The sequence below is a fragment of the Onychomys torridus genome, chromosome X (genome assembly GCF_903995425.1).
Source record: "Onychomys torridus chromosome X, mOncTor1.1, whole genome shotgun sequence".
Taxonomy (NCBI): domain Eukaryota; kingdom Metazoa; phylum Chordata; class Mammalia; order Rodentia; family Cricetidae; genus Onychomys; species Onychomys torridus.
The window spans coordinates 39,383,935-39,528,113 of NC_050466.1; the positions used below are offsets into that span (position 1 = coordinate 39,383,935).

General features: G+C 37.8%; 1 protein-coding gene, 1 long non-coding RNA gene and 1 pseudogene across 5 annotated transcripts; 1 reads left to right on the forward strand and 2 right to left on the reverse strand.

Moving 5' to 3' along the window:
- Positions 1-55,814: 55,814 nt before the first annotated feature.
- Positions 55,815-102,691, forward strand: LOC118574567. 4 transcript variants are annotated; one of them, XR_004943744.1, is made up of 9 exons: positions 55,815-56,088; positions 57,830-57,865; positions 58,215-58,319; positions 58,871-58,953; positions 59,030-59,102; positions 59,724-61,513; positions 73,836-73,900; positions 98,659-98,734; positions 100,568-102,691. It is a non-coding gene; the product is annotated as an uncharacterized LOC118574567 (long non-coding RNA). The 4 variants fall into 4 exon arrangements; XR_004943745.1 differs by having other exon boundaries at positions 59,035-59,102; XR_004943746.1 differs by lacking the exon at positions 59,030-59,102.
- Positions 74,243-74,494, reverse strand: LOC118574566 (annotated as a pseudogene).
- A 5,048-nt stretch (positions 102,692-107,739) lies between the features above and the next one.
- Positions 107,740-108,429, reverse strand: Cdr1 (cerebellar degeneration related protein 1). Its single transcript, XM_036175559.1, is given in 5 exon segments — positions 107,740-107,898; positions 107,900-108,104; positions 108,106-108,145; positions 108,148-108,222; positions 108,225-108,429. Coding segments are annotated over 5 exon segments (684 nt in total).
- Positions 108,430-144,179: the final 35,750 nt, after the last annotated feature.

The following is a 144,179-nucleotide window of genomic DNA, read 5'->3' on the forward strand; positions in this document are numbered from 1 at the left end:
AAGACTGCTGAGTCTTGCCACCAAATAGGATGATCTGAGTTCAGTCCCTGGGACCCACATATTAGAAAGAGAGAACTGACTCCTGCAAGTTGTCCTCTCATATCCACATAGTCACTGTTGCATGAACATACCCACAATATACAGACACACCCACATTTTAATACATGTACTTTAAAAAATTTAAATCTTAAAGAGTGTTGCATTTTGTCAAGTGATATTCTGAATCAACTGAGATGACCAGCTATGTGCAAAGCATTTTCGTGCTTCCATTGAGGTTTTGTATTTATTCCTTGTTATTGAGATGTAAGTATTTTTATGCATTCTTAGGTCAAGTTCATTATCAAATATGTGACTTAAAAATCTTTTTTTTTTTTTTTTTTTTTTTTGGCCTTGTAAGATAGATCAGTGGTGAGTAAAATGTGCTTTCTGTGCAAGCCTGGCAACCCGAGTTTGATCACTAGACCCCTGTAAAATTGTATGGAGAGAACTGATCCCATGAAGTTTCCCTTTAACTTGCATGAGTGCTATGGCCTGTGTACCCACACGCTCACATCATACAATACCTAACAGCAAGATTGGGGCCAGTGCAATGGCTCAGGAGGTAAATGTGTTTTCCACCAAGGCATTGACCTGAGTTTGATGCCTGAGCCATTGCCTGAGTTTGACCCACATGATGAAAAGAGGTAATTAATTCCTGCAGGTTGTCCTGATATCCACATGCTTGCTATGGCACTTACATATAAACACCCACATACATACAGAAATATAAGAGTGCCTTGTCATACTCTGATTTCTCTTTAGGTCATAAAATTCTTTTGCCTTTAGCTGAATATTTCCATAGTGAATACTGTAGATTCTTTTAACTATCTTTTTGTTTTTTTCCTTAAAAACATTAAATTGACATGTAAAAATTACACATATGTATGAGGTATGAGGTACTATCTTATGTATTAAGTACCTGTATATATCATGTAATGTCTAAAGTAGTTTAAGCACATATTATCCTCAAACATTTTCATTTTTTATGGTGAAGATATTTAAAGTCTTTCTAGTTTTTAGAAATACAGGGTACAGTTTCATTATCTATAATAGGTATAGCATGCAATAGAACACTGGAACTTCTTAGTCTTATGTAACTATAATTTAGTCTCTCTTCAGCAACTTTTCCCCCTCTCTCCTTCCTTCTTACTGTATTCAACCTCTGGTAGTCACATTCTAAAAATTCCACATGTTAGATAATTGGTTTTCAGCTATCTATGCCAATCAGTACTAATAAAACCATTTGTAATTATGCATGCATGAAAAAATCTACATATTTACTTTTATCTTTAAAATACATGACAAATTTTTATTTTGTGTATGTGCATACACGCTGTGTGTGGAGGGAGTCATGCATAGACGATGCACATCTGGAAGTCAAGACAGCTTGGTGGAGTTAATTCTCCACCCTTTCATGGGTTTGGGGGATTAAACTCAAGTCACCAGGCTTGCATGGCAAGTGTCTTTATCTGTTGAGCCATCGTGACAGCCCTATAATGTATCTTTAAGTAAAAGCTATTAACAAGAGTTCATTTGCTTCGTCACTTCTAGTATTTATAGAGGAAAATAACTGCTGGCATGGGAAGCAGTCATCCAAATAACCCAGACTCATACCCATCACACCTGCACCTACGCTTATCATTGTAAACTGACTCAGGCCAAGAGAAAATAGTTTTCAGAGCTTATAGAGTAAATTGATTTCTAAACTAGGAGTAACAAGCACATTTACCTAGTGCCTCAGGTTTCTGGATCTTTTATGTGTCTTTGTCTCCTCTTTTGTCTATTTGTGTACACCATGGATTTTTGTTTCTGTTTCAGGGAATGGAGTCTAAACCTTTAAATATGCTGTTGAAGTTCTTTACCACTGAGCTACACCTATAATATTTTCAGGGTTTTCTGATGTATGTCACAGAATATGTAAACTGACTATAAGAGGCATAAGTGGTTGATGGATTCCCTGTGAAAGAAGAAGATCAATGGGATTGAGGCTCCACTTACAGTTGGGCACTGTGGCATTTGTCTTCACTCCAGCTGGTACTTTACCATCTCATGAATACACTACAAGTTCTCGGGAGAACCTGAACGCACCACCTCTTTACTGTTTGAGTATATAATTATGTCATAGGTGTTTTCTGGATGTCTCTACATTCTAGCCTTCTGCTGTGGAGGTTTGAATGGAGAAATATGTCATAAGTGTATTTCTACACCTGCTCCCAGTTGGCGGTGCTGTTTGGGAAAGTTATGGAACCTTTAGGTGGTAGAGCAGACTTTGATGGTTCATGCCTGCTTCTACTTGCAGTCTGCTCTTCCTGCTTCATGTTAAAGATGTGATTATTCAACTTCCTGCTCCTACCATCATGATGGATCTTTAGCTTTCTGGAATCCTAAGCCCAAATAAATTCCTTCTTCCATAAATCACTTTCAGGCATAGTGTTTTAATGTAACAGAAAAATAAATAATACACCTACTCTCTAGTTTCTTTTGCTTGTATGTAACTATTCAGGAGTTAGGCATATCTTGGGATTGGCTAGCTTGACTTTAAGGAGGTATTACTTATGAATTTTCTGTTATATCTCTTTATCTCTAGAGTTTGGAGTGTTATTTGTGTATTAAGCCTAACTTCTGCTAATTACATCATAGATGATAAATGGTTCTTGAAGGCTAGTTGCTTTGGGGGATTGATATGGACTATTTCTGTTGTGTCCTCTTGCCATAGAACACATTTTGTGGAGATAAGCCTCACACTTGGAGCCCAAGAATTTCCCAGCCCTGCCTTCCTTGGTTCACAGATTTACTTGTGGGGAAGCCTAAGATAGGACACTATGCTCTGGTTTGTTAGCACTGAAGGAAACTGGAGACAAAATTATTGAGAAGCAAAATCTGTAGTCTTGTTTAAGTATGAGCCAGAGAAGCCTTCTCTGCAGATGGTGTGGTTTCAGGGCTGTCTGGTAATATTACAAGTCATTGCCTCCATCAAGGAATGACTCTGTCAAGTTTAAGGGCACCAAATGAGAATGTTTCTACATGGAAGACCCTTTTCTGGCTTCTAACCTTTATGTGAAATGTCAAACTTTTGTTCTGAGTAGAAGAATGGGTGATAGAGAACACTTATCTCCATTACCACCCTGTAATCATCACTATATCCGTATCTAGGCCTGTTCTCCTATTTGTTTATTCTGTTCTCTATGGGGTACCTGCAATTCTCCATTATCATTTATGGCTATGAACTTGTATGATTGTTTTCATTTACATGTCCTTATTCATTTCATAGCCCAGAATTGATAGTCTTATCCCAATATTGTGAATGAGCATATACTTTCCTGACAGTCATATAAAATGAGCTGCTAAAGTTAATACTAGTGGAAAGTGAGAGTGGAAAGAGAACTCCCATCTTTCACCTGTAAGCTTTAGATTCTGTCCCCTCTCCTCCACTGTTACTTACTTTGTCTCTTCATCCCCATGGCCAACCACTCTCCAGTTCATCATTTCTTCTTTTGCTATAAATCTTTTTGTTCCTTCTTATCCACGACCCATGGCTACTCCATTCCTGGCTTACCTCAGTCTTGGTGGCCTCTGAGGGAGAGCTTTGACAAGTGAGTTGTTGTCACCCTGCTTTGAAATAGGAGGTTTAACTCTACCAGGGATGGAAGTGTATTATACATTTAAAGGAGTACAAATCTATTATCTGGCCCTTAACTTGTATTGCTGATATTTAATGTACCTTTCACCAGATGTCCACATAGAGATTCTGGGACTATGGGTAGAGAAATGAATTACTAAACTAGGGACAGAAAAACTTGCAATAGGAATGCATTTAGAGTTATTCTGAACCTTTGGCCCCAGATAGTGATTCAGTTAGTCATTTTGTTTCTCTCCCTTTATACCCAGTTGCATTTCAGTTTTGCATTTTCTTGGTATCACTTAACTCACTTCCCTTTAAAGCTATTTTGTAATAATATGCCATTTATATGTAAACTTATGACCTTTTCTTGTTTGTCATAGAAGAATACTCATTGGTATGTATCAGCTGAAATGTGGGCTTTTATCATTTTACTAAGAGGTGAAGACTTACTAATATGGTCTCTTAGCCCTAAAAGACTTTAATACTTCTTTGCTTATCTTTGATCAAGTTGGTTATAGGACTCTAATTATATAAAAAATGTAACTATCATAATGTCAACCACATTTAACCTTCTTGATATCCCATGATTCTTTGCAGTAAGGGCACAAGGCCAGGTCTTTGCTGACTGCTTGATAACTGAATGAGTGATTATTCTCCTTGTTAATAGACAATGATATAGAAAACTCTTCCATATGTACAGAATATTAATGAGAAGCTGCACAAGCTGAGATAAGACTATAAGATGCTGCTAGCAATCACTTATAAGAATTATAAAAAATATTACTCGTCAGGGATGTAGCCAGATGGGGGGTCTGTGTGTGACGAATAAGGAGGAAAAATGCTAGACATATTTAACCTATGTAAATGAGCGAAAAATTTACAAACAAAAACATTTCTTCTATGGTTTCTGATACTCAGTTTTTCATTCATTTTATTTAAAAGAAACTTTATGAGACAACATATTTTTGAAATGAGAAAGGAAAACCTTCTGCGCCCTTCTCTGTCCCTCTGATGATTTCTGTGCCAGGTACAATGTATCACAGGTTTGCCCTTCATGAAAATGGCAGAGATGACATCCAAAGAAATTTCATGAATTTCAAGAAACTAGCCTGGTTATATATTATATGTAATGTTAGGTTCTTTTCCCAATCCTTTTTACTTTGGAATATTGTCACTACGTTGAAAATTCAGGAAAACTATTCTTCTGGTCTGCAGTTTTGGATGATATTCTAAAAGGGAGTGAACTGTTCACAGCAAATTGTTTATTCTCCCATTCAGTTTACTTCAGCTCTGTATGTAACATATTTTCAGGCAGGACTCCTATTATAGTCATGGAGTGTCACTACTACAAGGGGCCAAGAGATCATCTCATCCAGTTTTTCTCAATTGAGTAGCCCAGATATTGTTTTTGAGTCAGAAGAAATCTTAATAATCCACAGTGTCAACTTAACTTATATGAGGGTGCTATTAAAATAAGACTGTAAAATAATATAATAGAGAACACAATAAGAAAATATGGAATTTAAAATATAATGTATGGAATTTAAAGACATTTACATAAAGCCAGTGTGTGTGAACTCCTTATACTTAGAACATGTGTGATGAATCCCTTCTTGTGATAAACCTTATATACAGAGATGTTGGTTACCAGGAACACACCCTTTGTCTAAGAACTCCTGGCTTTGCAGGGTTTTCTTATTTTTCTTTTTTGGTATAGCTATTGATAATTATAATACTCAACTTAATTTTCATTCAGCTGTTAAAACAAGCACAAACATGGGCAGAAAAAAATAGAATGGAAATATTTGATCAGAAGAATATACCTTGAGGAATTTTTAAATAAGTTACCATAGAAATGAAAAGACAAAATTAAGATTATTTCTAATAGTAATAGACAAAATCATCTTTCCTAACATATCTGCAGAGCTCATGTTTGAGAAATTTCAACTTTGACCAATGGTCTCATTTTGGAAAAGGAAAAGGACAATTATTCAAATTATTAACAATGGAGGAATAAAGCTGGACCCAAAATCCAGAGCACATTTCTTATTCCTTAATTCAGTAAATTTCCTAGAAAGCCACACTGCTTTTATTTGTATAATTTATATTTATCCTACCAAAGATGAAAATAGAGTAATGCTACATCACACTCTGTACTGTAATAATTGAAGTTTTATATCTCTTAGGACCCGGGAAGTTTATCAACCTCTGCTATCATTTTATTTTCCACTTTGTTTTGATATCTTGTTTTATGCTGCTATCATAGTATTCATTCATTTACTAGGAATAGGAGTTAGTATGGAAGTTTCTGGAGGAAATATGGCAGGGAAAAGATTAGCTAGTTGGAACAACAACAGTTTCTCAGACTGATAGATATCTAAAAATGATTTGATTTTAATATTATTAATTTGATTCAAATTCATGGGTAGTTAGTAATGATTAGTGGTCAAATTCCAATTCAGAGGATAGGGATTTTTCTCATGTGTAAGATGAGACAATGGATGAAATTATCTCTGGGTTTTCATTTCGTTGGTGGTGGTGGTGGTAGTGGTGGTGGTAGTGTGTGTGTGTGTGTGTGTGTGTGTGTGTGTGTGTGTGTGTGTGTGTGTTTGCATGTGTACCACACGTGAGCACACTTGCACATAAAAATATGGGGGCAGGAGGTGTATAGGTGCCATGGAGTGTTTCTGGAGGATTGAGGACAACTGTATGGAGTCAGTTCTTGCCTTCCATTTTTATGTGCGTTCCAGGGATTGAACTCAGCTTGCCAGGCTTCTGCAACAAGTGCCTTTACCTACTGAACCTTTCATTCATGCCAAGTTTTTACTTCTAATGTTATGACAGCTATAAGTCAGCAATTTAAATCCTTTTAACGCACTTTTCATGTTATTTCCCCCTATAATTTGTCTTTAATACTGTCTGAAATGCAATATAACCAAACAAGATACTGTTTGCTAATAGCCATTGTTGATGTCCTCAATTTCAGAGAGAAGTGGAGTGTTGAATCATGAAGTAGATTGATTACAACTTCACCATTTTTCAATTTTATATGATATCCCTATTTCATTTAATTAATTGTTTTGTTTTGTTTGAAGAAAAAGTCTCTCTGCTATGTAACTCTGACTGTTTTAGAACTTAGTATGTAGACAAGGCTGGCCTCGAACTTACAGAAATCTGCCTGCCTCTGCCTCCTGAGTGCTAGGATTAAAGGTGTGTACCACCACACTTGGCATTCATTTTTATTTATGTAGAATGAAGAGACAAATGTAATAATATCTTTTGCTGTTGCAATTGAGTGAATTTTGCACTGGTATTTAAATGAAGCCATGAATGGTTGATAGTATTCAGAAGGCCAACATAAAAAAATGGAAGCCATTCCACATTGGGAGGAGGTTAGAAGCTGGCTGGATAAACCTAGAATGCGTATGAAACTATAAAGAGCAAGCAGAACAGTGACAAGTTTGCAGAAATTCAGCAAGACTTTTGGAGCATGGCTGGGGTATGAAGTTCTTGAATGGTGGCAGGGGAATTTGAATTTGACAAGCAGACAGGAAGGGACTCATCAAGGCTTTCTGCCTCCTGTATATAGGTGTTCCCAGCTGAGCATTAAATAATAATACGGTCATAATCAGTGCTTGTCAGGTAGGTTGGTTTTGTACATACCTGGGTAACTATGTGATTGTTTTCCTTTTTAAAAAAATCCACTTGGTATTTTGTTCCCCATTATGGACTGTTTTCAGTAATTTGAAAAAAATCCACTTTGGCTACAGTTCCCTCATCTGAAAAATGAGGCCATGGCACTAAATAGGTTACTCATGATATTCATTTTCATATTAATTTCTCCCTCCCCCTCTAAACACACTCCATAGATGGTATAACTTCATCACTGAAATGTCTCACGATGTCTGTAGCTTGGCAAGTACATCCCATAGATGATTCTCCCACTAACTTTAAAACATTATATTTGATTTATAAAAGACTTTCATAGCTCTGACATTCTGATTTATAGGTAGATATAGCTCATGAAAAAAAATTGTGGATTTTAGAAAGAAATTATAGGATTTTTTTCTATTGTGATCATTTTGGCTGCAAGTACCAGCATACTCAGTTAGGTGTGACTGAAATAAATAAGGATACTTTATTATTCACATCCAGAGATAGGGTACTTTGACGATTACTTAATTTAGTGACTCAACAGTGCCACCAGAACTATAAAAACAAATGTCTCTATTTTTAGCCTCAAAATGTTGACAGTGTCTCGCCTCGTGGTTGTGGCGTCTCTAGTCATGTGTGAGGGGAAAAAAAGAATGTCAAATGGAAGGAAAGAGAGGAAATTCTCCCTGTTGCCCCCCCACCCCTTTTTTGTTGTTGTTACCAAGGAAAACCTTCCCCAGTCAACTTCCTGAAGCTTCTGTTAGCCAAATAGGAGATGTTATACAGTCCTGTCTTAGCTGCAGAAGTACAGTAAAATGTATTTAGCTGGCATATCCAGCTTCTATGTAGGAAGTGGTTTTGCCTGAGTGGGAGAAGGGGGAGGGGAATGGACATTGGGAAAGCATCTAATAGTGCCTGCCACATATGTCACTTTTCCAACACTCATCTTAAGACCACCCCTTCCTTTATGTAGCTGCTGGCTAATTAAAGCTGAGTATTTAGCATAAATCAGGGCTTTGGTGAATTATCTGAATAATTAGTGTCATTGTAAGCATGGGACCCTTATTTTATTTCATCTGAAAGTTTAATGACAATGGTCTTTCATTGCCCAAAATGGGTTTCTCTGGGGCCAAAACCAGAATATATATATTTTTTTGGATTGGGATTTAGGAGAACTGCTTAGAATGTACAGGGATTGTAATAAAGGGCAGTTTAAATTCTCAGTTTTTTTTTCCTGCTTCAGAAATCTCTATCAGCTACCAAAAGTAAGACTAGATTAAAGGGGGTATGTGAATTTTTAATGCAAAATTAGGACTATGTTGCTAAAAATCAGAAAGAATTTAGAGCTATGACCATGAATAAATTGTGAAAGATCAGCTTACTTCTCTGCTGCAACACTGACCTAAAGAAGCTTTTCTGTTTCCCCAGCAACCTTGCTCAGCATTAGCTTGCTTCCCTCTGAGTAAATTAAATGTGATTTTCAAGTACTACACTTCATTATTTCAGAAATCACAATACCTTGCAGAAATAAGAACATTTCATAAATCATATTGGAGTTTATTTTTAAGCCAGAGTAGAGACTCATTTGGACTTTTTTCTTTTAAATCCTCTAAATTTCCCAGTACTTAGAAATTATCTCTATGGTGAGGTGGTAAATGGGACATAGAATGCTTCATTTGCTTAAAATAGATAAGTGATTGCCCAATCATATTTTTCAAAAAGAGAATAGGAGCCAGGGATATGAGAAAGATAAAAGGCACATCTCAAATGAACTACCTAAATTTATGATCAAAAGCTCCAGACAATAAACCAACTACCCTTTTTCTGAAGTACAGTTCTTTCATTCATGCACCAGGCCATTTGGAGACAATGTTTTCCCAAAGTTGGGGGTACATATTATATATGTATTATACAGATATGGACATATTCACATATATTCATCCCATGCTGTATTGTATCCCAGTTGTTATTTGGAGAGATTATTATTTTTGACATTTAACCTGTCTTCACCCATATCAGTTATTGATGCTTAAAAGATAACTTAAAATGAAAAGTGTCACAATTTTGTTTTGCAAATATTTAGTAGCAAGTTACAGGGCTTTGGAGTTTGCTTGTATTTCACCTAGCCCACACAATCCATGTCAGAGAGAAGCTATCCAGGTAATTGACTGGCTCCTTTGCTAGATTGTGAGTAATTAAACAGCAAGGGCTTCATGGAAAGAATTTGGAAACATTTCTTCAGTCTCTAGTTTGTGAAATAATTTTATAAGTATTACTTATAGTTCTTCTTTGAAGGTCTGGTAGAATTATGTGCTGAATCCATCTGGCCCTAGGCTTTTTTATGGTTGGGTGAGTTTTAATGACTGCTTCTATTTCATCAGGGCTTCTTAGTCTATTTAAATGGTATATTTCATCTTGATTAACTTTGGTAGATTACAGATATCAAGGATTTAATCCATATATTTTAGGTTTTCAAGTTTGGTGGAATACAGATTTTTAAAGTATGTCCTTAACAGTTATCTTTGATATCTGTTGTAATGTCCTGCTTTTCATCTCTAATTTGAGTAATTTGGACCTTCCCCTGGTCTATCTCTTTCTTTAGATTGGAGAAATTTTCTTATTTGATTTTGTTAAAAATATTTTCTGTGCCTTTCAAAGAATGCATTTGCTTTTCTTATAAGGATCTAGTCTCATAAACATCCTCCTGATCCAGAGGAAAGGTTGATTTTCATACGGCTCCTGGAAGAAGTTACATCACCAGATTGGAATGCTGGGATGAGAATGAAAAGGATGTCTGTCACCACTTAAGAAGACACCCCATGCCTTCCTCATTCAAGGGGTTAGGCCTTTGGTAGTGCACTCTATTCTTCTGACGCAGCATGTAGATCTTAAATCAGTAAACACCTTGATTACTGTTCCAGAACTATTTTCAGAGATGAATAGCTAAGTTTGGCCATTCTACATTATTTTTCCAAAACCAGAATATTTTTCTTTGAATAAAATATAAGGTCCCATTCTAGTTTTATACCAGTATAACTATACCCTAATTTTACATGCATGTTTATATGTATATGTGCCCATGGGAGGAAGTGTAGAGACCTAGAGGACATTGTGTATCATATTGCTTTCTGCCTTATTCCCTGAGACAGGATCTTTCAATGAACCTATAACTCACACATTTTCAGCTGGACTGCCTGGTAAGCAAGCCCCCAAGATATGCTTGTCTCCACACCTCTCATCCACTGCCATCATTGGGATTACAGATGCATGAAGCCACACCAAGCTTTTTTAATGTGGATGTTGGAAATCCAAACTCAACAAGCACTCTTACCCACTGAGCTCTTTACTTGGCCTTTCTATGTTGAGATTTTTTCAGCTAATAGTTGGTATTTGGCTGAGAATTGACATATGGCTTAGTGTTTCAATATTCTAGAGACATATTTCTGCTATCTGTACTCTTACTTATAGCTACTGATTTCATGGATAACTTTTGATCATTTTTCTTAATGCGGCCTGCCCAAACTCATAGTTCTGTGAGTGTTCACTGTAAATAGGGTTCCTGCTGATCTATTTTGGGCTTTTGTTGAGGGCTTCCTTTTCCCTTCTTAATCATGGAAAAGCATTGATGTCATTGTTAGTAAAGGGGTGATTTCTTCACCAATCAGCTGAGTGTATGAGTCTTTCATAAAGCTTAACTAGCTAGCTTAAACTGGTCTTGAATGAATACTCCATTTGTAAAAGTCTCATAAAAAAGTTTTAATCAATGTTATTAATCATCTCACCTAGTGATGGATGTATTGAGTCTCTGCCATAGACTCATGGCTTCCCCTAACTAGTGAGGTCATTTAAGTTTATGCTACTTTACAAACGAGAAGACCACCATTGCTATTCTAGTACCTAGAACATGGATTTAACTCAGAGTGATAAGACTGCTCAGTTATGAGACCCTTTAGTACATGTGCATATACTGTTATTGAAGCTTTGAGGTGCATATTCAAACAAGGATTGGGGCCCATGCTCCAAACAGTTGAAGTCAACACAATGGTACTGTGAGCTCATCAGTTTATAGGTATAGGATCAATATATGACATTTTTTCTTAAAAAACAACTTATTTGATCTATGTGTGTGTACACATATGATATGTATGCATGGATAAACACTAGTGTGGAGGTAAGAGGATAACTTTGTGGAGTTGGTTTTCATCTCCTTTAACCTTTATATCGGCTCTAGAAATTGAACACAGGTAATCAGTCTTTCCCAGAAAACTCTTTTACCTGTGAGCCATCTTGCTCATCCTTTTTTCTTTTCCTTAAAAATTTATCAAGGTATAATTGACAAAATCATATACATTTAAGTACACAGTACAGCACTTAGAAACTATGTGTATATTGAAGTAATTATGATAATTAACATTAACATGCCATTTAGTTGTCCAGTGACTCACCCTCAACTCTGCTGTGAAAGGTTTACCAGGTGAAGCATGAGCTGGATGGGTGGCTTAGTCACTGTTCTATTCCTGTGAAGAGATGCCATGGCCAAGGCAATTCTTTTAAAGAAAGCATTTAATTGGGTCTTGCATACAGTTTCATAGGTTTAGTCTGTTATTATCATGGCAAGGAGCAAGACAGCATGCAGGAAGGCATTGGAGCAGTAGCTGAGAACTACATCCTGTTCCATAGGCAGAGAGAGCAAGTCTAGGCATGGCATGGGCTTTTGAAACCTGAAAGCCCACCCCCAGTGACACACTTCCTCCAACAAAGCTGCCCCTATCCCAACAAGGCCACACCTAATCCTTCTAATCCTTTCAAAGAGTTAGTGACTAAGCATTCAAATATATGAGCCTATGGTGGCCATTTTTATTCAAACCACCACTAAGGGTAAAGAGTTACATACTCCTAGCCATAAGTAGAAGGGAAAAAAAAAACATCATTTTAGGTGAGCAGCAAGAAAAATCATGCTGAGTGGTAATGTAAGCATTTTGCTTAGAGAGTATTTCAAAGAGCATGGGCTAGGGGAATAGTAAGTTGTTCTACCTACAGAACCATGTTGGGTATGTAGTAATTTTGCTGGATTCCTAATTGTGCGGAAATAGTGGTTGTAAGATCCTTATCACTTACCTTCTTAGAGATGTTGTGAATCCTTTCATCTTAAGTATGTTGTTGTTATGTGTTGTTCACAGAACAGCTGAGGACTCCTCTAGTGAAACATGATTCTGCTGGTTTGGGAACTGTTGTTGAAATTCCACGGGAAATATCGAAAGTGAATTCAAACACAAGAGAGGTCATTTCCTGCTGGGATAATTAGAGAAGGCTTTGGAGATATCTCCACAAGAACTTGAAACTTGTTTTACAAGTATAAGGTGGGAAAGATTAGCATAGAAGCAATCCATGTGAAAAAGCAGAGTCAGGATTTTAGTCATTTTTACACCCCTGCATTAAATGCCTGCATTAGAACTCTACCAGGGCCTTTTATGTGTGGCAGGGTAGCTAGGTGCTGAGGATAGGGAGCAGAGTCAGGTTTGGTTGTTCCTGGACGTGTTGACAGTTCAGCTGAAAGAGATATGCTAATACATAGCTGTTAGAACCCTGAAACTATCCTTTGGCAACTTGAAAAGCCTGGAGGACAGGGATCAAGTCAGTAATACAAAAAGAATTGTGTCTGGTACCATAGTCGGAGGTTCAAATTCAGTTAGGAACACTGTCCTACATTTTAAAATGCATACACGTAATCATCTATGAATTAAGAGTGTAAGATACAATTGCCCAATAATTTACTGTAGTTTCACATCTTAAAAATGACATTCATAACATATACTGGTGAGTAGATCCATGGACTGGGGATTTATCTTAGTAGAGTACTTGCCTAGCATGTGCCAGCCCACACATTTCATAGCCAACATAGCAAAAATTAGATAGCTATATACATACATAAAGATGTAATTACTTACAAATTTTTTCATGTGAAGAAAATGAAGGTCAGAGAAGTTAAATAGTTTGTCCAAGGTTAAACAGTCAATGATAATGATAAAGCTAGTATATGAGTCCAAGTGCATCTGGCTCCAGATTCTAGTGGTTCTACACTATACCACTGTGGCTTCTATGTCCCAAGTGATCACATGGGCTGTGTGACTTCTTAACAGAGTTATAGAGGTATTATTGGCATTGAGAGGGTAATGTAAAATACTTAATACATGTAGGAAATGCTTACAAGTCATCAAATACTGTAAGCATGTTTCTTATCAAGGAAGTTTCTGGGTATATTAGGTAAATGGCTGGGGCGACACATCTAGCATCGAATCCTATTTTGGATACATAGGTTGTACAAGTTATTTGGCTTCCTTAAAGTCTTTGTTTCTTTATCTATAACATAATAATAACTAATAATACTAGTACCTAGTGCATAGTGAGAGACTAAAATGAGACAGCATGTGTGTAGTACTTAGAATAACACTGGGCAGTTGATTAGCAACCAATAAGCTTTAGCTGTTCTCAATGAATACTAAAATTGTTGATGTAATTGTTTTTATTGTGTCTGTTGGAATTCCTGGCCACTGGCCAATCTCTCAGCCACATGAACACACATGTGCTGTCCAGTAGCCAAGCAAGAGTCTTAGTCATCCTGGGGCCTTTTTATGTAATCTGTACGCTGCGTGGTCATGTAATTTGCACACAGCATGATCACGTAATCTATGTGCATGCATGACATAGCTACATAAACCCACATTTGCATGTGCGGGGTAATCCATAAAAAGTGGGTCACAGACTCCTCCCCCTTTCTCTTTTTTTCCTCTCTCTCCTTCCACGACTATTTCCATAGCCTAAGCACATATTTCCTTAATAAACTCTTATAGTGGTCTTTGTTGTGCCTTGTGGCTTTTCTTGCACGGTAAATAGTGCTGCTTAATGAATAACACAGTGCTGCATAATAATAATAAAAATAACAGTGACTATGATGTATTATTATTGTGACTATTTGGATTACTCCATTAATGTTTAAGGAAAGAATCCTGCCCATTATGACCAGTGCTATGGAGGTTTTCTGTATCTTTATCCACACTGTGGAAATGCTACTTCAACCCATGTCACAGGGGACATTGGCCTATTCAGATACTTTTTCTTTCAAGAACAGAGAGAGGGCTAAAAGTATTAAATATACTGACTATAATTTTATGCTTTCAGTTTGTAAAAAAAAAAAGCTATATTTAATATTATACTCCTATGATAAAATAATCTGCCCTTGATTTGCCCAACTTGAAGAAAGCTCAAGAAGAGAGAACAGATCATTCAGTCTTCTCTTGAGAAGTCTTCCATCCAAGTGTCTATACAGTTAATTCCAGGACAGCCAGAGCTACATAATGAGACCCTGTCTCAAACAAAACAAAAGTACCTGGAATATAGTGTGGCTACATGTGATGATTGCTTTAATTTCAACCCTCTCTATGTTTTGTACACTATTCACTTGTACATTTAGGCAAACACACTGTCAAAAATCTAATAAGTTTAAATGTATTTAATCTTGTGTGATTTGAAAAATAAATCTTTCAGACTTTTAATGAGCAGAATTATGACCCAAGAAGTCCAATAATCATATGATGTTGATGTTCTGTTGTTTTGTTTTGTTTTTCTGCCGGGCTGCAAGTTTGCTTGGATTTGCAAGGGAAATAATTAAGGGTACAGAGTGGAGGTGAATGTGTGTGGGGGGGAGGGCCCAAAGGGGAGGGGGAGAAAGAGGTAGGGGAGAGAGAGTGCCTCGATAGGTAGCTCTGGTATGGCTTGAAACTTACCATACAAACTAGACTGATCTCAGAGTTGTGATGATCATACTGCTTGTGACTCTCCAGTCCTGGGGTTATAGTTGTGTGTATGTCACCACACCCAGATTTTTATTAATATATTTTTGGAGACAGGGTCTTACCATATAGCTCTGGCTAGCCTGGAACTTGCTATGTCAACCAGGCAAGCCTAAAACTCAAAGACATCTGCCTGCCTCTGCCTCTTGAGTGCTGAGATTAAAGGTGTGTGCCACCATGTTGGACTAATGAATATTTTATCATGGCAAAAAATGGTGTAGAGACTTAGAACTTTAAAAGTATCTGCTTTTAAAATACTCATGAAGGTCTTGTCTTTGCATTTAGATAGAGTTGAGGTAACTAAGAGAGGGGAAATGTCCTGTTGTGTACTTCAATTACAGAGTTTACAAGCTTGCTTCCTTCCTTAAATGTCAGTTCTCCAAGATTTCCAAACTTATATTTTTAGAACAATAAAGTGAAGTATTCACCTATGCCCTATGAATTCAGCATCTTCCCTTGCTTTCTTTCAATTGTTTACTGATATAAATACCAATAAAGCTCATGTTAGCCGGCTACTTTCTTAAAAAAAAAAAATATTGTGCTTTCACGACCTTTGAGAAACCTGTACAAGGAATACTTTAGCATGTATGTGAAAATGAGCAATAGAAAAAATTGTGAAACACTTGGGAAGCTGAGACACAAGAATGAAGATTTAAAATTGCTAGGGTTTCTAACTTGGCTGGGTGGTGGTGGTGGTGGTGGTGGTGGTGGTGGTGGTGGTGGTGGTGCATGCCTTTAATCCCAGCACTCGGGAGGCAGAGGCACTCGGATCTTTGTGACTTCAAGGCCAGACTGGTCTACAGAGTGAGATCCAGGAAAGGCACCAAAACTACACAGAGAAATCCTGTCTCGAAAAACCAAAGGAAAAAAATACCTAACTTTGGTGTATATTCAACTGATCCTTGAAGTTCTGTTGGAATCATGGAGGTCTGCCCCCAGATGCTGCTCTTCCTCCATTTCCAAGTAGGGTTTAAAGTTTTAGAAATTCATAAGGATTAACAAATATATTCTTTCCTGTCCATTTCATATGGCTGGTTACCTAAGCTGTGCAGTAAATGCTGAAGGAAGAGATTACCACAGAGAAACAAATGTTAAAGTTAATACAGTAATGAGTCTATATGACAGGCAATAGCTAGCTACTTAATAGATCAGCAGGTTTTGAAGGACAGCTCTCAGTACACATTAGCCCAGCATTTAATTTCTTCATGACATTTATTATGTTGGAGGGGCTACTGCTAAGGAGATTCCAGTACTCCAAGCAGAGGTATCTTTGGCTATTATGGACTACAATTATTTCCTTTGAAAAAGGACCGCACTTCTTCAACATCAAGATGACAGTGTTCCAGAAATGTATTGATTGAGAGTATTAAAAATAATGTCCTCTATGTATGCTAGAATAACAGGTGAATGGATGAGTACTCAGTGATGAATGGACCCTGTACTTGTTGAGTAGAATAGCGTTTTGTTACCTAGACCTCTCCAATTATTCTGTCTCTGTTGCAGTTATTAAGTAGCACAATCATTATCGTATTCTTTCTTGTCTTTTTAAATTTGCTCTGTTGTGGGTTTGTCTTTTAGAGGACTCTGAACCTGCCAAATGATGGGGCAAGATGCCTTGTCGTCTTTAGGAGAATCTAGACAGATACTTTCCTTGTGATTTCTTTTTTCTCTTCTTTTTGATGGAGTGGGGGTGTCGAGTTAGACTTTGGTAAAAGTGGGGCATTGTGAGTTCTGCTGCGCCATCCATACTAGGAATTCAGATGAGTTTAGTTAATTATCATAGCTAGTGATTTTGGAGGTTCTGCCTTCAGTGGGTCAGGTCCTTGAGAAATGAGGGAGTCTATAGGGTAGTTACACCTCCCTTCCCACCTACAGCCAGCTCATCAACAGGAGAAATAAAAACCCCTGTTCCCACCCACTGCATAAGAGGCGTTCCACTTGCTGAGAAGAGGCTTGGGAGGTGGGGGGAGTTATTTGGAGGGATTAGACAACCCAAGCATTTGCAGCCGAGGCTGAGGAGGAGGAAGGTGTGGAGAAATGTGAGTGGTTTCAGCCTGTATCCAAGGAATATGGCAGGGCTCTCAGATACTTCATTTTGGAGACAGTCATTGTAAGATAGTGAAGAGCGCCGGGCAGTGGTGGCGCTCGCCTCTAATCCCAGCACTCCGGAGGCAGAGCCAGGCGGATCTCTGTGAATTCGAGGCCAACCTGGGCTACAGAGTGAGTTCCAGGAAAGGTGCAAAACTACACAGAGAAACCCTTTCTCGAAAAACAAAAAACAAACAAACAAACAAAAGAGAATGAACAGCTTGGAATCTGGGGTCATTGGGCTAGTACCCAAGTTCCTGCTGTGTAAGTGAAGCCATTGTACCTCTCTGAGCCTTCCAATTGCACAGGGCTGTGGTAAACATCTAATCCAGCAAGAAAAGGCAAAGGATTTCCTAAAACTACAGAATATTAAGCAACTGTGATGTGTGTACTTGAGAATTCAGATCAGGAAAGGTAGATTTAAGTTATTAACTAAATGTGAGAATGAAAGCCTAAGAGAAGTCTAAAAGGTTTTTGTGTCAATTCTTAAATGATTGAATGTTATAATTCCAGACTTTCTTACTTCAACTTTATTTTTCCTATTGTTGCTTTTCCATGAGAAGAGGCTCATCTCTTGACGGTAACTTTTGGACTTGCAAAGTAGTCATCTCGGATGGTGACATTCTCCCTCAGCTTCTCTTTTAAAGAGGCTGTTGTTGCTCTGCCTGCCTCACAGTCAGGTTCTTGTACAATATCTCTTCCCAAGCCCCCAAAAGTTAGTTTGAGGAGCCAGCTGCTCTAGCTGGTTTTCTTTAGACTGTACCTTAGGGTGCTTGACTGATCAGGAAGTGATGGAGCTGGTCTGTTCTCACTGTTGTCTATGATGAATGACTTAGAGAGGATGAATGGTGAGAAGGAAGATCTTAAGATCGCTTCCAAGGCTGGGCATGAGCTCAGGTGGGAGAATGCTTGCCTCTCATGCAAGAAGCCCCTCAGAATTCAGCCCCCAGAACAACAGAAGCCTATAACCTAAATGTGGTGGTACAGCCTATCATTTCATCATTGGAAAGGTGGAGGCAAGAGGCTCAGTAGCTCAGGGCCACCCTCCCCTGTGAGTTCAAGGCCAGCCTGTGCTACAGAAGACACAGTCCATAACAAAAAAGACAAAATGAAATAAAAATAGATCAATTCCAAAGTTTTGAACTTGGGATCTTCTATTTACCAAATTTAATTTGAGGGATTAATCCTACAAATTTGGTAATTATTTTTAGTGTATCAAGTAAATGATTGTGGGAATAGGAGTGAGGGAGGCACCAAAAATACAAATTGCACCTTGATTCGATGATGGACAATACTTCAAAAGCCATTTTACCTCAAGCTGGGGCTTTTAGCACATACCATGCAGTGATTTGTTCTGTTCTTTGAATGCCAGCTTTCAAAAACATCCTAATTCCTCAATGTAAACTAAGTATTTAAAATTGCCAAAGAGAATGAGTCACAGTCATCTGTACAAAAAAGCAACCCACAACTAAACAAAACCTGGGACACGCTAGTGAATAGCAATAAAGGCTATAGCTCTAAGTATAGAAACACAGAAACACGTCCAGAGGAATAGCTGCTTTATTCCCTGTCATTTTTACATGCTATGAAGATTCTGAGTGGCATTATTTGGCAGGCAGTATTATTTAGAGGCAGGTGTTAGACATGCAATTATCATAAAGACTCTATGTGGAGGATGACCACACGAAACAAATTTATCTTTATTCTAATATAGTTCCCAGAATTTTTTTCTGACAAATTACACTACACTTTATGGAAATGTAACATTTTGTATGAATGGGAAGGATAGGCCTGGTTGCATGCTAATGAGCGAGACAAAGTAGCCTCTTATTTGCAACTGGCCTAGACCTTTCCATTAGCAAATTAAAATCTGTTCAAATTTATTTACTAATATATTAGGAGAAGCTTCAGGCTAACCCCATGACCTGTATTATATAGCAAACAACTGTAGCAGTGAAAATAATTAACAGCATGGAATGTACCTCCTGTTTATTTCTTCTTCATGCCCAGGGGTCAGCTGTATAGTGGGTTTGCCATCTGCATTTGGTTCCAAGGGTATACTTACTTAAAAATTATCAATTATAGTTTTAAATAGCTGCCCTTAATTGCAGTCTTCTTATTCAAGTGTGATACATACCGTATGTATGCTTTGTGTTTATTTGTGTATTGTATCACCTGTTTCTGATCAAGTCTGAGAGGAGTGTATTCATTTCAAAATAATGTCTCTTGAAGCCTGTTGTGTTGTTTGTGTTTACTGCACCATCTCCAAAGCTGTGGCTTTGTTTCTCCTCATTTACTAATACTGACTGATTAGGGTTCATTCTCTATATCCAGGAGAACCCATCTTTCAATTATCATGTAGAGCCTTAAGAGGAACGGTGGGCTGCAAAGGGCCTGAAATTGGCAGTATGAAAGCCAAAGTCTGTGATGCTTCCCAGGGATAAAAAGTGGAATGGGCTTTGCTGACCTCTGTTGTCTGCTGTTTTAAAAGGAAGTAGTAGATTTACTGGAGGCATAGTTGTTTGGAAGAATCCTTGAATGTCACATTCTACTGAAGATGTGATCATAATATTTTATTTTTTGAGGCAAGATCACATGTAACCCAGGATCGATTTGTACTCACAGCTGAGGATGACTTTGAATTTCTGATCCTGCCTCCACTTTGCAAGTGCTAGGATTATTTGTAGGAGTACACCATCATACTAAGTTTTGTGGTGCTGCAGATAGAATGCAGAGGCCTCATACTTGCTAGGCAAGCACTCTACCAGCTGAGCTATGTCTCTGGTCTTAATCAGTTTTTGAGCAACGGAAGTGATGACGTTCCAATTAGGATAGCAAGTACACATAGATAGTATCAAGAGGACATGGTCTGTGCCTGTTTCACCCAAGATCTCAAGAGCCAAACCATTCACAGGCACAATTCTCAATGGGGTGTCAGGGATTTTCATACTATTCTTTTGTTGTAATGAAAAAAAAAACCTTTTGTTACAAAATTTCACAAATTCCTGGAGGTTTGTAGTGATATTGTGCTGGGATTATTTTATGATGAGAAAGTCATTGAAGTAAAAGTGTGAGGTCCAAAGCTAAGGGTAGAAATAGAATTTTAAATTGTTGGAGTAGTTTCAGGGACAGAGTAGTTGGGTGAATGGGAACTTGAGAGACCCAAGAAAGCATAGCCTGCTTTATCTCCTAAATCCCCCTTGTGCTTGTTTTCTCTGGCTGCTAGTCTATCTACCTATGAACCTCAGAAGCAACTGCAAGTCAAGACAATGAAAAGTCAGGACCAGTCCTGGGTGAATTCTCTGATCATCTCTCTTTTTGGAACCTCTGTATTTCCAACGTATTTGGATAAGAAACTTGACATTGCTGGATGTGATGGTGCATGCCTTTAAACTCAGCAGTTGGGAAGCAGAGGCAGGTGGATCTCTGCATTCAAGTCCAGCCTCATCTACAAAATAAGTTCCAGGACAGCCAGGGCTATGCAGAGAAACCATGTCTTGAAAAAACAAAAGCAAAAACAAAAGAAAAGAAACTTTGATCTTTTTCTTGGCTACTTGAATATAATCCTTTCAAGTGAGGACTGTCTTTTCACATTTTCTGCCTACCCAGCCTGGATGGATACCTTGAATTGGCAATGCTTTATGCCTGTGTGGCTGTCTAAGTGCACAGAAGTCCCCTAAACTGTGAAGTGGAGACAACAGTTATTTGTTTGTCTCATATATGTGATATAATGATATCATTGAAGACATTGGACACATGACAGGAGTCACATATATCCAAAATCGAATTTTAAAAGGCTCAAATAAATTATTTACCCCTTGAAGGTATCTGAAGTCAGAAGTCCTTCTGAGGTATCAATCACATGTACCAGTAATTGGGATTAATCCATGGAGTCTATTTAATAAGCAAAGGAATTTATTTGGGGGTTAACTCACAACCACAGGAGATTTATCATAGGGTCTGAGAAAGTTGAGCTGTGTCCCATGCTGATCTGCCTGGTCCAAGATCTCAGTATCCAAAACCATGAGGTAGAAAAGAGAGAAAGTATATGTGCATCCCAGGTCTTAAGGGTCACTAGCGGCCACGATCCAGGGGCATGTACCTCAAGGTCATAGGCAGGTGTAACAGTTATCTGCTATCTTACTAGGGGCAGTGCTTTAGGGCAGGACTCAAACAGCCACCCACTACATCTCCCCCTTTTTTCTAAATAAGAAAGTTCTAACAAAACACAAATCTATATACAATAGGAATGATTATTAAGTTTTGTCCAGGAGAAATTAAAGGTAATGATCTCAGCAAAATGGAGCTACAACCAACAAGAACAACATCAAACAAGAGACAAATACTAAAATCTAGAGATGTCCAGAACACAGGTAAATGGTATGTTATAGAGATTATTCCAAAAGGTGTCAAATCCTGAAGAATCTGAATCTAGTACTTAATATGTTCTAGCTAAGATACAAGAAGATTGTAACTGTAACTGTTAATCTTCAACACCATCAAAGACCTGAGAAGAAATATAATAATACCTGAGAAAATGAAAAATGCAAGCAAGCAACTTTCGGAAATCTTCTGAGAATAGACAGAGACAGCTGACAGCCTGGAGAGTTGCTAGGGGATGTCTTTCTGTATGCTGTGAATATATGTAGTTCCCATTGGTTAATAAATAAGCTACTTTGGCCTATGGCAAGGTAGCTTATAGGCAGGCTAGCTAGCAAGAAGCCTGCCATAGGCCATACAGTTTGTAAATAATATTAAGCCTCTGAATGATTATTTTATAAGTGGCTGTTGGACCATGGGCTGGGCAGGACCAGAGAAACCTTCCAGCTACAGACAGTCACTTAAAGTTTCTCAGCGTTGTTGGGTCATCCAATTTGGCTATAGGCCTAGAATATCTGACAGATCATTTTTAGAAGCAAGAATTTTGAAAGACCATCTTACCCAGAGTTTAGTAGTCACTTTTTTGTGTGTCTCACTTGTCCAGAAAGGACAACATTCTTAAACTGTCAGCAGTCGAGGTAAGGACAGTTCTCTGCCCAGCAGCTCATTATGAGCCAGGAAGAAGACAAACTTCTAAACTGAATGTCTTAAAAGCCTAACATTCTCTTGGGATCAGAGTGGTGCTGCCAGAAGCAATCAAGTCTCATGTCAATAGAATTCTAAGTTATTTAAACGTCATATTTTCTAGGTCTACGAAGTGTTTGAAGATTACCTGTCCATCTGACCTATGTATCTGTAAATCTGGACAACCTAACTAATGTAACTATAGAGATGACAGGTATGGGTGACTATTAATCTGTAAGTCTTAGCTACCTAAACAACCTAAGGACTAAGGCTTCATGTAAACAAGGTAAACTGTTGATAAGGAAATGTACAGTAAAGGACAATGACTTCAAAATTGTGATAATAGGTAAAATATCTTAAACAGAGGTAGAAATGTATAGTGCAATATACAATATGACAACAATATGTATCAATATACAAAACATCCTAAACAGAGGTAGAATGTACATACAGTATGATAAATATAATTTTACATTTGTATCAATATACAAGATATTTTAAATAGGAGCAAAAATATATGTATAATATAAGAAATATACTTTTATATTTATATAATTATACAAATTATCTTAAATAGGAATATGAAAATAGTTTACATTTATATCAATATACAAGAATCTATAACCATGCAAATTATTTAAGGCTGATGTTTTACTAAATTAGTTTACTAGTATATATAATAATCTACATTAATATCTCTATGGGGTCCTGTAAGAAAGCTCAGATAGTTAGGTCTCAATAAGGCTAGCTATAGATTCTGTATCCAGTCTCAAAGTAATGGGTAAGGTTGTCTGAGATTCTGGCTAGAAGTGTGGTATCATGGACCATCTCATCTTGGAACTGTCCTGGAGAGGTTTCAGTCCAAAGTTGATCATTGAGTAATGTTCATGGGTACCATGGTATTATTCTAGTCTGGGTAGAGTAATTTTTGTGGGGCCCCATCTTCCTTCTGGAGATTTCAGTGATTGGTAATGGAAAGACTTATTTTTTTATTGTGGAAAACTTGAACATTTTAAATATCGAAACGGAAAGTTTGGATTTATTTTGGATATAGAAAAGATCCTCCAAAAGTGAGGAAAAGCATGGAAAGAAATAGAATCTTGATGACAATGCTCCTTTTTTTTATTTAGCAGCCACACCCCAGGGGCATGTACCTCAAGGTCATAGGCAGGAGTAACTGTTACCTGTTACCTCACTAGGGGCAGTGCCTCAGGGCATGGTTCAAACAGCCATCCACTACAGTACCAGCATCTCTTTTCTTGGCAACCTCCGCCCTCCTGTATCTGCGTTCCAGCCTCTGCCCCTCAAACATCCCCCTTGAGATAGGATCTCAGATGTCTCCGGTTCTAATGATGGCTTAGTTAATCTGGATCCTAGTATATATTGCATAATTTGGAGAAAAGCAAACTGTTTTCTAGTTTTATGTTTTCTTAGTCTAACAATTTTAAAACAGTTATTGGGATTCCATTATAATATTAAATACAGCTAAATGTGTCAGAAATTGAGTTAATCATCATTAAACATTTTTAGTGGCCAGGAAGTCAGATATTATTATTATTATTTCTTCTTTAGAAAAAGGAAACTGTAGAATATAGAGGAGACCACCATTTAAGAATACTATTCAAAGATCTGGGAAAATGATTCGATCATTAAAGTGCTTGCTAGACAAGCAAGAGTATTTGAGTTTGGATTCCTAGGACATACATAAAAAGCTAATCATGGTGCTATTTGTGTGTAATCCTAGTGCTGGTGGCTTGCTGGCCAGAGTTTTAGTTTAAGTGAGAGAGACCCTATCTCAAAAACTAAGGCAGAGAGTAATAAAGTAAAACCATGAAATAACATCAACCTCGGGCCTTCACACACATGTGCATGCACATGCACCCATACATGCATAGAAGGTTATATAATGCATGCACATGCACACACAATCATACACAATCCTTACTTCACCTAGAATTTATCATGACATGAAGTTAGGAATCTGAAGTCAGAAAATGTAATCTAAGTAGAGGTAGTTCCCCTATTACTATTTACTGAATTCTTTCACATACCTTTTGTTTGTTTGTTTGTTTGTTTGTTTTCCAGACAGGATTTCTCTGTGTAGCTTTGTGCCTTTCCTGGAACTCACTTGGTAGCCCAGGCTGGCCTCAAACTCACAGGGATCCGCCTGGCTCTGCCTCCCGAGTGCTGGGATTAAAGGTGTGCGCTGCCCGGCAACATATCTTTTTTTTTTTTTTTTTAAATATTTTTATTTTATGTACATTGGTGTTTTGCCTACATGTATGTCTGTTGGATCCCCTGGAGATAGAATTACAGGCAGTTGTGAGCTTCCATGTGGGTGCTAGGACTTGAACTTGGGTCCTCTGGAAGAAGAGCCTCTTAACTGTTGAGCCATCTCTCCAGCCCCTTCATCACATATCTTAAATGAAATCTTTATTACACACAGAATCTCAGTATAACCTGCATCTGATTCAGGGCTGTATTTGGGTCCACTGATCTGTATTTCATTGTTGTTCCACTGTTGCAATGATTGCAGTTTATAGGGCATGTGTGTTCCTATCTTAATATTTTTCTAAAGACTAGTCTTACCATGTACTTGTCTTAGTGAATGATTAAATTTATATTTTCCAGTTTTAGGGGGAAAGGACATTTAGATTATGAAGAAGTTGTAGAGAACTAACTTTTCCAGAGCATGGTCTAGCCTTTCATTTATCTGTATCACCTTCTTTCTGGTATATCCTTCTTTCTGGTAATATAGTATTTCCTGTTAGATTTCTCTCTAGAGATGATCATTTTGTAAACCTCGTGTTTTATTAACATGTATTGATTGTGTATATTAATGTTTGGATTTGGAGTAATCTCCAAAGGCCCATGTATTAAAAGCTTGGTGCTCAGCTTTGAGCTATTGGGGGAACATGGAGTCTTTAAAAGTTGGAGCTTGGTAGGAGGTCTTCTGGTCGCTGGAGGAAAGCCTTTGAAAGGAAAGTGGGACCTAGCCCTTGAACTTTCTGTTTTTAGATCCTGGCGGCAAAATAAGTGCTACTCCATGATGTCCTGATTCATCACAATTGCATAAACATCAAGACCAATTGACCATGGACTAAAACCTTCAAACAGTGCACATTCACCATCTCTGGCACTTATTATAGTGAGGGAAGACTGATTAACACAATGGGTACCATGTGATATTTTTGTCATTGTAACTGATATTGTGAAAGAGTTGAGCTGGTTTTCAAATGGTGGATAAAATTTCGATCTAGGGAACAAAAACGATACAAATGAAGACTTACTGAAGAAAAAATTGTACTGCTGAGGGGAATGTATGGGTTAATTATTGGGCAGAAGCTATATATTTATCTCTGATTTTTTTCCTCTGGTAGCACAAGCCTTACTGTTTGATAGGGTTATTATGATGGTTCTTGAAATGTGTGAAATATGAAAATGAGTCTTTTAGTCTAATGCAAAATAAGTAGACTATATTAATTTGGAACCATGATTTAGATGAACACATTCTGACACCTTGTGGTCATTTCAGGGTATGTGCAACATAATTCCACCAGTTGAATAGAAAGTATAGGAATTGTGCACAGATTGAAATTAGTGTTATGTTATGGGTAGTATGATGCAGCCACCTTGTTTTACACATGTTAAAAGTGAGACTCAGACAGAAAACAAACACTGCCGAAGATCACACAGATTCCTAGCAATCTAGCTGCAATCTGCTCTTCTGGTCTATTCTTTCTGTTGTGTCATGTCCCATTTCTATAACTTTGGAATTATGGGAAAAAGAACTAAAGGCAAATCATTATGATTTTAGAATCATCTGCGTGTAATTTTATGTAATTTCTAAGGCATTTCAATCATTTCTATATGTGTGAGAGACTGGTAGTGTTTGTGGATTGGGAAGAATGTGTCTGCTGGCTGCTTTTTGGGTGCTCCTAATGTTGCCCAATTTATGAGAGCCATTAGATTTGGGAATTCTGCTTTAGTGAGGGAATCAGTGTCATTCACTGACTTTGGACTTTGTTGAAACCTTCTGTAGAGTTTTCTTCATAGTGTAAGAAAATCTCATCCATGAATGATGTACCCTAGTATGCATGTTGCAGTGATATTTATCCTTTAAATTCTTGTATATATTTTTGAGTGTGTGTTTGTGGGTATGTGCACATAGGATACAGGTACAGATGGAGCCCAGAAGAGGGTGTCAGATCCTCTGGACGAGGAGTTACAGATGACTGTGAACTGACCAATGTGGGTGCTGGAAACTGATCTCTAGTGATCAGTGATTTCTCAACTACTGAGCCATCTCTTCAGCTCCTTTTTAAAATTTCGTTAAAAAGTTGTGTGTGTGTGTGTGTGTGTGTGTGTGTGTATGTGTGTGTGTGTGTGTGTATGTGTGAATTTGCATGTATGAGTTTAAGAGAGGCACATTCTTACAATTATTACAGGCTTTTTACACATCTACTTTCCACACAAGTTCAAGGGACAGCTGTTCTCTGCAGTGTCCATGTACTTTAAAATTAATTATTCATTTCTTATTGTTATTATTTGTTATTGATGAATGTGCTTAATATGTGTGTGTGAGTGCACACATATCATAGCACATACACTTTGGGAGTCTTTTCTCTCCTATCTTTTCATGGGTCCTGGGGATCTTGATTCAAGTCATCAGACTTGCACAGCAAGTACTTTTGTCTGCTGAACCATCTAGCCAGTCATAATTAATCTTCTGAAAAGAACTCAGAAGAGGAAGAGAAGTGAGATGCCCTACACCTTTACTCATTAGTTGGTCTTGGGGCCACAATAAGTCCTCATATTCTCTTTCCTCTAGGATCCCCACTGTCTGTTCAAAATGTACTTTCTCTCCTTCACAGGGCCCTGTGGTTACTTAAAATTTCATTCTTGAGTGGGTTGAGACCTAAGTCAAGCATTGCTGTGCTTCCTCATTCACAGTTACAATGGAACAAGGAAGTTCAGGATGGACCAAAGTGGAAGATCCTGAGCTGTATTGATATCTTTAATATATACACTGTATTTATCAGGGTGTTACCTCATCTGTCATTGTGACCCAACCTAGAATTATCTGGGAAGAGAGCTTCAATGAGGGATTGTATACATCAGGTTGAACTGTGGGTATGTATGTCTTTGTGTATGGGGGATGTCTTAATTGTCTTAATAGATTTGGGAAGACCCACTCTAAATGTGGGAAGCATCTTTGACCGCAGACCAAGTAAAAGGACACAGCAGAAAGAAAGATTTTTTGGCATTGGTTGGTGTGAATTCATACACTGCTGTGGGATGTCCTGTATGTGAATATATGTTGCTATGATTGATTGATAAATAAAGCACTGATTGGCCAGTAGCCAGCCAGGAAGTATAGGCTAGGCAGGACAAAAAGAGAAGAGAGGCTGGGAGGTGGAAACTGGAGGAGACACCAGCCTGTCACCCAGGGAGCAACATGTAAAGGCAACAGGTAAAGTCACGGAACATGTGGCGACATACAGAATAACAGAAATGGGCTGAATTTAAGTGTAAGAGGTAGACAATGGTAGGCCTGAGCTAATGGCTGAGCAGTTTAATTAATATGAGCTTTTGAGTGATTGTTTTATAAGTGGTTGTGGGGTCTGTGGGGCTGGGAAGGACTGGAGAAGACTCCAGCTACAATGCACATTGGCACATTTCCAGCTGCTATCTTTGCTAATGTGGCCATCCTAGTTATGAATCCATTTCCCCAGCTCTTTTCTGGTCATTGACAATGGATAACTATCATCAACTGTACAAGTTGTGCCTCTACTTGCTAAATGTGCCTTCACAATTATGTATTTATTCATTCATTCATTTATTGTGTGTGCACGTGTGCATACAGCATGCTTGTGGAGAACAAAGAACAACTAGTTGGAGCAAGGTGGTTCTCTCCTTCAACTAAATGGTTCCTGGAGATGGAACTGAGGTTATCACGCTTAGTGGTAAGTGCTTTTACCCAATGAGTCATTTTTCCAGGCACCCTCTCCTCAGTTTTGAGAGATACTTAGGCTGGATATTACATTTCTGGTTGGAAATTTTTTATATCAATAATTTGAATAATCTTCCTGTTGTCTTTTGGAATGGAAGTTTTCTGCTGAGACTTCCCTTGTGTGTGACCAAATGCATTTCTCTAGCTGAGAATAACCTTTAACTTTTCTTTATATTTAATTATTGTGTGTGTTGCACATGTGTGGGCAGCATGTGTGTGGCAGTCAGAGAATAACTTTTTCAGAGTTGCTTCTCTCCTTCTACCACATGTGTTCTAGGTGTTGATCTCTGGTCACTCTGCTTGGCAGTAAGCTCCTTTACCTGCTGAGCCATCCAACTGGTCCAAAGACCATGAACTTCTGTTTTTCTGCTTCTACCTCTTGAGTGCTGTGACTACAGGGGAATGCCACTACACTAGGGTTATATGGTGCTAGACATGTGTGGTAGGCAAACATTCTACCAGTTGAGTTACATGATCATACCTGTCTTGTACTTTCTATATTTTGACTACAACATGCCTTGGTGAGGATTTCTTAATTGAATTTTACTAGAGTCCTTCTAGATTCTTGAAACTGGATATCCATATCTCTTTGAAAATTTGGGTAGTTTTCAGCCACAATAAAATAAGTTTTCAATATCTTCATCCTTTCCTTACCTTTTGCAAACAATGTTTTGGTTACTTTCATTTGTCCCATAAGTAAAGGGACTTTTCTTTATTCTTAAATTTTTCTTTTTCTTTCTCATCTTCTTCCAACATCATCATCAACTAACTTGGTTCATTTGAGGTGGTCCTCAAGGTCTGAAATTTTTTCCTGTCATTGTTCAGTGTTCTATTTAGTTGAGGAAGCTATTGTACTTTTTATTTCATTTATTCAAGGTTCCAAGATGTTTGATTGGTTCTTTTCAATGAATTTTCATCTTTTTGGTGAATTATTCATTCATGTCCTGAGTTGTTTTTCTCATCTTTGTATTCTTTATCTGTGTTGTCTTACATGTCACTGAGTTTCCTTGGAAACATCATTTTAAAATCCTTTCTGGGCATTTTTATATTTCCTTCAAACTTCTATTCAGAAAATTACTGTTCTTTGTAGGTGTTGTATTTCTTGTATGCCTGCCTTGATGCCTGTGCTTCTGTTGGGATTTTTTTTTCAGTTTTAGCAAGGGAAGTACTGAAACTAAAGAACACATGAGCCATTTCCCCATTTCCAAGGATAGACTTGAGTGATACTGAGATATTTTTCACCAGCCTCTGCAGTTGCTATATATTTTCCTACACTCTTCCAGCCAGTACAAGAATTGGTAGGGGCTGTTGCCACAAATTCCTACCTCTGTAGTGCTTCAGGGCTTATGTAGGAGCCTTTCCAGATCTTCATGCACAGTCATGGTTGAAACTGAAGAACTTGAAGCTCTATTTCATAGCTGATGGCTGAAGAATCAGGAGAAGATCTCCCTTCAATCACATTAAGAGAGTCTGGGTGTCACCAGGTTTTGCAGCTGCATTCTGGAGCTGTGGACTTCAGCCATACTCATGGAGTATCAAGGCTGAGATAGCCATCCTCCTAGCTCCTAATGAAATGTCACAGGTGAAAATGGGATCTTGAGGTAATGTATAGCAACTGGACGAGTTGGAGAGAAGACTTCCCCTAGATCATATTGGAGCTGAGGGTCCTGTCCAGGATTTTTTTTCAGCTCTTGATGCACAGGATGGACTTAGACTTCACACTATTAGTTCCAGTTCTGATATTGTGGGTTATGGAGATCTGCCTCAAAGCTCCTTCTCTCTATTCCCTAGGCAAACCAGGGCAGGTTTCATGCTTCCAGTCATGGCAGCTGCTGAAGTTGCTAAATGCTCCAGGGGCTGCCCTCTATCCAGCCAGACTGTTGTTGGACCAAGGCTCTGGCAGAGCCCAGTGTTCCCATGATGGCAGCTGTTAGTGCCTTTTCTGAGGGAGTTTGGCCTCTGAATGGACAGGGATGTCTATAATAATACCCTCCTTTGGTTCTTCTAGCTTTTAGTTACATTAATTAAGAGCAAATTTAAATCCTTAACTGGATTTAAAGCTTGCAAAAACTGTGAATTTCTCCTCTAGACAGGATTACTGGCCTATTTTTATTTTCTAAGTTAATGTTCCCTTCTAGCTGAGAAGGTATTGGTATTTGATAGTAGCTTTGAGAAGGAGAGTTAGTTTTCCTTAAGGGTGTGATCCCTGATAGGTTGACCATGTTCTAGCGCAGGCCTCACACAAAAAGTAGTTGGGCAACACAAACTGAACTTTATGGGAGAGAGGAAGAGGAGAAGAAGGAGAAAGAAGAGAGAGAGAGAGAGAGAGAGAGAGAGAGAGAGAGAGAGAGAGAGAGAGAGAGACAATGTGAGGTTGGGTGGGTAGGGAGGTGTCCGGGGTGGATCTGGGAGAGTTGGAAGGGTGAATGTGACCAAAACATATTATATAAAATTCTCAAAAATTAATAAAAATGTGTGCACCCGTTTCCTGTTTGTGCAAGTGCCATTGGATGTGCATGAAGAGAGCTGTAGTTCCTCATATAATTGGGCATATTACTCTCTTTGTAAGCTCTAGTTTCTCTGAGTACAGCCTGACTTGCACATGTGCATAGTTTTCTGGAAGAGCAAAGATGTCTGATAGCTTATCCAGGTGTACAATGGTGGTTTTATTTCCCTATCAAATTTCAGCTGGTGTGTTGCTAGCTCCAGTAGCATTACAGCCTCAAACAGCTGTGATACTGGTCTTCCCCTGACCACTTAGGTTTGACACTAAGAACTGCTCTTTTTGACTATGTATTATAGATTAGGACCTTTTTGCAATATAGATTAGGGCTTTTTTGCAATATACCCCACATCTGGTCTGTACCCACTGGCAGCGGAGTTGCTGCTTGTCAAGGTTCTCCCTGCCTTGTTAGTAGAGTCATTGTGATAGGAGCTGGGTGAGGGTGTATGGAGAGATCAGTTTCAAAAGCTGTCAGTGTCCTTCTCAGTGTCCAGTACTTTTTCTTATATAGGTGCTTATCAATCTGGGTATGCCTCTGATTGATTCGTATGCACCCCGATACAGTTGCTTTGGACAACTCAATCCAGCTTCATCATTGCCCTTGTGCAGAAGACTTTCTTAGCTTCCTACTCCCTTCTAGAACCCTTTTTATCCCTTCCTCTGCCATTCACTAGGACAACTAAAATTTTTCTTCCTTGATCAAGAGACTGTGTTCAACCTAATAACTAGGGTGCTAACCTCTTCCTACACTGGACAAATGAGTAAGCTAATACAAAATTCCCATCAGCTTAATACTGTTTTTTTTCCAGGCTTCTTTATACTAAATATGCTGTTAATAGTACAGGTCCTCAAAAAGTGGGTGCCAAGATGGAAGTGGACATGCAAGAATACTTTTTATTTATTTTGACCTTTCTGTATTTTTTGAGATTGTAGTTTAATTGCAATGTTTTTCCCTTCCCCTTCCTCTCTCCAAACCTCTCATATACCCTTTGCACTCTTTCAAATTCATAGCCTATTTTTTAAACTTTCTATTGATTCTTTGTGGGTTTCACATCATGTATCCTGATCCCACTCATCTCCCCATTCCCTTGCTTCTGCCCTCTTCCCTTGCAGCTTCCCCCCAAAACAAAATTTAAAAGTAAAACAAAAAAAAAATAAAACAAAACAAACAAAATCTCAGCATGGAAGCTGTAGTGTGACACAGTGAGTCATACAGTAAACCCTTTAGTCCATATATCTTTACTTTAAGTGTTCATTGCAATGAGTCTATTGGTCTGTTTTGAGGCCTCTGATTTCTGCTACACCCCTCACTGGGACTCTCCTTGGATATCTTATTGTTGCCCTGTGTCATGGAGCTCCCACTCACTCTCCACCTTCCCTCCACCCCACCTCTCATCCATTCCTTAGAGAAGGTAAGACCTTCTCTGAGGCCTTCATGGGGAGTCAACAAAGTCTGGCATATCAAGTTGAGGCAGGACCAAGCCCCTCCCCTCTGTATCTAGGCTGAGCAAGGTATCCCCCCCCCATAGGGAATGGGCTCCAAAAAACCAGCTCATACACTAGGGATAAATCCTGGTCCCACTGCCAGTGGCCCCACAAACTGCCAAAGCCACACAACTGTCACTCACATTCAGAGTGCCTAGTTCATTCCCATGCAGGTTCCCCAGCTGCCAGTCCGGTCAGTGAGCTCTAACTAGCTTGGGTCAGCTGTCTCTGTGGGTTTCCCCATCATGATCTTGACCTATCCCCTGCTCATATAATCCCTCATTCCTCTCTCCAACTGATCTCCAGGAGCTCAGCCCAGTGCTTGGCTGTGAATCTCTGCATCTGCTTCCATCAGTTACTGGATGAAGGTTCTATGATGACAATTAGGGTAGTTATTGGTCTGATTGCAGGGGAAGGCCAGTTCAGGCCCCCTCTCCACTATCGCTAGGAGTCTTAGCTGGGGTCACCCTTGTAGGTTACTGGCAATTTCCCTAGCATCAGGTTTCTTCCTAACGCCTAATGTCTCCCTCTATCAAGATATCTCTTTCCCTGCTCTCCCTCTCTGTCCCTCCCCAAACTGGACCATCATGTTGCCTCATGTTCTCTTGCCACTCAGGTGATCTTATCTATTTCCCCTTCCTAGGGGGAATCCATGCATATCTCTCTTAGGATCCTTTTTGTTACCTAGCTTCTCTGGGGTTGTGGATTGTAGCCTGATTATCCTTTGCTTTACGTCTAAGATTCATGGCCTTTTTTAAAAGTAAACTGTTACTGCATGAATATATGTATTTGTATATAGCTATATCCCCAAATATAGCCTGTATGTTAAGTCCATGTAATGTTACTTGTGTGTATGCTTTCAGGGCAGACCATTTGGCACAAGACAACCAGTTGGTGTGCTCTTTCCTAGAGAAGAATACCTCTCTCCTGCCCAGTTTTGCTCAGTTGCTTGTAGTTTTATGAAGGGTTGAACTCTCATGAGCTTTACCCCTTCCAATTTGACATATTCAATGGTGTCACCATTGTTTAGCTCATATATTGGTGAGATTTTTTCCCCATAAGTACAGCTTCTGATGTTTCTAGGAGATACAATCTCAGAGCAAACTTCCTGATTCACTGGTTCTTAAAATCTTCCCACCTCCTCTGCCAGTGTTCCTGAGACTTAGGTGCAGGAATTGTTTTGTAGATATATCCATTTGGACTAGACTCTATAACTCTGTGATTTGATTGGCCATGGTTTTCTGTAGTGGTCTCCATCTGTTGCAAAGAGAAGTTTCCTTGATGAGGGGTGAAGAGTATAATCTTCTCTGGTTATAAGTATAAACATTTAAATTGTTAGGGATCATGCTGGTTTAGAAAAGTGGTGATTATAGGTTTTCTTCCAAGATCCATGAATTCACTGGTCCTTGGTATTTGGCTATGTTTCCAGTACCAGGTATGGTTTTCTCTTGTTGAGCAGGTCTGAAGTCTAATTAGAGAGCTGTTGGTTCCTGCCAAGGTATGTGTGCCACTGCTGCATTCATAGGGCTATACTGTGCTGATCATTGTGCTTCATAGGTGTCACAGCTTGATAGGACTGTTGGTTACTTCCCTCTTTTAGAAGTTTGCATGTCATCTTTCAGGGAACGAAAATTCAGGTCAGTTCCACCTCATGGGGCCTCTGGGCCCTGTTTCTGAAGTGCATGATGTCTTCAGCAATAGGGAACTTCCATCTCTGAGGGGTAACTAAGAGAAGCAGCAATGGCTATATGTTTTGAGAGTCTCTTGGATAGCCCTGAACAGCAATACAGGTAAACAAATATGTGCAGGTCACCAGAGGATGTGAAAAATCAAGATACACATTGGTCTGTGTGTGAGAGAGAGAGACAAAGTAAAAAGATTAAGCCAAGAAATCGTAATTCAGTTCTAAGAAAGTTGGTCAAGGCCAAGAAATGGTTCTTGAAGTAAAAGGTTGGCTATCATCTCAGAAGGGATCTGCATTAGTAGCCATCTGGTTGTTATTGCCAAGAAGCAGCTCATGAAAAGCATGGCTTCAGGGCAGATACAGTTGCAGGGTTCAAAGCATGTCAGTGAAATACATGAATTGCAGTTCAGGTTTGAGGAGGTATATATAGAATAGCTACCACAAACATTCTTATTTCTACCCCTTTTAACAGCTTTACCAAGTTTTTGCTTTTATTTAGCAACTTCAGTGCTAGTCATCCTTATTTATTTCATAGCTGAAACTTAGATAACATGTTATTAATCTAGTACTAGTTATTGAAGAGGAATGGAGACAAAACTTGTGAGAAAAGTATGAAAAGGTAGAAATGTGTAAAGTAGAGTTTTGGGAGAATAATATTTGCCAATTGCCTAAAGAAGATGTTAGAAATTAAATTTTAAAGTGAGATCACCACTTTCTTCCATATTTAGTGAGAACATAGAAGATTTTAACCTATGATAGAAATGATGTTTAAAGTATTTTTTTCTGGGTGGTGGTGGCACACACCTGTAATCCCAGCACATGGGAGGCAGAGGCAGGTGGATATTTATGAGTTCGAGGCCAGCCTTGTCTACAGAGCAAGATCCAGGAAAGGCGCAAAGCTACACAGAGAAACGCTGTCTCGAAAAACAAAACAAAACAAAAAAAGTATTTTTTATCATGTATGACAAGGACTAGCTATTGTAGAAAACATTCGTTTCTTGTCTCTTGGGCCCTTTATTCATCCTTTTGTATGCTTTTCCCTATATACTTTGAATTGCCGAAAAGGTAACCAGTGCATGTCTTAATGTGTCTCAGAAGTGTGCTCTTCTATATAAACATTTTACTTTATATTTTCTGAAATAGATATCTAAAACTCAGGAATGTTTTACAAAAGTAGGTTTATATGATCAAATCTGTTGTATTCATTATAAGCAGAATACTTACATGATAGACATGTATTTAAAATAGACAAAACCCTAGTTAAAAAAACAAAACAAAACACTAATGTTCACTGAGGTTGCTTGGGTGGAAGGATATACCCAAGTAGGTGTAGCTCAAGTATCTCCATCAGATGGAGACAGTTAACACACATAAAAGAGGTACTGTCTGGGAGAACACATCAATGTGTGTGGTTACTAGATATGTTTTGTTTAGAAAAATGTTTTTTTTTTGTTTGTTTGTTTTTGGCAGAACTCGGTTTTAATCAGACAGGGTACAAGTGAAGTAAGCAGCTAAAAAAGCAGTTTATCATATTGTTAGATTTGATGAAAACTTATCTATTAATGTAGGCATGACTTGAATATTATTCCTTGTTACCTTTGAGTTTACTATTTACGTTTAGTTCTCATGTAACCTTATATTCGACACCCTTAACTAGTACAATGTTGATGTGAAAGAATATTTCTGTACCCTATGGACACATCCTTGTCCTCCTGCTAATAATGCCCACTGCTAATCATAGAGAATTTAACATTTTGATAGGGTTGAGGACTTCACTCAGACTATTCTATCAGATATTTTAATATCTATCTATATATAGATGCAGATAGATGTAGGAATAAATTTTAACTGTGAACCATTGTGCCTTAATTATCTGGTCATTTTACTGGACAGGCAAGAATCCTTGTGTGAGTCTCTTATGAGTGAAGATTCCTGGAGAAGGAGGAAAAAAATTATAGTCAGTTCTCAAATTTCTATGTCAATAAGTAATCCTATAAAGGGGATGATCCAATAACCAGTTCTGTTTGATGTGGAAATGGATAATAGAACATTGTAAGTTTTCCTAACATGCTGAATTCCTTAATTCCATTTGACTTGTGTAATTAAAAGTAATTTTTGACATATCATATTTGTGATCTAAGAGCCAGAGATGAGAAGAGAAAGAGGATGTTCCAGAAGCATACTGGCTGGTAGAAAAAAACTCTGTTTTGTGTTAAACATTGTTAAAGATAGAAGGCTGTCTAGGTCAAATAGGAAAACCATGAAAGGTTACATCATCTCGGCTATTTAAATATTAAATGATCAGGGCAGACTATTTAGATTTTATTTTTAAACTTATTACAATTTTTTAGTTAAAATTTAGATTTAGTTAAATTCTAGATTTATGTCATTTTTATGTGTTAAGTATTTGCCTGCATGTACGTGTTTGTGCACTATGTGTGTGCCTGGTGCATGTAGAGGTCAGAAGAGGATGTCAGATTACCTGGAACTAGAGTTACAGATGGTTATATTCCACCACGTGGGTGCTGGAAATCAAACACAGGCCCTCTGCTAGAACAAATGTTCTTAACCACTGAGTCATTTCTCTGGACCCAAATTATTTAAAATTGAAAGATTGCTTTTGTAATTGTACCCTTAGTTTGATGCTTCAGCACTAAGTACATAAAATGCATTTTTTGGTAAATTTAATCAGTGCAAATCTAAGTATAACCCACATGTATAGATAATCTGGAAATACAAATTTTAGCAATGTTTTCTCATTAACAAGTTTCCTTTTATTACTTTTCCATCTCAGTTTGCCTACACTTGTTTATTTGAAGGTGATCCTGAAGTACCTACATGAGCAATATCTTTTAATGGTATTTTGGATGGTTTTAATGTCAGGTTGCCACACTCACTAATACACATGGCAATATGTTTCTTTTTCTACAAAGTTCTAGCAGAAGAAACAAATTTGCTTCTTCAAGAAACTGGGGACTGTTGTAATGCACTGATTATACATGCCTCTCCTCAGTCTGTTCTTTCTCCTTGCAATGTACTACATCATGACTCACTTTGTCTAATATGTTCAACTTGATAATATGCCTTAAATGAAACAACTATGACCACAATCTTGATAAACAAAACGTATAACTAATGTCCCCAAAATGTTTCCACAGTTATTTCCTATAGACAGGTACCATGCTTGTGTTCTCTCAACTAAAATTTCAACTAGAATAGCATGTTTGCATCATGGTGCCAAATTTCAGATGGAGTGGTAGGAAAAAGGTCAATATGTGGTAATAGTGGATTTTAATATTTTTTTAAACAGGTAGTTTTCACTTTATTCTCCGTACAATGCTTTAAAAAATATATTTATTTTATTTTTTTATACGGATATTTGTGTTTTAATTTTACACATCAGCCATGGGCTCCCCTATCCTCCCCGCTTCCGCCCCTTGCCCCAGGGCAAAGACTCCCCTGGGGATTCAGCTCAACCTGGTAGATTCAGTACAGGCAGGTCCAGCCACCTCCTTCCAGGCTGAGCAAAGTGTCCCTGCATAAGCCCCAGGTTCCAAACAGCCAGCTCATGCACTAAGGACAGGTCCAGGTCCCACTGCCTGGGTGCCTCCCAAACAGTTCAAGCTATTCAATTTTCACACTATCCAGAGTGCCTGGTCCAGTTGGGGGCTCCAGAGCTTTTGGTTCATAATTCATGTGTTTCCATTCGTTTGGCTATTTGTCCCTGTGCTTTTTCCAATCTGGTCTCAACAATTCACACTCTTAAAATCCCTCCTCTTTCTCAACAATTGGACTCCTGGAGCTTCACCTGGGGTCTGGCCAAGGATCTCTGCATCCACTTCCATCAGTTATTAGATGAGAGTTCTAGTACAACAGTTAGGGTGTTTGGCCATCTGATCACCAGACTAGGTCAGTTTGGGCTTTCTCTCGACCATTGCATGGCAATGGTCGGAATTTTAATATTTTTTAACCAAAGAATATTTATAATGGTGTCAATCAAGTCAGTGTATTTGTATTTATCTATTTATGTTCATATGTGTGTGTGTGTGTGTGTGTGTGTGTGTGTGTGTGTGTGCATGATAAAACATTAAGTACATGTGATGAATTATGTTTTCTATTGTAATAAATTTTCTTTTATTTGGATTGTTTGTATGTATGTGCATGCATGTGGAGGCTAGAAGACAATCTCTGGTATTGTTCTTCAGGAGCTGTCCACCTTGGTTTTTGAGACAGAGTTAACCATTGGTCTGGGCATCAGTGATTTAGTGGGGATGGCTGACAGTTGAGCAGGGATACTTCTGTCTCCTCACCTCCAGAAGGAGGATGACAAGTGTGATTCTGGGACTAGGTTTTGAATATGCACTGGGAATCATACTGAGGTCCTCATTCTTTTTTTTATTTTATTTATTTTTTTATTATTATGTGTTTTAATTTTATACATCAGCCATGGGTTCCCTTGTCCTCCCCACTCCTGTCCCCACCCCCACCTTCCCCCAGCCCCTCCCCTCCATTCCCATGTCCTCCAGGACCAAGAAACCCCTGGGGATTCATTTAAACCTGGTAGATTCAGTACAGGCAGGTCCTGTCCCCTCCTTCCAGGCTGAGTATGTGTCCCTGTGTAAGCCCAAGGTTCCAAACAGCCAGCTCATACACTAAGGACAAGTCCTGGTCCCTCAGCCTGGGTACCTCCCAAACAGATCAAGCTATTCAATTGTTTCACTTATCCAGAGGGGCTGATCCAGCTGGGGGCTCCACAGCCATTGATTCATAATTCATGTGCTTTCTTTCGATTGGCTATTTTTCCCTGTGCTTTTTGCAATCTTGGATTCAACAGTTCACGCTCTTGCAGTCCCTCCTCTTTCTCCATAGTTGGAAATCTGGAGCTCCACCTGGGGCCTGGCTGAGGATCTCTGCATCCACTTCCATCAGTTATTGGATGAGAGTTCCAAGACGACTGTTAGGGTGTTTGGCCATCTGATCACCAGACTAGGTCAGATCAGGCTTTCTCTCAACTATTGCCAGCAGTCTACAGAGGATATATCATTGTGGATTTCTGGGGACCTCTCGAGCACTCTGCCTATTCCTGTTCTCATATGGTCTTCATTTATCATGGTCTGTTATTCCTTGTTCTCCCTTTCTGTTCTTGATCCAGCTGGAATCTCCTGCTCCCCTAAGCTTTCTTTCCCTCAAATCTTGCCCTTCATTACTCCCACTGTTGTCCGGGTTGTTCATATAGATCTCATCCATTTCTCTGTCATTGGGTGATCCCTGGGTCTTTCCTAGGGTCCCATTTTCTAGGTAGCCTCCCTGGAGTTGTGTAGCAGTCTAGTCATCTTTCTTTTACATCTAGTATCCTACTATGGGTGAGGACATACCATGTTTGTCTTTCTGAGTCTGGGTTACCTCACTAAGGATGATTTTTTCTAGATCCATCCATTTGCCTGCAAACCTCATGATGTCATTGTTTTTCTCTGCTGAGTAGTACTTCATTGTGTATTTGTACCATATTTTCTTTATCCATTCTTCAGTTGGAGGGCATCTAGATTGTTTCCAGGTTCTGGCTATTACAAACAATGCTGATATGAACATAGCTGAAGCAAATGCCCTTGTGGTATGATTGAGCATTCCTTGGGTATATGCCCAAGAGTGCTACAGCTGGGTCTTGTGGGAGATGGATTCCCAATTTTCTAAGGAAGCACCATATTGATTTCCAAAGTGGTTGTAAAAGCTTGCATTCCCACCAGCAGTGGAGGAGAGTTCCCCTTGCTCCACATCCTCTCCAGTATAAGCTGTCTTCTGTGTTTTTGATCTTAGCCATTCTGACAGGTGTAAGGTGGTATCTCAGAGTCATTTTGATTTGCATTTCCCAGATAATTAGGGATGTTGAACAATTCCTTAAATGTCTTTCAGCCATTTGAACTTCCTCTGTGGAGAATTCTCTGTTTAGTTCTATAGTCCATTTCTTAATTGGACTGTTGGGCATTTTGATGTCTAATTTCTTGTGTTCTTTATATATTCTGGATATCAGCCCTCTGTCAGATGTGGGGTTGGTGAAGACCTTTTCCCATTCTGTAGGCTGTTGCTTTGTGTTGTTGACCATGTCCTTTGCTCTACAAAAGCTTCTCAGTTTCAACAGGTCCCATTGATTGATTATTTCTCTCAGTGTCTGTGCTACTGGTGTTATATTTAGAAAGTGATCTCTGGTGCCAATGTGTTCAAGAGTACTTCCTACTTTCTCTTCTATCAGGTTCAGAGTAACTGGATTTACATTGAGGTCTTTGATCCACTTGGACTTAAGTTTTGTGCATGGTGACAGATATGGATCTATTTGATGCCTTCTACACATTGACATCCAGTTATGCCAGCACAATTTGTTGAAGATGCTTTCTTTTTTCCATTGTACATTTTTGGCTTCTTTTCAAAAATTCATAGGTGTGCAGGTTAATGTCAGGGTCTTCAATTCAATTCCATTGGTCCACATGTCGGTTTTTAATCCAGTACCAAGCTGTTTTTATTATGGTAGCTTTATAGTAGAGCTTGAGGTCGGGGATCGTGATGCCTCCAGAGGTTGTTTTATTGTACAGGATGTTTTTTGTTTTTCCATATGAAGTTGAGTATTATTCTTTCCAGATCTGTGAAGAATTGTGTTGGTAATTTGATGGGGATTGTGTTGAATCTGTAGATTGCTTTTGGTAAGATCGCCATTTTTACTATGTTAATCCTGCCTATCCATGAGCATGGGAGATCTTTCCATTTTCTGACATCTTCTTCAATTTCTTTTTTCGGGACTTAAAGTTCTTGTCATATAGGTCCTTCACATGCTTAGGTAGAGTAACCCCAAGGTATTTTATATCATTTGTGGCTATTGTAAAGGGTGATGTATCTCTTATTTTCTTCTCAGCCTGTTTGTCTATTGTTTATAGGAGGGCTACTGATTTTTTTGAGTTGATCTTGTATCCTGGTATGTGGCTGAAGGTTTTTTATTAGCTGTATCAGTTCCTTGGTTGAATTTTTGGGGTCACTCATGTATACTATCATGTCATCTGCAAATAGGGAGAGCTTGACTTCTTCCTTTCCAATTTGTATCCCCTTAATCTCTTTATGTTGTCTTATAGCTCTGGCTAGAACTTCAAGTACTATATTGAATAAGTATGGGGAGAGGGGACAGCCTTGCCTTGTTCCTGAGTTTAGTGGTATTGCTTTGAGTTTCTCTCCATTTAATTTGATGTTGGCTGTTGGCTTACTGTAGATTGCCTTTATTATGTTTAGGTATGTTCCCAGTATTCCTCATCACTCCAAGACCTATATCATGAAGGGGTGTTGGATTTTGTCAAATGTCTTTTCTGCATCTAGTGAGATGATCATGTGGTTTTTTTCTTTCAGTTTGTTTATATGGTGTATTACGTTGACGGACTTTCATATGTTGAACCACCCTTGCATCCCTGGGATGAAGCCTACTTGATCATGGTGGATAATTGTTTTGATGTGTTCTTGGAGTCTGTTTGCCAGAATTTTATTGAGTATTTTTGCATCAATGTTCATGAAGGAGATCAGTCTGCAGTTCTCTTTCTTTGTTACATCTTTGTTTGGTTTAGGAATCAGGGTAATTGTAGCCTCATAGAAGGAGTTTGGTAATATACGTTCTGCTTCTATTGTGTGGAACAATTTAAAGAGTATTGGTATTAAGTCTCCTTTGAAGATCTGGTAGAATTCTGCACTGAAACCATCTGGTCCAGGGCTTTTTATGGTTGGGAGACTTTTAATGACTGATTCTATTTCTTTAGGGGTTATTGGACTATTTAAATGATTTATCTGGTCTTGATTTAACTTAGGTATGTGGTACCTATCCAGAAAATTATCCATTCCTTTTAGATTTTCCAGTTTTGTGGAGTAGAGGTTTTTGAAGTATGACCTGATGATTCTCTGGATTTCCTCATTGTCTGTTGTTATGTCCCCCTTTTCATTTCTGATTTTGTTAATTTGGATGCTCTCTCTGTCTTTTGGTTAGTTTGGATAAGGGCTTGTCTATCTTGTTGATCTACTCAAAGAAACAACTCTTTGTTTCATTAATCCTTTGTATTGTTCTCTTTATTTCTATTTTATTGATTTCAGCTCTCAATTTGATAATTTCCTGGCATCTGTTCCTCCTGGGAGACTTTGCTTCTTCCTGTTCCAGGGCTTTCAGGTGTGCTGTCAAGTCATTAGCGTGAGATTTCTCCAGCTTCTTTATGTGGGCATTCAGTGCTATGAATTTCCCTTTTAGCACTGCTTTCATAGTATCCCATAAGTTTGGGTATATGGTGTATTCATTTTCATTGAAGGAAGTCTTTACTTTCTTTCTTTATTTCTTCCTTAACCCATTGGTGATTCAATTGAGCATTATTCAGTTTCCATGAGATTGTAGGATTTCTGTAGTTTTTTCTGTTGTTGAAATCTCACTTTAAACCATGGTGGTCTGATAGAACACAGGAGGTTATTCCAATTGTTTTGTATCTGTTGAGATTTGCTTTGTGACCAAGTATGTGGTTGATTTTAGAGAAGGTTCCATGGGGTCCTGAGAAGAAGGTATATTCTTTTTTGTTCAGGTGGAATGTTCTGTAGATATCGATTAATTCCATTTGAGCCATAACATCAGTTAAGTCCATTATATCTCTGTTAAGTTTCAATTTGGCCGATATGTCCAGAGGTGAAAGTGGGGTGTTGAAGTCTCCCACTATTAATGTGTGGGGTTTTATATGTGATTTAAGGTTTAGTAATGTTTCTTTTACATATGTGGGTGCCCTTATGTTTGGGGCATAAATGTTCAGAATTGAGACTTCATCTTGGTGGATCTTTCCTGTGATGAGTATGTAATGACCTTCATCATCTCTTTTGATTGATTTTAGTTTGAAGTCTATTTTGCTGGATATTAGGACGGCTAAACCAGCTTGCTTCTTAAGACCATTTGATTGGAAAGTCTTTTCCCAGCCTTTTATTCTTAGGAGGTGTCTGTCATTGAATTTGAGGTGTGTTTCTTGTATGCAGCACAAAGATGGGTCCTGTTTTCGTATCCATTCTGTTAGTCTGTGTCTTTTTATAGGTGAATTAAGTCCATTGATATTAAGGGATATTAATGACCAGTGATTGTTCGTTCCTGTTGTTATTCTTATTTTTTGGTGGTAGTGTGTGTGTACTTCTCTTCTTTGGGGTTTACTGCTGTGGTGTTATCTATTGCCTGTGTTTTCATGGGTGTATCTGCCTTCCTTAGGTTGGAATTTTCCTTCTAGTGCTTTCTGTAGGTCTGGGCTTGTGGATAAGTATTGTTTAAATCTGGTTTTTGTCTTGGACGGTCTTGTTTACTCCATCTATGATGATTGAAAGTTTTGCTGGGTATATTAGTCTAGGCTGGCATCGATGGTCTCTTAGTGTCTGCATTATATCTGTCCAGGTCCTTCTGGCTTTCAAAGTCTCCATTGAGAAATCAGGTGTTATTCTGATGGGTTTGCCTTTATAAGTCACTTGGCCTTTTTCCTTTGCTGCCCTTAATATTCTTTCTTTATTCTGTATGTATAGTTCTTTAATTATTTTGTGGTGAGGGGACTTTTTTTTTGGGGGGGTCTAGTCTGTTTGGTGTTCTAGAGGCTTCTTGTATCTTCATAGGCATTTCCTTCTTTAAATTGGGAAAGTTTTCTTCTATGATCTTGTTAAATATATTTTCTGTGCCTTTGAGTTGGTATTCTTCTCCTTTCTCTATCCCTATTATTTGTAGGTTTTGCCTTTTCATGGTGTTCCAAATTTCTTGGACATTTTGGGTCATGACTTTGTTGGTTTTAGTGTTTTATTTGACTGATGAATCTATTTCTTCTATGGTATCTTCAACACCAGCAATCCTCTTTTCCATCTCTTGCATTCTGTTGGTTATACTTGTATCTGAAGTTCCTGTTTGTTTACCCAGATTTTCTATTTCCAGCATTCCTTCTGCTGGTGTCTTCTTCATTTTTTCTATTTCCCTCTTCAGGTCTTGGACTGTTTCCCTTGCTTTTTCATGATTTTCTTTCAAGGGCTTATTGTTTTCTTCTGCTTTAACTGTCCTTTCCTCTAGTTTTTTTTTTTTTATAGCGTTCTTCCCATTTTTTTGTTTGTCTGTTCTTCTACTTTATTTTTGATTTCTTCTATATAAGGCTCTAGCCTCTTCATGATGTTACTTATAAGGTTGTTTTCTTCTTCTTCTTCCATTCTGTGATGTTCAGGTCTGGCTGTTGGAGAAGGGCTAGGTTCTGGTGATGCTGTATTGCTCTTTATTTTGTTGTATGTACTTCTGCCTTGGCGTCTGCCCATCTCCTCTTGTGTTCGTTCTTGGTCTTATCAGTGTACTTGGTCCAGAGGGAGCTGACAGATTTAGGGAGCCTCACTCTGGTCCAGATGGAAGCTCTGGGCCAGATTGGAGCGCTGGTCCAGATGAGAGTGCTGGCCAGATAGGAGCTGGGGGGCTGGACTCTGAGTCTCGGGAAGTCCCTGGGGTCTCCTTATTTTGTCCAGATGGGAGCTCCTCTTGTCCAGATGGGAGTTCCTCTGGTCTCTGGCCCAGATGGAAGTTCCAGGGTAGGATGGAAGCTGGGGGCTGGTCTCTGATTCTCAGGAAGTGGCTGGGGTCTCTGGCAGATGGGTTTGGGGGCAGGGTGTGGAGACTACAGGGTCTGCCTGCAGTCTTGGAAAAGGGGAGCCTTCCCGCAGGGCCTGCCGATTGGCCAGAAACTGGTGCCAAGTTGATCAGGTCCTCCCGGGATGGCCTGTGTCCAGTGGTGGGACCCAGGGACAGTTGCCTCTCTGGCTATAACCCCAGGCACTCACCTCTGGTCCAGATGGGAGTCAAAGTCCTCATTCTTATATGTAAAGCATGCTGCTTACTGAGCTTTATTTCCCCTTATACTGAAACATTTTTCAAAAAGATATCAAGAACCATATCAATAGCCCATTCCACATTTTGACTAATACTCATCAGAAATATTTGACTGCAAAAATTGGTGTCATCATGATAATTGTTTAGGGAAATAAATAACACCTTAATATGTAGCTGCTTACTTGATAGTGTATGGTGTTTAATATATGTGTATGTACTGTTAAACTTTTATCTGTCAGGAAAATGAGGAGGCTGGCTGCATACACAGTTCTTCTTAAGGAAGAACTCATCTATGTGGAATCACTGCTTAAATGAAAATAAAAGTTATTATAATTTTAAATTTGTCTATCTGTAACATATTTATTCATTACTTTATGGTTCCCATGGGGGGATAGAAAAGAAATCAGGCATAGCTAATGAAATTAGAAAAATAATTTTAACTAATTAGAGAAGAACTGAGAATATATTTTTTGCATCCTTATATAAGCAAATACAAATTCAATTCCCACAGGATTCCTGTTTTTTCTTAATGTCATCTGTCTTCTGCTTCGAGTCAAGGCACCTTCTTTCTCCTACAGTGTAGGGAACTTGAATTCTCAATGCAGCACGAACATGCTAGCAATGTAGTTAGCAAACGGAATTGTGCTTCATGAGTGATAATGCATTTATTGTCTCAATTTCTATAAAGAAGAGGGATCATAGGACAATTCTGTGCTGAATTTTATAAATCTACATTCTTTATGAAATATAATATTTTAATAAATTATTTGAGAATTTAATATATCCATACAATATATTTTGATCATATTCAGCCCAACTTCTCTCTCTAACTACTCCCAGATCTACCTCCAACTTCTCTATTCCCTTTTAACTTGGTCTTCTTTTTCTAAAATAACTCAGGTTTAATCTGTCTTTTAGTATACAGCATATGATTTATTACCATCCATCTGGGTTTTCATCTCTGAGCTAATAATCCTTGCTTGTGTCCAGAATTAAAAACTAAAACACATTATAGGTGGCATGAATAAAACAGAAAAGCAAGAGGCTATTCAGCTTAATTTCTCTTCATTCTTTCTGCCTCTTCATGGCTACCGGTGGCAATGGCTTTAGCTATTAGAAATAAAAAAGACTCTGAGCCTTGATACAATGGGGAGGGGCTAGGCTCTCCTCCAACTTGGTATGCCAGACTTTGTTGACTACCATGGGAGGCCTTACCCACTCTGAGAAGTGGATGGGGGTAGAGTGGGAGGGAGGTGAGGAGGTGGGAGAAGGGGCAGGAGGGAGAACTCAGGTTGGAATATAAAATTTAAAAAAAGGCTCTGAGGTTTATGCTCTCTCTGTAGAGAGAAGGGCATGGCAAAAATAACATGGGCTTATACAACAAGTACAGAAAATAGTTATTCTATTATTGAGGTGATAAGTGTGTTCAATGGTATAATCCTCTCAATTTTTCAGTATATTTGAACAATTTCATTTATAATATTACAAAAACCCTCACAACCTGGGACTGGAGAGATGGATCAGCAGTTAAGAGCACTGGCTGTCCTTCCTGAGGACATGGATTCAATCCTTAACACCCACATGGTGGCTCACAACCGTCTGTAAGTCTAGTTCCCGGGAGTCTGACACCCTCTTCTGATCTCTACATGCACCAGACATATATGTGGTGCACAGAAAGGCAAAATACCAATACACATAAAATAATAATTAAAAGTATACCACAACCACAACCAAACATGGTTCAAATAAGACCAGGAATAAATACTGACCATGAATTGACTATGTGGAAGTAATTGGAAGATGTTGAAAGGGAAGTTTTGATGGAACTGTGGGGAGGGAGGCAAGCCTTGTTAGCAAGGATATTTAAGAGAAGAGGTGAAGAAAGGAATGAAGACAGCAAGTTTTAGCAGCTTTTTTGAGGGCCTTTACAGTAAAGTAAGAAGACATTTAGTATAAATAGGAAAGTAGCCAGAGAGGCAAAGGGGAAAAGATGCTTGTGTGCAAATGGGAGTGATCCACACAATCAGTAAAAGCAGAGTGGTATAGGAAATGAAGTGAAAGCTAGGTCTCTGGACCAGTGTTGGCAGGCAGAATTTTGTGCAGAGATAGAGTAAGAAGACAGGAACTGGAGACAATGAGTCTTCAGATAACATCTGAAGAGAATAGGAGTTCAGATGCAAGTCCAAGCAGGATGTGGCGGGAGAAACTATAGAAATTTGCTTTCATTCCTGTGTATTTTCTCAGTAAAAATTAAAACTAGACCACCACCCAAGTGTGAAGCTGTGTGAAATTAGGGACTTAAGAAGAGAAAAAAAAATGGGATAATCTTCTAGAAGTCGAAGAGTACCTAGGCTAGAGGAACACAACAGTGTTTTTTAAAGGAAAAATTGTAAAATTTCTCATGTTAAAAAGATGAGAAGAGAGAATTAATTTAATTAATTTAATTCATGTGTGCATTTTTCTGATAGATGCTGACAATATACCCCTATAAATAGCAAACCCATTCATATTACTACAAATAATATATTAGGTAATGTTTTCCTATTCCTGTTCTAGAACAGTATATCAAACTGTGTGTGTATATGTGTACTATTGTGTATGTTTGCATTAGTGTGTGTGTGTGTGTGTGTGTGTGTGTGTGTGCAGGTGTGCACATGTCAAAGCACACATTCATAGGACAACATTGGGTGTTGTTCCTTGCCATCCACCTTGAGGTGCCTCATTTGGTTTTTGTTGGCTAGCTAGCCCATGAGCTTCTGGGCAATCTCCTGTCTAGTCTTCCATTTTTCCATAAGGCACTTGGATTACAGGTATTCATGCTACTTATCTGGCTTTTGTGTGAGTTCTGGGATTTGAACTCATGACTGTGTGGCAAGAACATTTACGCACTGAGCCTTTTCCTGAACTCTCAATTTTTTTTGCCTTTTCCAATATAGCTGAGAACCAGTATTTTGGTGTAGTTTTAGTTTATTTCTTTTTATACATGAAATAAACATTTTCTTTTTTTCCTAAATTTTATTTATTCTTCTCTCATACATTATACCCTAACCACAGTTTCCTCTCCTTCTACTTCTTCCAGCCCCTCTCCTTTCCTCCAGATCCACTCCTCTTCCAATAAACATATTTTCTTCTGATTAAGTGCCAAAGACTACAAAAGAAAACTGGAACTGGGGAACTATCAGTCTGATGAGGCAAACAATTGCGTTTTTATCTCTGTGACTAAGCCTATGCTGGGTACCAGCACCTCACATCACAGAAACTTGGAGGTGGGAGTGCTTATTAGAAATACAAGGAAATGGCTGGGCGGTGGTGGCAGAGCATGCCTTTAATCCCAGCACTGGGGGGGGGGGGGCAGACCTGTGAATTCAAGGCCAGCCTGGTCTGCAGAGTGAGATCCAGGACAGTCATCAAAACTACACAAAGAAACCCTGTTTTGAAAAACAAAACAAAACAAAAAACAAAACAAAACAAAATACAAGGAGAAATTTCCTGTTTTAAGTCTGACGTAGGCATTCCGGAAAGAAGTTAACATTTTAAGAGTCATAACCCACCGTTCTAGCTCTGTGCCTGGAGCTTGAGTGCAACAAAGGTTTTCGACACAAGTGAGCGATGCAACATTCATAGCTAAGCATTAGAAAGACGAGGAAGGCTATGAATCTATGATGGATGAGGAGGAGTGACAAGCAATGTCTTCTTCAGAGCAGGTATTCAGTGAACACATTAAAGGAAAAGAAAGAGGCTCCTTTTTAAAGGATCTACCTCCATTCCCTCCCAACTTCGTCTTCTTTTTCTAAAATAACTCACATTTAATCTGTCTTTTAGTATACAGCATGTGATCTATTACCATCTATCTGGGTTTTCATCTCTGAGCTAATAATCCTTACTTGTGTTTTTCTGGCGCATAAAGTTTGAGAACAGTGGTTTTATTGGACTGCAGGAGAGAAACAAAGACAGAAGAAAACTGCCACAAGTGGCTTAACTTATTTATTTTTTAAAGATAGTGACTTACTACACAGCCCAGGGTGGCCTGCAAGTTGCTAAAGCTATCTCAGGCTGCCACCAAATTGATTATCCTCCTGACTTTGCCTTCTGAATGTTGTGATAATATGAGTGCCATTGCACCCAGCTTAGTATTGCTGTACACATTCAATTTGTGAGCTGAACAAAGGGATCTGAGGCATTAGAGTGGGCAGTAGGTCCTGGAATTGAGCCTGCATTCTCTTTTCTGTGCCATGAGCTCACAGGTCCATTTAAGCCCACACATAATTCTCATTTCAAAAGTGTCCAATAATATGGAGTATTTTGTTAAACCAAAGGGATGCTTTTCTTCAGTGTGCCCAGAAAGTATCCTTTTCACTAAATTGCAAAAAGGTTCTGGATGGTGGTGGCTGTGTTGATCAATGCCTGCTGGAGTCATGTGGCACAGTGCTCCTGCCATTGGGTGTGGATGGGTGCCCACCTTATCTCCTAGGTCTTCTAAATCCCTGTAATGTTCTAAGAACATTCAGGGATGGTTAGAAGTGAAGAACCCAGTTAAAAGGCTATGCTAGTCCACAGAGTGGAAGAGTAGAGACATGTTAAAGAGAGATTTAAGGAAGTGAGGAAATAACTTGGTCTTATATAAAGAGTCTAAAATAGCACGAATGTTAAATGTTAGTAAAATTAATGTTTTATATTCCAGTCTTCAGCAGAATAATTGTGTTTTGCTTAGAAAATTATGATGAAATATTCACATTAAATCTTGCATTATTGGGCTATTTACATTAGTGTGTTATTTTTCAATTGAAATTTTGTTTTATTTATTATTTTCTGTGCGTGCAAGTGCATTTGTATGTGTGTGTGCTTGCCCAGGGTTTCCACAGCGTGCCTATGGAGGTCAGAGGACAGCCTTTGGGCGCTCGAGCTCACTTTACACTGTGGATGTTGGGAAACTCAGATGTCAGCTTCACATAGCTAGTGATTCTTTCTACCTCTTGAACTATGTCACTGGCTCACATGAAATGTTTTTCATTAGTAATAAAATTCATAATTGATGGTATTTTGCTGTTTATCTCCTCTTGTTTGATAGGCATAGAGAAGCTATTTTCTGGGTTGAGACCCTAAAGGGAAGCCTGAATTTTCATTAGACAGTCAGAAATCCAGGGACAAGGAGGGAACCAAGAGTAAAATAGACATTATATTTGTATATATTTTAATTTCCACTTCATTTTCTGGAGATAGGGTCTTGCTTTGTAGTCTAGGCTGACCTTAACTCACTATGTAGATCAAACTGGCTTTGAAATTATACTGGTAACTCGTGACTTTGCCTCCCTAGTTCCGGGATTATAGTTATGTGCTGTCACCTTTCTATTTTACTTTAATGAAACTGAAATACTTTGTATAAAGCATATCTCTAACAAAGGTATATTTTCTGAATTTAATGATTGCCTTTTGAGATAAACAGACTTCACACTGGTATTCAAAGTGTAAGCTCAAACAGAGGACAGCTTTAAAGAGAGCTGTGTTACTACATGGATTGCCCTAGGAAGGGGAAATAGATAAGATCTCCTGAGTAAACTTGGGGGGGGGGAGAGGGGGGAGGGGGGATGAGAACAGGAGGGAACAGGATGGTTGAGCTTGGGGAGGGACAGAGAGGGAGAGAAATGAAAGAGATAGCTTGATAGAGGGACCTGTTTTGGGTTTAGGGAAAAACCTGGTGTTAAAGAAATTCCCAGGAACCCATAAGGACAACCCCCACCTTAGACTACTAGTACCAATGGAGATGGTGCCTGAACTGGCCTTCCCCTGTAATCAGATGGGTGACTAATGTTAATTGTCAACAGAGAGACTTCATTCAGTAACTGATGGAAGCAGATTCAGAGATCCACAGTTGAGCATTGGGCCGAGCTCCTAGAGTCCACTCAAAGAGAGGGAAGAGGGATTATATGAACAGGAGGGGTAAAGATCATGATGGGGAAACCCACAAAGACAGCTGACCCAAGCTAGTGGGATTCTGGACTGACAGCTGGGGAGCCTGCATGGGACCAAACTAGGTGCTCTGAATTAGGGAGACAGTTGTGTGGCTTGGTCTGTTTATGGGGCCCCTGGCAATGGGACCAGGATTTATCCCTGGTGCATAAACTGTTTTTTTGGAGCCTATCCCAATGGAGAGATACCTTGCTCAGCCTTGATGCAGGGGGAGAGGCTTGGTCCTGCCTCAGCTTGATATGCCAGACTTTGTTGACTCCATAGGAGGCCTTACCCACTCAGAGGAGTGGATGGTGGGTAGGGGAAACAAAAGGAGGAGAGGAAGGGGGAACTGTGGTTGGTACGTAAATGAAAAATAGAAATAAAAAAAAGAGCTTTGTTACTTACAAGTGGTCTGGTCTGTACAAGCATTCTCTACCACCAAAACAGGAAACACACATCAACATACCTGTTTCCTTTGGTACTATTCTCAGTAGTTGAGATATGGAATAAACCTAGCTGCCAATTAGCAGGAAAATGAATGAGGAATATATGGAGAATATATATAATGGGGTACTTACTAGTCAGCCAAAGTGAAGAATGAAAGTCTTTCTTTTTCACAGGAATAAAAGGGCTTGGGCCAGGCGGTGGTGGCGCACGCCTTTAATCCCAGCACTCCGGAGGCAGAGCTAGGCAGATCTCTGTGAGTTTGAGACCAGCCTGGGCTACCAAGTGAATTCCATGAAAGGTACAAAGCTACACAGGGAAACCCTGTCTCAAAAAGCCAAAAAAAAAAAAGGGCTTGAAGAAGATCATGTTAAGCAAGATATGCCAGGCATAGAAAGACCATGTCATGTTTTCTCTCCTGAAATTAGAAGAGGGGCTATTAGAGATTAAGAGAGGGGCCTCTGAAAGGAGGGAGAGAGAAGAGGGCATTTCAGGGTAGGAGAGAAGGTAGATGTCACAAATGCACTATATATGCTTTATGGAAATACCACAGTGAAAGAAATTCATTTACCTAATTAATATGTTAGTAGAATACCGAAGAAATAAATTGCCTGTTTCTACCCTAAATGAAAGAATTTCTGTAATATTTAATGGGTTACTTGTCAAATTTATCATTTCTTCTAAGTCTTCCAGTCATTGAAACAGGAATTTACCACTAGATGGCGCATGATAGTCATCATCTGATAGTCCATATGAAAAGCTTTCTCTTATGGATTACTAACTCATTAATTCCAGTAAGTGTGTGAAGTCTAACTTTATAATTATTTCAGTTATTTTATGTAATCATTTTCTTCTGTGTTTCTAAGATTTTCCCTTTAATAATTGTTTTCTTTTAAAATACTTCAAAGTCCTCTTCTCTTCTCTTCTTCTCTTCTCTCCTCACTCACGTGTGTGCTTCACACAGGCCTGTCACGTCTCTTCCTATCCTATATTAATAAACAGCTCTTCTGTGGAAAAAAATACTTCAAGGTCACAGAAATTTTGAAAGAGTAACAAATGAATACCCCCATATACTTACTTTGATTTAACAACTCTTTACTGTCTTCATGATTTTTTTCCAAAACATCCCAGAGTAATTGATAAATATTAGTTTTTTATCTCTCAGTATCATCACATATCTTATAATAACAAGTCTATTATATATTAGCCTACCAATGCATTTTTATATTAATCCAACATTATCTGTATACAATCTCAATGTCTTCCACTGTCTCCAGAGTATCTTTCAGAAAAATTTTATTTTCTAGCTATTGTTTAATCTAAACTCAAAAATCATATACACTTACCATATCTCTTTAATCTTTAATCTAGAACAACTTTATTACCTGCCTTCTTTAACATCTAACAATAATATTTTGAAAAGTTCACATTAGTTGTCTTCTAGAAGGTTCTACAATGTGCATTTTCCGATTGGTCCTTCATGTTTACTTACATCTAGATTAAATATTTTGGCAAGGACACATCTAGCAGATATGTGCTGGAATTCCACCCCATTAGGAGGCACACTTCATTTTAGGTAATTACTGGTATCATGGAGTTTAATTAGCTAACTTGATGTATACTGTATCTCTCCATTGATAATGTTTTCCTGATTTGTATTTAATCAGATCATCTGTGGTAGTTTGAAATTTTGTGGGTTTTCTCTGACATTTCACCCAGCACTGTGTTATGTGCTAATGATGCTCTTCTAAGCCAGTCATTACATGGTGTTTTCTGAGTGAGGTTATATACTTACTCTGTCATTTGTTATTATTATTCTATAAAGAAGTGATTTACCTGTCCTTCTGCAGGTTGTACAAATCTCTATGAAGTCAAGAACTCTTTTATTCAATGTTCTGTGGTTTATTACCATCATGCTTTATGACGAAACTGAAAGAAATTGCCCAGAGTGGCAGCATGTAGTTGTTATCCTAGCACTCAGGAGGTGGAGGCAAGAAGATGGTGGGCTTGATTTCAGTCTGGGTTACATAGTGAGACCTTGTCATGCTTCCTGACCCACTGGAAATGAATTTGTCCAGTGAAGTGCCCTGACCCTATGTCTTGTACCTTATTTCTATGTGTCCATCACAGTTTGAATAATTCCTTACTTTTGCATACAAGCATAACTCATACTTTTCCTGTACTGGCTATAGAATCAACTATTTCTCCAATAAACTTGTTTCTTTTGGTGAGGAATGGCATTTAGAACCCAGTGTCTGAAAAGTAGATGCACTCATTCTTACATGTGTGTCCAATTCATAACTATTAGAATCATTGCCTGCTCTCTGTGGGCAGATGGACTGAAATGTTTTGGAATTTTAGGAGATCATATGAGTCATATCAATCCTAACCTTTGTCTACAAATGCCCTCAGAATTCAATTTTTCAGGTTCTATATTTGTGCATCCCTTCTCCAAAAGTGAGAATTCTGTTTTCAAACAGAGTAAATTTATTTGTTTGCTCCACCCATATATTGCACATACTGTGTGTGTGTGTCCTATAGTATAGTTTTGCAATTTACTTGTCTTAATAACATTACCAATAAGAAATACTGTATTTGTGTTTTGAGGTATCTGTATTGCTCCAAGCCTACTGATACAGAGTATTTTGGAGTAGGTCCCTGTCTTGGAAAACAGCACTTCAGGTGATTCCATAGAATGCTTCTATTTAAACACAATGCTGTTGTAATTAAGATCATGGAGTTTAGGTTAGGAAGGTCAGTGTCCTTGTTCTGTTACTTAATTTCTTCATTTGTGCAGTGATGATGATATATACTTCATACCACAGTAATATACCGTGTACTTCATCCCATGGTACTTGAAAAACTCCCTGGTTTATGCTAACAAGAAATGGAACTGATTTTTTTCTTTTAGTATAAAATTTTAAACTGGATTGTCAGGTATTTCCTATATTTAAAAAAATAAATTAAGAAATGGTTTGTGTAATATTTTAGATAGTCATTATTTTTTTTTGTACAGAAAAGAGTATGCCTCTTCAATTTTTTGTGTTTCAGTTTTTTTTAATTCTTCTCTCGTATTACATTCTGACCAGTTTCCCCTCCCTCCCCTCCTACAATGTGTCCTTCCCTGTCCTCTCCACAAGATCCATACCCCTACCATCTCCTTTCAGAAAAGGTCAGGCCTCCTAAGGATATCAACCAGACATTGTATAACAAGCTACAATAATATGCTATAGTAAGACCAAAGACATAACATCACATCAAGGCTAGACAAGGCTATCCAGTAGGAGGAAAATGGTCCCATAAGTAACGCCTCTTCAATTTTAATAGTGCTATTTCATACTCCTTTTTATTCTTCTCTCACAGTTCCTCTTCCCCTGCTTCCCCCAGTCCCACCCCACTACCTCTCCCTTGCCTTCCCCACCCACTCCTCCTCCATTTCTATTCAGAAAGGGGCAGTTGCCTTATGGATATCAACAAAACATGGCATGTCAAGTTGCAGTAAGAATAAGCACCTCCTCTTGTACTAAGGCTGGACCAGGCAACCCAGTATGAGGAGTAGGGTCCCAAAAGCCTGTCAAAGCCTTAGGGAAAGGCCCTGTTCCCACTGTTAGAAGTCTCACAGACAGACCAAGCTACACAACTGTAAAATATATGCAGAGGGCCTGGGTCAGTCCCATGTAGGCTCCTTGGTTGTGGGTTCAGGCTCTGGGAGCTCCTATGAGGCCAGGTTAGTTGATTCTGTGGGTTTTCATGTGGTGTCCTTGACCCCTCTGGCTCCTACACTCCTTCCTCCCTTTCTTCAGGAGGATTCCCCTAATGTGCGGCTGTGGGTCTCTGCATCTGCTCCCATCAGTTGTTGGATGAAGCCTCTCTGATGATTATATTATGATCCTGTCTATGAATGTAGCAAAATTAGATCGTCGTTCTTAAATGTACACAGTTTTTAAAACAAAAGTGAAAAACTAAAGCTACCTTATAAAGGTAAGTGGCAAGTTATTGAGATGTACAATCTTTTTATTTTTATGTTAAAAAGGTTAAATATATATTTTCTTACTTCCTCCACTTGTTGGTAATTAATTATTTGGGCAGAAATCTTATGAGAAATTTATTTAAAGACGTTACCCAAAGTTAATTTTAGAAAAGTTAAACAAAATACTTATTTTGTACTGTATGTGGAAGTTAGATTAGAAAGTTTTTGAAGGAAAGTGGACCATATTCTATTCATTTTTAAAGTTTCTGTACCTAAATAGTCTTGATCCAAGATAAGTTAATCTGCTTTTTACTGTGGAATGCAATTTGTATTATACTTTTTTCTGTGGATGGCTTCTTACTGAACTCTTCACTCACTTTTCATATTACTTATCTAGAGGAGAATGTATATTAAGCAACAGAATAGTAGTGGTCCTCAGAAGAAACTAGATCTTGTCAGTGTTCTCTGATGTCTAATGGGACTACTGCGGGAAAAGTGTATTAATGCGAGAATGTTGCTAGGAGACGGGAGAGCCAAACGCCCAGGATGTTGTGGGGGTTCCACTGGAAATTAAGGTAATTTAAGTAAGTTCTGTATCCAAAGTTGAGCCCTTAAACTCTGTTCTTTGGTGAGTATATGAATTTTAGCATGCAGTGTTTAGTGTGATCTGATGTTTTAGGAGGATTTGAGAGGAGAATCCTAAGGCCTTTGGTTTCTTGCCATTAGGCGCATCCCTTCTTCACAGCGCAGTTTCTTTTCAAGAGGCTGTTGCTGCTGCTTTTCCCTCCCACTCCTTCAGTGCGACAGCCTCAGAGCTGATGGAGACACAGAGAGCACGCAACTGGTAAGTAGCTCAGAAAGCGTTCGTAAAATAGTTGCTAAGGCTCTGCCTTCTAAAGCAAGTGACGCATTTTGATGGAACAAAATAGCATAGAACTGTGTAGGAATTTGTCTAGTCCACAGCACCAAGAAAATGGGATATAGTCTAAAGATTCCATGCTCACTTTCCTAGTTTAAGGCTCGCTTACTAAATGAGGAATGACCCGATAGAAGGAAACACAGAACACACATTAATTGTAAATTTTGTAAGATGTCCCCCCCAATAAGATTTATTAAAGACATTAAAATGACGTCTCAGGTTTATGGTGTTTGAATTAGACATGATGAAATGATAGTTTTGATTCATTATTCAAGCTATTCTTGGATTTGGTTAATTTTCTTGCTGTGGGGAGAACATGATAAAAATATTTTGCAGTGGAGGATAGGATACTGTACTCTACTTGTTTTTAATTAAGAAGATGATGCGGTGACATGTCTGCATAGGAAAGGATATGAAGAGGGCAGACTATAGTAATATTAAGACTGATTGCTTTGTAGGAGAGATGAATGTGTATTGAATAGGGAAGATTAAAATTTGGTTGTAGGGTGAAAATCATGAAAAAGAAATAGCAAATATTGTGACTGTGCCTTCATTTGTAAAAATCCACTTGCTTTTTGCATGTCATGCTGTACAGTAAAGCTAGAATGTTCTCAGTGCTTTTTTTTTTTTTTGAAAAGGAATGTGAGAACGTAGCAGAGATTCCTATGGATACAGCATTTCTGTTTGCTTCTCAGTATCTCTGAAATTGTGTGTGCTCTTTTAGACTGATTAATGCAAGATAACAGAAAAAGAGGTGAAGTCGGATATTTGATATTTTCAAATTTCTTTGGAATTCAGATGGGTTTTGACATATGACCCAAAGGAAAGAAAGGGGAAAGACAGATTGGCTTTGGAGTTAGATGACAAAACCAAGATCAGAGAGGAATATGAGAATGAAAAAGCTATTCGAAAGAAAGTCTTCCAAGATAAGCCATTCCGCACGTTGAGCTTGTTTTTCAGGGGAAGGAAGCTGCATGGTGAAGGTAGAGGGAGGGGCATCAGCAGAGCACTGCGGCAAAGAGTGACTGGCGCATCCAGAGACATGTGACCATTCTCTGGTGGAGTGAAGAAACATTTCCAGGACTCCATCTTGTATAAGAAATCCTATACATCCTAACATGCAAATAATGCTGGAATCATACTGTGCTAGATAAGGAGTTAATCCCATGTAATCTTCCATTGCTGTTTATTGAATCTTTGCTTTTCATTGTCTTTGTTCCTAGACTTTCTTCTCTGCACTCTGAGTTTTCCTGTGTTTATTAAAATAACTCATTGTAATCTTTATTCTCCCTTTATTATAAAAATGCAGTATTGTATATAATTTGGAAAAATTAAAAGGTGACTATAACCTTAGCATATTGCTGTCAGTCTCTTTGCTCTGCATATATGCAATTACATACAGACAAATATGCATTTAATACAAAATAAGGATCAGATGTGAAGTCTTTATTCTGCTTTAATCATTAAATATATTGTAGAAATAATTTCTCATATTTTTAAGTATCTCACAGGAATGTGTTTAGGGACTGCATAATTTTTGACTACATGGGAGTATTACTAAACTCCAAATAATAAATGTGTAAATGTGCTTTTTGCTATAATAAATGATTTAAGAAATATCTTTCCATATAAACCTTTGTGTACCCTTCTGTTCCTTTCCCCCTAGGAAAAAAATTCAGATGTGGAATTCGTGGATCAAATGGTATGAATCAGTTTCAAGTTTCTTCCCTTGTCAGGACATTGTGCTAAATTTGTTTACCATATGTGATAAAAATATTTTCAAGTCATTATTTACCTGTTTAGTTTTGTCACTTATGGTGATTTTGGGGGGCACTTTACTGATTCATGTTTTAAAATATGTACATCTGTCAGGTTATTTTTGTTTTCTTTCTTTTTTAAGATACTCCTGCATATATATATATTCACCTGTATTTTCTCTAGCAGTTTAATTAATATATCTTTTTTACAATTAACTCTGTAATCTATATAGTATTTGTTTCATATGTATGGTATAAAAATGGGATCTAATTTTGTGTTTTTTTTCCAAATAGGTCACCAATTGTTTCAGCACTATACATTGAATAACACAACCTTGTTCCACTGATGAGAACTGTCAACAGCTGATCTCTCATTAGACAGGGTGTAGCTTTCCACAGGTCGGCCATTTTCTCTCTACTCAAGATGGTTACATTCCATAATAGTACTTTTACCTTCTTGCTACATCCAGTAGCCTGCTAAAGCATTCTGTTAAGACTTTTTCCTTTCAAGAATCCTAGCTGTGTATAGTTTAGAACAGTTATTTTCAAATAGGATATTCAACAGAATGTGTGTGTGTGTGTGTGTGTGTGTGTTAAATAGTTAAAATCTTAATTATTATTTTACAAATTAGAAGTTGGAGAATCCAATGACATAGAATACTGATCCAGATGTTATTCCAGATGTTCCTTTTGGATGCTCCTGACATTCGAGTTGTGTGTTTGGAAAGTACTTCAGGGGTTAATGTTTGTCCTAAGGATTTTTGTTCCTCAGTTATTTAGGGAATTAAAGTTGTGTGGATTTGGTTCCTGGAATTTTCTAGAGGGAAATGTAAGAAATGTATGAGATGAATAAATATTTTCAATTATGTCGCTGGAAGTAATATGATCTCAGAATCTAAAGGATGGAGATGAGTCTCAATAGGTGCTACCACTGTCATTATCTCTTCAAGACAGGAAAACACCACTATGGTCCATTTCTTTGTACTGCAAGTGGAAGGGTCAAGACATGAAACACGGAGGCTTTTACTAGGAGGTAAGTTAAATAGTAACAGAAGTATTTGACAGTTAAAAATCACCTGTTGTTCTCTGTTGCACCCTTTACTCTCCAGCACAGCTTTTCTCCCACCCAGTGACTTCGAACCACAGCCACTGGCCTTTTCTGATTTTGGAAGGAAAAGGAAGGTAAGTATCAGGCTTCTTTCTTTGCCTGCTGTTATTGCAAGGGACTCTTTTGGCTCATAGACACAGCTCTAGTCATTTCCTGACTTGGCTACATTAGGCTGTGACTTGTTTATGACTGAAGGCTGGTTTCCCTGGCAACAGGAGCTCGCCAGAGCATGCGCATGGCCTCATCTGCAGTGGCAGAATGCAGCTGTGGGACCTTGGGAGCAATCTTGGGGGCCCTAGTGGCTGGAAGAGGTATTCCACAGACATGATGTCAGTTTTTCTTTCCCTAAACTGCGGCTGTTATTGTACACAGAGCATTGCATTTTTTAATAATCCTCAGAAACTTTGAGATTGTCTCCTCTTTTCCCTACCAGTACAATCACAGTCCATAGTTATACCAGTGACCATGACATTTTTCCAATTATTAAGGTCCCAAATATCCTTGTGTGCCTACAGGAAATAGGTGGCTTGGTTTCAAACCTCAACCTCTTTCTTGCCAGTTGCATGACCACAGCATAATTCCTTAGTCTTCTTGTGCCTCAGCTTCCTCATCTGTAAAATGGGAATAGAAACAGCACATGTAGGAAAAGTAGTTCATATTAACTGTTAAAAAATGTTCTTTATTGTTATTTGTAGATGTTAAAGGAAAATGCCTGGAACCAGACTTCTGCCTGCACTGTATAACCAACTCATCCTAATGCCCATACTGACCAAATGAGAGACACATATTTACCCTCACAGAATGCAGACACCTCTCACATAGCACACAGATGACCTACAGCAGAATGTTCCACTACCCTTGAGGCTCATTAATATATATCATAGCAAAAAGATTTGCCCCTTATTACATCCCTTCCATGTCACTGGGCTCGTTTAGATAAACACAGGTTCTCTCCAACTCAGAGACCAAGCTAAAGGACATGTATCAGCTCCACATGATGAGATTTGCCTCACTGTGGAGACAGTGCCTATAACAGAGAAAATATCAACATTGTAGCTCATCTTCACAGCACACAGATCCTGTCAAGAACACACAGAGTATACAGACTTTATTTATCTGACACAGATTTCTCCCCAAAGCACATAGATTCTCCTCAGAAAATTTAAGTACTCCCCACAGAAAAGCCTCTCCCCACAGCAAATCGTCCCATGTGTGCTCCACCAATTGAACTCCTGGCTGATGAAGTTCATGTGAAACAAACCTCCATGACATCACTTTAACCTTTGCAAAACCAAGCAGCCTTGCCCACAACACACAGACTCTTGTCACATCATGGAAACCTTCACCACAGAACACAGACTGTCCACAGCACAGCTTCACCCCATAGTGTACATAGTTTCTCCTTGAACACAGACATACAACGCAGCTCAAATCCCTTGCTTTGGCACAAAAGCTCACCCAAAAGACAAACTCTCCTTCTGACAACTAAATGAATAAGAGTAAATTTATGGTACAGAGACATTCCCAATAGCTCTGAGCATGCTTACTCCTCCACCACATAGCAATGCAGAAGTATAACCCGAAACACATAGATCATGCCATGTTAAATAGGATTTTAATTTAATAAACACAGTTTTACTACAGTGTACCAATTCATCTCATGATAAACATACATTGCAAACCTGCATTGCAAACACCTGCCTCAGAGGCACTCGTTTGCCACACATTCCAGATTTGCAGAATTACTCTCGAAGGTACTTAAGCCCCTCCCCACAGTACCCACACTCAACCCACAATCCAGGTGTAAACTATAACATGTGAGCACACATCTCAGAAGACCACACTCCATTGCCACAATGCTCAGAATTCTCTAAGAGCAGTGTATTTTCTATACATTGCATCTCACAAATCAACACTTCTTACAGTGGTTTTTCAGTTTAGACACATGCCCCCAAACACATGAAGCCAGTGTTTAAATGACTCTCAGATTTACCACAAAGCACCCAGATGTTTCACTGTTTCCTACAAAACTAGATGTGCCTACCATATGTATAGAACTCTAATAGAATGCACAGAATCTACTTTTAGTATACATACTTGCCTCATAACTTATATAAATACTTTGAAACAGTGACCTCACCCTAAATGTACAGATAAACCATTCAGGTCACAGACTTGCCCTATAATATACTCAATCATAATTCATATGTTTTAAAACTTATAGACATACACGTGAATGTGTAGAGTTGTTTTACATTGTGCAGTTACACACAATGCAAGTAAACACCTATTATGTAGACATATATGCATATGTTATATATATACGTATTATAATACATAACATACATACTTTACCATATCAATGAGCTACAATTCTGGCCTACAGCAGAGATACAGCTTGATATCCATTAAGAGCAAGGCCTCTGGACCCAGGCTTCCTGGGCTTGCCTCCAGATTCCATCCTTTCCTAATTGTATCACCACAGGTAAGTATATTTCTTTGTTCTTTAGTTTACTCATCTATAAAACAAAGGTGACAATAGTTAGTTTGAAGGATTATCATGAATAAAAAAACAAGTTAAACTATGTTTAGTATAGTACAGTGCCTGTTACCTAGAAACTGTTAAATTTATTCATTTACATTATTGTTACCTACCTCCTTCCTCCACTCCACCATCTTTACTGAAGCAAAGGTGATTATTCGAAGTATCTATAATCATCTAAAAATATAGATTTGCCCACAGTACAGAGATTAGCCCTGGAACATACAGAAATACCATACTACAAACAGACAACACTCAATAATGCTTTATACCCTACAGAGCACAGACAGCACACTAAACAAGATACCATTCAGAACATAAAACTTTACAATGGAATTAAGAAATATGGTTCATAATACATATGCTTACTTCCTATGTACACATTCACCTCACAACATGTAGACTGGATGAACAATACCCAGCTTTACCCTACATAGCAAAGATCCACGACATACTCTGTGTGTGTGTGTATGAACTTATATTATGTACTGTCTGATAATCATCCCATTATACACAGATGTTTGTTCCAAAGCATATGGGCTTCCATGCAATTCACAAATATGTTCCTAAATTCACACTCCTGAGTTTAGAGCATCACATTTTAATGCATAGACCCCTCCTGTAACATATTTACTTATTTTATGTTTGACTCATAAATAACTATATGCTTTATATTTTATTACTTACACATAAATCTGATTTATATTAAAACATTCTCACACATATGATCACATACCCTGTACTACACAGATTAACTTTTTAAAAACTTAAATTGTATGCATATGGGTGTTCTGTCTGCATGTATGTCCATGCATCATATATGTACCTGGTACTCACAGAGGGCACAGAAGAGTTTAAGATCCCCTGGAACCTGAGCTATGGACATTTGTGAGTTTCCCTTTTTGTGCTTGGAATTGAACCTGGGTCCTCCAAAAGAATGGCAAGTGCTCTTAACTACAGAGCCTCTTCTCCAGCCCCACTCCAGGGTAGCTTTCTAAGGTCTACTTAAGTCCTATCATGCAGAGTTACCCTCCCCCAAACACAGATATTCTTAAATACACTACATCTTTATCACAAGACAGCATCTATGCAAAGTCATTGTACAACTTTCAGGCTTGCATTTAAGCAACTAGACGCATCAAAAGCAAAGCCATGCTTACAGTACAAAAACACAGCCCACTGTGCCCAGTGTGGCACAAAGCAAAGACAAGCCTCAGCTCACATAAGCCCAAAACAGAGAACACAAAACTTGGTGCAACACAGTTAGATCAACTCTCTATTACAAAGCTTGAACTCAGAGATCCAACTGTTTAGGCAGGAATCCCTAACACATCAATATTAACTTTTTGATCTAAGAAAGTTTTTTTGACTGCTCTGTGACTTTTCTCGCCTACAAATTTAGAATACTAATGATTCCTATGCTATACAGCTGCTAAGAGGAACAAAGGTGTTAATGCTTATAAAGTATGTACGCCACTACCTGGTAAAGAATTGCTGTTATTCGCGTCTGCTAATACTGCTAGTGTTAATATTATGCACTAAACTGGACAATAATGGTAAGATTCAGCCTAAAACAAATAAAAACAACCTCCTACACAATACACTGTCCTTCATAAAGCACACAATCTAATCACAACCCATACTTTGACCACTACATCTGTATTGACTGTACTTAACTGACAACATCTAAATGTACCTACCACACAGTGTCTACACAGCATCTATACTTACCACAAGACACTTAGATATACAGTGTATTACACACAATACAGTGCACAAATACATAAATTCATCCAGAGAAAGACTCATCTAATTTTTCCCAAATGCTCTTACACATGCTCCACTATGTGTGTGTGTGTGTGTGTGTGTGTGTGTGTGTGTGTGTGTGTATACACTCCAGTCCAGTATACCACATTAGCTCTGCAACTCAAATAACTCAGCTTAAAATCCTTGAAATAATCCACAGCACATACATTTCTCCAAAATACAGAAGTCATCATATAACATAAACCTTGCTACAATGAACAGACTAGCTTCATAACTCAGAAAATTAGGGTCTGCCCTACAACACACAAGATTCTACTTAGTATTCAAATGTACTGTCCTCATGAAATACTGTCTTGTCTGTACAATAGGATGCATCATGAACATAAGCATATTGCCCAACATACATTAAATATCTCATAATGCACGTATATATATATATACCCCATACATAGAACTATTTCACCTCACCTAGACATTCCTTATATCATGTAAATTGACTCCCAGCTGCCAGACGTACCATAAAACACAAAGTAAGTGCCCTGTAATCAATAGTATCTCACTACAGCATATGGATTGGCAGCTTAGAATAACTTTTTGCTGTAACTTTTGCCATAGAAGCACACTTTACAAAAGACATAATGCATAGATATGCTCTGTAGTACATAGATATAATGCAGATCAATACATGTCCTGGAATGACCAGATATTCACATTGTACAAAGTCACACCACAAATACCAGATTAGCCTGCTAATCAATGAATAAAATTTACAACACAGAGACGTGCTTTGCAATATATGCACACACACACAGATTTTACTATCAACACACAGGCTGTCTCCACAAAATGCTTCCTTACCTCTACAAAAATCTAGGCTAGCATCAGAAGAAACAATGAAGAATATGTAAAGAATCGAAAAGGCACACACGTACTCTACTTCAACCTGAAAATACCCTCACAACACATAAAGAAACTGGACAAAGCACACAGCACCTAAACTCACAGCACCCAGACTCATGCAAAACACAGAGACTGATCCTGTTATACCCAGCATTGGCCACTATCACCTGACTCATTAGGCTCCCTCCAGAAAATCCAAACAGGAGTACACAGGCATAGCCTTTAATTATACCTAAAATTAATGGATAGTCTCTGAAAATATTTTCTTCATAATGCAAACACTTGCAAGCACATAGAAAGTCTGGATAATTCATGGACACTTTCTACAATTGTAGATGTGCTTCACCATATTAAGAGTTGCTATAGCAGAGTTATACATGCCCCTATGCAAATAGAATCATCCATGAGAATGAAACTCATTCCATGAAACCTGGTCTTTTCCTCAAATTTCCTGGATTTGTCCCATAATAATACATGATCACCAGACAACATCCACCAGTCCTAAAACATAGACTCTTGATGATGTAGCTGATAATGATGGGTGGGGATGTAGCTTAGTAGGTAGAATGGAAGAGGTGCAGGGTTCCATCCCCAGCACTGCATTAAACTGGCTATGGTGATGTGTTTCTGTAACTGTAGTGCTCAGGAGGATCAGAAGTTCAAGATCATCTTTAGCTATGTAGCAAGTTCAAAACCGACCTGGGATGTGTGAGAGCCTGTCCAAAAACAAACAAAAATCAAACTAAATAAACAGTAATTCAAAACAATAAGAAAAAAGAAGTAATTGAGAAAATTCACATAAAGCACTATGATGCATAGACATGACCTCCACATCTCTTTCTCATTGTAGTATACTGACCAAGTGTCACCCTGAGACATCCAAATCAGTACATGAGATTCAGATCTGCTTTAAAACAACATGCCTGCCCTACATAGCCAGAAACACCAGAAATTACTCAAATGCCTTCAACTAAACTAGACTTGTTTAGCAACCTATACTTGTCCCACAATATGTTGTAACTGATCACAGTTGAAACAATACTCACAACCTGCAAACTGACCACAAACCCATTTTTTGCCTTTAAAATATCAAGACTGCCTCGTAGAATATAGAAACTAGGCAAAGCACAGAAAAATTTACAGTGCACTGGTATATAATGCCCAAAAGAGCTTGACTCCCTCCATAGTACCCAAAATGAGCAGGTATGCTCCCAAATTGCCAAGTTAATCCCACAATATACAGATTGTTTTTCCAATAAAAAATTAGCTTCACAGAACACAGGCATACTGACAGCTATTAAGTAAGGTATCAGCTATCAAAGTAAGGTTGCATAATGATGATGATGATGATGATGATGATGATAACAACAATAAGACAACAGATCTACTCTGCAGCATCAGACTAGCTCTGTAATATACACCCCTCTCCAAACTGTTCCAAACTTGTTTTACAGCAGAAGTCTGAAGTGCTGGAAAACATTGAAATGAAGCTCTTAACATATGTATCATCTCAGTTCATTGCATACCTTGGCATACCACACAACACCTGGGCTCCACCAACTGTCCAGGCTTAGCCTGTTAAGATGCATCTCACAGTACAATTATACAATTGCATTTTCCACAATATACTATCCCCACCTATATCTCAGCTCTGTAAAATTCTTTTACTACACAAGCATTTTCTTTTCATTGCGTAAAAATCTTGGACAACAATTATCAAAAAATCTTTCAATAATCTTCACATACATACATACATTGTACAATATTGCCATTCCCTCCATAAGACTTAAACACATACAGCAATAATGTTAATTTATCCTGTGACGTGCATATTTACCCATGACACCCAGAGTTACCCCCTATCAACTAAGATACCTTGTACATTGAATCTAACCCAGTGAGACTCATACTGCCCCCACAGACTTTCATTGCCCATTCTAGTCTTACAACTAGGTATGCAAACCAGCTCCCTAAGATAAAATGCCCTACATTCCACAAACTTTATTCCAAATGCAGACGTTTATCAGACAATGAGAATTTTGACACTTTAATACAAAAGTTAGCCTCATAATAAACAGAAAAAATTGAAACCAAACAGAAGAATCTTACAGTAGGAAGGAAGACACCAGTTCTTAACATTACAGAAACTCATACAGCAAGATTCATGCTGGTCCTACAATATATAGACATACCAAGCACTTATATGCCTCAAAGACATATATCTCCATAACATGTATACTGACTTTGAAAGTATGTTTGGACCAATACAGCATCCAGATGACTAATATTGAAATGTACAAATAAATCCTACATTTGTCCAGATATGCTTCACTATTGGAAAGCTTATTGGTAGGCTTGTTGCAAATTATTCATACTTCCTCATGTCATCCAGACTTCAGGCAAGAATCTGTGCTTACACTAAGTCATAAATGACTAAACTAACACAGCTGCTGAGAGAGATCAGTGGGCAAAGTCACTTAGTGCAAAGCCTCATGGCCCAAGTTTGGTCTCTGGAGCCTACGTGATGAAAGGAGACAACTGAATCCCATAAGTTGCCCTCTAACATCTGACATCTACAGTGTGGTATGTGTGTGCCCTCTCCCACTAAAATAAATAAATGGTTTGAAAAAGATTAAACTAGCAGCACTCAGAGATATATCCCACATGATGGTATGCCCTCCAAACCCGCCTTTACCTTTACTACACCAATGCCTACCTTTTAAAACACAAATGGAGAACAACATATACAAGTCTCACAACACAGAGATTATCTATGAAACCCAGAATTGCCTCACAACATTCAGACCTATATAGTGACACTCAGATTCACTCAGCAGCACTGACCACTTCACCACATACAGAAATGAAACAAAATATAGAGGCATCGCTAGGATATGTGCAACAACATGGAGTGTGCTCCACAACTCACAAACTTTATACAACAGTAACACTTGACCCATGAAGCAGAGAGATTCTGGATACCAGACAGTGAAATAGAAGACACAGATAAACCTGACAACACACAGATTTTCTGTGTAACATCCACATTTGCCTTTGATCACATAAATTTCTTTGTAAGCACCATGGCCTCAGAACATACAGATACACCCATGTATCACAACACAGGGATGCGCTTACAACATATATTCACTATACACAACATAGATTAGCCCCACAGACTTTCGCTGTACATTCACAAACAGCAAGTCCTAGGTCTATTACACAGAACAAAGATTCACCTCAACGTGCTCTTATAATGCTTCCCAAATTTATACCGAACACCTGTACTCAGTTAGAAATACATAACCTTAACCCCACCCAAACAAAGTATAGGATGGATTTTCCTTCCTTTAGTACCAGTTCATAAATCACATTTATTTCACAATGCCTAGATCTACCTTATAGCACAATAATTTAGACAATCCCCAAATAATGCAGAATATTACAATGCTACAGAGCTCTTCCTATAACATGCAGAAATGTGTCACAGAACTTCAAAGTGCATTACAGCACACAATCCATAGTGCACAGCTTCCTCTAAGAAGTGTAGTCTTATAATGCATAAATATGTCTCATAAAATACAAGTTCCACAGAACCATACAGCATAACATAGCAACTTAGAAACACTTCTCAAAACACACCATTCCTGTCTTCAGACATACAGATTTGCCTCCCCTCCCCAACTTGTGGCCAGCAGTTCTAAGATATGTCACACAAAACAGACTTGCTGGATGGGAATATAGCCCAATGGTACAGCACTTTTAGAGCTTTACATATACAAGTCTCTAAGTTCCCTCCCCAATACTTCAAGCCAAGCCAGAAAACAAGGAACCTCAAACAGCATCAAAAGAAGTGCCCCTAGAACAAAACAAACCAAAAACCCAGTCTTGTCTCACAATGCATAGTTTACCCAAATTCCAAATTCATTCTGCAAAGTATTGTATTTCCCTCCTCTACACAATATAATCCTACAATGCAGAAACTTGCCACAAAGCAAATACCTGCTCCGAATGTATCATGACCATTAGAGCTTCAGACACATAGACACTGACCACAGCATCAAGAAACACTGTACAACATCCTGTGTTGCCTGAACATATGAATGCTATAATGTGTGAACTCTTTCCTAACTACTACACTAACCAACCAGTAACAAAACTAACTTAATATACTACACATGCTTCATTACATGAGGCTACTGGTCTAACCCACATAGTTCCATCATAACATACAACCCTCCCATAAAGAAGAAGACATGAAGTTGGGAGGGGAGCACACTGGGAGCAACCTTGGGGGAGCTGGAGGGGAGAAATAGGGCATACATATGATCATATTTCATTGTATGCATGTATAAAATCCTCAAAAATAAATTTAAAATAAAAAGTACCACCTCACAATGCTAAAGTTAACCAAATGTGGAGATTTGCTCTAGAGTGCACTCAGTATTATCTTAACAGATAGATTTGCCTTAAAAGACAATCTTGATCCAGATTACTACAAAAACACCTTACAAGACCTAGAGTGAATCTACAATGTCTATAAAAACTACTCCCTGAACACCAAAACATTACCTATAAGTCTCAGGTAAGTTTTACAATATAAAAGTCTCGTCTTTAACAGAAAAAAAAACACACTACAATGTACAATTATCCTACTTTGGGAAGAATAGCCTTAAACATACAACACCATCTATAAATTATCTTGGCACACAAGAGATGTATCTCACAATGTGTAGACTAGCTCCATAATATATATATGTAGGATATGGTAGCTAGACATAGTCTATGACAGAAAAATTTTCTGATAAAATTGAATTTCCATGTATAGAGTTACCTCAAAATGCATGTAACCTTTCTGAAATATATATAAATTCTTTATAAAGAAAGCATGTTTCTAGCTACACAGAATTGCTGTAGGACTCAGACTTGACCTACAGAATCAATACCTATACCACATTTACAAATGACTCTTCACTAGTCATGCCTTTAATAGCAAAGTTTTACCCCACAAGCACTCTTGCTCATCATCTGGGCATCATCTATAGTATACATGCTCACTCCCAACAATACCCTGGCAAACTTTCCAAAGGAAGTATGAACTTAATAATGTACAAAATACTTTGAAATTTCATGGATACTCCTTACAGTCCCACAGTTGCCTTCCCTTATATCTAGCCTCACTCTGAAAAACCTAAGACAAAATCACAGCATACAGAATAAACCTGTATTAGATTGTCTAAGCAATGCATAATTCCACAACTTTCAGCCTCAAAAATGTAGAATTTCCTCACAGCCTCAAATCATGCCACATCAGTACTTGATCTTAAATGTACAACATATGCATGGGAACAGTACGTAAGGATACTAATATACAAGCAATAAGACACATACACCTTAATGGGCAAACATATCATACCATACAAACTCAGTCAGCAAACACCTAACAAGAAGGCCCACAATTCATGATACACTCAATTGGCATGTCTCATAACACACAGAATTGTGTCTTAATTTAGACACACAGAATTGTATCTTAATTTACAGTACAATACACAGCAAGGCTCTATCATACCTCAAGCTTACACTTATTCAGCCAAACTCTTTTGAACCCTAGCAAGCTTCATACCACATTTAGAGTTAACCTACATATTGCAGGCATGCCCCCATGATGCACAGAACTGTAATGGATCACAATCACTAGAAATGACATGCTATGTGCAGGATGAGCCCCACACTTGAGGCGCTTCATCCCTATTAATTTTACATAAAGACAACATAATCTAAAGTGTAAAGCTTGGCTTTCTCTAACATCTTTGGAGTGATATGCTCCAACATCTGGATCTACCCTGAAACATAAGGACATGCTTTATAGTCAATGAACATGACTTGTAATGCACTTGAGCACATTTAGAAAATTATAGTCATGAAAGCTATGGCACCATACAAAACACATTGACCTCACACCAAATGCACAATACCCATAATACACAATTTATAGAGCCAGTCTGCAATCTATGGCTTTACCTCAGCAGGCTGCCCTTGCCTCCTTGGATACAGAACATAATTTTACAGTTCACACACATACTCCACAAGAAATTCCCCCAGAGGGTCTCCAACTAACTAAATCTTCAAACCACCTCATTCTTGTTCATAACACCTAGAACCACATTTCTTTCAGAATGACATCACACAATATGAATACTTGTTACTCTAAACTCTAAAATACAAAGAGACTGCCTTTTCAAAAGAAAGATTTTCTCTACCACACCCAGACTCAATTCACCTTATCAAACTTGCCCAACCATATCTAGCTTTGTAATAGCACAGAGAGATGCACTGAGCAGTCCAGAAATTAACCTCTCCATGGTCTTCTTAGACACATGCAACTATGCACATACCATGATTCAGAATAAAGACGTAATCCACACCATCCATGTGATACAGTAATTTGCCCCAAATATGACATACTTAGAGATTAATCTCATGAGAGAAAACTCTCCATACTATACTGAAAATCTAACAATGTCTTGCTCTTTATATATATTGGTATTCATATGCCTCAAGTCACTCACACACAAACACACACACACACACACACACACACACACACACACACAGAGGCATAATTGTGATCAAAACAACTGTATGAACATGCTCATGCCTACATATGCAAATAGTTCTGCTCATCATTAAAACATGTAAATAAGCATGCACACACATAAATGCACACAAATCAAGACATATGGGTATACATACATAGATGCATAAGCACATATCTGTGACAGAGATGCATAAGAACATGTCTGCACACACCAACAAAACAAAAATGGATCCATGAAGAGATTTTTACATGCATACATGCATAGTAATACAAATATTTATGGAATTGTATATATAGTTAAAATTTTCAAGGATTTACATATTGATATACACATCTACAGAAACATTCAACTAGACAAATAGACGCACAGACACAGGGGTGTTCCCAAAAATGTATGTAGACAAGCATATTTATATTTTATTTTTACAGAAACTCATTCAGATGAATAATTAATAAGAGTGTGCTACGATGCATGGATATCCAGAAAGAGTCACACAAACCCAGTCATGTACAAAGAGTCAGCGTTGAACATATCCATATCCATATATAGATATAGCACAGAAATGTGTACAGAGGCAGAGTTGTATAAACAATCTCATAAATTTGCAGAATACAATGCACCAGTATACAAACACTGCGCCATAAGCATATACCTATACAAACACAGAGATATAGATTCACTCAGAAGCAGATGTATCTATTAAGCCTATGTTCACAGACATAGAATTATGTGAAACCACATCAAGAGTATACAGCATGGCTTCAAAGATACATACTTCGGTACTTTGTGCATAGTCATATGTTTAATGCAAATACTCATGGACATTTATACCATAGAGGCATGCACAAAACAAATTCACGGACCAAGGTACACATTTTATAGGCATCCACAATTCTTCTTCTTCTTTTTTTTTTTTTGGTTTTTAGAGACAGGGTCTCTCTGTGTAGTTTTGCGCCTTTCCTGGAACTCACTTGGTAGCCCAGGCTGGCCTCGAACTCACAGAGATGTGCCTGGCTCTGCCTCCCGAGTGCTGGGATTAAAGACGTGCGCCACCACTGCCCAGCTGGCCTCCACAATTCTTATACATACATACTCCATTCTCATATCTAATAAGCCTGCCTAGAGACATAAACATTGACACATATATGCACTGATTCAGTCAGCATCACACAGTTTCATTAATTTGCATGTAGACACATTAGTATTAACACACAACATGCTTATGTGGACATGCTGATATTCACATGGACATACATGTACACAATGAAGATAAATATGTAAATAACACTGAATGATAAATATGAAAAATGTTATAAGATACAAGTCAAGGGAATTACTGGCAAGAAAGTAAAAGCATACTTATGCATACATATCCTGTGTATACACAGATGCAGGCATGGATGCTTACATAGATGAACATAGGTAATCAGAAAAAACATGTCCACACAGACACAAATACTACATTGTATGCATAGATGTATGCAGAGATAAATATAAGGAATGCAGAAACAGTGCTCCAGGCTTTTGTACCCACTTGGATAGAGATGCATTAAGAATCTTACAAGCTTATGCACACAGTGCTCTATAAAAGCACTAGTTTATATAAATATATTTGCCAATGCAGATATGCACTTAGATGTCATACATTCTCACACAAAAATGCCTAGGTAGATCATATCTTAAAGAGATATGTATATTTATTTAAAAATAACAAAATACATAAAATACATTTGCAAACATGTACAGACTTGTAAATGTACAGATACTTCCTTACACGTTAATGCATACATGTGTTCCTGCACGTACTCTGTCACAGTGATCTATATATGGTCTCCTAAGATTTTAATGATGTACAATTTCTATGTATACATCAAACAGATGAATACATACATAGATACATATATGCCAAAATGGGTGTATAGATGCATACAGGACTTCATGCTACAAATAGAAGCAGACCTGCATACACACAGACACATGTGGGTTTATATTGTGAAAACAGATTTTTTGATTACTTATAAATGGACAAAAAATACTTTTAAAACAAACTCATGGTTTTAATATTTTTTTAGCCTTTGTTTTTAGTCTCTTTGAGAGAGCAACAGTTATCAACTGTCCTCAGTTGACTATACCATATGAACATAGGTGTGGAAATTAGTAGAAAGATCTATAAGACATATTTAGGACACATGATTGTGTACACACACTTCTATATATAGAGATTCATAGATATAATTCACTTGGAAGCATAGAAATATAAATGTGTTTAGACAAAGGAAAATGCATATATAGATATGCATATCTATCCACCACTTTAATACTTAGATGGTAGGTATTGAAATTTAATATGAAATGAATCCTACATCTCATCCAAGTTCTGGCACTTACTTGCTGAGTGATGTGCAGCCATTTTTCTGCCTTCTCAACCTGTGACATAGGAGTAAACATAGTAAACATTGAAAACATAGCATCTACCTTTCAGAATTCTTGGAGAATTTGTGTAATGGAATGCTTGGAGTATCATATATGAGGTTGACACTACTATTGTTTTTGTTGTGTTAGATATAAACTGTTAGCTCCATAGGATTAGATTTTTACAGTTAATTTGCATTGTATCATAGACATATTATTTTTGTATTATTATAAATGTACCAATAAAAATTAATTTATTAACAAAAATAGACTACAGTCATGAACAAGGTCATTTCTGAAATCCTCAGAGATAGTTAGAATTAGCTGCTGTCCTTGGCAGAGAGACTCCAGATTTGTTTCCTAGTACTGCTGCTATTGGTATCTCTCTCTCTCTCTCTCTCTCTCTCTCTCTCTCTCTCTCCACACATATACATACATACATACATACATACATACATACATACATACATACATACACACACACACACATACATACATACATACATACATACATACATACCACATCTGACCACATCAGTGAATCTTTATTGTCCCATCTGTAAGTATTATTTTCCTTTCTACAGGACTCGGGAAGATGGAGAAAGGGTTTCATCAATTGGGTACATTTGCCACCTAGTGACTAAACTGAGTAAGTACAGTACTGATGCATAACCACAATTTTCCCAACTACTTAACACCCTGGAAAGATGTGTACACGAGTTAACATACACTACATTATAGTGGTTTCTGCTATGTCCTGAAATGCAAGTAGTAATCAAATAAAATTTCACCTTTCAGAAAAACCTAGCCCCATTTCCTTTCTTTCCGGGTTTTCCGAGACTGTTTTACCGGTGGTCTTCACACTTGCTAAAAATGTGCTGGCTAACAGCACTTTGAGAAATTATTGGCTTTGAGGATCACTATATTGCTTTTCTTTTCTTTTTTACTTTCTCGCTTTTATTTATGACAAATATTCCCCGATCTCTTCTGGTCAAAAGTTCTTAGAGACAATTCCATCAGCCTTAGCCAATTGAAGAATAGAGTCATCTGATTCACCCATCCTTCAAATGGTCCCACAGATAGCATAGATTTTAAACTGGCCATTAAACCGGCCTGTGACCCTGTCAACCTCAGCCACATTCTTCTGGATGGATGCGTGGTCCTTGGCTCCAATGATGCGGTTACTCGCGGGGCATTTCGGTGACACGTATAGGTCCACAAACTCGCCAGCATCTTTCTGCATGTCGAGGCTGTGCCCGCGCACTAGGCCAGTGTGAGCGCAGAAAGGAAGTGGCTTGTCCTCAGGCAGCACTATTGGGCGGGGGATCACTATATTTCTAATGCTCTCTTTTTCTTCTATTCCACTGTGGATTGAAGCCAAGGTCTTACATAGACTAGGAAGGTGCCTTGCCACTGAGCTATGTCCTTAGCCTTTATTTTTCATTTTTACTAATGTGAGAACTCAAGTAGCTTTATTCATGTAAGTAATTAAAAATCAATAGAATGCATATTGAAGTCACAAGTAAGAAAACCACACATTATTTAGTCTGAAGTGGTGATGCATACCTGTGGTTCCACTGCTTGGAAGACAGAGACAGGAATAGTTTACGTTTCATGACAACATCAGTGTCAGGCCAACTTCAGGTATGTAGTGAGACCCTCTTTCCAAAAAAAACAAATTTGAGACATTAATGTAGAAAGAGGACTTACTTGAGAAGAGTAAGGGGACCAACAGAAGTGAGGGAGGTGAGAGGATAATGGGTAAATATGATCAAAACCAATATCTACATTTATGTGTTCATGAAACCTATTGTGTATAATGTATACTAATGAAAAATAGAAGACAGATCCAAAAACATGATTGAACTAAAAACGTTTTTCAATGATATAAAAAATAATGAGTAAAATTTTAATAGACAACTTAAATACTATCTCTAATTACATGAAAACAAAGGACCCCATGATTTATGAAAAGATGCACTGGAGCAATTGATTTTTCAATTTTTAGGAAGCTTATCAGAATAGCTTTACCAATACTTATCAAATGATTATTAGATTAATTATACTTTGATTTGAGGGAATTCATTTTAGCCTACTATCCTTACTAAAGATTGAGAGAATCAAAATACATAGATCAATATATGCTTGTCAAACCAATAATTTTATTAATTTGCTTTGAATTTATTATATACTTTAAATATAAAAATTTTAAACTACAGATTTGAATCAATTTCATAGAAAATATTCAATTATAATTTAATTGGAAAGAGCACATTTATATCAAGATAATTAGTCAAATCAGATTTACTTTTGAGGATATCAAACTTAATTTTTAATGAAAAAACAATAAAATATTTTAGAGTGGTTATCAAAAACCACAGAGAAATTAATTAAAAAATACTTCCTGATAGATAACAAGGTAAATATTAGATTAAAATAATAGTGATATATTTTATCTACTTGAATTAATAAATTATTTTAGTTCTGGTATGTAGTTTTAAATTAATATATAGCTGACACTGTGCCTGATGAATCATTGAATCTGATCCTGTGTGTAGCTTCCTTTGGTAAATATATATGCATTTGCTTTTAGCACATTGATGCAGAGTTTATGAGAATTGTTGATTGTACATAGTGACCTTTATTGGACTATAGAATTAAAAATTTCAACTACATGTTATTATATAGAAGGTTACATGTTGCTAAAAACTAAGTGGCATTTTATTTTTTATAATGTAATGTAGATAATGAGGTAATTTTAAGATGAAATGAGAGTTGATTTTAATTGAAAAAGATAATACACAATATACTCAGAAAAGTTTTAAACTAATTTAACTGGAAAAAAATAACATTTCTATGCATAAATTTTGCCGTATAAACATTTTTTAGTGCTGGAGAACATCCAGTTATAGTTAAAAGAATACGCTAGTGATATTAGGTTTATTGTTTTCTATTGAAAACAAATTAGTGATTAGTATTGTTGAAAGCTGGAAAAATAATGCTTAATTTTAGCATTTTGGGTGAAATTGTTCTAATGTGGACCATTTTGGGGAGAGAATAGATATGAAAGATGAACATCTGAAAGGAGATTCTCTGATACCATCCCTACTCATGTAGTTCTTAAGAAGAATTCATGCATCAGTAGCCAAGTTTGGAGACCGCTATTCTGGACTGTCTCCCAGCACGCTTAGTCTAAATCAATACTTTATTGTCAGTATTGAAATAATTGGTTTACAAAATTGGAACTAGTTGTCATGTTTGAATTTCTGAGAATGCTTCTATAATTGATCATGTTTAATCAAATGTTCTGGAATAGAATAATTTTGTTGGCTGATAAATACGTACAATGATTAGGCTGACCTCAGCCAGTACAGAAGATATAAAAACATGCATTGACACTTGAAGCATGGCTAGCACAGTGATATTCAGGTTTGCTGAGCTAAAAACAATGAAAATTAATTTCACTTGATTTTTTTAAACTTTTTCAAGTGTTACAACATGAAAATTTTATTTTAAACATATGTGATTCACATTATATTTATTATGTAACAGCACACATATTGGTCTAGAAGTTCTAACCTCTCAAACCATAAATATGGAAAATTAGGTTTACAGCCTAGTCACATGTAGTATACTGCTATTCTGACGTTACCAACACCTTATTCTTGTATTTGTGATTCCTTCTTGGGAAATTTTTAATTGTAAGTAGGTAAAATTAAAACAAAACCAAACAAATTCCAACCAGATGATTTGAAGAGTACTCTTTTATTAGCACCTAGAAATTTTCCTGGTTTTCTCCCACTCTCACTTTCTGTTCTGCTGGTTTTGTCCACTGTGCTCTTTTTTCCTCACTTCAGCTATCCAGAATATGCCCCTTCCATCAAGACTCGCCTCAAATAATTCCCTGTCATCCCATTCACCATTAGCAAGAAATCACATCTTCAGCACTTTCCTGATTTCAGCTCATTGTGGTCAACAGCAGCACCTCAAAAGGTTGACAGTTCCAAGGTCAAGGGGAAGACAGGGAGGGAATGAAGCCCCAGAGTTTGTTGTAGGAAATCACTTCCCTGTCGCTGGCATCAGTCATCTTGGGCCTGTTTATCCAACTGCTGGGTGCAGACATTTGCTTGTTACCTTCCTTACATGGTGTATGGATAGTCAAGGTTTTCCGTGCTCTGTGCAATCTCCTTTGTAAAGTTCTTTTATTACTGTATCGAACACTTAACTTTTAAAGTGTATCAGAGATTCATAAGAATGTTTATCACTTTTTCTTTTGTAGAAATTCACACCAAATCATTCTGGGTAGTGTATAGTTTAATAGTCAGATGAATCACTATGCTGGGCAATTGGGGATTTTTCTAACCCCTCTGAAATTAAAGTAGAATAAAGAAAAACTTTTTATGGAAGTTAAATCCTTAGCTAGACATGGTAGTTCATGCCTATTATTTCAGCACTCAGAAGATTTAGTCAGGGGATTGGTGTGAGGTTGAAGATAGTTTGGAGGTTCATAGTGAGTTCTAAGTGAAGCTAGGGTACAGAATGAGCTCTTTTCTCAAAACCAAACCAAATCAGAGCAGTCCCTTAAAATCCTGATTCTAAACGTTGAAGTACACCAGAGCTGTTTGTTTACCCCTGTAACTTGTGTCCATTTCTGTAACAATTCAAACTTCAGTGTTCTAGTAATTAATTATACAGACATATGGCAAGATAGTGGTTTCCTGTAACACTAGATAAATTATGCTTTTGAACACTAAAAGTTTGCTTTTTCTTTCAGTGATGCGTATGTTTTCTTCCATAAGCATCTAAGTATTTTTAGTCTTAGCGCAGGGACTTGTGTGGGGGTGGCTTGTTAGTTGGTAAATGCACAAAATTGTGTGTGTGTGTGTGTGTGTGTGTGTGTGTGTGTGTGTTTGTGTGTGTTAGGTTTCTATATGTTGGCTGTTTGCTCAGTTATGTGGTGTGACAATGACAAGTAATAGATAAACCAATATTGAGTGGAACAGAATTATCTCCAGGTCAACACCAGCAAATTACTGAGGGAAATAATTGAAGAAACAAAAAAGGACTCAAACACATTGACCCAAAGCTCTCTCTAATATATACAACTGTATGTTAGGGAAGCACATGTTGATAGTTAATAGAGTCCTTTAAAATAAAGACTTTTTAGTTACCATGCATTCCTGAGTATTGGGCAGGTGGCTGTTTGTATTTAAGTGACCTTTACTGACTCTTTCCTCTGAAAACAGATGATAGACTAAAGAGGTTGTATAACCAACCAGTGGTCTGTAACAGCCCAGATACTCTTTTGTTTAATATAAGACTGTTAATGAGGCATCTGATTGTTCCTACCAGATGTGTGGATTGTTCCAGAAATCATTCACTCCATTCAACTAGAAACCCCCTGAGTTAATTTGGCCCTTTTGCCATCTCATTCTTTGTGCTGAAATTAATGGTTGAAGAGGTGCCAAATAATCTGTCCATAACAACAAGGTGAAAATTATTTCAACATAAATTGCTCTGATATGTTTGACTAAATAATACAAATGTGAATTACTACTGATGTTTTTCTTATTATACAGAAGGTCAGTTTCTTTGCTTTATTCATCATTGGGAAAATAATTTTTGCTAATCAGGAAAAGAGAAAGTTAGGAGAGATAACACCTTTTCAACAACAAGTCCCTTTCAGAATGGTGAGACCAGCCTGAGATTCCATGGTCTTTGTGCTTGCTGTCACTAATAATCAATCTGGTCTGGGATGAGTCTTCCACCCTAGGGCCTCAGCCACCTTGGAAGGAGATAAGGAGTTCAGCTAAATGCTATTGGAGATCTGCAACTCTTTGAAACATTTTTTTTTATCTTTATTGCTGTAGGCAGTATAATTTAAGAGGGATAGTCAACAAGGACTTGTCCTCCAGTATAGAAGATGTTCTGAATATGTAAAAATTTCCTTCATGTATATGCTATAAATTTAGATCTAGATTATACATATGCCTTTCTGAATCTGGCTAACACAATTTCAAATTCATTCATTTTCCAGCAAATGACACAATGCTACTTTTCTTTTCTTTTTTTCCCTTTTGGTTTTCCAAGATAGGGTTTCTCTGTGTAGCCCTGGCTGTCCTAGAACTATCTCTGTAGACCAGGTTGGCCTTGAACTCAGAAATCCCCCTGCCTTTGCCTCCTGAGTGCTGGGATTAAAGGTGTGCACCACAACCCCTGTCTTGTTACTTTTCTTTATGGCTAAATGAAACTCCATTGTGCACATATAGCATATTTTTTAATCCATTCTTCTATTGAATTTTAAAAGGCTCTAAATTTTTCAAAAGGCCTTGATGGTGTCCTATTAAAGAAACAATTACATGTCCTATTAAAGAAATGATTCATGTTACATGAATGCCAGAGGTGTGTCTAAACCCAAGTTGCAGAGTTGCTAAATGAATGGGAAACACAATACTGAGCTAGCCCCAACCTTAGCCATGTCTCAAGAGCAAAAGAGGCTTCTCTTTAGCACTTGATTTAAAAATAAAAATCAAGCAGATAGTAGACAGGGACTTGAATTAATTCCTTCTTAGTTGCTGTTTCTTATTTGAGTGTCTGAAGATCAGTTTACAGTATTTCATCTGGATTACCAGGCAGATAGATGGCATTTCAGGAATGGGCTCAAGGATTGTTACCATCTCCAAGGTTAAGGGACTGTTTTATCAGATTTTTCCTGATTGGGTTTTGTTTCAGTGGAGGGCTTTTTGGATGCATTAGAGAATTAAGGAGGTGAAGACAGAAAGTACAATTTATTTGGAATTGGAGTGAGGTTTAAAAAAAAAACAATGAAGCAAGCAGCCATCAGTTCTACCCTCACACTCTGAAGGCCACCCTTCTTTGAGATCTGTCATCCCTTTATACTCACTAGATTTCAGTTTCTTAAGGTTGGACCTTACCCTAGGCCTCAGGTAAAGGCAGAACCTGCTGGTGTCTCCTGAAAGTTCTTTGAACTGTGGTGTTTGCCCAACTCCTGTGGATAACTAAGGTTGAAGTCCTGGTGATGAATTTAGAATTAATATTAAAAGTAACTAAAAACTCTGGTCTGTCAAAAAATCCGACTTTAAAAAATTATTTCTTGGGAATTCTGGTCATCCTACAACTTTCTATCTCTGTATGTCCTTGAAGAAAAGGTGCTGAGTAACAGTGATTATGCATGTCTACATGTAGTGTCAACTACAGCAGTGGGAATGACTTGTCAAATTTGAGATCCAGGAAATAAGCTTGTGTATCTGCAGTGGCCTGAGACTTACCTTTGTCCAAGAATTCTGATCAAATTCTTCCCTGAGCTAAAATTAACTAAAGGGTATCTGCTGTCTAAATTACTTTGGAAAGGACTCTGCCATCTTGTTGCTATGTGACGTTGGGCAAATAACTTTGTTAAGGTTTCCTGATAAATAGGAATTATTAATGGTATCTATTGCATTTTATGACTGTGAGAAATCCACGAGTTACATATTTCCCACACTGTGCAGTGAAGTGAAGAGAATTGCAGCCAAAGAAAGGTTTGTGGAATGAACAAATGAATAAATATGTTAATTCTGCCAAGGCAAGTACAAGCTTACAGAGGCATCCTCATTTCAGATCTGTCCAAAAGCATTAGCTTTTAGTCTGGTAGGTTATTGTCAATGTCTAATTTTCTTTCAGACAATTAGATGCTTTATATATCCAGTTCCTTTGCATTTTTACATAAATGAAGTGAAAGAGAGCTAGAAAAATTATCTTATATTGTCATTGAGTCTTAACACTGCTCACACTTCATATTTTATGTTAGCGTTATTTTAGAGGAGCAGACTGCACTCAAACCTGAAAAGTGATAAATTATTACATGAAATATAATTTATACTAATGAAATGTCCATTAAATGGACAAATATATGCTATGTTGGCAATTTATCATATATTAATGATGCATCTACATGTGAGTATGAAAAAAATATATAACCTTTCTTGCCAAATACAATAAATGTGAATGAGATGCTAATTTTTCTTTTAAAGTACAGCTAAAATAGAGTAATGATATTAACACAGAAAATATTACATGAACCATGACTGAGGTTGGTTTTATTTTTCTGTAATGTGAAGCTTCAAAAAGATAATATCATCCCTTTATACTCAGGATTGATATTCTGAAAGTCATTTATTATACAATAGTCATAAACATACACTACATTTCAGTGAAGCTCTGGAGACAATAAAATTGGAAAGCTTTTGTATTTAGACATAGTTATGGCTATGGTGAATAAAAGTGACATGCTTTGAAGTTAGGTCAAGTGTAGAGTGATTCACTCCGGCATGTGTCAATGGAATTCCAATTAGAGAACTGGATCACCTCCACAGCTTCATTTCATTGATTTTTAATCCCATGAATAGTTTTCTTTAGGCATCTCCATCATAGGAGCTCTATGAAATGGAGGACACTGGGAATAATAGGACCTCTCACATGTGTGGGGACAATTTGCAAAAGAAAAACAGGTGCAACAAGAATATGGGTGGCTGGATGCACAGCTGGCCCAGCAGGTGCTACTGTGAGCTGGGTCACTAAATCAAGTGGGGCTTTCCCCTAACCCACGTTCCTGGCTAACATAGGAAATGCACATTCATAATGCCATTGCTTTATTTTCTATTTTAGTTAACAGCTTTCCAAATCTACATAGTATTTTATAGCAATTAACTCTAATTACAAATTTTAAAAACATTTTTAAGGATAATTGCATGCCTAATTATTGTTTCTTCATTCTCATTTAATCTAAAAGACTTTAACTGTGCCATTTTGACAAGTGTTTTTAAAACTGATAGTGAATACTCTTTTACTTAAGTATTTCATGCAGTTTAACAGTCTCTCCTGAGTCTGCAAACGTCTTCAGATGTTTGCAGTGACTTTTTGTGTACACACATGCTGGTTGCACATTCACTGTCCTAGCCGATTCTTTGGAAGGGATTATCACCATTGCCAAGGAATAGCATTTCTGACAATGTGACGACAAGGCCAATTAATCACTGAGAACAAGAGAAGAATGGAGCTCTATATTTTCTGATGGTGATTTGGGACTTGGCAGCAGGCCACCAAGTGAGTTATTGATCTAGTGGAATGTACTCCAATTTGAATTGTCACTACTACATTTCTGTCACCAGGCTATTAAAAGTGTGCATTTGTGGGGAGATGAAAACCATCCAAAGGCTAATTTGTATAGCTTAACAAGTTGAAACTCTAAAGTGAAGTGAAATGCACAATGATTATTAACAGTAGAGTGGCCAAATGGCAGAGATACACTAGCCAGATGTATGCTGTAGTGAGCGAATATTTGCAATGCAAAGAACTGGCCCAGATAGCATTGAGAATAGTGTTTGCGGGGAAGAAGGATGAAGTCAAATAGTGCTGATGAGGAATTCCAGGACGTATACTTGCAATGGAAGTTTTTTTTTAATGGGTAAGTGTAGCTGGAGTTTTCTCTCTGGGTCCCGCCAGGCCCCATCAGTCCAACAGCCCACTTATAAAATAAATACACAGACACTTATATTATTTAAACTGTTTGGCCTGATGGCTCAGGATTCTTGCTAACTGTTCTTATGTCTTAAATTAACCCATTTCTATTAGTCTGTAAGTTGCCACGTGGCTTACTGGTACCTTACATCTCGATTGTTGTGGTGACGGCTGGCAGCATCTCTCTGCCTCAGCCTTCCACCTCCCAGAATTATTCTCCTCCTTGTCCCGCCTACACTATCCTTCCTGCCTGGCTACTGGCCAATCAGCGTTTTATTCATTCACAACATATAAGACATCCCACAGCAGGTAAGATAAAGCGTGGACACAGAAGAGGTAGGCTCAAATTCTAACTCAGATGCTTTTATTTAGGTAACATCTGTTTGATGCATTCTTAGAGGAACACACCAGATCATGGACTTTATTTTATGTGTGGTAGATATAGAAATGTCCTGTTGCTTCCTGCAAACATTAGATTTGTGTTCTGTAAAATCCGCAGTGTTGAAAATAACTTCTTCCTGAGAAATTTTATCTTAATTTATCAGTTGATAACTTAATTTATCAGTTGATATGAGAAGAATCCATAATTAATTGGTCAGCCCATGTAATTTTTAGGTTTTTAACCCTTCTGTCATTCTATTATAACACAAATCTTTTGATTTATTCCTTTTGTTATAAAACCAGGTGTCAATGTAATTAAATAATTATCTTTAGTCATTCAAACCTCATGTGAAAAGGATAATATGGTCAGGGTACAATCATACTAGCAAATTAATAGTTTATTTTTCTAGAATATATGCAGCTATTGTATGGGAATAACACTTTGTATGAAAATAACTTTTGTTATAGATTATTACTGTCCTAATGTGTTAGAAGTTGACATTTGTTCTCCTAATTTTCAATGTGGTAAAGCAAAAAAAAAGAAAACAGTGAACTAACTGCCTGGCATGTCACAAGTGACAGTGATAAATGATGGCTGCTTATCAGGATAGAGAGTGGAGCCCACATCTATTCTATCACACAGAACTTCCCTTAGCCCACCATTAAGTGGCCACATTCATTGTAACAAGTCATTTATTTATAAAGTCTTTATGGAACTCACTTGTGAGCCTTGCATACTGGTAGGTGACAGGAAGATGGACATTCTTTGATAAGAGGTCTAAGACTTGTCTATAGGTAATTAAGACATGTTTAAAAACAAGGATCATAATGAGGAGTACATTGCTGTTGCCTTTCAGAGAAAGAAGGATTACGTCTAGTTGGAGGCATTCAGGAAAGACTTTACTTGTTCATTCATTCATTCATTTCCTCAATCACTCATTTTCTAAGCATGTGAGGAAAAGTCCATGCCAAACTGGAGGTTCAGAGACAAAACACCTTAAGGGCATTCACTTCCTAAGGGAAGTCATAGCCCAACAATACTAACTTTAACTATTGCATGTAACTGAGATAAGTGTTGAGGGGACTTGGAGTTACTGATTTTGGGAAACACAGAAAGGAGTCATGGTTGAAGCAGAGTTTAGAGACTACAGTATGCATAAGGGATTATCATAGCAGATGAAGTCTGCTAAGTTCCCTAAGAGAAGTTCACACAGAGAGCCATGTGGGGAAGTGTAGAAGAGATCAATCTGGAGATTGCCCTTATAAATTGAGTTGAAGTTCAACAGGAAGGAGTGAAACAGAAGGAACTCATAAATGGAAACTTTCTATGTTACTGATGAGTGCTATGGAGAAGCTAGAATGGAATTGACTTGGCAGTGACACAGACTGAGAAATATGTGATACAGAAAGTACAAATACCAAGATGGATCACTGGACATCACTGAATAGACTAGACTGTGTGGAATGATGTATGTTTTCTTTTTCTGATGGTGTTGTGTGTTTGAGGCAAAAGTAATTAAAAACCATTGTTCCAGTATTAGACTACCTGGCTTCATATGCTGTTTTACTATATATTAACTGTGAGAGCTTGAGAAAGTTTCAGCTTCGTGTCAGATGGGAGGATAACAATAATAATGTAGTTCACAGATGAGTAGTGACAACTACCTTAGTCCACATATACAAATCCCTTAGAATGCTGCCTAATGAGAATATTTTTTAAGTACATGTAGTTATTATTAATAACAGGACTAGTCATGAAATAAATGCCACAGATTTAGAGAAATTGCCATGTTGTGAACCCATAGGGACATACTTGTGATGGCCTGTTATGCCTGATAAAACAAAGAATGAGCCTTGGAGACTATAAAAATGAGCAGTACTATTGTCTGTACAATTGATGAGGTATACCACAGTTGAACATACAACAGCCACACAAATAGGCAAGCCTTAACATCAAGAAATGGCTCATCTAGAGTGTTTACAGCCAGGACATGTGGTGGTGGTGGTGGTGGTGGTGGTGGTGGTGGTGGTGGTGGTGGTGGGTCAAGTCCAAACTAGAGAGTTCCAGGGTCAAGTCCAAGCTAGAGAGTTCCAGGGGCATTCTTCACCCATGACACACATTGTGTCAACACCCTTTATAAATAGTAGGGTCCATTTGAGTTTAAATAAAAGCTGTGCACAAAGTCCATACTCTTCCATACTCTCAAGTTGGTATAAAAGGTTTATTTGTATTTTAGTTTATGTGAGTTTCGGTTTATATGTGTATCCCCCACATGTATGTGTGCACATATACATGTGTGTGTTCCATGAACAACTTTTCAGGAGTCACTTTTGTTCTGCTAACCTTGGTTTTTAGGCAGGGGCCTTTCTTGTTTCTGCTACTACAGACTTCAAAGTAGCTGGTGCATCAGCTTCTGGAAAATTCTATTTTCACCTCCCATCTTGTCATAAGAGTGATAGAATTTCAGATGCATGGCACTGCATCCATTGTCTTTATTTACCTATTTATTATTTTTAAATGTGATTTCAAGGCTCCAACTCATGTTGTTAGGCTGGTGTAATAAGCACTTTTACCTATTGAATCAACTCTCCAGTCCCCAAATTGAAATTTTCATGTGACATTGAAATTCTTTGCAAGTAATTCTGAAGTATTCATTCAGGGAACTTGTTTACAAGAAATAGGAGCAACCTGGGAACAATGATCCGCAAAGCTCTGATAACTGTCTATTGCTGATCTGACCCTCTGAGTATTTTTGGACACACTCAAACACAACTACATGTAACAGCTGTCCTCTGCTCTGGTGTACACTGTATGCCAAACTGTGGAGCAAATGGATGACATTACAAATGCAGGTCTTTCTATAAAGTTCCCCAGTCCTTGGTTAATTGACCTGGTTCCTGGTCATCCCTAGGCACATGAGTGCTGTTCTGCTACAGAGGCACCAAAGGAAAAAATGGAGGCACCTCAAGCCTTCTTTCTCCAATGAGCCTTTAGCACAGCATGCTCTGGGGTCCCTTTGCAGATTCACTATAAGCCCCTGAAGTTTCTGGGGCACTAGCAATGAGAATGGATTTCTTTTCGTCCTCCTTGTCTTACATTCTCAAAGCTCTGTACAAACGTGTGTGTGTGTGTGTGTGTGTGTGTGTGTGTGTGTGTGTGTGTGTGTGTGTGTGTGTTTGTGTGTGTAGATGTACAAAGTACAGAATCAAGGCCAGGCAGTGGTGGTGCATGCCTGTAATCCCAGCACTCGGGAGGCAGAGGCAGGTGGATCTCTGTGAGTTCGAGGCTAGTCCAGGACAGGCTCCAAAGCTACAGGGAAACCCTGTCTCAAAACAAAGCAAAACAAAACAAAACAACAAAAAAGTACAGAATCATATTGTTTGGGGAAAATTCTTATTCCTGGTCTTAATAAAAAAGACTTTAAAAATAACAGATGACAGGTGTTCTGCCTGTAGTCAGAAAGCCCTCCAAGGGCTGAGCGTTGAATATTGTTTGCTAAAGTTATACGTCTTCCATCAGAAAATTGACTGAAAATAACCTGGTTTTGATGAGCATTAATTAAATCATTATGCAGGAAAAATAGTGTTTACCTCTTTAGATTTTATCCCCCTCAGGAGGGGATGTTTCAATGGTTTATGCTTACTTAAGAATGACTGTCCCTGGAGAATTCCTAGAACAGAAATATTTATAGCAAATAAAGACTTTCAGAATCCTACATAACAGAATCAAAGGTGAAGAAAGGAGAGAATCAGAGGGGCTATAGTCATGGCACTTGGGTTAGAGCCTGACCTTATAACCTTAACTAGTCCTCTTTTGCAAATACAGGAACGATCTGCTTGGATTACAGAATCGTGCTGAAGGAGTCGCCAACAAAATACTGTGCTCTGGGAAATGCTTTTCCCATTACAAAGTGCTGCTCAAGCATCAGGTGCCACTGTTATTAGCACCACTGTTGAAGGTCCTAGAGTTTCTAGCTAGCAGCTCTGGGTTGTCAGAATAAAGAAAATAACACCCTGTCATCTCTCTCCACTAGATGGCAGGTGAACCACTTAGTAAAATGCAGACTGGGTATGGGCTCTAAAGGCCACAGCAGTAGTCTCATTTGTGAGTGCAATGGAAGACAAAGAGTGCAGTCGTGGAAGGAGAAAGCAAAGACAGCTGGTAACGTTAAACACAAATCTCGTTCAAACACCACTGGTGTGCAGTTGGCCAAAATTCTCTGTGAGAGCATATCTTTTTCATCAGATTGTGACTGAGAGGCAAGCAAATACTTTCTGCAAATAAGAAAGGATGGACTCCACACGGAATTAAAGCTGACACACAAGTTTAAGGATTATTTGTAATACCATTTCACAGGAAATGGCTTTATCAGTATCTGGGCTTGACAAACTGCTGCTGTTAAAGTATTTGTGGCTTTGTAGGTCACAGTCTCTAATTAAACAATCCAGCTTGGCTGCCATAGCCCCGCCCACTGCCACCCCCAATCAGAGACACTAAGAAAATGGGCATGGTTGAGTTAGCACTTTTGATTTATTGACACCAAATTTTAAATTTACATAATTTTCACTAGTCACAAAATACTGTTTAAATGGCCATTTTAAAGTATAAAATTATTATTTGAAAAAGATCACAAAAATGTGTCCAAGGCTGTTTGACTGATAAGCGGTATTTTTCAGGCCTCTAGATTAATGTTAAAGACTCAAAAATTTTAGCTACTAGATTGGCAGACCCTTCCGTTAATATTTCTGTACATATATCTACAGCTTTTATAATAAATATATCACTGCATTGATGTGTTTTACACATACAAGTTACTAAATGTCCACTTGGCAATTTTGCCTATCTCTATTATTACCTAGTTCAAGCCTACAGAAAATAAATTTATATAATCTTTGTAGTTCATCAAGTTGATAGAAGAAACTATACCCAATGAATTTTGAATTTCTATTAAATGAGAAACAATAGTTTAAGAGCTTACACAGAATGTTCTTATCCATTAGTTCTCCTCACTCTAGGGGATGCATTCTAAGAGTTCACCCATTGGATGTATGAAACCACAGACAGCAGGGGCCCCTGTGAGTGCTAGGATTTTCTTCATACTCACACGAAATAAATGTGTCTCTACCTTATCCAAGCACTTACTGTACATGGTGGCTGTACTTTTTACAGTTTGTGGTATGATAGCAAAACTAGCAAATATTCCTGTTATATAAATAATTTTTGAGTTGTATAGTTTCATTATGCATTTGGTGAGTTTTGGATACGTTCACACCTTCTACTGCCTCAGTAGCTCCTTCTTCCACAGCGCTGATAACCCTCTCCATCTGCCCTAGATTCCACAGAGGAGAGGAAGCAGCTGCTGTTGCTCAATGTGGGCCTGGCTTACTTCACTTCAAGTGACTAAGTCCAATTCCACCCATTTCCCTAAAAACAGCATAAACAAACTGCTTTTGATTTCACAGTTTCATTTATGGATTTATTCGTACTGGAAATATTAGCGACCTCAGCGCATAGAACTTTAACTTGCACTTGATAGGCACTTTCTATACCTTTTCTTTGGAATGTCTGTTTTTCACCCCAGCACTGCTCTACTGGGACAGTCAGTCTGGTGACAGAGAGACTCAGCAGAGGGGTGACTCCTCTGTGCTCTGGGCCGGGTGGAGCAGGAAGGCATGGGGTTTCACCATGTTTTTAAGAACAGTACAAAATTTAAAAATTTGTGACTTGCTAATTTCTGGAATTTTTCATTTAATAATGTCAACCTGTGGTTCTTGTGGGTAACTGAAACCTTGCTGGGTTTTGCAATTCTAAAAAAAAAAAAAAAAAAAAAAAAAATTGGCTGTTTATCTCAGATGCAGTTTTAACTGAGTGACCTGAATTTTTCTTTGCTAAATCTGACATTTGTTCTTGTGCTTATGAGCTTTGCTTAATCCTCAGTTATTAAAGCCTTCAAATATCAGAAGGTCTGAAGGCAGACTCCTGAAGCAAATATGTTTTGAGAATGTGGAAGAAATATAAATCATTCATGCCATGATTGCTTTCAGGTCTTTTTTTTCTGTTGAAGATGGCACATTTGCATACACAAGTCCATCCCCTGGCACTATTGGCACACTTTAACATGTGTGACATGAGCATTGGTGTTTCGGGTCTATTTTCTAGGAGTGAGTATTATGGGCTGTTATGCTCGGTTGGACAAGCCTTATTAAGTACTGTGTAATAAACTCAAAATTGCCTGTGGCAGGCATTTGTCCTTTTTCCCGTGTAAAGAACTTATGAGAAACTAGATGTCTTACAAGGAGATTGGGTGGGCACAGCAAATCCAGACCCCTTAAATCAGAGTTATATAGGGCAGCATAGTCAGGCCACTTCCCCTTAGAAACCTTGCCTTTCTTGAAACTCTCTTCATACCTCTTGATGGAAGTTAGACGTGATTGACCAGATCTGAGTGAGCGTGTTTCTTTATATGTGCACCTTTTAGAATTCATCACTGGTACTGAATATTAACCGCTATTTAAGCCACCATATAGCTTCACTAAAGGCATTGTATGCTTAATCCTTTTTAATCTGATATATTCCTACCAGCTGTAAAATTTCATGCCATTCCCCTATAGCCTGTTACCATCATTGAAAAGCCAACAAACTCTCTTGAGGGTTGCCTATGTCATCTGCCCTGATAAAGTTCATTCAGAATGACTCTGCCCATGATTTTCCTGTGGGTGAAGGTGGTAGTGATGTACTGGTGAAAGTGAATTACTGTCTGGGCACACACCAAACTGGATTGTAAGAGAGAAGTGATAGCACGTAGTGGGCCACTTACCCTAGCAGGAGTTGAGCTGGTCTAGCCTGGCTAGCACAGGGGGAGGGGAGCTGAGCTGCAGCAGACAGGCAGGAGGGCCCAGGGGGGGGGGGGGGGGGGGGGAGATGCCAAGTGTGAGGGCAGTTGTTTACCGAAGCAGAGAGCTGATAAAGGCAGCAGTGAAGGGCACTGCGTCAGCATCATGTGCAGATGAACCGCCTCCTTCCTGAGTGGAGCAGATCTTTCTTTCCCAGGGTGGTTAAAAGAGGATACTGTGATAACAGCTTGGCTAGGTAAGCTGACATCTTTTAGACAGGTCTCTTTAGCGGCGTGTTTCCTGGGAGGCTTGGTACAGCTCATGAGCCCAGAGGTGTGGGTTTCCAGTGAGGGAGCTGCATTTTCAGCTTCTTCCTCTATCTAGAGCTGCTCTCAGCACCTGGCTTCAGTTGCTACCAGTTCTCTAGTTGCAAAATCTTGAACCTCATGGCTTCATTTAAATCTCTGGAGAGCCTGAACTGGGGCAAATATACTGAGGCACTTAACTTCAGGCATTAAGTAATAAAGATAAGGATTTCTCCATACTAGGTCTTTAAAATTCAAAAGCAGTGCCAACAATTACAGGAGGTATTATGGACAGAGTCTGATCCTGAACTTTATGACCTGGTGTCACTTGCCATACTTTAATGGTGGGAGCCCTAACCCTTATATGCTGTGTCCTGGACCTTGGTAAATATGTCATTTGCCTTCCTTTGCTGGGAGTCCGTTTTTCTTGGTGTTTCCCTCAACAGTTGAGGAGTAAGAGGCAGGGACTGATGCTTCCTCATTTTGTGTCCCAAGGACTGCTTTGCTTTCTGGAGATGAGCAGGGGACAATGTGGAGACTGCAGGAGCTTGGTGCAATCAAAGCTCAGCTTTGCCACTTCCCACATCTCCCAGAAGTGGGTGCAAGGGAAAAATTGCACTCCCATAATCAGGGCTTAGAGCGCCATTCTGCATTTGGACAGATTGTAGAAGCTTTAAAGTCGAGACCCCTTGGGGGTGGTGTTGGTGGCCAATCGACCATTTCACAAGGGTTGCATATCAGATATTTACACTACAATTCATAACAGTTGCAAAATTAGTTATGAAATCGCGATGAAATAATTTTATGGTTGGGGGGCAGCACAGCATGAGGAACTGTATTTAAAGGGTCATAACATTAGCAAGGTTGAAAACTACTGCTCTAGAGGAACCACAAAGAGAGAATAACTTTAGAATATCTGAGAAAAATAGCATGCTTCTGTTTAGGATGCGGAGCATACTTTTGTAGTCCTCCATAAAAACAAGCATTTGATGACATGCTAACACAATCTGAATTTTCAATCCAAGTACCTTCTGATGTATATTATATTAATTTACCCTGCATCTTACCCATCATACTACATTTAACTCACCCAGTACATGATATGGCACTATACTAGCTGGTATGAAAAGGAGGCTTTCAATTCTTATTATCCAGGGGAGCCATTTTATGCAAGTCTTATATTGTTTGTCACCAAGGGAGCCATGATTGGTAAGTAGTCCATAACTGGACTATGACATGGTGGCATTTAAGGAGGGGTATGGGTTGCCAGTTCCTTTTGTCTTGGGTAACCAGCAAAAAGTAGTGGAACTAGGAAGTGGAAATGGAAAAGATGTGGAAGTCAATGTATAGTTTATCTTTTAAAACTCTTTGGAAGCTTTGGGTGTGGCCAACCCTACAAGAGGAAGAGAATGGAGTTTTTTGGATCACTTGCTTAGATTTGGGCCTGGCAGAAAGATCTTGTCTTCCTTTGCTGGTGAAGCTTTTAAGTCAATATTCTACTTTGGCTTAAAGAGAAAGTAAGTCGGTGAGGATTTGTTGTGGGCGGTTTTTTTAGGGCTCTGCTTTATGGGCCCATGTTCGGCTCTTGAGCACTGTGGCCAGCAGAGGGCACTGTTGCTACATGGATGCTTATTTCTTTTAAAGAGACTTTTCAGAGGTACAAAAACCTATGAACGACTTTGCATGACATTTTAATTTAAAAAGTAAATTATTATTAACAACTTAGAGATGTCTGTTTTGTTCATGACACGCTGAACCATAGAAGGAAGGCGAAGATGTTTCTTAACTGTCTTTATTATAAAATTTTGAAGTAGCAAAAATAACCAAGCAGTGTGGGAATCAGTGTCATCATTATTCCTGGAACTTATTTTGAATATAAGTAGTTTTGCCTATACATATGATATTTACACTTGAAAGTTAATATGTGAATTTCTATTAATTTATTTGGAAAAATGAAGACTATCTCATAAATAGTCATGTAATTTTTATAATTTACAACTGAGGATGCCAGGCACCCCTGGGGAGGATAAATTTCAAATGCACTGTGACTTAAGAACTGAAAATGTGAAACATTTATAATACAATCCTGTAAACAAAATCATAGAGTATGTGGCATTCTGAATAGGATTACCTTAAAATCTGTTGATTATGTTGATTATGTGAAAATTTAGTGGAATGTTAACCCAGCACTAAATGACTTGCTACAGTTTTCCTGCATCATGTAGAGGAGACACTCAGACTGTATGGGACCATTATTCTGCATGTTCTATTTTGGTATGGCTTCATTTGTTGCTGTAATTGGTGGTATACATTTTTTCTTTTCTTTTTGGTTTTGTTTTGTTGTTATTGTTGTTTGTTGATGGTAGTTGTTTCTTGTTTGACACCAGGTATCATGTATCACAGCCTGGTCTCAAACTTTCTGTGTAGGTGAAGATGGCCTTGAACTCTGAACTCTTGACCCTTCCTTCCTAGTGCTGACTGAGACTATGGGTATATTTGACAATGACCATAATGTAAATGTTTTCAAACAGCAAAGGCACATTTTATAGTATTAGTTTGTTTTTATTATTTTTAAAGATTTATTTTATGTTTATGTATGTGTATGTATGTGGTATACGCATGTGAGTGCAGGTGTACACAGAAGCCAGGGGCATCAGATCACCCTGGAGCTATGGCTACAGGCAGTTGTCACTCACCTTATGTGGGTGCTGGCATGTGAAATTGGGTCCTCTGCAAGAGCAGAATGTGCGTCTAACCACTGAGCCATATGTCTAGACCCAAACATTCCTTTAAAATTTAACTGAGAGCTTCTTGTATTAGGATGGTTTTATAGCAGTTAAGAATGATAAGATCTTGCTGGGTGTGCTGGCCCACAAGCCTGTAATTCCAGTACTTGTGAGGAGAAGGTAGTTTCAGCTATCTGGAACCCTGTCTTAATATTGCTCTTCATCCTCAAAAGAAAAAGAATTATATGAAAAGATCTGAAGGCCATTAGGTTCATGGATACTAGTGGTTAACTATGTCATTTGGATCCTGATTCATAGATTTCAACATTGGGCTTTAGGACTGGGAATGTAGCTTGATGACAGAGTACTTTCCTGGTGTATGAGAGGCCTTAGTACCTGGTACTAAGGTAAAGAGACATTTTCAAGTAAGTATACTGTCAATGAATGTGTGACCATGACTAGGTAACTTAAACTCAGCGTGTTTCCTTATCTATAAAATGGGGGTGATGATGATGATAACTAGATGTGATGCTATAAAATGTTGATTAGGGGCCAGTGAACTCAAAATAAAGAATGCTTGTTTGAGATAGGCTCTTATTATCTTACAACCCTCCTGTCTCCACCTCCTGAGTGCTGAGAATACAGACATGAGCCTCCACACCGGACTAAAGAACCCATTTTGCAGATGCAGTGTAGTGCCCACTGATGCCAGATAGAAGATTCAGAGCAGGGCTTTATAATGTATCCTGCAGGTTTGAAGAGCTTCTGAGTGAGAGAATATTAATAGAAGTATTGGCTGGTAGAACAATAAGCTGGTAGCTATGGCCTTGGCTTTAGATATAGAAAAAGTCACTGGGGAAATGTGAAAATGGGGCTGTGCTGAGGTAGGGACTTTACATGAAACTGTGGCAATAAGAGAGGTGAGTGACACATGAGAAAGATGAGGCTAGGCAGCCCTTGGTAACCGCTTTCACATAGAACGCTAAGAAAGGAAATGTGTGCGTACAGATTGTTGGAAGCATAAGGGACATCTGTCACTTCACAGCTTTAAGGGGATCATTTTTCTTCTATTTTATTTTAGTGTTATGGGACAGGGTCTTGCTACACAGTCTGGGCTGTTTGTATAGTCTATGCAATCCAGACTTCACCCAGACTCACTATCCTCCTTCCTTTGTCTCCTGAGTGCTGGGAGTAGCTATGTGTGCCACCATACCAGGATGGAAAGAGGATCTCCTAGAGTGCATCTCTGGCATCTGACAGTTTCACTGTTAGGGATATGACAACTATGGGAGGTAGCCTTGTCCATTTTGCAGAGTTCTTGTTATTTAGTGAGCTTTTCCTAATACTGAGCTCAAAATATTTCTCCCTGCCCTACCCATCTGTGGGTTCACCTGTTCTTTGAGGCAATGACATTACAGGAGAAAGACAGGCATGCTGTAGCATCCTGACAGGCACATGTAGGCTTCCTTGAGAAGGTAGTGTGTCCATACTTTTGACATACTCCATACTTCATCTTTCTTTCTCAAATGCTTTTCCTCTGCTTAACTCAGAAGCCCAGTCTGGATAAAATTTCACAGACTGGTTTTCTGGGATCCCTTTCCCTACTAGCTAGTTTAAGAACAGCTAGTGTTGTTATATGTTGCTCATACCTGTTAAGTTTTGGGAGTGGTGGTTGTTGGGTAGTGGCCATGTGCCATGTGGTCAGGGGCCTCTGCAGAGAGGGTATCGTTCAAGTGGTGGAAGCCTGGCTCTCTAAAGCAGTGACATGAACAGGAGAGCATAAACAAGCAGGAGCATTTGCTATGGAACAAGTTTACAGCTATCCCCAGCATCACTGAGGCTGCTGCTCCTGCTGCTGCTGGTCCTCCTGCTGCTGCTGCTGGTCCTCCTGCTGCTGCTGCTGGTGCTTCTCCTGCTGGTCCTGCTGCTTTTGCTCCTCCTGCTGCTGCTCCTCCCCCTCTTTCACCATCATGATCATCATCTAGTCACCCCTCCTCCTCCTTTGCCTGTTTACAAGCGGCCTACTAGGTGGTAGAGACAAGCTTCTGTGGAGTAGTTTAATGTGACAATGGGAACTGTTGCTTGGGTTTTAATGTTCCTTTCCAGAATAAATAGTCAAGTAGTAAGAACTGGTCTACCCTCTGTATCTCAGATACTCTTGTAGTGCAAAAACATGTAGGCTCCTATGCTCATGTAGCTTATATTCTGAGTGGGGAAACAGAATAAAAGTTATTAAGTTGTATTGACAACCACTTTGAGGAAAAGCAAATTAGAGCAAACCTGTGAGTTTCATGGAAGACAGCCAGGGAAGGCTTTCCTGAGAAGTGAAAGTGTCATTGGCCAATGCTACAGTGCCATTTACTTGTTGTGAAATAGGGCAGAATGAACAGGAAGTAAGATGGGATGTGTGGTAGGTTTGGAAAGCCAGGCAGAGCCAAATCCGAAGCTCCTGCTGCTTCTTAGTGTACACTCTTGATCAGATTCTGCATTTTTACATTTCCCCAAAGCACTCCACTTTTGTATTTCAGATACTTTCTGTTCTCCTTCTTTTCCTGGAAGAGGTTAGTGCTTGAAATAAGTGTTGAAGGTTAAGAGGAGTGGCTGAAACCCCTCCCCCCTTTTGTTGCTGGCTGAAATGTTGATAAAAGAAAAAAGGGAAGAGTTAGTAAATGTTGAGTCTTGGAAATGAGCAGGAACCATCATACAAGGAGTGTTGGACAAAGCTCAGTAGGACATAGGGACTCAGAGAGCTATTTTAAAATGAAGAAGTATGGGTTTTGAACCTCATTTTAGAAGGGTTGCTGTAGTTTCAAAATTCAGTTAATTGACATCTCCATTATTAGTAACACACGCACTGTGGATAAATCATTGATTTTGAGAAAAATAAGATTCCTTATGGAAGCCTCATTTTCAGTATTTCTGGGTATTATAGTTTAAAATGTTAAATGATTCACAAGGGCCTATAGTTTTTAAAGCCACTAATTAAATGTTTGTAGGGTTTTAAGACGTTTGAAAGGGAAAGGAAGAGCTGAGTAGTCATAGAAAAGCAAATCCCTTAAAAGCCAATGTCCTTTCAGTACGGAGGCTGCAATTAACTTGGTCTTGTTTGTTCATGTAAATCCTCACAGGGTGTGGCATTTAGAAAGTAGTCCTTGTTCTTTCTTGAAGTGTCTAGAAAAAAAAAATCTGTTATTCTCTCACCCTTCTGAGCTCTAACTCCTGGCAGAAAAAAACAACCAGTCAAGCTTTCTCCCTCCTGAGGGCTCCAGGGTTCCTGTTCTCACAAGAATGACCTTAAGCTTTTAGTCCTGTAGGTTTAAATGTGCTTGGGGAAAATGCCTTGAGAACAAGTGTACTTGATTACACCATTATTTCTTAGAATCCTAACAACTTTGCGGCTCTTTGTAGTAGAGCTTTCAGTACAGAAATATGGTAACGTGAAGTTTATTTCAAAGCACTTAGTCTTCATGCTGACAGCTCCAGCATCTTAACAATACTCACATGTTCTTTACCAGGACAGAGATGAAACTGCAATGTGAAGTTCATCTTTTTGATGTATAAAAGTATATTGTATCATTTGAAAACTAGTTGAATGAAGTCTTACCCAGTGATACATCCACTAGTCATTCATTCTGCACCCTCTGTTTATGTTCTTTTATAAGTCTCTGCCATATGGCATAGAAAACAGTTGTGAATACTGTCATAAAGCTGAACACTTTGCATGTTCAAGTAATCTGGTTTCTGATTAAGGCTTGGGCATTGAATCTTTTACCCTTAAGAGAGAGGAGAGAGAGAGAGAGAGAGAGAGAGAGAGAGAGAGAGAGAGAGAGAGAGAGAGAAGAGAGAGAGAGAGAGGAGAGAGAGGGGGGGAAGGGAAAGGAGAGGTGGGGGGGTAGAACTCAGGTACTTATAGAAGCTAAATGAGTGAGCTGTACTGTCAGTTCAGGCTGCTGATTCCTTTAGCATTAGACATCTAATTACTGACTGAACATTTCATAGTGATTTCCCTCAAATTATTAGTTCTTTGATTATATTTTTTTATTTTTCATTTAGCCTGATAAGCCACTAATACATGTTATTACCAAAAATATAGCCAAGAAACGTAAAATTATTTCACAAACATATTTTAATGAGAATTTTCAAACCTACAAGGAAATGTAATAGGACAGTGTATGGTCACCTACCAACCATATGAATTTCATAATTAAGTTTTTCATGAAAGAAACTACTTATGACAGTGTATACATATTTTCCCCAATATGCTTCCAAGAAATGGCTATGTTTCCACTGTTTCACTATTGTACCCAATAGTCAGCAGTGGTTAAATAATGATGTCAAACAGCCAATTCCTGTTCAGATGCTTCTGAGTTTTCTCAAACCATTACTATTATTTATTAACTTTTAGTGAAGACTTCATCAAACATAGGAGATCTGAGACTGTGATATTGTTACTCAGTTGATGAGATGTGAGAGTGTAGACTGGCAAAGGAACCATAGTTAAACCATCCACATGTGTAATAATCATTCACTTGGAAATAATTCTTTCCTTACCTTCTGCTAGCTCCTAGAGAATCTAAGAGGAAACTGCTTGTCTTACTTCTCCATCTTCTCTGCCTTGAAGCTTGGAGACTATAGGCATCTTCCCAATGATGTTTAGGGGAGATCCTCAAAGAGAGATGTCTGAGGCTATAAGGTATAGTGTAAGGACCTGAGTGTGGATGCACAGAACCTAAATAATAGGCAGACATGATAATACATATCTGTAACACCAAGGTGTTACCGGAATCCTGGGACTTGCTGGCCAGCAAGTCTAGATGAATCAGTGAATTCCAGGTTCATTGAGAAACTCTTTCTCAAACAATAGATAATACCAATGTAGAAGATCATGTCTCCAAAACAAGGTGAATGAATAGCAACTGAGAGTGGGGAATCCTATCTAAAATAAGATAGAACACAGTACAGGAGGACACCAGGTAACCTCCATTTGTGTTCACCTACACTCTTGACACAAAGAGATGAGGGTTATATAAAGGGGAGAAACATGTGTGTCTATTCTGAGAATGACAGATTTTCCAGGAATTCTCTTTATGCCTTTTATGATTCTTTCAAATCAGCATGGCTGTTGTCAACAGTTATGACACAGGTGGGGGCTATCATTTAGCATGCATATGGGATTCCTCCCCTTTCTGACCCACTCCCTCTCCTTCCATCCATTTCTTTCTTTCTAGTGGTCATTCAGACAGTCATCTTAGATCTCACCAGTTTAGCTAGTCTACCAGAAGAGGGATTTCTGAGCAATACTAATTTTTTCCTCAAAGAAAAGTAAAATTAGTGTGGGATAAAAATGCAGCTGTATCACTTAGTCAGTGCTCTATATAACAGGAGATTCTCAGCATATGGACAGGTGATTAAAGAAATATCTTCTCATTCATCTGTTTGATACAAGTCACAAAGGTTGGTAATATGTCAGGTTGGTCAGCACACGGGAGATCAGCATGGAGTGTGCCGTTGATACAACCTTTACAAAAGTGACCTGGCATGTATTATTATTCTAAATGTCTGTCATCCTTGTATCTTGTCATCTGTTCCTTCAGATTACCCCCATTTTGACTTCTCCTCTTTCTGTGTCTGCTTTCTCCTAGATGGTGGAATTTGTGATTCTTACCTCAAACTGGTAGCCTGACCTTGGCTCCTGAGTTCTGTGGTCCCTTTACAATTGTAAGTCATTCTGGTACAACATTTCAGTTTACATTGTCTTGTGTACCTTTATGATCTTTTGAACAATATGCAAGTTCAAGTCATTACTGCCAAGTTACCTGATTGTGCATGTGCAACAAATTGTCACCATTTGTGTTACTTGCTTCAGCTCTCTGTGCTTCTGCATGTTCTGTCTGCAGCCATTGCTCCTGCCCCTGTGTTATCATATAAAAATGGTTTTGCCCTTTTTACCTGTCTTGTTAATTTTATCGTTTGGTTATTAAGTATTACAAATTAATACCCTTTACTACTCAGGGATAATGAAACGTTCATAACTGTAAATTTGTCTAAGTCAGGATGAGAGTGACCTCTAAGCAAAACCCCCAAAAAGATGGGTGATGGAAATGCATGAAGATTGAGTAGGGCAAGAAAGGAGGTGTTAAGAGCAAACTAAATGAGTGTTTCAAACAGTTTGATAATGGTAAAGGTAAAAACTCTGGATGGCAAGTCTCCAGTTTGTGAAGTAAAGAAAAAGGAGTTCAGTAAGGACCAGTGCAATGAGGGACAGACTGGAATCACTGGAAAAATCATTTGTAACATGAAATGCTGAATAGAGAAAGTAGAAATTTTTTGTGTGTTTATAACTTGTAAAACAGAGGTAGAACAGGCCTCTTTACATTTGCACAAGCTGTTGATGAACATCCCTGAATTGAAATTTACCTTTGTATCTAGGTAAAATTTTAGACTATTCATTTCAAGGAATGGGTGATCAGATAAGCTTAAGAAACGTTGTGGACTGCATGGGGAAAAGTGGCAGGCAGAGAAAGTAGGTCATGAAGTTGTTGCCAAGTACCCTGAAAGTGACGAGATGGATATAAGTGATGGCAGTTTGCCTGAACAATGGTCCTGTTCTTCTATAAGTGCATGCCAACTTGAATGTTTATTGCAAAGGAGAAGAGAAAGATCAATACCCAAGCTTTGTTCCAGTGTTTCTGGTAATATCCTTGTTAAACTCTGACCACTTCAAATTCCAAAATACTTTCTCTTTTAAAAGAGAATACCAGACACTAGTTTATATCTACATGAATGAAAACTATCAACTAAGGGTAACTGAGAAACTCTTTGTGAATTGCTCTTCAGTGCATTTTCTTCTGAGGTTAATTAATACTTACATGAAAATGATGCTGACTTGAAAATATAGCTGATTTGGGGAAATGTCACCAGTGGAAAAATTATGATAGTGAATGCTGGTCCTTGTGTGCAAATCATCTCTATTTACCCAAGAACAGCTCTTCTCCTTCAATCCCCACATTGGGCTTTGGAGTACTCACAATGTTCATGATGTGCTCTACTCAGCTCTGTGAAAGTAGCTCAGAAAATTTTCTTCACTTGTCCTAACAATAGTAGGAGAATAAGTGAGAGAAATAAAAATTTTAACCCCCTAGTGGAATCTGGCAGAAATCTCAGACTGAGGTTGTTACTGGTTCTGACTGCCTTCTTCCAAGAAATTGACAATGTACCATTGGACAAAACAATGGGATCATGGAGGGTTTGAAGAGATGGAGTTAAGTGATGTTGTTGATCTGTTGACTCTCATCCTGAGAATATACTTGAGAAATATTTTACAGGTAGGATAACCTCAAATGTTGATTAAAAATAAGCCTCTTTATGTTAGCATCCAAAAACTCAAAGAATATTAAGGTGTGTGCATTCTGCTTATCAAATCATCAGGAAGGAAAAGATCCTTCTGTAGAATACATACTGACCTTCAGAGAGGCTTATGTGATAGCACACAACCCTATCTATGACTCTGTATCACCCAAGGTCAATAAGTCTGTTCTCTCTGTTTCACAGGGGAGAAAGAATGTGGACCATCCACCCAGTCCTTTAAACAGCACCACACATCAGTAGTTGACACTTGGGATTCATACCCTCCTCTGGTGGCTCTGATGATATGCTTGGTGATTCACATGCTGGAGGAAGAAAGTAGAGAAGACCAAGAACACTGCAGCAGACTCCGATTTTCTCTGTTCTTTCCTTACCATTATTGTCATGAGCAGCATTTTCATAGGTGCATTGTAATCCTCACCAGGAGAGCAGAGAAAAATAGAATGTTCATTGCAAAGTAATCACAACCTGTAATGTAAAGTTTGTAAATATCACTGAGATACACTTTGGAGTTTTATTTCTTTTAACAAACCAGTTTGCCTTGGACTTTTACACTGCTCTTTTATGTCTCTTACCATCTACCACAAAGGTCTTAAAATCCTCTGACTTGCATAGTGTGAGCGTTTCTGGAATACTTTCTAGAACCTAGCAAAGTAGGAGGGGCCCGCTAGCTGTGTGTTGTCCTCCTTACTTTAAATTCTAGTTATCTCTAACTTGGTATCTTGCCAGAGGGATTAGTTTGGCATAAGTTCATTTGTTGTGTGTCAGTTTGCAAGATAAGTATTGGCTGATCCTGAGAGGCAGTGTGTTTATAATGAATTCCTAGATTTGTATTGGTTCCTAATCAAGAAGGAAGAGATAGTGTTGTTCATAGTATAGTTCATTTCCATAGTCCCTTCCTGATCTCAGTTTTGCCCCACCCCTAGTGTTTTGAGACACTGAGCATCCTCCAGAAAAGGATGCTGGTACTTCCTGTTCCCAGAGGTACTTCAGAATTCATTTCTAGTTTGAGTGTCTAATTCACCTTCATAATCTCATTATTTGACTAAAGTGATGTTAAAGTGAATTTTGAATGTTTGAAATTTCCTATGCAGATTTAACAAAGGAAAAAATCACAATGCTAGAGGTAAGACTCTCAGATATTATTTTGTCATAGGCATATGGTGAGCCTGCCTGGGCTTGTAGCTGCTTACACACATTCTCACCTGCCGTCTATTTTAAACTCAGTTGGACAATTTTTCTGGGAACAGACAGGAAGTCTGACTAGCATTGTTTGATTTTCTGCTCTAACTGCTACTGTGCCAACCTAGCATAAGCACTCCATTCTGATTATACATGATAATGATGTGAAAATATCTGAATAGAGGAAGGAAGAAGAATAAATCTTGGCATGAAGTTGCCAAAAAGCGAACTTAATATAGCCTAAAATGCACAAAACTACCTGGAATGCAAGAGATATGTTCAGTAATGAACTAAATGCTGCTTTTGAGCCACAGTGTTAATTAAAGGTCTTGCTCACACAGTTGGGAATGAGATGGCCCATGTTCTCAACAAGCTCAGAAGAAGCGAATGTGGGTTGAAAGCCCACAGGTGTTCTTAGCATTGACTGTATTTTGGAGTTGGGGAGGGGAGCTCTGAAAATTAGGATTTCTAGAATATCTTCCTGGCAGTAGGGCCAGCACCTATATATGTGGAAAACAACTCGTGGTTCTGTCTACAGCTCTAGATGCAAACTGCTGCTTTGAGGTGAAATGAAATTGAGATAGGAAAATGGAAGAGAAATAGCAGTGGGTCCAGGGAATAAGGCAAACATGATCAATTCAGTATTTGTTCTGCTACTAGTTCAATGGGTAGTCTAACTCAAGTCACTCCATGCTTTTCATAGCTTCCAAATGAAAGTATACTATATTGGTCTTCAAGGTTCTTTTAAGTCTGTCATCGTCACATTTAGAGAAAATTGCATCAACCTTATTGGTTGACTTTGTGAGCATCTTGGCCTTTACACAGAGACCAGGGTAAATACTAGTATTAAACTGTATTCATATCATTTGCAAATTGTTGTTGTTTGGACTGTGGATGTAGTTCAGTGATAGTGTCTCTTCTTGGTAAGTAAGAGGCCCGGGTTCACTCCCCAGCACTGTAAAAATGTGCTTGTGAGTCAAGATTTATTTATTTTAGACTCCCAGAAAATAAAGTTAGGTATAGGTGATATAGAATAAAAAGCAAGCAAAGTCAATTTTTTAATGAGAACACACCTTCCATGAGGAATGTGTGTGTGTGTGTGTGTGTGTGTGTGTGTGTGTGTGTGTGTGTGTGTGTGTGTGTGTGTGTGTGTGTGTGTGTGTTATGTGTACATGTGTATGGGTTTATATACCAGTGTGTGGACATGGAGACCACATCAAGACACTGGATGCCTTACTCTATCGCCTCCAGCTTACTCCCTTGAGACAGGGTCTCTTTCTGAACCCAATGCTCTGCTGGCAGCCAGCAAGACCCACCAATCCTATTTCTACTTCATCTCCCAACTTTGGGTTTACAGTCTAGCTTATTTTGTTAAATGTGGGTTCTGGTGATTCCAGTTCAGGTTTTCATGCTTATAGAGCAAGCATTCTTCTCCGCTGAGCCATCTCCCCATCCTTGACATTTATTTTAGTTGGTTTTATACAGTTTCTGTCATCAAATGGATTGGACAAGTACAGGAGCTCAATATAAAGAAGCACACAGAAATGTACTTCTTGATAAGCATATTTAATCACAGAGAAAAAGAAAAGGAAGATGGGGAGAAAGGGCAGGTTAGCGGCTGAAATAGAATGGATTAGAAAGCTGGCAGGTGATTTTTAAAAGATCCTTTTGATTATGATCTTAAGTTGAAAACGTGGGAGAAACCTATTTAATTTGCACATTGAAATCATATGTCTGCCACCATATGAAAGTTAATAAATGGCTTCAGCGGTATCTATTTTTAACAGTCTGTGAACAGTGCCTTTGACATGAATTATATTGATCACTGAACTTGACATAGGATTCTTACCATTCAATGGTCTTTGATGTCAGTGTTGTAAAATTATTGTGTTGTGAACAGAATATATATATATATATATGGAATATGAAGTTAAACAAAAAGATAATAGAATATTATCCTTAGCATAAGTTACATATATGGCAAAATTAAATATAAATCCAGTATGTCTGAGACAATGAATTTTGCCTTACATTGCTGGTTAGCCTATCATCACAAGTACCCAGAGTTGGTGCTTTGACTACTTGGCAGTGATATGATGTGTATTATAATGAGAAATACAAGTGACTTCAAGTGAGGGTTTGGACATTGACTTTTTGTCTTCTCTGAGTTGGGGATGCTGTGTGTTTGGGTTAGTGGTCTTAACCCTGGCTAGGTAAGCCTTGGCTTTATGGGGTATAAGAAGTCATCACAGAGACTAGGCCTTAGAATTAGAGAGACCTGTTTCTAAATTTTTTCATGGAAATTACTAGCTGTGTGACTGTGGGCATATTTGTTAAATATTATAGGCTTCATTTTCTAATCTGTAAAATGGGGTGGAAAATGCCTATATTATTAGGTAGCAAATGGAGATGACACAAGATGCTTAGTACAGTGCCTGGCACATAGTAAGCGCTCAATAAATCATTGCTATTATTATTATTATAATACTATACATATGTGTTGTGTATTAGAATATGATAATTTATACTTGGCAAAATTTTAATATTGATTTCCTTTAAAATATGGTATATGTGATGGTTTTAAAAGAAAGAATAAGAAAAGAATTTTGATGTTTTTCCTTGTCTGCTGATAAGAAACACCTGAAACAGGTCCATTGTTCCTGCAGTAATTCTTTTATACTGTGTTTATAATGTGATTACTATTGCATGATGTTGATTTACCTGGTGATTACAGGTAGTGACTTTTCGACATAATGTATTTCTGTACCCTTGAAAATCCATCTACTTATTTCTACCTTTAAAGATAATTAAGACGCTCTGATATAGGGAGTGATGATAAATCTGTATAGAATGCCTTCTTGACCACTAAATTTTTAGCTTAGTTTCCTTTCAAATAACTGTGCAAGTCAAAGTATTCTTACTAGGCATGGGGATTCTTCAGAACTAACTTCTGAACCTTTTGATATTTCATACATTTATAATGGCATTCAGGAATTTTTAAAGACTGGTATTCAGAAAGTAGGGTATTTATCAAGACTTTGGTACTGTGATTTTTAAAGCTACACATCTTTCCTTGCCTCAATTCAGTTTAAGACAACTGCCTACTAGTATCACTTCAGTGGCCTTCCATCACAGCCTTTTTTTTTCCACTTGGAATATTTGGTATGCAAGGTATTAGATGTGTGACTGTATGTACCTACTAGTATTTGTTACTTAGCACTGCTTGGCATGACTATCATCATATTTGCTTCTGATCCACATATTGCCTTGTAAGAAGACCCAAAGTGAATGCTCATTGTCTCTTTGATAGCTGTTTGATTTTTAAGTCATGGGCCATTACTAGTTTTGACTTGAGTTCTTTGTATGCAATACATGTGCCAATTCTTGCCCTTCTAAGTCTTATATAAGTAATAAGGGACTTGAATCTATAAGCTCTCATCTCCTATGGCTGTTCCTTAAATTCTAATGAGTGAGATCAGAACTTTAGATATATTTTTTTATTCATGAGATGACCCACCAAATTATAATCTTCATTTTCCCTGTCTCCAGGTATGCTCAGTCTACAGGGGTGGATTTCCCCCCCCCCCAATGTGTGTGGGGGTATGGGTGTGTGTGTGTAAGTAATCTTCTAGCTTCTGACCATCATCTTCCTTGACTAGGACTTGGGTCCAGGCCATTTAATTTTGGCTCTGAATATAAGGGCACCTAAATAATTGCCAGCCTCAACTTCTGATTTTTGCCATGTTACACAATATCTTTTGTGCCACTAGGCTTCAAAATGTTTCATCTGTACTTTTGCATGTGAATGCTTACCTTGGATGTGCTTAAGTTTATTGTACTCTAGATTTGATATCTAGAGTTGGGCTTGGCAAACTACTGCCTTTGGGCCAAATCCACCCACCCAAACTTTTTTTTTTTAATAAATTGTTTTAGTGGAATATACCTTAGCTGTAATTTTCCTCATCTGTGTTAAAACTAATAGTATAGTTTCAATAGAGACCACTAAATTTTAACAACCTAATCCTTCAGAGAATATATTTGCCGAACCCTCATCTAGAACCTAGTAGTTTTTCTAGCTGAAGGTACTACATATTCTTTGATAATTTCTATCCTACTGGCATCCATTCTGTCAAACCATGAATGCTAAAGAGGTCAGTTCATTTAGATTGTAGAGATAGGTTCTAACACATTTAAATTACTTTTTTTACTTGAACTTCCTGCTTTCTCTTTGTTATCTACTTCAAATGGCCTTGCCCTTGTTTTGCTTTTTAGTAGAAGAGATGCTGTGGTTATAAAAGTCTGTGCTATGGTTTGATTATCTTTGAATATACTATCTACATCATAATATAAGGCTTTCAATATTACCAATATTTTTAAACATGGTCTTCTAATTTCTAAGATCATGCCTTTCTATCTTCCAATATCTCTAACTCAGGTCTTCTAAGTTCCACACATGACAATATTTTCAATAACTTTTCCTCATATTACAATATTCTTATTTTCTAGTCTCTGGCCTGAAGCAGCTCCAGTGCTTGTGTTTTCTCATCTATCCACTATATTAGATTATTAAAAGTCTCACATCTTCCAATATTTTTATCACTACTTAAAGTCAAGCCTGTCTTTCACAGTCCAGAATAATAATTTTCAGATCTTCTGTGGTCCCAACCGTTCAATATTTCCTATTTGCAGGGCTTCTAGAGTGCATTTATTTTATAACACCAAAGTGTAACTTTTCCAGTATATTGTAGTATATTGTTCAGTTATCAGATTATTATTATTGTTATTATTATTATTGCTATCAATGTCTTCTTAATCTTGATTTTATAGTGTCTTTTTAAAAATCAAATTTATTTTTTGACCATTTCATGCATGTATATATAATGCATTATTACTTTAATCCCTATCCTTTCCAATCTCCTTATCCCTGTCATTCTTCATCCTCACTATAAATCTGTTTACTACATCCATGTCTTCTTTGTTTTGTGACCCACTGAGTTCAACCAGGTTCATCCTTGTGACCATGGGTGGATAACTGTCGTTTAGAGTAGGGGAGGATCACCACAGTCACATCTGAAGATGGTGACTCCCCTTCTCCTAGTATCAGTAAGTAGCTAGTAGTTCCCCAAGGAAGGGTATAGGACCCCATGAGTCCTTTCCTCATCTGTGACTGACAAGCCCCATCTTGTAACAGGCTCAGTAAAGGTAACTGCATCTATTGTGAGTTCATGATGGCAATGGCTTTGTCATGCCCGGAAAATAGCATTTCATTGCCCCTTTCTCTGTCATCCAGTTCTTACATTCTTTCAACTCAAATAATGTCTTTTTATTATCAGTTCTTCCCTGATAGGAACTCTGTTTTTCTAACACTCATGTGTTCTGTTACTCTGAACCTATAAATAACTAGATCTTTTAGCATCTAGAGCTCTTTATATCTAGGGTTACCAGTATCATTTAAACTTAATTCTTATAAATTAAGTCATTTTTTGACAGGACTATGGCAATATTGAGGTTTTCTATTATTTTTAAATAGGTGGAGTTTTTGAATTTGTTATTTGTAAATGCCCAGGTCTTTTGTTCTCCATAAAACTACTGATTAAGGGTTCAAAAATACAAGATTTGTAATGCCTTGATTATCCAACATCTAGCATATGGCGTTCAGTATCAAATATACAAGCACTCAGGGTCTCCAAAGTCTTTAATATCCAAAGTAACCAATGTCTTAAAAAATCCAAGCCTTCCAATATTTCCAAAAATCCTGTGCTTATGATGTTTCCAATATCTAGGGTTTCCAATGGTGCCAGTATCAAGGTCTTCCAACACCTCCAGGTCTTCCAGCAACTGCAAGTCTTCCAACAATGTCAAGATCTTCCAGACAATCCTAATCTTCCAGAAAAATCCATGTCTTCCAACAACCTCCCAGTCTTCCAGAAAATCCAGTCTTCCATAGAATCCAGATCTTCCAGGAAAAATCCATGTCTTCCAGGAAAATCGATGTCTTCCAGGAAAATCCACATCTTCCAGAAGAATCCGCATCTTCCAGAAGAATCTACGTCTTCCAGTGCAATCTACGTCTTCCCCAAACATCTGTGTCTTCCACAAAATCCAACTCTTCCAGAAAATCCCAGATCTTCCAGCCAGTCCATGTCTTCCAGAAAAATCCAGGTCTTCCAGCTAATCTATGTCTTCCACCAGTTCAAGTCTTCCAGAAACCCAAGTCTTCCACTAAATCCAGGTCTTCCAATAGATCCATGTCTTCCAATAATATCCAGGTCTTCCAGCCAAGGTATGTCTTCCTGAAGATATACGTCTTCCTGAAGATCGATGTCTTCCAGAAACTTCCCAAGTCTTCCACATATCTATGTCTTCCAAATAATCCTGGTCTTCCAGATAATTCAGGTCTTCCTGAAAATCCATGTCTTCCATCAAATCCATAGCTTCCGGGAAGTCCAAGTCTTCCAGATAATCTATGTCTTCCCAAAAATCCATGTCTTCCTGAAAATCCACATCTTCCCAAAAATCTATGTCTTCCCAAAATCCAAGTCTTCTCAAAATCCACGTCTTCCCAAAAATCCATGTCTTCCCCAAATCCAATTCTTCCCAAAATCCACGTCTTCTGGAAAAATCCATGTCTTCCAGAAAATCCACGTCTTCCCAAAATCCACGTCTTCCCAAAAATCCACGTCTTCTGGAAAATCCATGTCTTCCCAAAATCCACATCTTCCCAAAAATCCACAGTCTTCCCAAAGATCCACAATCTTCCTGAAGATCCACAGTCTTCCCGAAGATCCACATTCTTCCTGAAGATCCACAGTCTTCCCAAAGATCCACAGTCTTCCTGAAGATCCAGTCTTCCAGAAAAATCCCATGTCTTCGAGAAAAATCCACGTCTTCCAAGGAGTACATGTCTTCCTACACCTTCAAGTCTTCCAGCATCTCCAGGGCTTCCAGCATCTGCCTGTCTTCCAACATCTCCACATCTTCCAGCATCTGTGTCTTCCAACATCTTCAGGTCTTCCTACAACTACCTGGTCTTCCATCAACTGGCTCAATATCTGCGTCCTCCAGTGTCTCCAGTGTATCGGTTTTCTGACATTCAGGTTTTCCAGTGTCTGCCATATCCAGGTATTGAAAGTTGTTTCATAGTTTATTTTTTTCCCATTATTTCCTTAGTTTTTGGATTTTTCAAATATATTCATTTCCATCTAAGTCTTTCTGGGTGCAGATATTTTTAGACTAACCTCTCAAATTAACTATTCCTGCTTTTAGTAGAACTAGTTTCAAATATTTAAAAATGTATTACATGTTACAGACCAAGTTTTGGGGGCCAACTATAGTATTGTTTGTAGGGTTTTTTTTAATATTGGGAAACACGTATTCTTTCTAAATTTTAAGGACTGTGTGAAGAAAGAGGCTTTAAAGAATTGGTGCAATAATTTTACAACTTTGGTAATGGTTATAGTTTTGATGGTCAACCATGTTCAAGCACAAGTGAAATTATTTTAATGAGAAAAGTTCATACTTAAAGACTATAATTCTATAATATAGGCAAAGATAACAGCATGTATTTATCTATTTTGTCTGTTTTTAATAATATTTGTCCCAATGTGGTAATAATAATAATAATAATAATAATAATAACAATAATACATTTGCTGTGTCCAGGCACCGTTCTATGATCCTTACATGCATCAACTCATTTAATTGTCACAACCCATTGAGATAGGAGTTATTTTTATCTCTTACAGATGAGGAAACTGGTATATAGTGGTAAAATAACTTGTCCAAAGGACACAACTAGTAAATAAAAGAGCTAGAATTGAACTCAGCTAGCCTGTTTCCAGAATCCATGATTCTACCACTATGTTCTTTTTTGTATATGATGATGAAAATCAAGATGAATGTAAGGGGAACTAAAGTTTTACAGTTCCCATATTGTATATAATATATTATAAAAATCTCATATACAAACTCATACTTTAATCTGTCACTGTCAGAACATTATTTGTATCACTAGAGTCATCCTAAAAGCAGGTACTATACCACCCTCTTGCTCATGTATGTGAAAGTAGGTGCAAATATTTCCTTATTCCAGGTTTGACAAGAAGGATACAGTGAGTTCAAATACAGCTTACTTTAGAATCATAGTCATAGCTTCATGCTTGGAATTTTAATGCTTGGAAATTTAACTTTTCCTTCCACTTTAACACCTTGTCATTCATCATTCTCCAGTCTTAACCATATTATCCAGATCACTTACTATTAGTTTGTTTTTGACCTCCAGGATCTTCCTGCTTCTTCAGATATCACTGACTTCCTGGGTTCCTGACACTGCCTTGTATCCACCTAATGGTAACTACAACTTAAATCCCAGGCTGCTGAGCTAGAGAGCTGTCTTTTTTTGGTTCTCTAAGTCTCAGCTCTCCTCAGACACTTCTAGCAATGCTACTACTCATGCCTCTGGCTGATATGAAAAACATAAAACCATATAATGAACTTATAGTTAGGCAAGTAATATCTTGAGATTTGCAATTATCTGTGTGATAGTCAAAAGTGAAATATCAATAACTTTTGAATTAGAATTGACAAAGTGCTATCACTTCATTTATTCATCCATCCATTCATTCAACAAATATTTATTGAGCGCCAAATTTGTGCCAGGCATTTTTAATTGAGCTTAAAATTATTTGGGTGTTACATACAAAGTACAGATAATTAATAATTATCAATTGTGGTAAGGGCATGTAGAAAAAGTAAGTATAGGATGCTGTGAGAGTTTTCAAAGTCAAGAAATCAAATTCATGCTGTTGCTGAGGGGTCTAGTTTCTTTTTTGGTTGTTAGAGTAAGCTTGTGATTTAGATAACATAGGTGCTTTTCTATCAGTTTTACCTAATTAGAGCAATAGGTATGAGTTTGAGGTGTTGTTTGAGCTTCTTTTTTCTTTCACTATTCCATTCTACCTTAATCATAAACATTGAAAATTTATAATTTTTAACATTTTATCCAAAGCATTTATCTGAATTGTTTTCAATGTGGATAATGCAAGCTGGGTGTGGTGCCTGTAGTCTCAGCACTCTATGGACTAAAGCACTCAAATTGAGAGTTCAAGACCAGCTTGGCCTACCTAAAGAGGTCTTGTCTCAGGAAGAGGTAGGTAAGTTTTTTAAGGTTTTCTGGCCAGGTGGTTAAGGCATTGGACTCAGAATAAAATATATAGATAATTCATATGTAATGATGTTCCTCATACTTACTGACAGTACCAAAAAATGGAAAAAGCTCGTTCTAGATTTTGTGTGTGTGCATGTATATATATGCAGTGACACCATTGTGAGGGCATGTGCACATGTACATGCGTGTAGAAATCACAGATGACTTTGAGTGTGATTCTTCAGAAGCTATTTGCTTTGTTTATTTGTGGGTTTTTTGTTGTTGTTTGTTTTGATACAAGGTGTCTCTTTTGTCTAGAGTATTCCAATTAGGCCAACTGGCCCCAGGTGTCCATGTCTCTGCCTCCCCAGTGCTGGGATTACAAGGGCACACCACAACACCTAACCTTTTAAAAATATTAACTCCTCATGTTTGTAAAGCATATACATTACTAGCTGGGTTATCTCCCCAGTCACTAGCTCTAGATTTAAGGGAATGACTAAGTAAATGTGTTATTTATATATACTATTTGTCAATAAAATATTTATGGTTTGTGAATTATGTAATGCTAGTTTCATAATCAGCTTGATGTAAAGTGTGGCTGCAAGCATGATCAGAGACAAATGACCATTAGAGAGTATGAACTGGTTATCATAGGATAAGAAGGATGCGTGAGATCTTTTTCTTTATATTTTTACTGTTTTCCTCAATAGTTCTTTCCATGAAAAATATACCTTATGTTGAAGAAAAACATTTAAACAGTTGTATACAAAGTTTATTATTTATTTGTCTTCTGAAAATGTACACGTAACTTTTATTGCAAAACTTCAAAATATAAAGAAACAAAGTGAAAAATGTATTCTCAAATTATATCCGTTCTCACAGAAAAATTATAAAGATTTTTGACATGTTCTTTCAGAATTTTCAACATTTTTTCTTTTTCAAAATGGAATGAGTTCACTTTGTAAACTATTCTTTCACTTAATAAGTTATAAATTTCCACAACAGTAAACTGTGCTTTTATGTTACAATTTTAATATAAGATATATTTATTTCATCTCCCTCTAGTAGATATTATATTTCTTCCAACATTTTAGTATTATTAAAACATGTAGTGACAAGCATACATATAGTACATGTTGTATGGTACCCAAATTGTATCATATTATATTGTAGTCCAGTATATACTATATGAAAACTTGTTTATATATTATTTAGAATAAATAATTAAAATGAGTCAAAAGTTGTGAACTTCAATGTGCTTTTTTCACAGAAAAAAATTACAAGCAATCCAGATGCCAACAATTGGAGATGGTTAAGAAAAAATTATAAGTATATGGTAGTTACTTTACAGAAGTTCCACTTTATATCTGGAAGAACATTTACTAAAATGGTGCTATGTTCACAAGGTGTTATCAGTAAGAGTAACAGTCACATAAAAATATGTATAAATTCATGGCTTATAGATAGAAAATGACATATGTATCTTTAGAAAAGAAACCAGGATATACATCCTAAAGTTTTAGCAGAAAAAGTTCCCGAAAGGAAGCATGCTGAGATTATGTTTATTTTTATTAAAAAAAAAATGGCTCAGTCAGTAAAGTACCTGTCATACAAACATGATGTCTTGAGTTTAGATACCCAGCACCCACATAAAAATGGCAGCATCTATCTGAAAATCAATTGTTGAGGGAGAGTAGGTAGAGCAAGACAGATCCTGGGCTCTCACCAGCCAGTTTAGCAGATTTGATAAGCTCCAAATTCATTAAGAGACCCTGTCTTAACAAGTAACATGGAGCCTGATCATAGAAGATGCTTGAAATGCAAGTGTTCACACATGCATGTATATCTGCATGCACATATGCACATACTCACATGATCACATATATCACACACAGATACATGCTTATGGGAAATGGTAACCAAGGGCAGTAATACATAGAGTTCTTTTCTTAATACTACTGCATAGATGTAGCTATGATTATTTGATTACGCTTAGTGATTTGTCTATTAATGTCCATCTTTTGTTGAGTGTTTTACAGGATAGAATAATTATATTGTTGTATATCATATAAATAGATTTAATGTGAAGTACTAGAAAGTCATTTTGTATTGCATTATTATTAGGTTCTTTTTGTGTGTGTGCATGAGAGGTCAGAGGAAAAACACTTAAAGAAGTCTGTTTTCTCCTTAGACTATGTGGGGATTGAGTGCAGGTCAATAGGCCTGGCAGTAAGAACCTTTACCTGCTGAGCCTGATATTCATTTTTTAAATAGCTATAATGCATTGTATAGTACATACTGTATTCTTATCTCGTTCTTTCACATAGTGTGTCTTTTTTGTAATTATAGATAATACTATGAAGTGTATTATGGTGAATATATCTTGTCTACTTTTACAAGTATTTTTTATAGACTAGTAACTTAGAAATAAAAGTTGAACATCAAAGTATTTGAATTGAATTGCCTGTCTGGCATGCTGGCCACCAACATTCTTTTTAGTTTGTCAACATTTTACATGGGAAATAATAGCTTGGAATAATTATCCCGCAATTGTCAACATTTTTCATGGAAAATAACAGCTTGAAATAATTTTCATGCAATAACTAATAAAGTTAAACATCTTTTCATGTCTATTCATTTGTCTTCTATTGGCCATTCTTTAGTATCTTACACTTCTGTTCTGTCATTTGTCTTTGTAAAAATTAATTTAAAGAGATTTCTGGATAGTAGACCTGATTTCCTCTTCTTTGGAACAGATTGAAAATGTCTATCATTTAGTAAATTTATTTGTGGTACTACTTTCCAGAAAGGCAAATTTGATTTTATAAAATAGACAATTTCATTCTTTTTTAGTTTCTTATCTTTGTCTCTTATTTCAGTGGGCTCTTATACCACAGGATTTAAAAATCATGAAAAAATAGAAATATTAGAAGGAAATATAGGAGACTAAGATTAGTGATTGTGCTTTAGACTCTAGAATTTGTTTTCTTTTGCGTGTCTGTTTATTGAGAAGTACAAAGCAAAGTTTCCTTCTAAGAAAAGATATCCAAATTCCCCAATGTTGTTATCTCCACATTAACCTAGAAGCCTCCTGTCATAAAATATTTAGGTACGTTTGTTTCTGGTCTGTGGATAGTATTTGGCTATTTTTGGGGTTAGCACCTCATTGCTTTTCTTGCTGAAGCATGACAGCTATGTTTTTCCTTCAATATTCATTTTCCCTAATTTTATCCTTTTGTGCAATTGTGATTTTAGCATCAAGTTCCATTAAAACATGTCTTCAAAATGCCTTAGAATTTTTGAGTTATGACACAAATTGGCACATTTACAGTAATGTTTTGTACCCTGAAACATATTGTCTTTCTCAGTTTAATTTTTTTTGTAGTCATTACACAATTTTTAGGCCATTTCTTTGTTTATATTTTGTTTATATGTGGCTGTTACTCTAATGAATGACACTATATTTTTACTATATATCTTATTTTTAAATTTACACACCATATGATAATTTCATGAATGTATATAATTTGTAACAATCAAATCATTGTAATTAATATCTCCATCTCCTCAAATAGTTCTTTCCTCTGTGTTGAGCACACTGATTCTGTTCTCTGTGTGCTTATATTTGGCCATATTGATTGAGTCTGTATCTTAACTGCTGTTGGTAGTATTGTAATTGCATTTTGAAAATTTATTGTCATAGAAAAGCTACTGATTTTTTAAAACATTTATCTTGTATCCAACCATCCCATTTAGCTATTTCTACTTCTAATACTGTATTTCTTCAGCTAATTATTTTAAATTCTGAGGTACACTGTCATGTCTATTTTAAATAATATTTGCCTTTTCCCTCTGATATTTGTATCTTATTTTTCCCTATTACATTGTTAAAGATTTTTTGTCCCTCGAGATAACGCATATGTACATTGTTGAATAAAGAACAGATAATCTCTTCTATTTTTACTTTAATACAAATCCCTTACTGTTTCTCTTTTTCTATTTATTTATTCATTCATTCATTCATTCATTCATTTATTTATTTATTTATTTATTTATTTATTTATTTATTTATTTATGAGCTGATAATTGAACCCAGGGCCTTGCGCTTGCTGAAGCGCTCTGCCACTGAGCTAAATCTCCAACCCTGTTTCTCTTACAGATGTAATTGCTATTGTTTCTTACACATGCTTCTTTTCAAGTTATATAAATGTCCTTCCATCCTTTTGACTTAAAATTTTATCAGGAATATGTATAGAATGCTATCGGTTTTTTCTGGTGCCTTTGAAAATAATTATCAAGATAAAGTACAGTTATTCTCTTTAATTCATAATGCAATTAACTACTGTAATTAAGTGAGCTACTTTAGCATTCCAGAACTAAAAATCACTTGGTAGTGGTATTTTGGTCTGTCACTATTTCATTTAAGAGATAAAACTCTATATTAACAATAGCATATAGGAAGTGAGTGCCTCTTTAACTTTTCCATAACATAACACACTGGGATGAGAGAAGATTGCTCAGGGATTAGAGAACTGGTTTCCCAGGCATTGTATCCTGCCTTTGGAGTTAAGATCACAGTATATACCCAGCCCATCTATAGGCAGTGGTTTCATGCTCTGCCTTTCACTGCACCATGTGTAAAATTTTATTTACAACTTTAATACAGAAGTTATTATAGTTTATTTAATTTTTGAAACTGAATCTCACATAACTGCAGTGGAGGATGACCTTGATTGTCTGATTCTTCTGCTTCCAATTCCTTGGTGCTGGGATTATATGTGTATGCCACCATGTTCTATGCAGTGCTGGAATTGAGCCCAGCACTAACTGAGTCACATACTCATTCCCCTGATTTATCTTAGGAAGACACCTATTTCATCATGGCTAGGTTTCAATTAGGTTTTGTTGATTTGTCCTGTTTTATTTCTTTAATTTCTACACATGCTATGTCACATACAGAGAAAATATCTTAATATAATATAATATAATATGGATAATTTCTTTTTATCTTTTATGTAATGATTTTTTAAATAGGCATCCCATAGACTGCTTGTATATTATTCTTGCTGAGGTAATATTTTATATTGCTCTACAGCAAATCAAGCACATTTATTATTAGTCAGTTTTCTTTTTTTTTTATTATTATGTGTTTTAATTTTATACATCAGCCATGGGTTCCCCTGTCCTCCCCACTCCTGTCCCCACCCCCACCTTCCCCCCAGCCCCTCCCCTCCATTCCCATGTCCTCCAGGACCAAGACACCCCTGGGGATTCATTTAAACCTGGTGGATTCAGTACAGGCAGGGCCTGTCCCCTCCTTCCAGACTGAGCATGTGTCCCTGTGTAAGCCCAAGGTTCCAAACAGCCAGCTCATGCACTAAGGACAGGTCCCGGTCCCACAGCCTGGGTGCCTCCCAAACAAATCAAGCTATTCAATTGTCTCACTTATCCAGAGGGCCTGATCTAGCTGGGGGCTCCACAGCCTTTGCTTCATAATTCATGTGCTTTCTTTCGATTGGCTATTTGTCCCTGTGCTTTTTGTAATCTTGGATTCTACAATTCACACTCTTACAGTCCCTCCTCTTTCTCGACAGTTGGACATCTGGAGCTCCACCTGGGGCCTGGCTGAGGATCTCTGCATCCACTTCCATCAGTTATTGGATGAGAGTTCCAAGACGACTGTTAGGGTGTTTAGCCATCTGATCAACAGTCTAGGTCAGATCAGGCTTTCTCTCGACCGTTGCCAGCAGTCTACAGAGGATATATCATTGTGGATTTATGGGGACCTCTCCAGCACTCTGCCTATTCCTGTTCTCATGTGGTCTGCATTTATCATGGTCTGTTATTCCTCATTCTCCCTTTCTGTTCTTGATCCAGGTGGGATCTCCTGCTCCCCTAAGCTTTCTTTCCCACAAATCTTGCCCTTCGTTATTCCCACTGTCATCCAGGTTGTTCATGTAGATCTCATCCATTTCTCTGTCATTGGGTGATCCCTGTGTCTTTCCTAGGGTCCTGTTTTCTAGGTAGCCTCCCTGGAGTTGTGTAGCAGTCTAGTCATGAGTACATACCATGTTTGTCCTTCTGAGTCTGGGTTACCTCACTCAGGATGATTTTTTCTAGATTCATCCATTTGCCTGCAAACCTCATGATGCCATTGTTTTTCTCTGCTGAGTAGTACTTCATTGTGTATTTGTACCATATTTTCTTTATCCATTCTTCAGTTGGAGGGCATCTAGATTGTTTCCAGGTTCTGGCTATTACAAACAATGCTGACATGAACATAGCTGTGCAAATGCCTTGTGGTATGATTGAGCATTCCTTGGATATATGCCCAAGAGTGCAACAGCTAGTCTTGGGGAAGATGGATTCCCAATTTTCTAATAAAGTGCCATATTGATTTCCAAAGTGGCTATACAAGCTTGCATTCCCACCAGCAGTGAGGAGAGTTCCCCTTGCTCCACATCCTCTCCAGCATAAGCTGTCTTCTGTGTTTTTGATCTAATTGGACTTAAATTTTGTGCAAGGTGACAGATATGGATCTATTTCCAGCCTTCTACACATTGACATCCAGTTATGCCAGCACCATTTGTTGAAGATGCTTTCATTTTTCCATTGTACATTTTTGGCTTCTTTGTCAAAAATTATATGTTCATAGGTGTGCAGGTTAATGTCAGGGTCTTCAATTCGATTCCATTGGTCCACATGTTGGTTTTATGCCAGTACCAAGCTGTTTTTATTACAGTAGCTCTATAGTAGAGCTTGAGGTCGGGGATTGTGATATCTCCAGAGGTTGTTTCATTGTACAGGATTTTTTTTGGCTATCCTGGGTTTTTTGTTTTTCCATATGAAGTTGAGTATTATTCTTTCCAGGTCTGTGAAGAATTGTGTTGGTAATTTGATGGGAATTGCGTTGAATCTGTAGATTGCTTTTGGTAAGATCGCCATTTTTACTATGTTAATCCTGCCTGTCCATGAGCATGGGAGATCTTTCCATTTTCTGACATCTTCTTCAGTTTCTTTTTTCAGGAACTTAAAGTTCTTGTCAAATAGGTCCTTCACATGCTTAGTTAGAGTAACCCCAAGGTATTTTATATAATTTGTGGCTATTGTAAAGGGTGATGTATCTCTGATTTCCTTCTCAGCCTGTTTGTCTATTGTATATAGGAGGGCTACTGATTTTTTGAGTTGATCTTGTATCCTGTTATGTTGCTGAAGGTTTTTATTAGCTGTATCAGTTCCTTGGTTGAATTTTTGGGGTCACTCATGCAGTTTTCTATTTTTGTTTGCTTGATTTAAATTGTAATATTTCTCATAAATGTAAACTCTTTTACTTCATTATTTTTTCAAAACTTACCATTCCTAACCATTTTTTGTTTGTCATGTTTAAATATTTTTACTACATTCAGTTCTATGATAGTCTTACTTAACGTTTCTTTACTTTCTGCTTTGCTTTTGGTAGCATGGTCTTTTTTCTGCTGCTTTGTTTTAAGTGTCCTCCTTTTGAAATAACACATAATACAGTATTTTTACTTAATAACTAATTAAGATTTTATTAATAGATAATTAAATCAGTGAACATTATGTATGGTAAGTTTCTTTATAGTCCACATCTTAAAAGCTTGTCCTGAAGTGTTACTAGTGGGGATAAAAAGGAAATTTTTAGATTTTATTTTATCTGAGAATGTTTTTTTTTTTCCTGGAGCTGAGGATCGAACCCAGGGCCTTGCGCTCTACCACTAACCCTCATCTGAGAATGTTTACCTTTTGATTCATAGTTTGAAAGTTCACATTAATGGTACTATTTACTCATTTATTTTAGAATTTTGTTATTTTTTCCTTTCTACATTTGTCAAAGTATATGACTCCTTTTTAGTTATTTTTTGTTTTGAGGTTATAATATAATTACAAAAGTATTCCCTTCCCTTTCCTTCCCCCAAACCTTCCCATATACATCCCCCCTCCTTCAAATTCATGGCCTTTTTTTTATTAATTGCTGTAATCTGCATATAGGTATACATCTATACATAGATATTACTAAATACAACCTCTTCAGTCTGTATAATGTTTACTCGTATATTAGTTTTTAGGACTGACCATTTGACTCTGGATTTCTTTTACCTATAATTATTTAAAAGTTCAAAGTATCACTTTTATTGCAATATAGTTATATTGATATATGTATACATATTAATTTATATACTTTTATATTGTAACTTTCAAGCTGAAACTTTACAATAAAAATGGAGAAAATATCTCATTTTAAATGTGTCTAGTGTTGGTTCTTTTTCATTCTTTTGTGGGCACTCATCACACAAATTTTATTTTTTTACAATTGTTTATTGCATAGGGTAGTACATGCAACATAACACATGTGTGGAGATTGGAAGACAACTTGGGGGACTTAGTTTTTTTTTGAGGCTTGAAATAAGGTCCTTAGGCTTGGAAACATCTCATCAGTTCTTGTCATGAAGATTTTAGATCCTTCCACCGACTTCTCAATCCCTCATTACTCCTTTCTATTCTGTTAAACACCTGGAAATAACAGTTTCCTAATGAAACCTGGGCATCCAGGTCCTCTATAACCCTCTTCATATACCCATGCCTATGAATCAACTACACTGGTCTTGGTTTCTTCCCATCTCAAAAACATCAGCATTTGTTCTTTGTTTTAGTTAATTCATTTGTTCTCTATTTTTTTCTGAGGCAGGTGCACGCGTGTGTGTGCGTGCATGCGTGTGTGTGTGTGTGTGTGTGTGTGTGTGTGTGTGTGTGCGTGCGTGTGTGTGTATGTGTGTGTCTGTGTCTCCGTGTGTGTCCTTGTCAACATTTAGGGGATTTTTGTTTTTATTCTTTTACTAGTTTTCTGAAAGGGGATGTTTAAGTTTTCAGGGGAGCTGGAATATTTTGATCACAGAAATGATTGGAAGAAACATCATTTTTGACCCTGAAACACTCAAGCATTTGATGTGTATTGAAAAAGAGACATTTTGACCATATATTAAAGTTGCCCTTAACCCAAAAACAAAGGTTTTCTTCCACTCTGAGGAACAGTGCTGACTTTCTTTATTTCCATTGACACCTGTTCTTGATTTCTCTACTCTGCTAATGCTCCATAGCAGAAGAATCTCCATCTACCACTTCCTTTAGAGGTGACTGAGTTGTGCCAGCATTTAATCCCGGACCTTAAGTTCCTTCCAAAGTTTCCATCAGCCACTCCAAGCTCAAGGCCTCTCCAGAGCCTCTGATTTGATTTCAGTCCATGTCATCTATCTTCTCATGGAATGATGTCAAGAACTCAGGGCCTTAGAAACAAAAACACATTTTCTGATAGATACCATGAAGTAATTTTATCTTGCCATTAGTCCTATAGAACAAATTCTCTAGGATCTTTAGGCTTGTACTTCTGCCTCTACAATTTCTTACAACATGGTAGTGGTGGGTATAGCTCCAAGCACTACTCTCCTAACCACTTATAACTACATACCCCCAGGATCTTAGGCACCAAGAGAAGCTTTGCTGAGATAGGAAAACCCCAAATGTTGGGAGCTTGCTTGAATGATAAGCAGGATTCCTTATTCCTCATTCATGCTAGCCTATGCCTATTCTCTGGGGTTGGCAGAATTCTGACAGGGGAGGAGGCATGTTTATGAGTTTTTAAGGTAAATAGGATGGAAGTGGCATGCCTGCAAGGTCACATTGCAAAGTTATAAATACGGGGAGTTCATAAAGGGTGCCAACACCACAATCTGCCACAGTTTTCTCTCCCTTTGTCTAGTTGACCTTGCCTGTCTGTTCCACATGCAGAATACACTGTTCCCTCCCCCCCCAAAAACCTCATTTATTCCTCATATGGTGGGCATACAAGAATGAAATGGGAGTAGACAACCACAATAGACCTTTAACATTCAGAAAGAAAAACACAAGTCAGATAACAGTAAGTGGTCATTAATAATTCAAAGTTAAGGTAATGAGGGACAAATAGGTCCCTTGATTACAGTATAGCTCAAATTACTGTAAGAGGCACCACTGTCCATTCTTGGATCTTGACTTTGCCTTTGAGAACATCAAAGATATTATTTTCCATTGTCTTTGGCCATTTCTAAAACATGTCTCTCAGGCTGCATTCTGCTCATAAAAATTTGAGAACCCGGATGTGTTTTTGCATTTTGAATTTCTTACTCCTCCTTAGTCTAAGTCCAGTATCTAGACAACACTATTACCGATACAATAACTCAATTTTCATGAGCTTTATGAATATGAATCTTCACTGGACAAAAGCTCCAATCACAATGATTTTAAAGTTTTGAAGTTACCATTATGTTTATGTGTGCCATTTCAGTTGACTTTGGGCTAGCGCCATTAAGTTCATTGGACACTCTTTTGTATACCTACTACTTTAATTCCTAGAGTGTTTTGTCTGCACATATGTCTGTGCACCACATGCATGCCAGGAGCCCAAGGAGGTCAGAAGAGGGTGTCAGTTCTGCTGTAATTCAAGTTACAGACTGTTGTGAGCCACCATGTGGGTTCTGAGGATCCAAGCTAGGCATTTTGCAAGAGCAATCATTGCTCTTAACTGATGAGCCATCTCTCCAGTCCCTCATCTTTCAACCTAGTAAGCTTTAGATATAAAAATATCATCTCTAAATTTTTCTTGTAAGCTGGCTAGTTTTTTCTTCAGCTCATATTTAACTTGCTGTACTTTATCTTACACAGCTAGGAATGTCCAAGTGAAATTTGCAAAGTGTTGCATGGAGATCTCCTGAGGCAAACTGAGAATTTAATTAGAAAGTTTTCCATCTCCTAAACTGTCCCCAAACAGCAGCTCTTCCAGTCATTTCAGTACAGGCTGCTACGTCCATAGTAACAGTTATCAAGCAACATCTAAGACTTTTGGTTTTCTAGTCACTTCTTGTTCTCATGCCCCAAAGATAATGCTTCAAAGTAATTTTTACCTTCGATTAGCATGTATTAAATGTACACGTTAATGGAATTCAGTATGCTATTTCAATACATGCATGCAATATGTACCAATCAAACCTAGTGTCCATTTACTTCCATTTATTTATTTATTTATTTATTTATTTATTTATTTATTTTATGTGTATTGGTGTTTTGCCTGCATGTATGTCTGTGTGAGGGTGTCACATCTTAGAGTTATAGACAGTTGTAAGCTGCTATGTGGGTGCTAGGAATTGAACCTGGGTACTCTAGAAGTGCAGCCACTGCTATTGACTACTGAACCATCTCTCCAGCCCCTCCCTATATATTTTGAAAAGTCTAGTCATCACTTTCTGCCCTGAGAAAGACTTGTTTGGTTCTTATCTTCCACCTACAAGGGAGGAACATGATAGCTGCCTTTTTGTATTAATTAGTTCGCTTAGCAGAATATTCTCCACTTAGTTCAGTCCTTCTTACTGTGGATGAAATGTTAATTATTCTTTATGGCCGGCAGAAACTTACTTTGGCAATAAAGATACACATGACAGAAAGAGGAATGGATAAAAAAAATGATATTTATGCAAACAAATCAGAACTGAGCAGAAGTAGCTATTCTTGTATCAGACAGATTTAGAGACAGAAACTCTAAAAAGAGAAAAAGTTGTTACATAATTTTCAATGAAAAAATTCAACTGGGAGATGTGGAAATTGCAAATGTACTAAATGCACTTAGATCTAGAGTATCCAACTTTATAAAACATTGGAAATAAAAGGAGATATGAATTTAGAACAATAGCCATGTGAAACTTAATACACTTTCGTATACATCATCCATAGGAACTTTTACAAAGAAGCCTCAGAATTAAACTATGCTATGCAACAGTAGATTGTCACATAATTCAGGTTTTTGTTTGGCAGCATCCCACACAATCAGGAAACTCGGTATCAGTTATCAGTTGTTATGAAATCATCTTAGAATACACTGTCATTAAATAGTCATTTATGGAGATGGGGGGCATTTTGTGATCTTAGCCAACTGGGCCACTGCCTCTTCCCTGTGAATCAGGAATGCATTGCTGTACATATCTTTAAAACACACACACACACACACACACACACACACACACACACACACACACGGTGGGGCGGGGGAGGGGAGAGGGAGAGGGAGAAGGAGAGAGAAAACATTATCTGGCTCTAGGTTGATTTTAGTTGGTCTCATCTGGAACAACTGAGGTTTGTCCCACATGTTTTCTATTGACCTAGGCTTTATCCTCACGACTTTCCAAAGAGGATTTAGCAATGGGAAAGTTCTCATAATGCCTACAGATGGCGCTAGAACACCATCACTTCTCCACTTATGAGTGACCAAAACAATTTAAGGGCCAATTCTTATTCAAGGTTGAAGAATCATAGGTCACTTGCTGATGGGAGGACCTGCATGTACATTAACAAGGGCAACAAGGCAGTCAGGAAAACTCCTGAAGCACTACTGTGTGTGCTTTGACTGAAAATCCAGACAGTCTTGTCAGGCTCTGCTTCTTGTGCTAGGACATGGACAAGGTCAGCAATTTGTTCTTAACTTTCCATTTAGAGTGACTCCCTTCTACTGCTGGAGCAGGTCAGCTTTTGGCCCCAATTTCAATTTGCCTTCCAGGGTGGCTTTACTCGGCAACTGTCTTTCCAGGACTTGATTTTCTGCGAAGTTTCTCAATTTAGTCCAAATGTCTCCCTCCCTAGTGTTCTCTATATGCACTATTATACCTGTGAGAGAGGAAGCTTCGGGTGCAATTCACCTGCTATTGGCTGACCTTCTCTTCTATTTTTGATTGCCTTTTCCTACAAATACCTTTGTATAAAAAGCAATTCACAATACCTGATGGGAAATTTCCCCAACTCAGAAAACCACTTTTACTTTTAACTTTTGGGTACCTTAAAAGGCATTTTTATGTAAAGAAAGACAGAATGCTTTGCAGCATGGTACTACCATCTGCGTATTTTGTTCTTGTCTAAGTTGCCACCGATGCCAAAACTTCAGACCAACATTTTAACATGACACAAAAGTAAAGGGGGACTCCCCCAAAGACTTCTAGGCATGGAGTGAAAGTCTGAAAAACCTTCTGGGAATCTTTCCAACTGGTTTTTACTTGAAACAACTGTCAACCATTACAGTGGCCTTATTGTTTAAAAAAAAAAATGTCTGAGACACAGTAGTTGGCTATCTAATGCTTTATCTGAATTGTTTCAAGATAATTATTTTTGCATATAGAAATCATCTTCATTCCATAGAAAACATCTTATTCTGCATTCTTTAAATACAAAACATAACAGTCACTTATGATATGTTTATATAAATCACTGCACTTCACATCTATAGGTTTCTTTAAATTATTGCTGCAAAAACAACTGTTTCATGTTCTGGAGTATAATATTCATAGTTTTTCTAAAAACACAAAATTTGATTTTCCCTTTCAAATAAATATTTCTTTGCAAACACTCTCACCTTTTCTCACTACCAAATCTTATGCACACTTTATTATTTGGAACCAACTGATTCCATTTTAGGGAAGAGTTGATTCAATCCTTGATCATATAGTTTGTCCCTCCAAAGAAAATTCCAGAATGATGTAATAATCTCATGCCATGGATTATTGAATTTCTACACAGTTTATCTCAGATCACTCATAGTTCTTTAATTTTACTAACTTCTCCCCATATCTAATAGTAGTATGTTTCAGAGTCCAGATCCAGATCCAGATCTAATATCAATTTTAGAATTTCAGGTATAAGAAGGGTAAAAATAGACCACATACAAAGCACCTGTGTACACATATGCATGTGGGGCGTTTACCCACCAACCCCACAGCTCCCCAGAGTTTTCTTGAGTGTGAACAGCAGGAAATATTAGATAGAAGGATTTAGATTGTGGAGATAAACAGATAGAAAATAAAGAATAACCTCTAGGAGGCCTGGAACCTTTTGTAATGGGCCGACTGTCTCTGCCCTGGGGTATTTATAGAGATGCCAAGGGGGTGGAGCAAAAGGCCTCCTCCCCCAGCACAGCCAAGTGCAGACCATTTCAGACACCTGCACTCAGGCCCATCCTCTATGCGGACCTGCTGGGTAAAGCCACAAGGAACCCAAAAATAGGCTCCCGCATATGTAGTAGGATTAGATATATTCATCTGTTTTCTGTCACTATACCAAAATCACTGGAAACTGGACACTATACAGAAAAGAGGTCCATTTATCTCACAGTTTCAGAAATCCAAAGACATGCTGACAGTATTTGCTCAGCTCTGGTGAGGTCTTTCTGGGCATTTTTGTTGTTGTTGCAACATCATGCATGGTACTGTGGTGGGGGTGCAAGCAAAAGGAGAGATCACATGGCAGGACAAGAAGCAAGAGTCCAGGCAGGGATCTGACTTAATTTTTTTTTTCTGAGACAGGATTTCTCTGTGTTGTTTTGGTGCCTATCCTGGATGTCCCTCTGTAGACTAGGCTGGCCTCAAACTCACAGAGATCTGCCTGGCTCTGCCTCCCAAGTATTGGGATTAAAGATGTTGAGGTGCTGAAGCAGTGAGACAATTGCCAAGATGAGATGAATACAGCAAGTGAAACCAGCTCAAAAGAGAGATGTATGTTTCAGGATGCAAAGCTGGAGGGGCAGAGCCTTTTAAGTTCTTTGACACTTGACATGTTGCTACATGATTTGATATTTGCTTGCTGGGTTATGATCTTGTTTTGGAGATTTACATACATACAAACATACATACATGCATACAGATATTTGGATATAATAACCCCCACAGGCACATAATTTGAATATTTGGTTACCCAGTTGATGGAACTGTTTGGGAAGAATTAGGGAGTATGGCCTTGTTGGAGGGGGCATGTCCTGGGGTTGGGCTTTGAGGATTCAGAAGCCTTCTGCAATCACCAATGCCTACTCTATTTCCTGTTTGTGGATAAGGACGTGAGCTCTCAGTTGCTCCAGCGTCATGCCTTCCATGATCCTCACCATGATGATCATGGACTCTTATCCATCTGAAACTGTATACTCCAAGTAAACTTTTCATTCTATATTATAGAATCTGTAAGGTATCTTAGTAATATCTCATAATAGCAATAGAAAATTAACTAATAATATGTATATAGCTCTATTTGCTGTGTGTTGTCTGATATGAGAGTTAACATTAATAATTAAGACTACAATAAATGTCTTACATTTGTCTTAGCCAGGCTACCAAGGTAGGAGAACTTTATGACAAATTGCTCTTATTGAAACTGCTAAATGTAGTGACTTTATTGCTATCCAATAAATTTTTACATCGTGGAAAGATAAACACATGTCTATATTTCTGACATAGCATGTTCATGACAAATAGAGTAAACTTTAATTTGCAAGTGTCTTTCAAGAGTCTGACTGCAGCTCATTTTTTGAGGCAGTTTTAGTATGTAGCCCTAGCTGGCCTAGAACTTTCTATGTAGACCAGGTTAGCCTACAAATCATAGAGATCTGCTTGCCTTTGTACACCACCACACAACATATTTTCTAGTATCAGTTGGACAAAGCAACTCATGTTAGGAAGCTGGTTGCATGAGTGCAGAACTAGAGATACTTAATGGGAACTCTGGAATATGATTACAAAGTTAAATACTAAAACAGAGGAAGAAGGAGTAGCTATCTTTACAGCCCACTACAATATTCTTCCACATTTCATCCCCTAATTCTCTTTCCAAACCAACCTTATTTTTCCTCAGGAACTGAAGGCTCTTACCTCAAGAAGTTTACACATGCTGATCCTTTTGTATGAAATACTCCTTTCCATTGTATATCCATGTAGATAGTTCCTATGGCTCCCTCAAATCTGTGAGTTCAGCTACATGACTATTTTGGTTTAGCCTGGGACCATTCAGGTGCTGATAATCACCTGGTAGATCTGCTGGGTGATAGAAAGAGCTCAAATGTAATGGTTTCTCTTGCTCTTCATGGCTTTGAACCCAGTGGACCAACCTGGGCTTGTTTAAATAAGACATGTGATTTTAAGTAACTATAGAAGAATGTAAAATCTCTTGAGATATATCTTCGAACTGGCACCATTTTACTTGTACCACATTCTTGATACCAATGGTAGTGGAATAGATTCTACTTTCTATGGGCTGGTCAATGTAGGAGAATAATTGTGGCCTTTCTTGTAAGCAACACAGAGCAATAGTCTTTAAGCAGGGGAGTACATTTTATGTTACTCCTTTAATTACATTTTCTTAGCTCTCCTTTTTTATTTCCATCATATAGAGTTTGTATTGAACAGAACAGATATTGACTGCTCATAGTTCACGATACTTCACCAATGTTTCTTTAGGAATTTTCTTCTTATTTTTGCAAAACCTTCTAAAGTGATTCTCTAAACTTCTCTTTTGATTTCCAGTTGTGTTTCTTTTGCTGCTTAGATATTATTCAGAGGAAATTTATTTTTGTAACATGGCAACTGTATTTATAATTGTATTATATATTATGCTATCTATAAACTGTCTCTTTTCCAATTACATCTTTTCTCATGGTAACCCATTGTATTCTTTCATGGAAACAGTATTCTTTTGAGTCTTTCTGAGGATTTATTTTCTAAAAGTGGCTGTTTTTTGCATTTATCCCTGGGGCCTCTGTTCACTTTTATGTTACTTTTCATCTTGCACATTGCCTTCAGGTGGTTGGCGATTATTTTTCAGGTTACCCATTCTGCTTTGCTGGAGTCAATTGCCAATGACCTAAACATAAATATTATTTATACTGTTGTTACACAACACTGAGCTATCTATTATGGAAAGAAAATAAATAGAAAGGAACTACTTTCACAATTTGTAGAGTCTGACCTTGTGATTTTGAAAAGGGGGCTCCTGTGTGGGTACTGCTTGGTTGTTTTTGTTGTTGTTGTTTTTCTTCATGGCTTATTAATGGCTATAATGACAGTTTCCACATTAGCAGCTGCAGAGATGTCCTCAGCTGCAGCTACTTTGGAGTGTAGATTTCTAAGTGTTTCCTGTCTGAACCACAGGCAAATCTCATGTACTTGACGACACCTATATTTTGAGATCAACTATTCAAACATGCTTCATAAGTTTGATGAAAAGTGTATCTTACTATTTTCAATTGATGTTATTAAATATTGACACAGCATTGTTTATGATTGGAATAATTTAAAGCCTATTTGGAATTGTTTTAGAAAGTTATGTAGGATATAGAGCACATTTTATACTACCTGCCTTTGTCTCATAAATGCTAGGATAAAGTCCCAAATCTTAATGGTAGTCTTGGTTATATATAGTTAGTTTTTGCACTCTTTAAAAAAATTTGCTTTTTTAAAAAATCAATTTGACACAAGTTAGAGTCATCTTGGAAGAAGCTCAATTGAAGAATTGTCTCCATTAGATTGTTTGTAGGCAAATCTGTAGAGCATTTTCTTGAATTATTGATTGATATAAAAGGGCTCAGGCCACTGAGGGTGGTGCTGTGTCTGAGAACAAGGTCCTGGGTTGTATTAAAAAGCAAGTTGAGCAAGCCATGGGAAGCAAGCCAGTAAGCAGTGTTCCTCCATGACCTCTGCTTCAGTGTCTGCCTCCAGGTTCACTGTTCACTCCAGCCTTCAGTTCTTGAGTTGACTTCCCTCAATGATTGACTATGACTGGAACATGCAAGCCAAATAAATCATTTCTTTTCTTTTCTTTTCTTTCTTTTTTTTTTTCCGAGACAGGGTTTCTCTGTGTTGTTTTGGTGCTGGTCCTGGATCTTCCTCTGTAGACCAGGCTGGCCTGGAACTCATAGAGATCCGCCTGGCTCTGCCTCCCGAGTGCTGGGATTAAAGGCATGTGCTACCAATGCCTGGCAAATCCTTTGTTTTCAAAGTTGCTTTTTAATGATATTTTATCACAGAAACAGAAACTGCTTAGAAGAGTTTTTGAAAATCTTTTATATATTATTTAAATTTTTAATGAGATCATATTTCCTAAGCACAAAACACAAGACTTACAAATTTTGTTTTGTAATTTATGATAACTGTGATAACACTGGTATCTGACATTGGTGTTTCCCTTTAAATAAGGAAGAGTTAGTTCACTTCTGCAATTATATACCATTTTAATATAATGGGTAGTAAAATAATTTTTCCTTCTAAATATGGAGTGGTGGATGTGTTTCTCAGACAGGAAAAACAGCTATTTTTCTGCTGCAATATTGCAGATTAAATAGAAAAGACACATAAGATGTATTCACATTCTGACTACAGATTAATCATTGAAAAGCATTTGATTCATTGAACACGTGTTGTTCTATTCAGTACTTCCAGCTAGGTAGTTTGATAGTGAAAGAATTTATGTCTTAAAAAGTTCTGTATTATCTGTAGTTTCTAATGTAAAATAGTCAATAAATATTTGTAGTTCACCTCATGACATTTATTGGATTGCTGTTTGATCCAGAAAGCTTTCTGTACTGTTCATCACAGAGGATTAGTCAATATTGGATAATATGAAGAAATCAATATTTAGAAAGTTTATATGTACCTTACCCCAAATCACACAGTGTGCAAGTTAGAGAGTTAGTATCTTAATCTTTTTGTGTCATACAATGGAGTATCTTGACACTGTGAAAAGTGGTTTATAGTCAATAGAAATTTATTGTCTCAGTTCTGGAAACCAAGATGTTCCAGGTCAAGGTGCTGGCATCAGGCAAGGGCCTTCTTGCTGAATCATCACAAAATGCAAGGTCAAAGTGAAATAGATGACAGGATCCTACCTCTACCTGAGGCAATGGGTAGATATTCAAGCATTATTAAGGAATTGCTAAAATTTGATGTTAATGTAAATGATAAGTCCTTTAAAATCTCATTTAAAGCATTCCTTCTGATGTCCATTTTCTTGTAAATAAGCAAAAACATTGGGAAATGGGGCAAATTTACTATTACATTCTTTGCTGTCCTAGTTGGCCAGATGGCCAGTAAAACTACAATATGACAACACTGCCTATGTAGAAGACTCTACAGTTTCCTTGAGCGAACTACACAATGAATATAACTGCTTCAGCTCAAGTCGAATGAAGCCTCAGCTACAAGTGTTTCCGTGTATGCTGATGTCCCCATGAATCTGGATTCACTTCTAGCTAGCACTGATGAGGACGCCTCTAGTGCTCTCTGCCAGCATAGAAGAATAGAAGGTATAGAGAAGTAGAGAAGAAAGAGAGCAGGTCTTGGTTTCTGGAATCGCTCCAGGGGACTGTCAATTCTTTAGGGATAAGGGTCTCAGAAAACCTATACCTAGGATCCGTGACACTGATTATTGCTAAGGGCTCTGCCCAGATAGCAATAGCTGGTCTATACCTAGATGATTATAGCTGAGATGAGTGTAGATCTAGGGGTCTCACTTTGAGGCTTACCTGAGTGCTGTAATCCAGTAACACTACAGAGTCCCTGCTGCTGCTGCCCCAGATTGCCTGCTTCCCCTGTTCACCATGACAGGCAGCTGAAGAGATCCTTGCCTATCTGTGATTTCTGTCTTGGTAGAGACAAAGGATCTCAGACAGTTCACTAGTAACAGAAGGGTAAACGGGCACAACAGAACTGGTCTCTCCCTTTGATGATAGCCCTAGTGTTTTCATCACCCCTCAAGGCGGATGCAATGCAGTTGACTCTGAACATGTGCTTTGGAGGGAAGAGTTTTAAATCATGGCAGATGTGGTATAAAATCAGATTGTTTGTTTCTGGAGCCTGACATGTTCACCACTATTTTTTTTTTTGTCACAAGTAGCCTGACAGATTTGGCTAGTTAAAAAAAAAATAGAACAAAGAAACCAAAAATCTATTACCCTAGAGAGATTCAGACAACACTTACCAGTTTGGATGCATTAATGATGAACTCTGAGTCACTGATAATGCATCGATGTTGCATTAAGGAAAGGAAACAAAGCATTCCCCCTTGGTTTCACTTTACCAAGAGCCAGCCCAGATTTGAATTCTCTACTTTGTTCTTTGTTTTCCACTGTCCGTGTCTGACTGTTTTATGAGTCTGAATTTGTGCCTGCCTGAATGCTGTTTTATGAATCTGTCAGTCCCCGTGTCTCTGTGCATGTGTGTCCCTAACAAGGGGCTTTGCCCTCTCCTTTATTGAACAGCAAAAAAAGCATCATATGGGGAGGTAATGGGAGGAAATTTATAGAAATCTTTAACAGAATTTTATAAGGGGTAGGACACTGACTCCACCCAGCTCACCCAGGTAACAAACACATACTATGACGTAGCCTTTGAATGCCGCTTTCTAGCTCTTATGGTGGATATTCATTTTATAAGGCTGCTTTCAGACTAGCAAATGATTGTCATAACACACATGCAGTTACACATACATCACTCTCGGGTTGAGAGTGGCAGAGGATTACAGCTATACATTAGCTTAGGTTGTAAAAATTAATCTCGTGGGATATTCAAAGCAACTAAGTTTGGTTGTTTCATTGTTCTCTTAAAGCCAGGTTAAGCAAACAGGCTGAGTGAAAAGTGGGATAACAGTCTTAAGTTTTAAGTAATCTCAGAGTGTATTATTAACTCTGTCTGGCTGTGAGGTCTCTTAGAATGTAAGGCATATTTTTATCATAATGCAGTGTATTGCGTGAGTAGCCAAAGGAAGATCAATATATTATGAGCTCTCCAGTTTGTTTATCCCTCAGGATACCCAAACAAAGAGGGCAGGATGATAGGCCATATGAGTGGTGGGGCCCTGATTTGTTGAGAAGCCATATATTATGGCTAAGCAGCCTTACAGTTTTCCCTTAATGGAATCAGCATAGAACAGTCCTCTATACCATTCCACCTAGATACAATCTACTGAATGGACAAATGAGTCAGCCTATTTGAGCAAATGGGCAAGTGAAGCAGAGAAATAGCAATAGGTTGCAGGTTTGCTTCTAGGCCCTGATAATGTAGGTGAAGTGCTTGATCTCAGTTTACTGGGCACCATACAATATCTTAACGCAGGATTACAGAAGGCTGAGGTGGCCTTCAAAGAATTCACTGTACCAGGATTGCTGCAAAATCCAGGAGAATAACTGTTTGAATGATCATGGTATGATTGTATTATCTGCTCTGTAAAGTTTAGAAAGCTGTATTGTGGTAATCACTGGAGTCACTGAAAAGAACAATGTTCTTTTCATTGCTATGCAGTTACTTTGTTAAAGACATTTTCTTGATTTGCCTAACTAGTGCCATAGTTTTCCCAGAATAATTTACTTGGCATAATTACCTTTAGAAGACCATGAGAATGACTGTATAGCTATAGTTCAAGATAAATTTAAGAAGATATATTTATAAATAGTTGAAAATTCCTGTATTATGGAAGTTCTCCCAGATTACATTTCTTCCTGGTTGAAGAGCTAGTATGAATTAATAACCACAAATGTTAATATTCATGGATGGAGCATTTTCTCAGCAAAACCTACTCTAGATTATGATTTACTTCAAAGAAAACTTTGGAATTAACCAAATTTTTGTGGAAATATTTTTAATGAAGCTCAAATGCAAGCAAGCAGCTGCCAGGGATCCAGAAGACTTGGCTCAGGCTTCTGAGCCACTTTTTCTTTGCTTTTGAGCTGTGGGGCTTTGACTCCATAGCCTGAGGGTATTTAGTTCTGATATGCTGAACCTAAGGTTTATGTAATGTGTTGTGATGCATTAACTGATTTTTTCTGGTTAATTCTTCAGAATGCTGAGGCTTATTAATGTTGCCCCATTGCTATCTGTTGAAATACAATTATTCATCACTCTACTGTCAAGTATTGAGATTAACTAAAATCATAGGAAGAAATGTATTATTTGCTCAGTTGTAGTTTTCTGGGAAGCACTGATGGTTGCTTTATTACAAGCAGATAATCATATTATTAGATGGAATTCCAAAATAGGCTAGAACTGATGAATTTGCTCTCAAATATTTCATCTTTAAAAAGGTTAACTCACACCGGGTGGTGGTGACGCATACCTTTAATCCCAGCACTTGGGAGGCAGAGTCAGGCAGATCTCTGTGAGTTCGAGGTCAGCCCAGTCTACAGAGCAAGACCCAAGATAGGCACCAAAACTACACAGAAAAAGCCTGTCTTGAAAAACAAACAAACAAAAAAGTTAGCTCTCCTTTTCTCATCTATGATAAGTATAAAAATTAAATGTGAATTGGCAAAGTGGTAGTTTTTAAAGAAATATCTACACTTTCTGCCTTTCTTTTCAGTAGATGAATGCTCTGCGGACTCCCTGAATGTATGGAAAATAGCATATTGATCTACAACTCTTATTTTCAGAAATATGTTTAAAAGTGGCAAGACCATGATCTTCACTTATTTTTATTTTTCTTTAATTGACAAATTAATTAAGAAGCAATTTCTAGTTTTACACTTCGTTGCCTCAAAACTGGTTTTCTTGTTAATTCGTGTGTTGGATAAATTCCTAATAATTTTAAATCATAAAGCTAAAAAGAGGCAGACTTTCTGATGTGGGAAATCACAATTACAATTAAACTATCATTTGAGTCAGTCATTAGAGAAAGATCTTTTAAAGTGTTAGTGCCAGAAATTGCCTTAGGGTTGTTCTTTCAATATGTGTAGCTTATTTGATGACTAAAGACAGGACATTTGAATGCATAATGGATATTAATCTTGTGACAATGAGAGTGAGCAAGCAAATGAGAGAGAGAGAGAGACAGAGAGAGAGAGAGAGAGAGAGAGAGAGAGAGAGAGAGAGAGAGAGAGAGAGAATGAATCCCTTATCTACCACGATCCTCAGACTCCTCATTTGTAACATTTGTAGATTAGATTACAGGCCTTTAAGTGTTTCTCATACATAGTCCTAGGTCTACTGCTAGGCAAAATGTTTTACCCGATTGGTTATAAAGGAATTTAAAAGTCTGAGTCAGAGACTGCCATTTTTTAAACACCTAGGAAAGCCTATATTTCTTAGTAGTCATATAGAATGCTATATGCTGGGCAATACTCTAAAAAATTTACAAATATCACACACACATACACAGAAAGAGAGAGAGAGTGACAGACAGAGACAGAGAGAGACAGGGGAGAGAAAAGATAGAAAGATCTTGTATGCAAATGATTGTTGTGATTCAAGTCTAAAATGCTCTCCTAAAGGTTCAGGTACTTTGTCATGCTGGTGCAAAATGACCAAGATGTTAATTGTAAACGTGTATATCTCTATATGTACATATACACACACCGATACATGTGCATATATTGTAATATATGTATGTGTGTGTGTGTGTGTGTGTGTGTGTGTGTGTGTGTGTGTGTGTATGTCACTTATGAGACAAGAAAGCTACCTATGAGCTATAGGTCAGTATATATGAATTTGTTTTTCACAGTGTTGGGTATTGAAACTCAGCCTTGGTATATATATGTAAGTCAAGCCCTATATCATTGAACACTAGCCCATTGAGTTACATTTTTAATAACCCCAGTTTGGGACATTTGTGTGCAGTGGTGTGTGTGTGTGTGTGTGTGTGTGTGTGTGTGTGTGTGTGTCCCAGATTGGCATCAGATATTTTCCTCAATACTTCTCCACTTTATTTATTGAGAGGAAGGCCTTCTCATCTAACCTGGCCTGTCTAGCCAGCTTGTTCCAGAGATCTCCTATCTCTGCCTCTTGAGTAATGGGATTATAGGCAGCTATTATTCATGTCTGACTTTTACATGGGTTTGGGGAACTTAATTCTAGTCATCACAATTTTGGGGTAAGTGACTTACCCTCTGAGTCATCATCTCAGCCTCCAGCATCCCCATTTTAAAGATACAACACTTAGATGCAAAGATATCAGGTAATTTGCCTAAGGACAAATAACTAATAAGTGAAAGAATTTGGATTCTTTAGCAGGAATCTGGCCCCAGAGTCCTTGATTTAACCACTATTCTATGCTATTTAGTTACCAAGATGGTGACTAAAGGTTTCTGAAGTTTGACATTTATAAAGAAAATTGGTACATTGCTTAGGTTTACTAGCGACTGAAATTCAAGATTGTGAGATTCCAACTGTCCATATTCACACACAGTCAGCAGCTAGTTTACAGGAAGGGGACTTTCACAGCATTTGATTTCAAAGTTGCTCATATTAGATCATGGCTGAGCACGGCTAATTTCTTTTGTTTTCATTTTTAAATAATTTTCATGTGTCTTGTCTTGATAAGTATGTCAACAACATACTTTTCTTTTTTTCTCAACTTTTGTATCTTTCCAATTTAGACTCCTCAACAGTAAGAAAGAGGCCTATTTGCTCACAATGATCTCTCTCTTAGCTATAAAAGATCATAAAGGCTTTTGTTTTCTTCTTTGGGGTACTTAGTATTTTCCTTTTATTCATTACACAGGCAGATAAAGGGGTGGAGTACCATGTTTATCCTGTGAGCTTCAATATATTCCTGCAGTAGTTCCTTATATGCTATTTAAAGAATGCCATGTACAATAGAAGTGCGCAGAAGATGGAAGGGTTTGTTTGTTTGTTTGTTTGTTTGTTTGTTTTTTGTTTTTGTTTTTTTTTGTGCGAGTGTGTGTGTGTGTTTACCATATCCTACATTTTCACTTCCTGGACACAGTAGAACCTATTTGTACATTTATAGTCTAACTGTAAAGAAATAGAGCTATAGTACTGTTTATGCTTTTTTCTTTTCTAATCATTAGGAAGATTCAGGCTAAATCTGTTACCTTGTGTAACAAAATTGGTAGTTGCTATGAGGCTGCATGTCTTGGATTTCAGGAGATGTGATGAGTTCAAAAATAAAATATTGGTGTACCCAGAAAGTCTTGAATTAGAACAATTTCCATGACAACTTGTACAGTTTTCTTTAATAAAATATTTTCACTGTTCATACACAGAATCCACATTCTGTTGTTTTGCTTCTAGTATATTCATTTGTATGTGAAATAGCTATGTGTTAATTCTGGTATCACATGCAGACATTTTTAAATATATCAAAATGTGGCTATTACTGGACTATGAAGAAAACCGGAAGAAATTATATCATTGGTCTTATAATTAACAAATATACATTATTTTCCTTATAGTATGTCCATTGACATAATCAGAAACAAATACAGATTTTTTCCTTCATATGGGTAGGTATATATGAGTTATGCAATATAGGTATTTAAATATTAAGGACACATCATTCTTTTGGAGATAGAAAATGTTTATACATTGAGAAACATAAATACGAGATGTCCAAACGGTGATACACGACTTAGAGAGGAGTTCAGAGGACTGAATAGTTGCTGGAGATGAGGTACTTGAGAATGGCTTCACTGAGGACATAATCTGTGAACTAAATAGTGAATTGTTCACAGTAGACTTGACTAGAGATACGGAAATGCTACAGTAGAGTATTCATTCATGGGATTCTCCAGAGAAACAGAACTAACTAGTAGGACACACACACACACACACACACACACACACACACACACACACACACACAGAGTCAATCCAGAGATTTACTATGAAAATTGGCTTGTATGATTATAGAAGCCAACAATTCCCATAAGCTGTTATTTCACAAATCAGAGAACTGGGAATGCCAGTAGCTAAAATGCCCCAGAACAAAGCAAGCTGATGAGCTCACAGTAACTTTGAATCCAAGTCCACAGATTTGAGAAATGAAAGATCTAATGTCCAAGAACAAAGGAGAACAAATCTTCCAGTTCAAGAAGAAAGGAAATTCATCCTTCTTTCACCTTTTTATTATATTCTGACTCTCAAAAAATTGAATGATGACCCTCCATATTGTTTACACAGTCTTCAATTCAAACACCATTCCCTTTAGGAATTATCCTGAAAGAGACACCCAGAGATAACCTGTCAGCAAACTTTTGAGCAGCCTTTTGCTAGATCATGGATACATATAGTTTGCCATCACAATACTTTAGAATATTCTCAATCAGACACACCACTCTAAAGCCTTTGGAACCATTCCCATTGTAAGAAAGGAGAGCATCCAATTCTTTTACTTATGTCTGGTAAGACTTTCTGTCATCTGGTCTCTGCCTACTTTGCTGACATTACATTCTACTCTCTTCAACCTTCACTCTGCTCTAGCCACACTTTCTCTTTTTGAACATGTGGATACAATTCTCCCATTTAGTCTTTTTACTTGTTGTTGCCCCTATGTGGTAATTTGTTCTTTGTTTTTTCACATGGATGGTTCATTTTTATATGGGTTTTAAGTCAAGCAGCACTTCTTCATCAGTGAATCCTTCCCCAATGACTAGAGTCAAAGCAACCTTTCCATCCCTCTTTTTGCCCTCTTTAGGTTATGTGTGCATTGATGCCTAAAATGATGTAATCTATGTGTATGCATGTTTACTCTCATTTCTCCTCATGAAAGTAGAAACAGTAACTGTGTATTCATTGATTTTTGGAAATTTACAGTTGAAGTAATAGAAGGTCCAATTCAAACTGACTTAAAACTTAAAGACATTTATTAGTACATACTTCAGAAAATCCAGGGGATTAGTGGCTAAGAAATTGGTTAAGGCAGTATTTTAGTAGTACTGGATAATAGTTCATACTTTCTATCTATCCATTTGACCATCTTCAGGCTCATGCTATCCCCTCATCTTGGCTGTAAGAATAATAGTTTCACAAGGCACCACACAAAGCTTGAGAATGTTCTGTCTTTAAGGATGAAGAAGTCTTTTCCAGAAGCTTCTAAGTAGGCTTCCCCTCACATTTCAGTGGTCAATAACTCTATTCACTGGGCACATAAAACAATGAAGCCGAGCAAAACCCTTGGTCTTTTTTGACCACATGCAAAGCTGTTTACTCAGATTGCTAAAAGGACATCCTTCCTCTCTATTTCAGGAAAAATGGAGAGAACAAATATGTAGCATATGAAGTAAGAAAAAGTAAATTTATCTTTGTTACCTTAGGAGGCTGCTTTGGAAGTTGTGTGTGGCCTTGGTCTGTTTCATGAACTGAGCTTTACTTATACAGAATCTCTAAAGAAGCCAAATTTACCCACTCAGCCACATCAGTGCTAGGCTAGGATAGCTTCCCTATACTGTAGGAGCAGAGAGAAAGTGGAAGCCAGGAGAAGGAGGTCAGATCTGAGTTTCATTTTGTATTTATCAGTTACACAAGTTACTTCACTTATAACAAAGCTTATTACACTACTCTTAAGTTATTTTTCCATTAGAAGGTGGGACTCAATGAAGTAGGTAGACCTAGTTTTGTTCAGCCTAATGACTTAGAATTGCTTTCCCCAAAAGCTTCCTTGTTACATAAAGATATACTATAACACAAAATGGATCTATGAATGACACACATGTGTTTGCATGTTCCTAGTAGAGTCTCTACATGTAATGTTTGCTACCAAGATAAAATTTATTACTCCGAGCTTCTCAAGTCTAGGTATAGTACAGTTAAGAGAGCCAAGATGTGGAGGCTTTAGATGGAGAAAAAGGAAGGGTGAAGTGTGTAATTATAATATAACTCCCCAAATTCTATCAACCTTTATATGAGGTGATATTGTAAATATCATCATAAGTCATAAAGGCCAAAGCTGTGATGTTGCAACCTGGTTAGACTGAAAAGATAGTTTGCCAATACAGTGCTATAAAGAGACTGCTAATTAATGTTAGTATGTTCTGATATTATGAGGATGAGGATGGTCTGATGATGCTGTGAAATGATTTCATAAAGGAGCTGTGCACAGCTTAATAGCAGCTGTGTTCAACACATGGTCTATGAAATCCTGGAAGGAATGACGCTCCTTTAACATTTCTGGTTAAGCCAAACTTCCTTAAGAGTTGGGTAGACTATGAATTGCTTAAACATGATACTGCTTAGAACCAAGTGGCTTTCGAGACAGTTGGAAGTAGTTAGCTGGCTTTGCTGCCTAGTAGGCTTCTAAGTTGGCATCTTCCCAAGTCTGGGATTTAGAGTTGTGTGAGAAGGTTCCTTTTTTTACATTTATACCCATGCAGAAGCTGAAAAACTAAAGTTTGTAAATTGTATAGCAATTTCATATCACATAAAAGATGCATTAAGTTCAGTTTGCAAGGAGTACCCTTCAATTATACTTTTTTTTACAGTGCTTTTGTTAATGTCACTCACTCATAGCTCATCTAGTTCCTCATCCACATCAGCTGATGATTCTTCATTGTTCCTGATTGGAAAGGAACAGTGCGCTTACTTAGCAATGACTCAATTCAGACACTAAGGAGGGTAAGGCCACTTGTGTGGAAGAAGAAAGAGTGTCCCAGTTGGAATCAGGACTAAAGACATACCTCCCTAGAGCCAGTTTAAAATGAGTTTGAGATACCAGGTCTTTTCTTGTCCATGAAGCCGAGCAGTGGTGACTGGGCAGACAGTAACCTAGCTGTCTTTACCTTCTGTCTTGTTGCCTAAATGCATAAACAAGAGTTCAGTGCAGACATATGCTTCAAAGCACAGGTGGATCCTAAAGGCAGCAAAAAGGACCCTCTTCTCTACGTTAGCATGCTCTTTCTTCCCTTTGAGAGTCAAGAACTAAAGTGACATAGGCTCCATTGGCCAGCATCCAGGAAAGCTACAGGTCATCTCTGGATGGGAGTATAGCATATACAAGTAGCCATTCTCCTCCTACAGCGTATGATAAAATGTTCCCAACTACTTCTGCCACATTAACCAATAAAGGCACCACACACACACACACACACACACACACACACACACACACACAAAATCATTCACTGGAGTTTAGTGCAATGCTACCTATAGAATTGTTGTTTGAATATCCTTCCATATTTTCCTGTTGAAATATCCTATCATAATTACTATTCAGAATATCAGAAATGACTCTATGATTAAAAGTGTATTTTTTTTCAGAATGGTGCAATAAAATGAAATTATTTAGAGCATCCTCCCAAAGGTCATCTTGTACAAAAGTTAATGCTGAAAAAGGTAAATGGTTGAGAACTATATGTGCTTCACTTTCTGAAATTTAAAATAAATTCATTGATACAAGACAAAATTAAGAAAATTTATAACATTTTAGTTTTAATTCCTTTTAAATAAATAATATATCAGCCATGCTTCCCTACAGGGAAGAATATAATTGAAATACTGAATTCATTTCTTTGAGACAGAAATAGTAAGAGGTGATAGTGTATTCTGACACCTTGCCTGCTTTTCAGAATCCCAAGGAGACTAGCTGGGTTGAAGTAAAGTGTCATATTTTTCTTAGAAACAAATACGTCTTTCCCATTATTTCCGTGTTGAAAACTATTTGTTTCCATTTTGGTTTCTGTTTCATGTTTCTATATCTAGTTAATATGAGATCATCTCTGAGGTCTTTTTACACACAGAATGGAGATTTAAAACACTCCTTCAATGTACCCCCCATTTTCTCCTACTGAGTCTACTTAATATTGCTTATGTATATGTATTTAGGGCTGACCATGGTATTGGATAATGAACTAGGGGGCTCATCCCTTACGAAGTCTTGATTCTCCCTCTTTCCCAGTCATTAATTGCCTAGAGCTCTTCACCTAGTAGTGAGGCATTGTCAGATGGCCCTCATCCATACGGACATGTCAATTGGTACAGTGATTGTTCAGGATTTGTTTAGGCAGTCATATTGTTGAGACTTCATGGGTGTAGGTAGCTTCAGTGTTATATATAAAAGGCACAGTCTTTTGGCAGATATTCTGACACCCTTGTTCTTATAATCTTTCTGCCCTCTTCTGCAATGTCCCCTGAGCCTTATATGTAGGAGTTGTGCTATAACTGTATCAAATGGGCTAGGTACTCAATGATCAGTTTTTCTCAGCACTTAGACCAGGTGTGTTTTTTTTGTAATGCACTTTATCTGATGCAAAAAGAAGCTTCTTTTAAGAGAGATGAAAGCTGCACTACTCTGTGGATATAAGGATAAGTATTTAGAAGGCAGTTAGAAATTCTACTGGTTTAAGAATGTAGCAATGGTAGGTTCTCCTCTAGGGTCCACGACCTCACCAGCCATAGGTAATTGACTAGATTTATAGTACTAGGCATAAATTTCTTCATATTGATCAGGCCTTGAGTCCAATTAGATGGCTGTTTATTACCCCCAAGATATAAATGTCACTATTGCACCATAGGAGATATCTTGCTGTGCTGGTCATTGTTGTGGTTTGGAGGCCTTACAGCTGAAGAGGACTATTGATTGCTTTTCTCTCTTGACAGCTTGTATAGAACCTCAACATTTCAATGTTAGATTTGTTAAATCCCAAGATCCATATTAAGATTGAAGAATTTAACATTTTTCCCATGCTTATATCTTCCTAGTGCCTACACAACCTTGACTTCAGCTATCATTTCTATTCTATTGAAAACTCTCTGTGCCCAGGGAATAGATGCATGATTGTATATATCTTATCTGTTCACTTCTCTGTGTATTGTGCTGATACTGAAGAGCAGTAGTAAGATGGATGGTGCTTAGGTATTCCAGGTCCTCCATGGGAGATAAGAATGAAAGCAATCAGTTTTGAGTCATTTTGTTTTCCATACTCCTTCTGGTTCACAATTCCCAAGGCTTCTTGTTTGGTGTGTGAGGGGTAGGAAGACTTGAGTTCTACTTTTGGCTATATATGTAAAAATATTTTTATATCCAAATTTCATTTGTGGCATTCTGAAATAAACATTTGTCATACCTTACAAAGGCTTCTGCATGTTTTGTGATACAGGGACACATGCTGGATGTGGAGACAAGAGTAGTATTTTGTGGGTCCTAATAACACAAATAGACAAATTTAAAAATGCCTATTTTTGGAAACTTGATAATGAACAGAGGCTGATAGATATAGAGCCAGCATGAGGCTGTTTCTCTACAAAATGTCTTTGCAGTTCTTTGGCATTATTGTCAGTATGCTGTACCAGGGGATCACCTTTCATCTTGATAGCTTCCTTGAGTTATCTATTGAATACTAGTGCAATTTACAATTCAAGATAGATAGTGCTTAGAAAACATACATTATTTACTTTCAAATGCATGACACTTGTATATTCAAATGAGAATATCTATCTCATCCTAAGTACCCTGCCATTACTCAAAATATGATCTAAATCCTTCTTGCTTGTAGAGACAGTTATCTAACCAAATGAGGATATTTTTCTTAAACTCCACTTTAAAATGCACATTAAACAGAGCACATTATTATTTACTTTCAAATTCTTATTTGACTGAGACTCATTAGGCAATTCAGCAGATATGGTTGAGTCACTTCAAAATATTTCAGAAATGAAAAACTTTGCTGCCACCATTGAGGAGAAACAACTGAACCAATGAAGGATCCCCTCTGAAGGTTCATACAAATGAGTGACAAACGTGTCTTCAGTTCTGGCAGCATCACAGAAATCACTGCATGACTTCCTACGAAGATGAATTGAAGGCAACAGCAATCATCTTCAAAATTGAATGTCAGAGAAGAATGAACTTCAGAAGCCAGGAAAACTGTTGTGTGACCTGTGTAACTAGTTTATTGACCAGACTGGACACAGTGAGGTGAAATCAGGAAAGCACTTTAATTTTTCACAATAGTGACTTTCCAGCTCATTCTGTAAGAGCTCCCTTTCTACTCATGGACAGAATCTCAAGCAGAATCCTTAGCTTTTTCAGTTGCTTGTAGTGTTAAATGAACAATCTGTGACTAGTGTATTAAAATTCCTAGTTATATAAAAAATCAAAACTTAGGTTTATTTTAATATAAAGCTTTTCTTCCCCCTTTCAGCTATGGAACTAACCTCCCAAATAGATGTATCTAGCAAAGTAGGTGAAAACAAGAATTTGAGATGAGGATTAGCAAATGTGGTTTAGATGTATAGGAAGAAAAGAAGAAGCAGAATTGATCTGGGAGTTACAAGTCTTGACCAATACTTGGAGAGCTCTGAAGTAGTGATGGCTCTTTGGAGAGATTTACAGTTGAATTCAGGAGCCAGGACTTCATATTCTGCATTTGTGAGCTATTGGATAAAGGTTTGAAAAAGGATATAATGTTGGGCCAGGTGGCTTTTTTTCCACCTACAATGGACTATCCTGTAGTTTGGATCTTGCTTGTCTCTCTAAGGCCATGAATTAAAGACTTGATACCCAAGCCTGGGCTCTTGGGAGTTTGTGCAATGGGTAGGAGAATGAGCCTGTGGGAAGTCATTGAAATAATATCCTTGAAGAGAATTGTGGGAATATAAACTCTTCTTTTTTTGCTCTCTGCTTATGCAATTCTTGGTCTTACTCCACCTCACATTCCTGCCAGAATGTACTATCTCATGACAAGTCTACAGCAATGGGGCCACTCAAACATAAACCTCTGTTCATAAGCTAATTGTCATAGGTAATTCAGTATAACAATGGAAAATATAACTAGTAGTAGATGGGAGCTGAAGGTTGTCAACTCAGAACACTTAGAGGATAAGGCAGAAAGTTTTCCATTCCTGAATGAAGAATTGGGGGGGGGGCAACAAATCAAGAAGTTCATTAGAGGGACAGATTCTATCTTCTCTGTATTCTTGTCAGCTCTTGGCTTCCTGCTCTTGCACCTATTGGTAATATTTCTGGTATTGCTGTAATCCTTCCTATGTAATGAATGGAAAGACATAGGTAGGTAGTACATTACTTTATGAGTACAGGGTTAGTATTGCATTGGCTGGCTCTCTTTTGATTCTGTTATCTGTTCTCCATAAAAGCCAAGTTACTAAAAAACTCTATGACCTAGCTTTAACACCACCTCTCTCACATGAATCAGTAATACTTAGAATAATAAAGAGTAGAATAGTGGGTGTTTTTCATAAGCAATATATAGAATTTTAATGAACTCTCAAATCCCCAAGTTTTGAGGGACCATGTAATCTGAAGTAAATTTTTATTAGCTTATGATAATTGTATGAAGTAATGGCTTTCATTATGACATTTCTATACATGCATACATTGTGCTTTGATCATATTCACTCTATTACTCTTTCTTATTCTCATTATTTCCCCAATTTCTCTTCCACATGCCTAATAGTCCCCCTTTACTTTCATGTCCTTTCCCCAACCAGATATCCTTATAGAACATCTTAAATAACCAGGAAATGCTGGGCGGTGGTGGCACACGCCTTTAATCCCAGCACTCGGGAGGCAGAGGCAGGTGGATCTCTGTGAGTTCCAGGCCAGCCTGGTCTACCAAGTGAGTTCCAGGAAAGGTGCAAAGCTACACAGAGAAACCCTGTCTCGAAAAACAAAACAAACAAACAAACAAAAAAACAAACAGGAAATACCCATTTGGAGGCACTTTTCTATGTAGGTCAGGGCTTGTGCATGCTGCCTTTGTAGAAATATGGATAAACAATAGATTTTGTATTTGGTTGACAGAAACAATTATACTCTACCATTCTTTTCCAGTAAGAAGACTAGATTGCCCTAGCTTTGTATGTGTGTAAAATAGTTGCTACATGGACAATGGTAGTTCACTGTCTCAGAAAAGTACTTACAGAAAATTGGAAGCATATGGTAGGT